The 142433-nt window shown below is 48.8% G+C and overlaps 4 protein-coding genes across 5 annotated transcripts; 3 read left to right on the top strand and 1 right to left on the bottom strand.

Moving 5' to 3' along the window:
* Window positions 1–3314: 3314 nt before the first annotated feature.
* Window positions 3315–4955, top strand: LOC306758095 (E3 ubiquitin-protein ligase TRIM21-like; the record flags this gene model as incomplete). The annotated part of the gene is made up of 1 exon (XM_079243308.1): window positions 3315–4955. The coding sequence occupies one exon, from the start codon at window positions 3315–3317 to the stop codon at window positions 4953–4955; it is 1641 nt and encodes a 546-aa protein (XP_079099434.1).
* A 6586-nt stretch (window positions 4956–11541) lies between these two features.
* dhx9 (DEAH (Asp-Glu-Ala-His) box helicase 9) lies at window positions 11542–35145 on the top strand (the record flags this gene model as incomplete). The annotated part of the gene is made up of 28 exons (XM_079243722.1): window positions 11542–11614; window positions 12465–12621; window positions 12690–12830; window positions 12911–13019; window positions 13094–13251; window positions 13340–13488; window positions 16776–16822; window positions 17955–18091; window positions 18168–18257; window positions 18325–18486; window positions 18561–18638; window positions 18710–18901; window positions 18975–19116; window positions 20637–20719; window positions 20793–20949; window positions 23568–23665; window positions 23744–23957; window positions 24040–24134; window positions 24211–24284; window positions 24359–24511; window positions 24586–24746; window positions 30299–30410; window positions 30487–30648; window positions 32548–32675; window positions 32753–32982; window positions 33148–33263; window positions 34545–34745; window positions 34827–35145. Exons 2-28 carry the CDS (start codon window positions 12511–12513, stop codon window positions 35143–35145), a joined length of 3819 nt encoding a protein of 1272 aa, XP_079099848.1. The 5' UTR covers window positions 11542–11614; window positions 12465–12510.
* A 17265-nt stretch (window positions 35146–52410) lies between these two features.
* On the top strand, window positions 52411–133073 carry lamc1 (laminin, gamma 1). 2 transcript variants are annotated; one of them, XM_079243720.1, is made up of 28 exons: window positions 52411–53063; window positions 100403–100707; window positions 108203–108333; window positions 110465–110631; window positions 111693–111881; window positions 112561–112678; window positions 113506–113604; window positions 113694–113830; window positions 113902–114024; window positions 115750–115939; window positions 116471–116583; window positions 116652–116873; window positions 118327–118515; window positions 119997–120242; window positions 120316–120469; window positions 120942–121084; window positions 121341–121519; window positions 121595–121751; window positions 121839–122044; window positions 122126–122205; window positions 122353–122490; window positions 124631–124775; window positions 124863–125012; window positions 125979–126093; window positions 126172–126371; window positions 128422–128580; window positions 128673–128772; window positions 128846–133073. In XM_079243720.1, the coding sequence occupies exons 1-28, from the start codon at window positions 52688–52690 to the stop codon at window positions 129100–129102; spliced, it is 4788 nt and encodes a 1595-aa protein (XP_079099846.1). In that variant the 5' UTR covers window positions 52411–52687; the 3' UTR covers window positions 129103–133073. The 2 variants fall into 2 exon arrangements, with proteins under 2 accessions (XP_079099846.1, XP_079099847.1); XM_079243721.1 differs by lacking the exon at window positions 52411–53063 and adding an exon at window positions 55492–55857.
* A 3370-nt stretch (window positions 133074–136443) lies between these two features.
* Window positions 136444–138240, bottom strand: LOC306758303 (E3 ubiquitin-protein ligase TRIM21-like; the record flags this gene model as incomplete). The annotated part of the gene is made up of 1 exon (XM_079243593.1): window positions 136444–138240. The coding sequence occupies one exon, from the start codon at window positions 138238–138240 to the stop codon at window positions 136615–136617; it is 1626 nt and encodes a 541-aa protein (XP_079099719.1). The 3' UTR covers window positions 136444–136614.
* Between the last annotated feature and the right edge of the window lie 4193 nt (window positions 138241–142433).

The raw sequence follows: 142433 nt of genomic DNA, 5'->3' as shown, positions 1-142433 counted from the left end.
AAACCTCCACCCTGGACCTCCACCCTAAACCTCCACCCTGGACCTCCACCCTAAACCTCCATCCTGGACCTCCACCCTAAACCTCCATCCTGAACCTCCATCCTAAACCTCCACCCTGGACCTCCACCCTAAACCTCCACCCTGGACCTCCACCCTAAACCTCCATCCTGGACCTCCATCCTGGACCTCCACCCTAAACCTCCATCCTGAACCTCCATCCTAAACCTCCACCCTAAACCTCCATCCTGAACCTCCACCCTAAACCTCCATCCTAAACCTCCATCCTAAACCTCCACCCTAAACCTCCATCCTGGACCTCCATCCTGGACCTCCATCCTGGACCTCCACCCTAAACCTCCATCCTGAACCTCCATCCTAAACCTCCACCCTAAACCTCCATCCTGAACCTCCACCCTAAACCTCCATCCTAAACCTCCACCCTAAACCTCCACCCTAAACCTCCATCCTGAACCTCCACCCTAAACCTCCATCCTGGACCTCCACCCTAAACCTCCATCCTGGACCTCCACCCTAAACCTCCATCCTGGACCTCCATCCTGGACCTCCACCCTAAACCTCCACCCTAAACCTCCATCCTGAACCTCCATCCTAAACCTCAACCCTAAACCTCCATCCTGAACCTCCATCCTGGACCTCCACCCTAAACCTCCATCCTGAACCTCCATCCTGAACCTCCATCCTGAACCTCCACCCTAAACCTCCATCCTGAACCTCCATCCTGATCCTCCATCCTGATCCTCCATCCTGGACCTCCATCCTGGACCTCCACCCTAAACCTCCATCCTGAACCTCCATCCTGAACCTCCACCCTAATCCTCCATCCTGGACCTCCATCCTGGACCTCCATCCTGGACCTCCACCCTAAACCTCCATCCTGATCCTCCATCCTGGACCTCCATCCTGGACCTCCACCCTAAACCTCCATCCTGAACCTCCATCCTGAACCTCCATCCTGAACCTCCATCCTGAACCTCCACCCTAAACCTCCACCCTAAACCTCCATCCTGAACCTCCATCCTAAACCTCCATCCTGAACCTCCACCCTATCAAATGTTTCCTGACTGAAACACACCTGATTCAAATCAAAGTTATCTCCACAGCTTATGGTAAAGTTCTGCACAAGTCTGTCAATCACCCATTTGTTTGTTCATCAGTGTGTCACTGCAAGGAAACATCCAATACCTGCAGGGTACCGGTCCTCAAGGACCAGATTTAGAGATCTCTGATGTAGACATAAACTTAGTGCTCCTCTACGTTACAAGAAAAAAAACTCACATCCTCGCATTTAAAATGAAAAACAAGTGGGTCCTCACCATGCAGGCATCAAAGCTCCGCCCACCGATGCAAACTTTTATACTTTTGCAGAGAAAATCCAATCGAGAGAAAATCCAAAGGCAATTGAGGCAGATTCTATTCCACCTCCTGAGTTAGTGGGTGCTTTAGTAGGGATGTCAAACTCCAGTCCTTGGGCCGGTATCCGGTGGGTTTTTGTTGTTTCCCTCTACCAAAACAGCTGATTTAAATCAAATGGATCCAGAAACATCTTGTCAACCTATTTATTCATTTCAGTCCGGTGTGTTGGAGCATGGAGACAACAAAAAGTTGCAGGATACCGGCCCTAAAAGACTAGAGTTTGACACCTGTGCTTTAACTAATATCAGCCCCTTGCAAGCAGTTGTTGTAACTGCATCACATTTTCCAAGCAGTTAGGTGGACTTGAGTTTAATGCATTGTGAAGAGACACCAAAGAAAAGAAAGGCTTTGAGTTTAGGAGGATAAGCAGTCATCTACAAACTGGAAAGTCAGTGGATGGATCCCAGGCTTCACCTGATACATTTCTCCTTGTGTCTCTGTGTTCTTGGGCACGGCACTGAGCCATGCATTGCCTCTGATATATCTCATGGGGTATGAGTGTGTGTGAATGGGTGAATGTGACATGCAGTCTAAAGAACTTTTTGAAAGGTGGCTGTGACTAGAAAAGCACTATATGAGTAGGGTGCATTTAATATTTAAAATAAAATTGAAAGAGAAAATATTAATGTATTTTAATGTTAATGTATGATATCTAGTGGTATGCAGACCAGGATAGAGGTACAGTGGTAAATAGTCCAGAGGTACAGTGGTAAATAGAGGTAGAGTGGTAAATAGACCATAGGTAGAGTGGTAAATAGACCAGAGGTAGAGTGGTAAATAGAGGTAGAGTGGTAAATAGAGGTACAGTCGTAAATAGACCAGAGGTACAGTGGTAAATAGACCAGAGGTACAGTGGTAAATAGAGGTACAGTGGTAAATAGACCAGAGGTACAGTGGTAAATAGAGGTAGAGTGGTAAATAGAGGTACAGTGGTAAATAGACCAGAGGTACAGTGGTAAATAGAGGTACAGTGGTAAATAGACCAGAGGTACAGTGGTAAATAGAGGTACAGTGGTAAATAGACCAGAGGAACAGTCGTAAATAGAGGTACAGTGGTAAATAGACCAGAGGAACAGTCGTAAATAGAGGTACAGTAGTAAATAGACCAGAGGAACAGTCGTAAATAGAGGTACAGTGGTAAATAGACCAGAGGTACAGTCGTAAATAGAGGTACAGTGGTAAATAGACCAGAGGAACAGTCGTAAATAGAGGTACAGTAGTAAATAGACCAGAGGTACAGTGGTAAATAGAGGTACAGTGGTAAATAGACCAGAGGAACAGTCGTAAATAGAGGTACAGTAGTAAATAGACCAGAGGTACAGTGGTAAATAGAGGTACAGTGGTAAATAGACCAGAGGAACAGTCGTAAATAGAGGTACAGTGGTAAATAGACCAGAGGAACAGTCGTAAATAGAGGTACAGTGGTAAATAGACCAGAGGAACAGTCGTAAATAGAGGTACAGTGGTAAATAGACCAGAGGTACAGTGGTAAATAGAGGTACAGTAGTAAATAGACCAGAGGTAGAGTGGTAAATAGACCAAGACAGCGGTACGTACACAGGACAATGGTAAAAAGACCAGGACAGTGGTGCATAGACCAGGACAGAAGTACAGTGGTAAATAGATCAGTGGTACATAGATCAAGACAGTGGTACGTGGATCAGTACAGAGGTAAGTACACCTAGAATTGGAGGCACAGGAATCTCTTGGGACAGACAGGCTAGAGGTTAAACAGGAATACAAAGAAAAAGTTAAAGATTTTTCTTCTTTGTGACACCAAAGTTAAAATTTTAAGTTACATATTAATTTAACAGTAGTGGCTGGATGTGTTTTAAAATGATGTTTTTCTGCTATTTGACTCTTGTCCTCAGAGGTCAGACATGTCTGCTGGCAGCAACCAGAGATCTGAGGACCAGTTTCTGTGCTCCATCTGTCTGGAGGTCTTCACTGATCCAGTCACCACACCATGTGGACACAACTTCTGCAACAACTGTATCACTCAACACTGGGATGTTATTGTTAAATACATATGTCCCTTGTGTAAAGAGATTTTTCCCTCTAGACCTCAGCTGCGGGTCAACACCTTCATCAGAGAGATGGTGGATCAGTTCAGACATGAAGCTCAGCAGGAAGCCAGCAGCAGCTCAGAGCAACAAGCTGCCAAACCAGGAGAAGTTCCCTGTGACGTCTGCACTGGAACCAGACTGAAGGCCCTGAAGTCCTGCCTGGTGTGTCTGACCTCCTACTGTCAGACTCACCTGGAGCCTCATCTGACACTTTCAGGTCTGAAAAGACATCAGCTGGTGGAGCCTGTGGAGAACCTGGAGGACAGGATGTGCAGGAAGCACGATAAACCTCTGGAGCTGTTCTGTAAGACCGACCAGACATGTGTCTGCTTGCTCTGCTCTGTTTTAGACCACAAGACTCATGAGTTTGTTCCTCTGAGAGAAGAATATGAAGGAAAGAAGGCAGAGCTGGAGAAGACAGACGCTGAAGTTCAGCTGATGATCCAGAAGAGACGACTGAAGATTCAGGAGCTCAAAGAGTCGATGAAGATCAGTAAAGATGCTGCAGACAGAGAGACAGCAGAAGGTGTTCAGGTCTTCACAGCTCTGATGGAGTCTGTTCAGAGAGGCCTGGAGGAGCTCCTAGAGGAGATCCAAGACAAGCAGAAAGCTGCAGAGAAACAGGCTGAAGACTTCATCAAAGATCTGGAGCAGGAAATCTCTGAGCTGATGAAGAGGAGCTCTGAGCTGAAGCAGCTCTCGCGCTCTGAAGACCACCTCCACCTCCTCCAAAGCTTCTGCTCCCTGAACGCTGCTCCACCCACCAAGGACTGGACGGAGGTCCAAGTCCGTCCAGCATCGTATGAGGGGACTGTGGTGAGAGCTGTGTCTCAGCTGGAGGAGACACTCAGGAAACAGATGAAGATGTTTGAGCTGAAGAAGGTCCAGCAGGATGCAGTGGACGTTACTCTGGATCCTGATACAGCACATCCAGACCTCGTCCTGTCTGATGATGGAAAACAAGTTTATGACAGTGATGTGAGGAAGAATCTTCCAGATAATCCAGAGAGATTTTCACTGTGTCCTGGTGTTTTAGGACATCAGAGTTTCTCTTCAGGCAGATTTTACTTTGAGGTTCAGGTTAAAGGAAAAACTGACTGGGATTTAGGAGTCGCCAGAGAGTCCATCACCAGGAAGGGAAACATCATACTGAGACCTCAGGATGGTTTCTGGACTGTGTGGTTGAGAAATGGAAATGAGTACAAAGCTGTTGATGATCCTCCAGTTCATCTCCATCTCCAGTCTGGTCCTGAGAAGGTGGGGGTGTTTGTGGATTATGAGGAGGGTCTGGTCTCCTTTTACAATGTTGATGCTGCAGCTCTGATCTTCTCCTTTACTGGCTGCTGCTTCACTGAGAAACTCTACCCGTTTTTTGGACCTTGTACTAACAATGGTGGTAAAAACTCATCACCTCTGATCATCTGTCCTGTCAATCAATCTGATGGTTTTCCTTAGCTCCATAATCAGTTTGATAAAACTTTCATTCTGTAGGTGAAGTTGTACTAGTGGACTGATGAGGTCTAATATAAGTGGACAAAAGCTTCTTATCAGATATGCGATTAACGATGATAATGAAATAAAAAGCTATACTAAAATAAATAAATGTTTTCTTGTGTAATTTCATCCCCAACATGGGGTCGGATCTACTCGATCCCAATTCATGCGTGCAATCTAGAATTCTGGCCTTGGGGCTGATAAATGGTTTGCAGGTGTTTTACTAGTAATTGTATGAGCAGTGGCAGGTGCAAACTTATTGGAGACTCCCTATTAATGAGGGTTTTACATGATTCGTTGTTTGCTACATGGCGATTTCAGAAAGTGCTAAAACAAATTTGACCCTGTGGAATTACATGTGTTGGTTGACAACACCATGACCTACAGCAGAGAAATCTGACTGCCACACAAATAAACACTGTTTTGGAGCAAATTTATCAAAAAAAAAGTTACCACTATGGACTTCCAGTGGCTCGAACAACCTAAGATGGCAGCATAAGGATCTCTGCGAAGTGGTTCTTGTCCTGATAGTAGTCTATACATTCTGTAATCATGAACAATAAAAAATATAGTTAGACCCCTCAGTTTACTGTAAATCTGTAAAAACTCTGACCAATCCAAACGTTCAGACCCAAATGAAGTTGTTCATTTCTTATATTTAGTAAGCTTTTTCTCCAGTCTGGTGGGTTCATGTATTGCTGGGAACAGCTAATCCAGCTAGGTGGCAGTTGTGTAGTGTTTGGAGCTAACATAGCTGCAAAGGCTCACAGGTATTGAGTTGGTAACAATAGTTCTCTTATCATTTTTACCAAGTAAGTTCAAGTACTGTTATTGAATTACTTTTATTTATGGTTAGGTTCATGTTATGTTTGGCTATTCGTCATGATTTCAGTTTTGGCACCATGAGTCTGTAGCTGGAGAGACCTCCCCTCCTCTGCTGTTGTGTAGTGGTGTGGACAATAAATGACTCTTGAGCTAGAACCCTTGATTGTGTTTTGGCTGTTCATTACACTGGTGTCAGAAGTGGGATGGCTACTGTTGGAGACCACCGAGATTTGATTTCTTTTCTGGAGAGCTTTGAAAGAAAACGAAAGAGAACTGAAGAAGGGTGGATGGAGAGCAAACAGCCCACCAGGCCGGATGGAGTAAGTGCACCAAGGACTGAAGAACATCAGCATTGACTGGAACAGCAAAGGATTCAACCACAATGGATGGGGGATGTACGACTGAAGCAGCGCGGGAGCCGGCAGCAACAGACTGATGTGGGTAACAGTCATAAAGAATTTGTCACACCTCTCTGAGCTGGATGGAGTTTGATTGACACCACCACCTCAGCAGCTGCTGGTGGAGCTGTAGCCCCTCAATGAACCAACAGAGATAGATCAGCATCACCACAGGGTGGGGCCCAGCCAACCCCAATAAAGCTGCCATGCTACACTGGAGAAGACTCAGCAGACACCTACCTTATTCAGGTTCAACTGATTGCGCAACTAAACTCCTGGACATTGGAGGAAACAGCAGTTCACATTTCCCTCTCTTTAGAAGGCAAGGCTTTGCAAATACTTACTGATCTTCAGCCAGAGACGCTCCAGGATTGGTCAATGCTGAAAGCTGCCCTCGAGCATCGATTTAGCCACTAGGTCTATGCAGATCATGCCAGGGACAAGTTCACCAAGCGTCAGAGAAAAACCACAGAGGAACAGAGGTATTTCAGTCCTTTATCCGTGGGCTCCAGTCAGAACGCTTACAAGAGCATCTTCAACTGCATGCTCCCACCACCTTAGCTGCAGCCCTGGCAGAGGCAGAAAGGATGGAGCATGTGCTATGTCCTGAAGGCCCCCGTCATTACAGCGGTTATCGGGTGAACCAGGTCACTAGGGAGAAGAGAGACAATGAAGTGACCCACCGAGCTGGTACTTCACAGAGGCAACGTAGCAGACCCAGAAAGAGATTTGCTGAGGGATGCTACAGGTGCAGATTACCTGGTCACATTGCCCGGTACTGCCGAGCTCCAGCACCCAAAGACCAACATCTTGTGGAGCAGTTTAACTAAAGTTTGGTGGCACTGAGGAGGGCAGGGGTTTGCCATCCACTGTAGCAGAGACTACCCCCATCTTTGCAACACAGAAACTCAGACACCTTGCCCAGGCACATGGGCTTTATTTAGAATGTGTTCTTGCTGAAACCCCATACCGAGCCCTGGTGGACACAGGGTCTACCAGCTCTCTCATCCGCCCAGGAATCTTACCTTGTTCAAATGAACAATCACCCTGGGGATGGAGCCCAACAAGAAAGCACATTACCACTGTCACTGGAAGCAAGGCCTGTATGCTTGGGGCAAAGACCATACAAGTCACTGTTAGGCATAAGGAAGTACAGCATAAGTTCTGGTTGGCTCGCATCCAAGATCCATGCATCATTGGGCTTTACTTGTTTGAGATGTGGGCAGTTGTGGTGGATGTGTCCTAGGCTGTCTTATATCTGGGCTCTGAAACCATAGCTCTCCAGAAGCCAAGTGACTCTGGGGCTCGGCAAATTTCAGTCACTGCAACAGAATCAGATGAGCAAACCCATTCAACAAAGCTAACTGGTCTAGCTGAGACTCATGGGCTTCTCACACCACCAATCACATCTAATCTACCATCACACGAGACTAGGCAGGCTACTGATGACCTGTTGGATATAAGGCTCCCAAGGGCTGGATGAGGAGCAGCAACACATGCTAAAGGAGCTACTGGAAGCAATTGCTGAGTCCTTTGCTGCCAAAGATGGGACTGTACACACACCAACTTGGTCTTTCACGAGACAGATACTGGGGAAGCTCATCCCATCCACTTTTGACCCCAATGTCTGACCCTGGCCAAACGACATCCTGCCCAGCAGAAAATTGAGGAGATGTACAAAGCAGGTATCATTGAGCCATCCAACAGCCCCTGGGCTGCACCTGCAGTCCTAGTTCGGAAGAAAGATGGAACATGGTGCTTTTGTGTAGATTACGGTGCCTTAACGAAGTGACACACAAGGACTCTTACCCTCTTCCACAAATTGACGATGCACTGGACTACATCGCTGGCTCTTCTTGATTTAGCTCCTTTAACCTGCGGAGTGGTTACTGGCAAGTGGAGCTGTCTCCAGAGGCTCGCCCAAAGACAGCATTCTCCATTGGGGAGGGGCTGTAGCAGTTAAAAGTCGTGCCATTCGGGCTTTGTAATGCCCCTGCCACTTTTGAGTGCCTGATGGAGAGGGTCCTAGCCACCATTCCCCGCAACTGATGTGTTGTCTGCTTGGACTTTCAGGGAGCACTGCAGAATTTATGTCATCCAAGCTATCCGCCATTGCCTCAACCCAAAAAAGTGCCACCTGCTCCGGGAGGAAGTCTCCTTCCTGGGTTACATTGTCAACTGGGACGGGGTGTCCACTGGGCCAGCCAAGGTGAGTGCAGTCCAGGGGGAGCCAACGCCAAGTGATGTATCTGAGCTCCGTAGTTTCCTTGGGTTTACTTATTATCGCCAGTTCATCAAGGACTTTGCCACTATTGCCAGCCTTCTGCACAAGCTAACTCAAAAAGGCTAAACATTCCAATGGACTAATGTGCCTATGCAAGACATCTGCACAGTAACTTTTAATGAATTCTGCTTTTAACTATTTTAATATAATTTATTATTTTATTGTGATTTTGCTATTTGTGTTTTCTTTTATGCTTCTTTTTGTCTGTTTTTACACCATCTGTAATACTTTTAATGTTTCTTGTAAAGGACTTTGAATTGTCTTGTACATGAAAGATGCTATACAAATAAACTTGCCTTGCCTTGCCGGATGACAGTGCTGGCCTATCCGGACCCAACAAAGACCTTCATTGTTGACACAGATGTCAGCAATATGGGTCTTGGTGCTGTGCTATCCCAGGAAGGGGAACATGGTGAGCAGGTTGTAGCCTATTACAGTCGCTCTCTTAGCAAAACAGAGAAAAACTACTGTGTTACCCAGCAAGAACTGTTGGCAGTAGTTCAAGGTCTTCGTCATTTCTGACCCTACCTGTATGGGCAGAAGTTCATTCTGCTAACTGATCATGCATCACTCCCCTGGTTGCTGAATTTCAAAGAGCCTGAGGGCAAGCTTGCCAGGTATACTGAAACCCTCCAGGACTATCACTTTGAGATTCAACATCGGGCAGGACGGCTCTACAACAATGCTGATGCTCTGTCCCAACGTCCTTGTTAGAGAGAGAGAGGTGCAGGTTCTTAAAATATCCTCATACAAGATCTCAAGGTGTTTGCACTGCAGTGTGTAGAGGCACCCAGCATTGATGACTGTGAGACCAGTGAACCCCAGCAGCTTCCATGAGACCAGCAGAACGACTTAATCCTTGCTTGGGTCCAGGCTTGGCTTTAGGTGGGACACTGACTGGAGTGGGAAGCAGTGTCAGCTCTCGATTTGGAGACAAAGGCCGTGTATTCACAGTGGCCCAGCTTTGTCATACAAGGAGGCCTTCTCTGCCGCTGGTGGAAATCACCGGGGGGCCAGTGCGAGATACTGATAACTCCTGGTTCCCCGCAGCCTGAGACACTGGGTTCTTAAAATAGTCCATGGCTCAGACTGAGAGGACGCTTTTACTGGCCAGGGTGCCGCCGTGATGTGGAGTTATTTATCCACTGCTGCAACTTATGCACTGCACAGAAGGGCCCTGTAAGACAGTTGCATGCCTCCTTGCAACAGTACCAGGTGTACTGGAGAGAGTGGGCATAGACATCCTGGGCCCATTCCCAGTTTCTCATCAAGGGAACCAGTATGTCCTGGTGGCCACAGACTATTTCACAAAATGGCCAGAGGCATATGCAGTCCCTGATCAGAGTGCATCAACTACTGCAGAGAAGTGGGTCAATGAGATGTTCTGCCGTTTTGGAGTGCCAGAGGAGCTTTACAGTGATTAAGGGCAAAACTTTGAGTCCAGGGTCTTCCCGGAGGTGTGTCGGTGCCTCGGTGTGAGGAAGGAGGTTGGAGTGGTTGGACCCTGTCCACCCAGTTAGCCATTCTCACTGACCACCACCAGTGAGACTGGGATTGCCACCTGCCTATGGTACTGTGGTCCTATAGAACTGCAGTTCAAGAATCCACCAAGTGTACTCCAGCGACGCTCATGTTTGGCTGTGAACTACGTACCCCAGTGGATTTGGTTTTTGGGGCTCCACCTGACCCAGATGTAAGAGGAGAACCGGGGATGGAGTATTCCCATAACCTCTGTGAACAGATGTGGGAGGTCCATGAGCTGGCCAGACAGTCCTTGACTGAGGCTGGGGTGCAGCAGAAGAGAGCTTCTGACCTCTGCTGTCGAGGACAGGACTTCACAAGTGGTGCTCAGGTTTGGGTCTACAATCCATTGAGGAAGAAGGGTCATACCCCAAAGTCGGACAGCCACTGGATGGGTTCCTGCCCTGTTTTGGAAAAGCTGTCAGAGGTGATCTATCAGGTGCAACTACCACAGAGACGTCAGGCAGTAGTCCTCCACGGGGACCGTCTGGCACCCTACCAACCATTGGCTTCTTCTGTGGGGCCGACGGAAAGTGACACCCAGAGACCCCTCAGTCTCCTCCAGCTGTGGGTGAGAGCCCTGCACGTCCAAGTAGACGACAGCAGCGCCCCCCACGGTACCTTTCAGACTTTCTGGTGGGTTCATGTATTGCTGGGGACAGCTAATCCAGCTAAGTGGGAGCTGTGTCGTGTTCGGAGCTAACATAGCTGCCAAGGCTTACAGGTATTGAGTTGGTAACAACAATAGTTCTTTTATCATTGTGACCAAATAAGTTCAAGTACTGATACTGAATTACTGTTATTGAACTACTTTTATTCATGGTTAGATTTCCTGTTAAGTTTGGCTGTTTGTCATTGTTTCAGTTTTGGCACCGTGAGTCTGGAAGGTTGTAGCTGGAGAGACCTCCCCCCTCTGCTATTGTGTGGTATGGAAAAGAAATTACTCTTGAGCTAGAAACCTTGATTGTATTTTGGCTGTTCATGATAAGACATTCATAATAATAAAAGTTAAAAATGTATAAAAATGATCAAATAATTATAGTTGTTTGTGATTTTTAAGGTGTTAAATATTTTTTTGCGCAATTTTTTCTCTTAAATGGAGGTTTGGCGACATTTTTGTATGAATTTTTTCATAATAAATATTCATTAACTGTTGCTACAAGATAGCGGCTAGCTACGGTTCTTCTTCTACTTATTGGGATTTGTTGAATAACTTGTGATAACGAGTGAACATCTCACTAACAAATATCGTGCCTTCTATTAAGTTATGTGGTCCCACAACCAAAAATGCATTTTCTGATTGAGAAACTTTAAGAATTTGAATATATTGTAAAAAAAAAAAACAAAACAAAACAAAAACAAACAAACAAACAAACAAAAAAACTATTCATTTTGTTTTATGTTATGTTATTTTATCATTTTCTTGTTTTTATGTGTAAAACCGTCAGAAAACCAGCCTGCTGGTTCGTCCTCCGGATCAATGGGGGGCGCTGTCGAGCCTTCAGGCGTCAGTCAGCCGAACAACGAGGAGGACGAAGCCGCTTCTGGGTTGTAGTTACTGAAGCAACGTTTAAACTTCTTTCTGGTCTGATGTGAGTTTTAAACATGGTGTCTTTTTGGTTTATCTCAATATCTGCGCTTGATTCTTACTGATGCATGTCTGTCAGTGAAAGATGCAACCGAGAACGTTTGCAGCACGCGAGCGTTAGCTTTGCACCTGTTAGCTTTAGCTTAGCATGTAGGAGCTAAAGCTGATAATTCTTCATGATTCTTCTGCTTTCCCTGATTCTTCATAATTCTGCGGCTTTCCCTGATTCTTCATGATACTGCTGCTTTTCCTGATAATTATCAACCATTCATGCTGCAGATGGAGGCCAGTTTTAAGATGCTGGATGTCTGGGAAGTTTATTTGTCTTCAAAACAAACATATGCAATTAAAAACACAATTTTATTTGTGTTTAAACTCGTCAGGATGATAAATAAACCCAACAAAAATTTCTAATAACTTCTTTTAGCCTTCTTATTTACTTATAAACAGGTTTTTATTTTCCCCTTTTGAAAATTCAAACAAGTAATTGTAAGAATCACCAAAACACATAACTTTCAAACCGATCAGCTCATTTTTCTTTAAATGGACAAATGTCTCAGTTTTAGCATCAGACACGTTTATCCTTCTCTGGAAATAAAACATCCATTGATGAGTTTAGTAAATTAATGCATTTAGCTCGGGTTTGTATTTTTAAGTGACATCATTCAGGGAGAATACAGCTGGTATAATCTAACAAGCCATAAGTAGTATTTAGGTTTTTCACTGCGGCTTGATCTCCATTTTCTCCATCGTGGTTTTAATGAAGGAAAACCTGCAGTGCAAGTTGATGTAAAGTGGTGACAGAAAACAAATCAATGAAAAATGTAATTAAAAAGTGTTGTGTGGTTTATCAGCTTAAAGGGACCCGGCGGAGGGAGGTGGTCTTCCCGCCGCTCCATCATGGCAGACATTAAAAACTTCCTGTATGCCTGGTGTGGGAAGAAGAAGCTGACGCCCAGCTATGACATCCGCGCTGCCGGCAACAAGAACCGGCAGAAGTTCACGTGTGAGGTGAGTCCATCTCCGACGCGTTCAGGGACTCTAACTCTGGCTTGATTTGCTAAGCTCCACCTCCGCAGGTCCGAGTTGACGGCTTCAACTACACCGGGATGGGGAACTCGACAAATAAGAAGGATGCTCAGACCAACGCGGCCAGAGATTTTGTCAACTATCTGGTCCGAGTGGGAGAAATGAGCGCCGCGGAGGTCCCGGCTATGGGGGTCGGTGTGCTTCTGAGGTTGTTTTAATCTGAAACTGGATCTTGTGGAAAGTCTGAGCAGGATGTGGATTTGATCTGCAGGTCTCGGCTCCAGGAGACGACCAGCCGGATGGAGGATCAGGGGGATTTGGAAGCCTCCCTGCCAGCGGGCCTCTGCCGCCTCATCTTGCGGTGAAGGTGGAGGGTGAAGGTGGGGTCTTTACAAGACAAATGTCTCTGGTTCTCCTGAGATTCTTCCTTCTGACTGGTTTCTGCTGGTTTCAGGGGACGGAGAAGCAAGTGGGCCGGTTCCTGGAGTGACCGGGCTGGGTTACTCCGGAGGAGGAGGAAACTTTGGCCGTGGAGCAGGAGACGCTCAGTGGGACCGGGGGGCCAACCTGAAGGAGTACTACGCCAGGAGGGATGAGCAGGAAGCTCAGGCGGTACTGAACCCAGTGAAAAGTCTGTCAACATGGAGGTTTTTATTTCTGGTTTGGTGTTGCGGCTTCACCATGTGCTTTCTGCATCCAGACCCTGGAGTCCGAGGAGGTGGACCTGAACGCCAATCTGCACGGGAACTGGACCCTGGAGAACGCCAAGGCCCGCCTGAACCAGTTCTTCCAGAAGGAGAAAACCAGCGCCGAGTATAAATACAGCCAAGTCGGGCCGGACCACAACAGGTCTGGATCCGAACTCGCCAAACTGAGTCCGGTCTGAACACAGAGTGTTTCTTTTTTATTGTGTCTGTATTTCATTCGGCGGCGGGCCTGCCGGTTACCATGGCAACCGCAGACAACCCGGCTGGTGGTCTGATGTTTCTGCAGTAGATCAGAGACAAGAAAGTGGAGGAAAAATTATCATTTTAGTGGATCTTTTATCCAGTTTTTACTTGTTTTAGTTTCTTTTACTGCCTCGGATCTTTTCATTGGACTGATCCAGTCCAGATTTTTCTTCCTGTAGTTTCACGACGTGCAAGCATGACAAAACCCAGGAAACGAAGCAGAAGACTTCAGTTCCAAACAGCATTTAAAGCAAATATTGGTTCTGAAAAGCCTCGTTTCTTACGGTCATGACTGCGTCGGGTGTCCTCTGGACACGTCTCCGTCCCAGAAGGACCAGGACCGACTAAAAGCCTCCAGATGTTGATACACAAAGTCGTCAGTTTTTCCCCGGATGTCCCAGAATTATTTCCCATTAATCATTGGTTTGATATCAATAAATGTTCTCGGACAATAAAACTAGTTCCCATCAGTCCTCAACATAGTCTCAGGAACAGGTCTCCAGGATCCTGGAAGGACTTTCCAAAATTGTGAATGTTTTTTCTCCTCCATCAGATGAGGGGATCCCTCGCTGCTTCGGTAATGTTCAGGGTTCTGGGGAGGATCTGTCCCTCCATTGGACCCGTTGAGGTCCGGGTTCTGGGGAGGATCCCTCCCTCCATCGGACCCGTTGAGGTCCAGGTTCTGGGGAGGATCCGTCCCTCCGTCGGATCCGTTGAGGTCCAGGTTCTGGGGAGGATCCGTCCCTCCATCGGAACCGTTGAGGTCCGGGTTCTGGGGAGGATCCGCCCCTCCATCGGACCCGTTGAGGTCCGGGTTCTGGGGAGGATCCGTCCCGCCATCAGACCCGTTTCCACTGATCTTCGGTCCAGTTCTTGTGTCATGTGATCTCAGCCGTTTCTGGCTTGTTGACAGCCGTGTTTCCATGGAGACCTGACAAAGGTTCGGCCAACAGTCCATAGATCCGCTTGAGGTCCAGATGGAGCTCTCGGGTCCTGGTGCTGGTGTTTGGTCCATTTCAGATCCTTTAGATGTTGTTTATTTTAGTCTAGTTTGGTCTCAACTTTTCATTTTAAATTTTATTGTTGAACGCGCAGTAAATCAAAGTCGTTCATGGTGGAGTTAAAACCAGTTTCTGGTCACCAGGAGTTAAAACCAGTTTATGTTCACCAGGAGTTAAAACCAGTTTCTGGTCACCAGGAGTTAAAACCAGTTTATGGTCACCAGGAGTTAAAACCAGTTTATGGTCACCAGGAGTTAAAAACCAGTTTATGGTCACCAGGAGTTAAAAACCAGTTTATGGTCACCAGGAGTTAAAACCAGTTTATGGTCACCAGGAGTTAAAACCAGTGTCCGGTCACCAGGAGTTAAAACCAGTGTCCGGTCACCAGGAGTTAAAACCAGTTTATGTTCACCAGGAGTTAAAACCAGTGTCCGGTCACCAGGAGTTAAAACCAGTGTCCGGTCACCAGGAGTTAAAACCAGTTTATGGTCACCAGGAGTTAAAACCAGTTTATGTTCACCAGGAGTTAAAACCAGTTTATGGTCACCAGGAGTTAAAAACCAGTTTCTGGTCATCAGGAGTTAAAACCAGTGTCCGGTCACCAGGAGTTAAAACCAGTTTCTGGTCACCAGGAGTTAAAACCAGTTTATGGTCACCAGGAGTTAAAACCAGTGTCCGGTCACCAGGAGTTAAAACCAGTTTATGTTCACCAGGAGTTAAAACCAGTTTATGGTCACCAGGAGTTAAAACCAGTGTCCGGTCACCAGGAGTTAAAAACCAGTTTATGGTCACCAGGAGTTAAAAACCAGTTTCTGGTCACCAGGAGTTAAAACCAGTGTCCGGTCACCAGGAGTTAAAACCAGTTTCTGGTCACCAGGAGTTAAAACCAGTGTCCGGTCACCAGGAGTTAAAACCAGTGTCCAGTCACCAGGAGTTAAAAACCAGTTTCTGGTCACCAGGAGTTAAAACCAGTTTATGGTCACCAGGAGTTAAAACCAGTTTATGGTCACCAGGAGTTAAAACCAGCGTCCGGTCACCAGGAGTTAAAACCAGTGTCCGGTCACCAGGAGTTAAAACCAGTGTCCGGTCACCAGGAGTTAAAACCAGTGTCCGGTCACCAGGAGTTAAAAACCAGTTTCTGGTCACCAGGAGTTAAAACCAGTTTCTGGTCACCAGGAGTTAAAACCAGTTTCTGGTCACCAGGAGTTAAAACCAGTTTCTGGTCACCAGGAGTTAAAACCAGCGTCCGGTCACCAGGAGTTAAAACCAGTGTCCGGTCACCAGGAGTTAAAACCCAGTTTCTGGTCACCAGGAGTTAAAACCAGTTTATGTTCACCAGGAGTTAAAACCAGCGTCCGGTCACCAGGAGTTAAAACCAGCGTCCGGTCACCAGGAGTTAAAACCAGTTTATGGTCACCAGGAGTTAAAACCAGTTTATGTTCACCAGGAGTTAAAACCAGCGTCCGGTCACCAGGAGTTAAAACCAGTGTCCAGTCACCAGGAGTTAAAACCAGTGTCCGGTCACCAGGAGTTAAAAACCAGTTTCTGGTCACCAGGAGTTAAAAACCAGTTTCTGGTCACCAGGAGTTAAAACCAGTTTATGGTCACCAGGAGTTAAAACCAGTTTATGGTCACCAGGAGTGTGTTGAAGCGGACACACACACCAGCCTGACCAGTACAGTTCAGCGGGTGTGTGTGTTGCAGGGAAAGCAGTCTGTCTTCGGGAAGCTCCTGTATGTTTTTCTGCTGGACTGCTGCAAACCTAGAGACCTCCGGAGTGTGTCGGCTACACCAGAGAGCTCTCGCTGTTTGGTTGATCCTCAGGCGGATCCAGGACCCGGATGAACCTGTTGAGGTGGGATGTGACGCCGAGCTTCGTGCTCCGTCAGGAAACGGCGACGCCGGAGCTCACGGCCAGACTGAAAGAGAAGACATGGGACAGCGTTTAGACGCTCTAAAGCCGTCCCATGGGTGCAGCTCGCCGCTTTGCTGGAGTCTGGTTGTGATTTCTGGTGTCGCTGTTCACCGCAGGGCCGAGAGCAGCCGTTAATAATCCTGAAAGTCTGGCAGAAAAACATACAGGTTCCTCCTGAGAGCGCAGCAGGTGAGTTCAGCTCCTCATGGCGGTGAGTTTCCTCCATGAAACCTCTGGAAACGAAGCTGAGATGTTTGTTTGTATCTGCAGGAGCTTCATCGCGGAGATGCAGCTGTTTGTCAGGCAGCTCGGCAGAAGTAAGAATCCACTTTTCCCTCTGAATGCATGCAGACATTTATATGTTCACATGTGCAGCTGTGGTTTTATGACGATGGAAACGCGCTCATGTAGCCGAGGACACGTCGAACCAGAAGCTGAACTGGACCAGAGACCTGGACTACAAAGCCAGAATAACTCTGATTTCTTTCTGTTACCTGGTTAACTTACACATTCGGGATCTGGACCAGCGGTACGATGAAGCTGGTGAACAACTCAAGGTTGACTCAAGGACGCGTTGAGGAACGGCTAGGAGGCGTTGAGGCACGACAAACTCGTTGAGGCACATTAAGACACGAGACCAACGTATTTAGGCACGTTAAGGCACAACGAAGATGCGTTGAGGCACGTTAATGTACGACGATGACGCGTTGAGGCATGACGAGTATGCGTTGAGGCGCGACGAGGACGCGTTGAGGCGCGACGAGTACGCGTTGAGGCGCGACGAGTACGCGTTGAGGCGCGACGAGTACGCGTTGAGGCGCGACGAGTACGCGTTGAGGCGCGACGAGTACGCGTTGAGGCGCGACGAGTAGGCGTTGAGGCGCGACGAGTAGGCGTTGAGGCGCGACGAGTAGGCGTTGAGGCGCGACGAGTAGGCGTTGAGGCGCGACGAGTAGGCGTTGAGGCGCGACGAGTACGCGTTGAGGCGCGACGAGTACGCGTTGAGGCGCGACGAGTACGCGTTGAGGCGCGACGAGTACGCGTTGAGGCGCGACGAGGACGCGTTGAGGCGCGACGAGTACGCGTTGAGGCGCGACGAGGACGCGTTGAGGCGCGACGAGGACGCGTTGAGGCGCGACGAGGACGCGTTGAGGCGCGACGAGTAGGCGTTGAGGCGCGACGAGTAGGCGTTGAGGCGCGACGAGTATGCGTTGAGGCGCGACGAGTACGCGTTGAGGCGCGACGAGTACGCGTTGAGGCGCGACGAGGACGCGTTGAGGCGCGACGAGGACGCGTTGAGGCGCGACGAGGACGCGTTGAGGCGCGACGAGGACGCGTTGAGGCGCGTTAATGTACGATGAGGACGCGTTGAGGCCTGATGAGGACGTGTGGTGATGGTGTGTTCTAGCCCTTACATGTGAAACTTTTAACGTGCATCTCGTCATGCAGAGATCACAGCGCGGGAACACGGGTCCAACAAGAAGCTGGCGGCTCAGTCCTGCGCTCTGTCGGTGGTCCGGCAGCTGTACCACCTGGGCGTCATCGAGCCGTACTCCGGAGTCACCAAGAAGAAGGAGGGAGAAACCGTACGACACAACTCTGTTTGATCGCTGATCATTCTGCTGCGGCGCGTTTCTCACTCGCTCTGTGTTTCTGCTGCAGCTGGAAGTCTACGAGGTCAACGTGCTCCCGGACCTGCAGCAGCAGCTGGCCGGCGTCGTCCAGGAGCTGGGGGTCCACGTCCCGCCGCCGGTGAGCGTCTTTAGCATGGAGTCTACGGGTCGGGAGCAGAACTAAGACTCACTGTCATCTCTTCCAGCCTGCAGACCCCAGCAGCCCCGTGTCGCTGGTTCAGGGGAAGATGGCGACCTTCGAGCCGTCGCAGCGCCAGACGGGAGCCGGCGTCGTGCCCTGGTCGCCGCCTCAGGTCAACTGGAACCCCTGGACCAGCAGCAACATCGACGAGGGACCGCTGGCCTACGTGAGAGCCTGAATACTGGAAGAGCTGGATTAGTCGTGTAAAGATTCATTTCCACCCTGTTTTAACCCTTTCAGTGCACTCCGGAGCAGATCAGTGAGGACCTGCGCGGCGAGCTGATGTACCAGCTGGAGCACGACGAAAACCTACAGAAGGTCAGTCACCGTTTCCTGCTTCATCCCGCCAGATTCCGCTTCAGGGAGCTCACCGAGCCGTTGTCCTCCAGATCCTGTCGGAGCGCGAGCAGCTCCCAGTCAGACAGTTTGAGGAGGAGATCATGAACGCCCTGGACGGAAACAGCGTGGTCATCATCCGGGGAGCGACGGGTTGCGGGAAGACCACGCAGGTTCCTCAGTACATCCTGGACCGCTTCATCCGAGGAGGCCGAGCGTCCGACTGCAACATCGTGGTCACCCAGGTAACGCTCAGCATCCGACTCTGGAGACGGAGACGGACTCCTTTCCGCTGATCCTCGGTGGTCGTCTCTGCAGCCCAGACGGATCAGCGCCGTGTCCGTGGCCGAGCGGGTCGCGTACGAGAGAGGAGAGGACATCGGGAAAAGCTGCGGCTACAGCGTCCGTTTCGAGTCGATCCTGCCTCGACCGCACGCCAGCGTCCTCTTCTGCACCGTCGGTACGTAGACCTCGCCTGTCGCGGCTCCGTGAAACCGGAGAAATTCACGTTCAGCTCCAGATGAAGGGAAACGGGAATTCTGCTTCGGCAGGAAAACTTTTAGAACTTCTTGTTTGGAGATGTTCGGAAATGAGTTTGTTTCCCAGTTAAATCCTGTATCTTACTGTTTCCCAGTTTTCCTGACTGGGTCTGATCATTTTCACTTCATTCATCTGGATGTGAAAACATCCGGTGTTTTTCCGTCACAGCACGTCTGCTCTTCAACTTTCCCCAATTCTAATTCTAGTAATTCTTCCATTATTATTACTATTATTATTATTAATAGATTTTTTTTTAAAATTATAGTTTTTAATATTTTTTGTTCATTGAAATTAAATATTTTTCTGGATTTTTTTAAATTTACATTTTAATTTAAATTTTTCTATTTTCTGTATTTTATTCAAAACCACTTTTTAACTTTCAGCTATTTTTATTTTCTATTTTTTTAATAATTTACTAATTTAATAACTTTTTCTGTTTCGTTTTTATTGTTCAGCTTTGAACATTTTTCATTTTTTGAAAACTTTTTTTTTCTATTTGGTCATTTAGTTATTTTCATCTGTTTTGTGTTTATTTTGAATTTATTTTTAGCCATTTTCTTTTTGTCCAATTTTTAATTTTTTTTAAACATTAATCTCTGTAAAGAAGAACCCTGAAGATCTGGATATTCAGCCTCACACAGTTGTAATCGTTTGAACAGAAAGAGATTTATTTAAGCTGGAGGTTGAGAGTGTGGCGCCGTCCGGTGGGGAGGAGGAGAACTGCAGTGCCAGGCGACGTTTCTCTGAATCTGAAATCTCCAATCAGCAGAACGGCAGTCCAACATCCAACAGCGTAGTAAAGAGACCGGCAATGGTCAAACTCAGAGCGGCAGAGATACTTATCTGAGAGGGGCCAGACTCTGGGGTCGGTCGGGGCAGGAGTCCATGTCCAGGTAAACACGGGGCGAGAGAGATCTGACGTGGAGAAGGCTGGGACGTGATCTGGTGGAAGACTAAGATCAGAAACATGGAAAGGACGCTGGAAAACAACTGGAAAAGATGTGCTGACCATCGTGGAAGGAAACCGAGACTGGAGAGGGTTTAGGTAGTGCAAGGTCCCGTCAACAGCCTGACGGAGCATGAACCATGGCAAATATCAAGTTTTTATAGAAAAACCATTTAAATATTTATATTTAAAAAAACCGAAAGACATCATTTTTTTTTTTTTTTTTTTTTTTAGATGTCATGATTAACAAAAAGCTAAACTTGAACTATTGGTTTAAAAAAGCTGAAATGATCTAAAAACAACTGCAGTTTTACACAAAGTGCATAAATACTCCGACAGGCGGTCGTGTGATCGTACAGAAACATCCAGTTTTTAGAAACAAGCCAACGTGAACAAATAAAAAACCTTCCTGTTTTTTTCTGTCACAGCAGAATAAAGTTGTTTTACTGGAATAAAAGTGAAAATGCTGCGACTAACGGACAAATGCCTTCCAGGGGTTTTGCTGCGGAAGCTGGAAGCAGGAATCCGAGGAATCAGTCACGTCATCGTCGACGAGATCCACGAGAGAGACATCAACGTGAGTCCAATGATCGCCACGGGACCGGGCCCAACTGGATCTGGGTCGTCTCATCGTCTTTCTGTGTGTGTAGACGGACTTCCTCATGGTGGTCCTCAGAGACGTGGTCCAGGCCTTCCCGGAGGTCCGGATCATCCTGATGTCGGCCACCATCGACACCAGCATGTTCAGAGAGTATTTCTTCAACTGTCCCATCATCGAGGTGTTCGGACGCACCTTCCCCGTTCAAGGTCTGTCTGGATGTCTTTGGGGGGGTTAAAGCTCCAGTTTCCATCCCAGACCGGATGAAGAGACCGTTTCTGATCCAGATCCAGGATTTATTTTCACCTTTAGACATGTTTTACAGCTTCTGGTTTTCCCAGAAATACCAGGATGATTCGGTAGCGTTGATCTAGCGCTGCTCGATTATAATCAGGATTATTTAGACTGAAAGAGATCTCGATTATTTAACATGATTATCCTTTTATCTTTAACAACACGAATATAGTTTACATTAAACAGTGGCTTTTAAACATCTTTATGATTCCACAGATTTTAGAAAACAAACAAACATTGTGAAGCTTTGTCTTGACAAAGTGCAAATACTGATGTAAACTGAATAAATATAAGTAAGAATTAAACAACGCTGCGCGTCGTGGTGCTCTAGACTCCGTGTCGTGCATTATAACCGTGTAATGCACGGTTCTGAGTTGTTTAATCCACTCATCGTCCTACACTGTAAACATTTTATATAGAGCTGGGCGATTAATCGATTTAGTCGATTAATTCAAATTTGCTGTTTATGACGATTTATTTTTATGAAAATCTGGATTTTTTTTTGCCCCGCCAGCACCTTTTGGGCTTCCGTACCTTATAGTGACATCAGCGCGCTCCCGCTGGTTTCCCACAGAAACGTATAAACACAACATGGCAGCTAGAAACGTACAAGAAGTGTCCCCTCTGCGTTTCCATTACAGTTTGTTGCAAAATAAAAACAATATTTGTACGTTTGGACAAACAGTTGTGATTTGCGGGTGTTTCCGTTGAACAATGTTTAGCACATTAGCATCACGTTTTGTAATTGCGGTTAATGCAAAGTGGGCACGTAGCATTATTTTATGCTTTTCTACTTGTTACCGAGAATTTGCTTCGCATTTTCGACGCTTTTCTCCCTCATTTTCTTTTGTAAAACTCTGAAATTTGCTGTTGTTTATTCCACACCGCGCCATCTTTCCTGGGAATTAACTGGTCCCGACCCCCACGTCACGTCCGGGGACACGTAAACGCAAAAAAAGTGTTTCCATTACACTTCTGCAATATAGTTCTGTATTGAAATGTCTGAGAAAAAAAAAACACCTCTTGAGATCGTAAAAACTTCTATAGCAGTGGTTTTTATGGAAATATTTAGTTTTTGCACAGTTCTAGGTGTGATGGAAACGCAGGGTTTTCAGTGTGGGAGGGGTCACATGCCACAGGGGTCTGAAGCCAGATGCAGCTGACAGGCTCGTCTTTCTGCCTAAAATGTGTAAATTAAACAAAAAACAGCAAGAATGTAATCATACATGTATGTTAGAAATATAGCTTGAATAACATTCAGGGATTTTTTAAAAAATGGTATTTTTTTTAATCAAAGAGGTCAATTGTTTTGGTTATTTCATGTCAAAATACTCTAAAAGGAATCACTATTTTTCCTTCCAAGAGGAGGCATTTTTATTTATTTATTATCAGTTTTTTATTTTAGAATAAAATTACACAAGTGAGATGAGGCCTTTTCTTAAATGTATGATCAAAACTTAGAAACTATCTCACAGTGGAAACGCAGGAAGTACAAACATGTTACTTATGATGTTTACAGTGGCAGCGCCTGCATCTCTTTTTACAATCTACTTTAACCGCTTTAGTTGCACTTTAAATTTAGGTAAACTTCTAGGCTGATCACAATAAAATCATTTTTGAAAAAGAATAATTTTTGACATTTGTAATTTTTTTTCTTTTTCTTTACAGTAAAGGGAAAGAAAAAAATCGATTAAAATCAGAAATCAGATTTGGTTTAAAAAAATTGGAGATTTTATTTTTTGGTCATATCACCCAGCCCTAATTTTAAAACAAATTTGTATTTATTTTCTACAACATTTGCTGAATATACTAAACTATAGGAACTATTTTACGTTGGCCTGGATGTACGTTTTATACCAAACAACTGCTGTCAGGCTGCAGCGCGTTTCTCTCATCCACCTGTTAAAAGACGGCTGATCTGAACCAGCTGGTTAACGCGTTGCTATGGTAACGCCCCGTAACGGAGGGATATTACAGTGTTTAACTGGCCGAACTATGTATAGGAAAATAATGCAGCCAGTTGTCACTGACAATAGTATAAACTATGTTTAGGCGAACTTCCACAACCTACTGCAGTTATTCTACATTGACCTGCAGCCGGAGCCGACTGAGACTGGCCGCCTGGGAGTGCTTTAGGACGGGAGAGGCTCCCGCTGCTCCTTCCTTACAGTAACTGCAGAACAATATGTGTCTTCAAGTCAGTCGCCAAAACACCAGAAAAGTCTCTAATAACTCCAGTAAAAGCTGCTAGATTTGTCGCTTTTAACAAAAAAAGTCTCCAGATTTAGCGAGAAAGTCTCCAAGTTGGCAACAGTGTCTGAATGAAAGCAAAGCGGCTGTGGGAGGAGTTTACAGCACAGCGCTGCAACGCCAGAGACGCTCGATTAGCAGCTAAAGACAGCAGGAGAGGAAACTGCAGAGAGGAAAATAATCACACCCTTTTAGTTTTATCATGGTTGGAAACCCAGATCGTACTGAGATTACAATCTGATTCATCGCCCAGACCTACGTTGATCCTCTTCCTTCTCTGCAGAGTACTTCCTGGAGGACTGCATCCAGATGACCAACTTCGTCCCCCCGCCGATGGACCGAAAGAAGAAAGACAAAGACGAGGAGGGAGGAGATGACGACGTTAGGAGCTTCTTCAGATTCTGTGTTTTGGTGAAAAGGTTTTAAGCTCCTCGGGTCTGACATTTTTGGTCTCTGCAGACCAACTGCAACCTGATCTGCGGGCCGGAATACACGGCGGAGACGAAGCGCTCCATGGCTCAGATCAACGAGAAGGAGACCTCCTTCGAGCTGGTCGAGTCTCTTCTCAAGTACATCGAGACGCTGAAGGTGTCCGGAGCTGTTCTCGTCTTCCTGCCCGGCTGGAACCTCATCTACTCCATGCAGCGACACCTGGAGACCAACCCGCACTTCGGTTCGATTCCCAGCTGGTCCGCGTCCCGTAGACCCCCACCTCCTGTCACTTCCCCAGATGTGAGCTGTACCTGTCGTTTCAGGAAGTAGCCGGTACCAGATCCTGCCGCTCCACTCTCAGATCCCACGCGAGGAGCAGAGGAGGGTGTTCGAACCGGTTCCCGACAGCATCACGAAGGTCAGAGTGACGGCGGGTGAAGCGTGTTCGGACATGGCGGGTGAGTTCTTGCTGACTTTTGGCTCTGATGTCGCAGGTGATCCTGTCCACCAACATCGCAGAGACCAGCATCACCATCAACGATGTGGTCTACGTCATCGACTCCTGCAAGTAAGGCGCCGCCATCTCTCAGCGGCCGTGGTTCGATTCCCACACTCCGTTTAACGGTGTCTCTGCTCTGACAGGCAGAAAGTCAAGCTCTTCACCTCCCACAACAACATGACCAACTACGCCACTGTCTGGGCCTCCAAGACCAACCTGGAGCAGAGGAAAGGCCGAGCCGGCAGGGTCCGGCCCGGGTTCTGCTTCCACCTCTGCAGCCGTGCTCGATTCGACAAGTACGAGGCGCCACGGCGCCGCCATGCGTCCACAGCCGCCCCGATGCCGCTAACTCGTATCTGTGTTCACGCAGGCTGGAGACCCACATGACCCCGGAGATCTTCAGGACGCCGCTGCACGAGGTCGCTCTGAGCATTAAACTGCTGCGACTCGGCGCCATCGGACACTTCCTGTCCAAAGCCATCGAGCCGCCACCGCTGGACGCTGTCATCGAGGCTGAGCACACTCTGAGAGGTAGATTTCTCTTTTATTTTTACCTCTTTTTAGCAAGACATAACTCGTACGTAGAACTTTAATCTCCAGATTTATCCAACAGCGGAATGAACGTAAGAGACGACGGGAATAAAAATAATTCGCAAAAGATCCAGATTTTTTTTATCCTTCTGTTGCCAAGAAGGATAAAAATCAGGTTTTCTGGCTTTTTATTAGTTTACAGACTTAAACTGATTTATGTCAACAGGTCCGTCTGCGATTTGTTGTTGGTTGTTGTTGGGATCCTGCCCTGCAGCCTTTTGGTGCGTTCGATTTGTCCTCAAATGTCGGATTTTCTGAGCTCCCAGTTGGAAATAAAACAGAAACACTGTTTAAAGTTGGAAGTCCAGGGAACGTCAACCGCAACATCACCCATTAACGATGGCCGATAGAGTAATAAACCTTTTATCTCATCATGATTATTTGAATGTTAAACGTCGTCCTTTTTGACTTGTGGAATAATCTGTAAATGGTTTCCCTGTTGCTAATGTTAGCCATTCCATCCCTCTGATGGGAAAAAATAATCTGTTTTATTTTAGGTAAAGCACTTTGTGCTTCTTTTTGCTGTGAAAAGTGCCATAAAAAGCATTTAGACAAGCGTTCCCCAACGTTTTTTAAGCGTTCCCCAACGTTTTTTTAGCGTTCCCCAGCGTTTCTCAGCGTTTCTCAGCGTTTCCCAGCGTTTCCCAATGTTTTCCAACGTTTCCCAACATTTCTCCAACATTTCCCAATGTTTCCCAACGTTTCTCAGCATTTCTCAGCGTTTCCCAACATTTCCCAACATTTCCCAACATTTCTCCAACATTTCCCAACGTTCCCCAACGTTTCTCAGCGTTTCCCAGCGTTTCCCAACGTTTCTCAGCGTTTCCCAGGGTTTCCCAGCGTTTCTCCAACATTTCCCAACGTTTCTCAGCGTTTCCCAACGTTTCTCAGCGTTTCTCAGCGTTCCCCAACGTTTCTCAGCGTTTCTCAGCGTTTCCCAGCGTTTCCCAGCGTTTCCCAGCGTTTCCCAGCGTTTCCCAGCGTTTCTCATCGTTTCTCAGCGTTTCCCAGCGTTTCCCAACGTTTCTCAGCGTTTCTCCAACATTTCCCAACGTTTCTCAGCGTTTCTCAGCGTTCCCCAACGTTTCTCAGCGTTCCCCAACGTTTCTCAGCGTTTCTCAGCGTTCCCCAGCGTTTCCCAACGTTTCTCAGTGTTTCTCAGCGTTCCCCAACGTTTCTCAGCGTTTCTCAGCGTTTCCCAGCATTTCCCAACATTTCCCAACATTTCCCAACATTTCTCAGCGTTTCTCCAACATTTCTCAGCGTTTCTCAGCGTTCCCCAACGTTTCTCAGCGTTTCTCAGCGTTCCCCAATGTTTCTAAGCGTTTCTCAGCGTTCCCCAACGTTTCTCAGCGTTTCTCAGCGTTTCCCAGCGTTTCCCAGCGTTTCTCATCGTTTCTCAGCGTTTCCCAGCGTTTCCCAACGTTTCTCAGCGTTTCTCCAACATTTCCCAACGTTTCTCAGCGTTTCTCAGCGTTCCCCAACGTTTCTCAGCGTTCCCCAACGTTTCTCAGCGTTTCTCAGCGTTCCCCAGCGTTTCCCAACGTTTCTCAGTGTTTCTCAGCGTTCCCCAACGTTTCTCAGCGTTTCTCAGCGTTTCCCAGCATTTCCCAACATTTCCCAACATTTCCCAACATTTCTCAGCGTTTCTCCAACATTTCTCAGCGTTTCTCAGCGTTCCCCAACGTTTCTCAGCGTTTCTCAGCGTTCCCCAATGTTTCTAAGCGTTTCTCAGCGTTCCCCAACGTTTCTCAGCGTTTCTCAGCGTTTCCCAGCGTTTCCCAACGTTTCTCAGCATTTCCCGTTTCTCAGCGTTCCCCAACGTTTCTAAGCGTTTCTCAGCGTTTCTCAGCGTTCCCCAACGTTTCTCAACGTTTCTCAGCGTTTCTCAGCGTTCCCCAACGTTTCTAAGCGTTTCTCAGCGTTTCTCAGCGTTCCCCAACGTTTCTCAACGTTTCTTAGCGTTTCTCAGCGTTCCCCAACGTTTCTAAGCGTTTCTCAGCGTTCCCCAACGTTTCTAAGCGTTTCTCAGCGTTCCCCAACGTTTCTAAGCGTTTCTCAGCGTTTCCCAGCGTTTCCCAACGTTTCCCAGCATTTCCCAACGTTCCCCAACGTTCCCCAGCGTTCCCCAGCGTTCCCCAACGTTCCCCAGCGTTCCCCAGCGTTCCCCAGCGTTCCCAAACGTTCCCAAACGTTTCCCAGCGTTTCCCAACGTTTCCCATCGCTCTCAATGTTTTCCAACATTTCCCATCGCTCTCAATGTTTCCCAACATTTCCCAGCGTTTCCCAGCGTTTCCCAACGTTTCCCAGCGTTTCCCAACGTTTCCCAACGTTTCCCAGTGTTTCCCAACATTTCCCAACGTTTCCCAGCGTTTCCCAACGTTTCCCAACGTTTCCCAGCGTTTCCCAACGTTTCCCAACATTTCCCATCGCTCTCAATGTTTCCCAACATTTCCCAGTGTTTCCCAGCGTTTCCCAACATTTCCCAACATTTCCCAGCGTTTCCCAACGTTTCCCAGCGTTTCCCAACGTTTCCCAACGTTTCCCATCGCTCTCAATGTTTCCCAACATTTCCCAGTGTTTCCCAGCGTTTCCCAACATTTCCCAACGTTTCCCAGCGTTTCCCAACGTTTCCCATCACTCTCAATGTTTTCCAACATTTCCCAGCGTTTCTCAGCGTTTCCCAACGGGGACGTTGTCCCGTCTCATCTGTCTCCAGTTTAAAGCTGTCAGAAACGTAGCGGAACGCTGTGTTTCCGGCTGGTCCAGTTCCGCTGCCCTGCGTGTCGCAGATGTTTCCTACTCCGACACCAGCAGGATAGTTTTGTCACCATTTTTTAATACATTCTTTGTAATTCTGTTTTTAAATGGAAGTTGTTTGTAAATAACAGTGTACTTAAAATAATTGCGATAAAGTAATAAAAACTGTCTCAACAAAAGGTCAAGATGCACTGCGTGTAAAAGAGGCATTTGCCAGCTACATTTCAACAAATCTTGCAGTTAAACTGTAACAACTGTTTTAATGTGACATTATATAAGTAATACTGTGATAATTATGGAAGTAGAAATGAAGCAGAATTGATCTTTGCAGTAATTAGATTGGTCAGCTGCTGGTACTGATGAAAAAGTCTGTTTCTACAACATTAAAGCATTTTATACAAGAATCACAGTTAAATGATCTGAACAGGCATTTAACACTAAAAGGCCCAGAGCCACGAGATTTTTCGTCAGCCTGCAGTCCCCCCACAAATCACTAATCCCCTTTTTCATGTAAATGCTCCATTTAGCGCTTTCATGAGGAACCATTCCACCCCCTCCAGTGCAAAGTTTTAGCTCATGCTTCTGTCTTGAGAGTTTTACCTGAGAGCACTGAAAAAACTCATGTTTATAATGAAACATTTCTAATGAAACATTTGTGTCGCCAGATATGCGGGATCGGAGTGATTTTACACGGCAGCTGAGTCATCAGCACATCAGCTGATATAACGGACACTTCTTGGTCTGTAGAAATAAAATAAAAAATATCTATTTATATAGGCTATATATAAATATATCCGCAGCCCGATTGCGGAGGATAAAACTGTTTAGAAGCGCAGTTTCTGCTCCAGGCAGCACCTGCAGCATGGCTTTGCTAATAAAAAAATAAAAAAAAGTGGGGGAAAAAAAACAACCAAAACGTTTCTGGAGTTGTTACATGCTTGTATCTGGACTCCACAGCACTGCCGCATGCCATTGGACCAAACAGTTGCACGCAGCAGCAATGTAATTCTGAATTGAGTGTAGCTGCGTGATATGTGTCGACACTGTCTGCGTCGTCAGGTCTCTGCACCAGAATATGATGTCAATGAAAAAATCAGATCCGCTGCACCACCGGGAAGTTCAGACACCAACATGAAACGTGTCTGTCCAGCTGTTGCTCCTTTCATACCCCTCAGATTCACACGTCCGCTGAACTGCTGCACTCTTTCATATTAAAAATATAACAATGAACACCAGATTCACACGTTCACTAAGCTGATGAACAGATGGATAGATGGATGAGTGAATAGATGGAAAGATAGATAGACAAATAGATGGATGGATAGATGACAGAAAGATAGATTGACAGATGGATGGATAAATGGATGGCAAGATAGATGGATGGATGGATAAATGGATGATAGCTGGTGGCTGAATAGATGAAAGATAGATGGATAGGTAAATGGATAGATTGATGGATATATGGGTGGATAGATGGATGGAAAGATGGATGGATAGATTGATGGATGGAAATTTAGATGGGTGATGGATGATAGATGGATGAATGAATGGGGTGATGGACAGATGGATGATAGATGGATGGATAAATGGATGGAAAGGTAGATAGATGGATGGGTAGGTGGATGGATAAATGGATGGAAAGGTGGATGGATGGATGGATGGATGGCTGAATAGATGGAAAGATAGATAAATGGATAGATGGATGGATAGATTGATAGATGGATGAATGAATGGAATAAATGAATGGGGTGATAGATTGATAGATGGATAAATGGATGGAAAGATTGATTGACAGATGGATGAGTAGATGGATGGACAGATTGATGGATATATGGATGGGTAGATGAATGTGAAAATAGATGGATGGATGAGTAGATGGATGGACAGGTTGATGGATATATGGATGGATAGATGAATGTGAAGACAGATGGATGATAGATGGATAGAAAGATGGATGGATAAATGGATTGAAAGATAGATGGATGGCTGAATAGATGGAAAGATAGATAGATGGATGGATAGATAGAAAGATAGATGGATGGAAAGATGAATGGACAGATGGATAGATCTTAGATAGAATAAATGTTATTCCTTTACTCAAGTCATACTGTTTGTCTGTCATCATGTAAGCTGAAATGACTGACATGCAGTGGACTTCGCCACCAAGTTGTTGGTCCTTTCACATCGTGTGCTGTGTACTGAAGTCTGACTGACAAAGTTACTGACTCTGAAAAAATGGGCAATGCTCTGCGTTGCCTAGTAAGAAAAGCATGGTAAGGACCTTTTTTAGGGGGAGAAACTAAACCAGTTGGGCATCTGGTTGTTCTATGGGATTTTTGCATGACAAAAGAGACAGTTAACAAGGTGAGAGTGAATACACAAAGTTGTAGAGGGGAGGGGGACTTGCAGGAAAACCTGAAATCCTTGGGCCTTGCAGTGTTAAATGGTTACATTTTTATTGACAATATTTTAAAAAAAGAAGCCTTTTTATCACCATGTGATGTTAAGAATGCAAGTTTTCCAGTTAAATCGTGGAACTTAAAGGGTTAACTTTGACTGACCTCTAGAGGACAAAACCAGAACTACAGAGTTCCTGCTGTTTTGTTTCATTTCGTTGTTTAGTCTTGTTTAATTCCATCTGATAACAGAGAAACTTCATCTGTCCTGATGGAACTGTTGACGACGCTGCTCCACATTTTTCCACCTCCTTCATTTTGAATGGTGTTTTTCAGAGCTGGACGCCCTGGACACCAACGACGAGCTGACCCCTCTGGGCCGGATTCTGGCTCGGCTGCCCATCGAGCCTCGGCTGGGGAAGATGATGATCATGGGTTGCATCTTCCAGTCAGTTTGTGTTCTGGATCCAGAATTCTCTTCGGCCTGTTTTTCTGTTCGCCTTCATTGCTGTTTGTGCTTCCAGTGTGGGAGACGCCATGTGCACCGTGTCGGCCGCCTCCTGCTTTCCCGAACCCTTCATCAACGACGGGAAGCGCCTCGGCTTTGTGCACAGGAACTTTGCAGGAAGTCGGTTCTCGGACCACGTGGCGCTGCTCGCCGTCTTCCAGGCGTGGGACGACGTCAGGTGGGCTTTAACCCAACGCTGACCCCTGGTCACCACAAGCCCAAACATGTCCACGCAAAGAGAAAAAAAACTCCTTAAAGTAAAGAAAAAAAATTCAACATTTTATTTTTAACAAGTTGTTTAAAAACTTCCATCCTGCTCAAACTCCCAAACATTCCTTCATTTTTAGGATTTTAACCCTTTAAAAGCCAGTTTAAATATTTTAATTACTACTTCTATGGATGGCAAACAAGGAAAAACTAAATTATTTTCTATATAAACAATGTTAGAATGATGGGTGTTTGGTGGTGATTAGATTCTAATTAAAATTTAAACTTGATATCATTGTTGCAGTTCATGTTGTATCAGACAGTTCCACTTCACACCTCTGAAATGTCAGAGCTGGGGGACTCAGGGGTGGACTCTCCTATCTCTGGGGCTGAAGTCGCTGAGGTGGTCAAAAAGCTCCTTGGCGGCAAGGCCCCGGGCGGGGGTGGATGAGATCCGCCCGGAGTTCCTTAAGGATCTGAAGGCATGGGAGTTTGCCCAACCAGTCTACATGTGCTTTGTGGACCTGGAGAAGGCGTTCGACCGTGTCCCCCGGGGGGCTCCTGTGGGGGGTACTCCGGGAGTATGGGGTACCGGACCCCCTTGTACGAGCTGTCCGGTCCCTGTAAGACAGGTGTCAGAGCTTGGTCCGCATTGCCGGTAGTAAGTCGGATTGGTTTCCGGTGAGGGTTGGACTCCGCCAAGGCTGCCCTTTATCACCGATTCTGTTCATAACTTATATGGACAGAATTTCTCGGTGCAGCCGAGGTGTTGAGGGGATCCAACTTGGTGGCCTCAGGATTGGGTCCCTGCTTTTTGCAGATGACGTGGTCCTGTTGGCTTCATCTGGTCGTGATCTCCAGCTCTCACTTGAGCGATTTGCGGCCGAGTGTGAAGCGGCTGGGATGAGAATCAGCACCTCCAAATCTGAGACCATGGTCCTCAGCCGGAATAGGGTGGATTGCCCTCTCCGGGTCGGGAGTCAGGTCCTGCCTCAAGTGGAGGAGTTTAAATATCTCGGGGTCTTGTTCACGCGTGAGGGAAGGATGGAGCGCGAGATCGACAGACGGATCGGTGCGGCGTCTGCAGTAATGTGGACTCTGCACCGGTCTGTTGTGGTGAAGAAGGAGCTGAACCAGAAGGCGAAGCTCTCGATTTACCAGTCGATCTACGTTCCTACCCTCACCTATGGTCATGAGCTGTGGGTCGTGACCGAAAGAAGGAGATCTCGTATACAGGCGGCTGAAATGGGTTTCCTCCGCAGGGTGGCCGGGCTCTCCCTTAGAGATAGCGTGAGGAGCTCGGTCATCCGGGAGGAGATCAGAGTACAGCCGCTGCTCCTCCACATCGAGAGGAACCAGTTGAGGTGGCTCGGGCATCTGGTCAGGATGCCTCCTGGACCTCCCTGGTGAGGTGTTCCAGGCACGTCCCTCTGGGACGAGACCCCGGGGAAGACCCAGGACACGCTGGAGGGATTATATCTCTCAGCTGGCCTGGGAACGCCTCGGGATCCCCCCGCAGAGTTGGCAAATGTGGCTGTGGAGAGGGAAGTCTGGGCTTCCCTGCTTAGGCTGCTGCCCCCACGACCCGACCCCGGATGAGCGGCAGAAAATGGATCTATCCACCAGATTGGACTTGGTTTCCTCTGGAAGGCAGACGCAGGAATTCCCAGTATTTCTGACACTTATTTGATGGAGCCTATGGGACCACTAGGGGGCGCTTAGGGGACTGTCTTTGCACATGTGTGAAATTATTTCTGAAAATTAAAGCCTTGTAAGATGTTGGTTATGTTTACGGTTTCCGGATGTTTCTGCCCGTTTTGGTTCTGCTAAAGGTCAGATGTGTGATCGGTACCTGATCTTTTCTGTTCAGAGTGAACGGTGAGGAGGCAGAAACTCGTTTTTGCGAGCACAAACGTCTTAACATGTCCACTCTGAGGATGACCTGGGAGGCCAAAGTCCAGCTGAAGGAGATCTTGGTCAACTCTGGATTCCCTGAAGGTATCTGAATGCACCACTACTCTGTCTTACAGGTCGTGAACCCTGTGATCTGATGTGATTTTGTACTCCGTTTTCAGAGTGTCTGATGACGCAGATGTTCAGCACGGTGGGACCTGACAACAACCTGGACGTGGTGGTCTCTCTGCTGACCTATGGTTCATACCCCAATGTCTGCTACCACAAAGAGAAGAGGAAGATCCTCACCACCGAAGGACGCAACGCTCTCATCCACAAGTCCTCCGTCAACTGTCCCTTCAGCAGCCACGACATCAAATACCCGTCTCCATTCTTCGTCTTCAGCGAGAAGGTGGAAACATTTTGTAAATACCAGAAACATTTTAGATTTACTTCCAGGTAACGTAACCTGTACATCTCGAAGGTATTCGCTCTGAAAATGCAGACGCCGCCCACATTGCAGGTCTTGGAGAAGGATTGAAAGGTTAGAAACTGTAACGTGGGACGTTTGTTTCAGATCCGAACCAGGGCGATCTCGGCTAAAGGGATGACTCTGGTCAGTCCTCTGCAGCTGCTGCTGTTTGCCTGTAAGAAGATCAGCTCCAACGGAGACATCGTGGAGCTTGACGACTGGTGAGTATCGGTTGATGTCCGGTTTTACTCGCAGATGGTGAAGAAATGTTTGAAAGTTGTGGTGAAACTGTAGTTTCAATATTAAACTTATTTAATGCTGCTTTTCTGAAAGAAAAAACAAAACTTGCTGTTTCAATGTTACTCAGGGAGGCTTTGAACTCTGCATTGCCCTCTAGTGGCTGCATTTTGTAACAAGGATGCCGACATTCAGGACACGACGAATCTGAGTCGTGATATCCACTAACGTGTCAAACTAATGTATCTATTAGATGGGCGTTTCTAAAAGATGGGCGGAGCCTCCGTGATGTCACCCGCAGGGTTCTGAACAGCTGAATTAAAGCTCAGTGGGCAGTTCCTACCGTCGCCATCTTGGCAGCGTCACACACGTCGTCTCTCTTGGAAAATACAAAAATAGGCAAATAGGTGGAGCTAAACGGGGGGCTATAAGTGTGGGGGTGGAGGATTGACGTCGAGCGAACTCCGAGCTTTCTGTAGCTGAGAGCTAACAGAGCTAACCTGGAGCTAACGGAGGTAAGCGGTCTGAAACAAAGTCACGTTGTTAACCGGCTAAAAACCGCGGTTGTGCTGCACTCTGCCGTCTTGAAGCGGGATATCGGGTACCTGTCAATCAATAGGACACAGGACAGACAGGCTGTAAACATGTTTATTTCAGCTGTAAACATGTTTATTTCTGCTGTGAAGTTGGTCTTTTTAACATGGGAGTCTATGGGGATTTCCTCTGTTTTGAAGCCCTAGTGGATGAAGGGGGAACTGCAGTTTTTGGCACTTCACATAGGCTCTGCATATAACCACCGGAGGTTGCCACTTGGTACATATATATGGGTATAGAGCAGGGGTAGGCAACTCCGGTCCTCGAGTGCCACAGTCCTGCAAATGTTGGGAGTTTCCCTGCTGCAGTACGCCTGACTCAAATCAATGGCTAATTAGCAGACTTGTGCAGAGTTTGATGTCAAGCTCTGTGCAAGTCTGCTAATTAGGTCTGATGCGTGCCAGGTGTGATGCAGCAGGGAAACTTCTAACATTTGCAGGACTGTGGCACTCGAGGACCGGAGTTGTCTACCCCTGGTATAGAGCGTGCTTGTTTGGGTCTGCGATGTGGCGGATCAACCACAACCTCTAAAGGAACGTTTGACCATCTTGGTTTGCAGCGTCATCCTGCCCCACTTGTCCTGTGTTGGTTGCATTGGGATAGAAAAAGCTTCCAGAAGAGCCGTGCGTGGGGTGTCAGAGGAAGTGACCTTTTTACTTTCACCTCGACAGGATCAAACTGAGGATTCCTCATGAGGTGGCCGGAGGCATTGCGGCTCTGCGGGCTGGACTGGAGGCTCTGGTGGTGGAAGTCACCAAAGACCCCGAATACGTCAACCACATGGACCAAAGCAACGAGCGGCTGCTCAACGTCATCAGACAGGTGTCCAAACCATCAGCGGCTGGAATCAACCTGATGATCAGCAACCAGAGGTATCAGGAGCGTCTGCGCCTCCATCATGCCAGAAAATCCTGCCAGGGTGTTCACAACCAGCATCCATTCTTCTTCTGCAGGATGGGAGACGGGCCTCGACCCCCTAAGATGTCCCGCTACGATGGAGGAGGAGGCTACCAAGGAGGTGGAGGAGGTTACAGAGGGGCCGGTGGTTATGGAGGAGGTGGAGGAGGCTACAGGGGGGGAGGAGGATATAGAGGAGGCGGTGGATATGGGGGAGGAGGAGGTTACAGAGGAGGCGGTGGATATGGAGGAGGAGGCTACAGAGGGGGAGGCGGATATGGAGGAGGAGGTTACAGAGGAGGTGGTGGATATGGAGGAGGAGGCTACAGAGGGGGAGGCGGATATGGAGGTGGAGGAGGATATGGAGGGTATTGATGACGTTTGGCTGTCAGATTGTCTTTTTGTTTAGAAAACTGTTGAACAGTCAGCGATGAAGAGGAGAGGGTGAGGCGTGGTGGTGTTGGGACAGAAAAGGAGGTGTTAGGGTCGATCTGGGGTTGATGAGGAAGAGTTAGGGTGGGAGATTAGGGCTGGTAAAGGGGGGGGCTAAGGTTAGGAAAGGTGTTGAGATACCTCTCTTTACCTAGACCATCAATAAAGGTGGTGAAGAAGTTTCTGTGAATTCTTTGGATTATTGGTTATCTGTAAAAGCTGTAAACGTTAAAATAAACATTTGCTTTGAGCATTTTATCCCGTTGTCTCATGTTTTATGTTTTGTAGAGTTGTTCCTCTTTCATTCCACGAGACCCTTCTGTTTCCATTCAGATTCAGTTCTATGCAGATGACACTCAGCTCTACGCCCTGAATAAAAACCTACGGATCCTTCCATCTTTCAGTTTGCTGTTCCGTCATTTTAAAGCCGCTTATCCGGGGTCGGGTCGCGGGGGCAGCAGCCTAAGCAGGGAAGCCCAGACTTCCCTCTCCACAGCCACATTTGCCAACTCTGCGGGGGGATCCCAAGGCGTTCCCAGGCCAGCTGGGAGATATAATCCTTCCAGCGTGTCCTGGGTCTTCACCGGGGTCTCCTTCCAGAGGGATGTGCCTGAACACCTCATCAGGGAGGTCCAGGAGGCATCCTGACCAGATGCCCGAACCACCTCAACTGGTTCCTCTCGATGCGGAGGAGCAGCAGCTCTACTCTGATCTCCTCCCGGATGACCGAGCTCCTCACCCTATCTCTAAGGGAGAGCCCGGCCACCCTGCGGAGGAAACCCATTTCAGCCGCCTGTATACGAGATCTCGTTCTTTCGGTCACGACCCACAGCTCATGACCATAGGTGAGGGTAGGAACGTAGATCGACTGGCAAATCGAGAGCTTCGCCTTCTGGCTCAGCTCCTTCTTCACCACGACAGACCGGCGCAGAGTCCACATTACTGCAGACGCCGCACCGATCCGTCTGTCGATCTCGCGCTCCATCCTTCCCTCACGCGTGAACAAGACCCCAAGATATTTAAACTCCTCCACTTGAGGCAGGACCTGACTCCCGACCCGGAGAGGACAATCCACCCTATTCCGGCTGAGGACCATGGTCTCAGATTTGGAGGTGCTGATTCTCATCCCAGCCGCTTCACACTCGGCCGCGAATCGCTCAAGTGAGAGCTGGAGATCACGACCAGATGAAGCCAACAGGACCACGTCATCTGCAAAAAGCAGGGACCCAATCCTGAGGACACCAAGTCGGATCCCCTCAACACCTCGGCTGCACCTAGAAATTCTGTCCATATAAGTTATGAACAGATTCGGTGATAAAGGGCAGCCTTGGCGGAGTCCAACCCTCACCGGAAACCAATCCGACTTACTACCGGCAATGTGGACCAAGCTCTGACACCTGTCGTACAGGGACCGGACAGCTCGTACAAGGGGGTCCGGTACCCCATACTCCCAGAGTACCCCCCACAGGAGCCCCCGGGGGACACGGTCGAACACCTTCTCCAGGTCCACAATGCACATGTAGACTGGTTGGGCAAACTCCCATGCCCCCTCCAGGACCCCAAAGAGGGTATAGAGCTGGTCCACTGTTCCGCGACCAGGACGAAAACCACACTGCTCCTCCTCAATCCGGGATTCGACACCCATCTGACCTCTTCCTGTCAGTCAGTAGAAAGAACCAGCACTGATTTCTGTCAGTTTAGATGAGTTCCTGCTGGACTTTCTGTCTTGGTTTCAGGTTATTGTTTACACTGCTGGTGTCGGGGTCTCTCGTTGACACTTCTCTCCAAATTCTGGCAACAGCTGAGTCCATGATGTGGTTTCGACTGCTTGGGGAAACCAGAAAGGGGCGGTTTCACCTGGTTACAAACAAGCAGCTTCAGGTACTTTAGCAGTCAAGGTGCGCTGAAGCTTCAGCTATTGTGTCAGTCCAGAACGGGTTCAGACTAAGACCTGCGAGTCTACCTGCATGAGTCCACCAACCAAAGGCTTCTATAGCCTGCACACAACCAAGCTAAGACACAATGTGTCACAAACCCATCCCCGTCACATACGGTTCAGACTGAAACGGGTCTCCTATAGGCACTGCAATCTGCAAAAACCTGTCCCATCATGCACGGCGGTCTCATCTGCCTGGAGCTGTAAATAAAACAGAGTTAATCGGTTCACAGGCTGCACAGTGGCGTAGTGGTTAGCACTGTGGCCTCGCAGCAAGAAGGTTGCTGGGTCGCTCAAACGGTGGCCTTTCTATGTGGATGTTGCATGTTCTACGCATAGGTTCTCTCCGGGTACTTTCCACTGTCCAAAGGACGTGCATGTTGGGTTAACCGGTTACTATGAATTGTCACTGGGAGTGTGTCTGAGTGTGAATGTTTGTCTCTGTGGGGTTCTGTGATGGACTGGCGACCTGTACAGGTGTACCTGCCTCTCGGCCAAAGACTGCTGGGATGGACTCCAGCTTCCCTGCTGGAGACCCTTAAACGGACTAAGGGGTTGAATGAATCATAGGTTCACTGATCAGTCTCTCACACATTTAGGTCTTTGTCCTGACTGAGAAAACACAGCCACTCCAGCTGCTCTCTGGCTACCTGCTCATCACCTGAGTATCACGCTGTAAAGGTCTCTGCACCATCACTGCAGACTTTCTGGTCACAAAGTTGATCCGTCAGTCAAACCGCTGCACCTCTCCTGGCTAAATTCTCATCTTCTCCTACCACTGTTATGCAGATGACACTCTGCTTTTCCTTTCCTTCCCACCAGACGACACAACATTTCACTGAGAATGTCAGCTTGCGTTGCTGATATCTCTGCATGGATGAAGGATCGCCACCTTCAGCTCAATCTGTCCAAGACAGAACTCATTGTCTGTCCAGCCAATCCTTCCTTACCTCCACAGATACGTGTGAAGCTCCACCCTATCTATCACACTTGTTCTGGTTTTCAACCAACCCAGAACCCAAACTGGTTCATGTCACTTCGCTGCTAATCGCTCTTCACTGGTTTCCAGTGCAGAGCATCAAATTCAGAGCTCTGTTTCTGGTTGACAAAACAATAAGTCAAACGTCTCCTGTCTACCTTCACTCTCTAATCCAGAGCTACACTTCCTCTCCACAGTTACGCTCCACCAGTGGAAGACGCCTCGCGTTACCATGACTACGTGGACTAAACCACCAGCCAAACTCTTTTCCTCTGTTGTTCCACGATGGTGGAATGACCTGCCGAACTCTGTCCGCTCTGCAGAGTGATGATCTGCTTCTAAGAGCTGAAAGCTCAGCTGTTCAAGAATGATTTCTACACTTCGTTCAACTCGTGTCGTCGTCAGATTGAGATAGCTTCGTCCAGCTCTTTGACACAACTCAGCCTTGAAAAAGCTGCATTCAAGAGCATGTTGTACGATTGTCGTTTCTCGTATTTCAATAAAGAGACTGTTCCAGGACAGGAAGGGAACAATAAACTAAAACACAAACAGAAATAAATGAGTTGCACGACAGGGCAACACCTGCCTGCTGGAGTCGCAGCAGTCGCACTCATCTATGACGCCTCGATTGGTTGATTTCTGTTTTGTGTTGTTCTCACTCAAAGTTTGGAGAAAAGCATCTGTTAAATTAGACTAGAATAGACTAGACTAGACTAGACAAGAATAGACTAGAATAGACTAGACTAGACTAGACAAGAATAGACTAGACTAGACTAGACTAGAATAGACTAGACTAGACAAGAATAGACTAGACTAGAATAGACTAGACTAGAATAGACGAGACTAGACTAGACTAGACTAGACAAGAATAGACTAGACTACACTAGACTAGAATAGACTATACTAGACCAGACAAGAATAAACTAGACTAGACTAGACTAGAAAAGAATAGACTATACTAGACTAGACTAGACTAGACAAGAATGGACTATACTAGAATAGACTAGACTAGACCAGACAAGAATAGACTAGACTAGACTAGACAAGAATAGACTAGACCAGACCAGACAAGAATAGACTAGACTAGACTAGAGAAGAATAGACTATACTAGACTAGACTAGACTAGACAAGAACAGACTAGAATAGACTAGACTAGACTTGACTAGACTAGACTAGAATAGAATAGACTAGACTAGACCAGACTAGAATAGACTAGACTATACTAGACTAGAATAGACTAGACTAGAATAGACTAGACTAGAATAGATTAGATTAGATTAGATTAGATTAGATTAGATTAGACTAGACTAGATTAGACTAGACTAGAATAGAATAGACTAGAATAGACTAGACTATACTAGACAAGAATAGACTAGAATAGACTAGAATAGACTAGACTAGACTAGACTAGACTAGACTAGACTAGAATAGAATAGAATAGACAAGTTAGACTAGACTGGACTAGACTAGACTAGAGTAGATTAGACTCGAATAGACTGGACTAGAGTAGATTAGACTAGACTGGACTAGACTAGAATAGAATAGACTAGACTACACTAGACTAGACTAGAATAGAATAGAATAGAATAGAATAGAATAGAATAGATTAGACTAGACTAGAATAGAATAGACTAGACTACACTAGACTAGACTAGAATAGAATAGATTAGACTAGACTAGAATAGATTAGATTAGACTACACTAGACTAGAATAGAATAGACTAGAGTAGATTAGACTAGACTGGACTAGACTAGACTACACTACACTAGACTAGAATAGATTAGACTAGACTAGAATAGAATAGACTACACTAGACTAGACTAGACTAGACCACACTAGACTAGACTAAACTAGACTAGACTAGATTAGATTAGACTAGAGTAGATTAGACTAGAGTAGATTAGACTAGAATAGACTAGACTAGACTAGACTAGACAAGAGTAGACTAGACTAGACGAGACTAGAATAGATTAGATTACACTACACTAGACTAGAATACAATAGATTAGATTAGACTAGACTACACTAGACTAGAATAGACTAGAGTAGATTAGACTAGACTGGACTAGACTAGACTAGAATAGACTAGACTACACTAGACTAGACTAGAATAGATTAGACTAAACTAGACTAGAATAGAATAGACTACACTAGACTAGACTAGACCACACTAGACTAGACTAGAATAGATTAGACTAGACTAGACTAGAATAGACTAGACTACACTAGACTAGACTAGAATAGAATAGATTAGACTACACTAGACTAGACTAGACTAGACTAAACTAGACTAGACTAGATTAGATTAGATTAGACTAGAGTAGATTAGACTAGAATAGACTAGACTAGACTAGACTAGACAAGAGTAGACTAGACTAGACGAGACTAGAATAGATTAGACTACACTAGACTAGAATACAATAGATTAGATTAGACTAGACTACACTAGACTAGAATAGACTAGAGTAGATTAGACTAGACTGGACTAGACTAGACTAGAATAGACTAGACTACACTACACTAGACTAGACTAGAATAGAATAGATTAGACTAAACTAGACTAGAATAGAATAGACTAGACTAGACTAGACTAGACCACACTAGACTAGACTAGAATAGATTAGACTAGACTAGACTAGACTAGACTAGACTAGAATAGACTAGACTACACTAGACTAGACTAGAATAGAATAGATTAGACTACACTAGACTAGACTAGACTAGACTAAACTAGACTAGACTAGATTAGATTAGACTAGAGTAGATTAGACTAGAGTAGATTAGACTAGAATAGACTAGACTAGACTAGACAAGAGTAGACTAGACTAGACGAGACTAGAATAGATTAGACTACACTAGACTAGAATAGAATAGAATAGAATAGAATAGAATAGATTAGATTAGACTAGACTACACTAGACTAGAATAGACTAGAGTAGATTAGACTAGACTGGACTAGACTAGACTAGACTAGACTAGACTAGAATAGACTAGACTACACTACACTAGACTAGACTAGAATAGATTAGACTAAACTAGACTAGAATAGAATAGACTACACTAGACTAGACTAGACTAGACTAGACCACACTAGACTAGACTAGAATAGATTAGACTAGACTAGACTAGAATAGAATAGAATAGACTAGACTAGACTACACTAGACTAGACTAGAATAGAATAGAATAGAGTAGATTAGAATAGACCGGACTAGACTAGACTAGAATAGACTACACTAGACTAGACTAGAATAGATTAGACTAGACGACTAGAATAGAATAGACTACACTAGACTAGACTAGACTAGAATAGAATAGAATAGATTAGACTACACTAGACTAGACTAGACTAGACTAGAATAGACTAGAGTAGATTAGAATAGACTGGACTAGACTAGACTAGACTAGACTAGAATAGACTAGACTAGACTAGACTAGAATAGATTAGACTAGACGACTAGAATAGAATAGACTACACTAGACTAGACTAGACTACACTAGACTAGAATTGACTAGACTAGAATAGAATAGAATAGAATAGAATAGAATAGAATAGAATAGAATAGAATAGAATAGAATAGAATAGAGAAGCTGCACATAAAACATGGATGTATTATTAATAGCACCAGCAGAGGGCGCCATCGTTGCAGGGATCTGAACCAAATGGCTGGAAACAAAACTGCATTTCACACAATGAAAGCAGGTTAAATGTGAAGGACTGATTTTTATTTGTCTTCGCTGCAGATTTATGTGAACTTCTGAACAAACTTCAAACTGCGGGACAGTTCCAGTCAGTGCTGAGATGATAACCTGATCACCTGCATGGGAAAACCACAGATAAGCTGCTCTGATAAGGAGTGGAAGGTACTGTCCTTTAATCTGGAGTCTGGACGTATTTTAGCCTTGATCACTTCTCAGTCAGATCATGTCTCTGTAGACCGGAAAAGTGTAATGAAGATTTTATAAAACTTTTACTAAACAAAGTTTCAACATCTTTACAGTTTCATGACTTTCAGAAAAATTAACAAATTTTAACAAAAACAGAAAAACTCTTCGGGACTAAAAAACAGAAAAGTTTATAGAAAAATCTAGAACATTTGGTCCTGATGCGTTCAGGGACCAGACTGCAGGATGTGGTCCTGATGCGTTCAGGGACCAGACTGCAGGATGTGGTCCTGATGCGTTCAGGGACCAGACTGCAGGATGTGAGTCCTGATGCGTTTCATGACCAGACTGCAGGATGTGGTCCTGATGCGTTCAGGGACCAGACTGCAGGATGTGGTCCTGATGCGTTCAGGGACCAGACTGCAGGATGTGAGTCCTGATGCGTTCAGGGACCAGACTGCAGGATGTGAGTCCTGATGCGTTTCATGACCAGACTGCAGGATGTTGTCCTGATGCGTTTCATGACCAGACTGCAGGATGTGGTCCTGATGCGTTCAGGGACCAGACTGCAGGATGTGGTCCTGATGCGTTCAGGGACCAGACTGCAGGATGTGGTCCTGATGCGTTCAAGGACCAGACTGCAGGATGTGGTCCTGATGCGTTCAGGGACCAGACTGCAGGATGTTGTCCTGATGCGTTCAGGGACCAGACACCAGGATGTTGTCCTGATGCGTTCAGGGACCAGACTACAGGATGTGGTCCTGATGCGTTCATGGACCAGACACCAGGATGTGGTCCTGATGCGTTCAGGGACCAGACACCAGGATGTGGTCCTGATGCGTTCATGGACCAGACTGCAGGATGTGGTCCTGATGCGTTCAGGGACCAGACTGCAGGATGTGGTTCTGATGCGTTCAGGGACCAGACTGCAGGATGTGGTTCTGATGCGTTCAGGGACCAGACTGCAGGATGTGGTTCTGATGCGTTCAGGGACCAGACTGCAGGATGTGGTCCTGATGCGTTCAGGGACCAGACTGCAGGATGTGGTTCTGATGCGTTCAGGGACCAGACTGCAGGATGTGGTTCTGATGCGTTCAGGGACCAGACTGCAGGATGTGGTCCTGATGCGTTCAGGGACCAGACTGCAGGATGTTGTTCTGATGCGTTCAGGGACCAGACTGCAGGATGTGGTCCTGATGCGTTCAGGGACCAGACTGCAGGATGTTGTCCTGATGCGTTCAGGGACCAGACTGAAGGATGTTGTTCTGATGCGTTCAGGGACCAGACACCAGGATGTTGTCCTGATGCGTTCAGGGACCAGACTGCAGGATGTGGTCCTGATGCGTTCAGGGACCAGACACCAGGATGTGGTCCTGATGCGTTCAGGGACCAGACTGCAGGATGTGAGTCCTGATGCGTTCAGGGACCAGACTGCAGGATGTGGTCCTGATGCGTTCAGGGACCAGACTACAGGATGTGGTCCTGATGCGTTCAGGGACCAGACTGCAGGATGTGGTCCTGATGCGTTCAGGGACCAGACTGCAGGATGTAGGTCCTGATGCGTTCAGGGACCAGACTGCAGGATGTGGTCCTGATGCGTTCAGGGACCAGACTGCAGGATGTGGTCCTGATGCGTTCAGGGACCAGACTGCAGGATGTGGTCCTGATGCGTTCAGGGACCAGACTGCAGGATGTGGTCCTGATGCGTTCAGGGACCAGACTGCAGGATGTAGGTCCTGATGCGTTCAGGGACCAGACTGCAGGATGTTGGTCCTGATGCATGCAGGGACCAGACTGCAGGATGTGGTCCTGATGCGTTCAGGGACCAGACTGCAGGATGTGGTCCTGATGCGTTCAGGGACCAGACTGCAGGATGTTGTCCTGATGCGTTCATGGACCAGACTGCAGGATGTTGGTCCTGATGCGTTCAGGGACCAGACTGCAGGATGTGGTTCTGATGCGTTCATGGACCAGACTGCAGGATGTGGTCCTGATGCGTTCAGGGACCAGACTACAGGATGTGGTCCTGATGCGTTCATGGACCAGACTGCAGGATGTGGTCCTGATGCGTTCAGGGACCAGACTGCAGGATGTGGTTCTGATGCGTTCAGGGACCAGACTGCAGGATGTGGTCCTGATGCGTTCAGGGACCAGACTGCAGGATGTTGTCCTGATGCGTTCATGGACCAGACTGCAGGATGTGGTCCTGATGCGTTCATGGACCAGACTGCAGGATGTGGTCCTGATGCGTTCATGGACCAGACTGCAGGATGTTGGTCCTGATGCGTTCAGGGACCAGACTGCAGGATGTGGTCCTGATGCGTTCAGGGACCAGACTGCAGGATGTTGTCCTGATGCGTTCAGGGACCAGACACCAGGATGTTGTCCTGATGCGTTCAGGGACCAGACTACAGGATGTGGTCCTGATGCGTTCATGGACCAGACACCAGGATGTGGTCCTGATGCGTTCAGGGACCAGACACCAGGATGTGGTCCTGATGCGTTCATGGACCAGACTGCAGGATGTGGTCCTGATGCGTTCGGGGACCAGACTGCAGGATGTGGTTCTGATGCGTTCAGGGACCAGACTGCAGGATGTGGTCCTGATGCGTTCAGGGACCAGACACCAGGATGTGGTCCTGATGCGTTCATGGACCAGACTGCAGGATGTTGGTCCTGATGCGTTCATGGACCAGACTGCAGGATGTGGTCCTGATGCGTTCAGGGACCAGACTGCAGGATGTGGTCCTGATGCGTTCATGGACCAGACTGCAGGATGTTGGTCCTGATGCGTTCAGGGACCAGACTGCAGGATGTTGTTCTGATGCATTCAGGGACCAGACTGCAGGATGTGGTCCTGATGCGTTCAAGGACCAGACTGCAGGATGTTGGTCCTGATGCGTTCATGGACCAGACTGCAGGATGTTGTCCTGATGCGTTCATGGACCAGACTGCAGGATGTGGTCCTGATGCGTTCAGGGACCAGACTGCAGGATGTGGTCCTGATGCGTTCAGGGACCAGACTGCAGGATGTGGTCCTGATGCGTTCAGGGACCAGACACCAGGATGTGGTCCTGATGCGTTCAGGGACCAGACTGCAGGATGTTGGTCCTGATGCGTTCAGGGACCAGACTGCAGGATGTTGTCCTGATGCGTTCATGGACCAGACTGCAGGATGTTGGTCCTGATGCATTCAGGGACCAGACTGCAGTATGTTGTCCTGATGCGTTCAGGGACCAGACTGCAGGATGTGGTCCTGATGCGTTCAGGGACCAGACTGCAGGATGTGGTCCTGATGCGTTCAGGGACCAGACTGCAGGATGTTGTCCTGATGCGTTCAGGGACCAGACTGCAGGATGTGGTCCTGATGCGTTCAGGGACCAGACTGCAGGATGTGGTCCTGATGCGTTCAGGGACCAGACACCAGGATGTGGTCCTGATGCGTTCAGGGACCAGACTGCAGGATGTTGGTCCTGATGCGTTCAGGGACCAGACTGCAGGATGTTGTCCTGATGCGTTCATGGACCAGACTGCAGGATGTGGTCCTGATGCGTTCAGGGACCAGACTGCAGGATGTGGTTCTGATGCGTTCAGGGACCAGACTGCAGGATGTGGTCCTGATGCGTTCAGGGACCAGACTGCAGGATGTGGTCCTGATGCGTTCAGGGACCAGACTGCAGGATGTTGTCCTGATGCGTTCATGGACCAGACTGCAGGATGTTGGTCCTGATGCGTTCAGGGACCAGACTGCAGGATGTGGTTCTGATGCGTTCAGGGACCAGACTACAGGATGTGGTCCTGATGCGTTCATGGACCAGACTGCAGGATGTGGTCCTGATGCGTTCAGGGACCAGACTGCAGGATGTGGTTCTGATGCGTTCAGGGACCAGACTGCAGGATGTGGTCCTGATGCGTTCAGGGACCAGACTGCAGGATGTTGTCCTGATGCGTTCATGGACCAGACTGCAGGATGTGGTCCTGATGCGTTCAGGGACCAGACTGCAGGATGTTGTCCTGATGCGTTCATGGACCAGACTGCAGGATGTGGTCCTGATGCGTTCATGGACCAGACTGCAGGATGTTGGTCCTGATGCGTTCAGGGACCAGACTGCAGGATGTGGTCCTGATGCGTTCAGGGACCAGACACCAGGATGTGGTCCTGATGCGTTCAGGGACCAGACTGCAGGATGTTGTCCTGATGCGTTCAGGGACCAGACACCAGGATGTGGTCCTGATGCGTTCATGGACCAGACTGCAGGATGTGGTCCTGATGCGTTCAGGGACCAGACTGCAGGATGTGGTCCTGATGCGTTCAGGGACCAGACTGCAGGATGTGGTCCTGATGCGTTCAAGGACCAGACTGCAGGATGTGGTCCTGATGCGTTCAGGGACCAGACTGCAGGATGTTGTTCTGATGCATTCAGGGACCAGACTGCAGGATGTTGGTCCTGATGCGTTCAGGGACCAGACTGCAGGATGTGGTCCTGATGCGTTCAGGGACCAGACACCAGGATGTGGTCCTGATGCGTTCAGGGACCAGACTGCAGGATGTGGTCCTGATGCGTTCAGGGACCAGACACCAGGATGTGGTCCTGATGCGTTCAGGGACCAGACTGCAGGATGTTGTCCTGATGCGTTCAGGGACCAGACACCAGGATGTTGTCCTGATGCGTTCAGGGACCAGACTACAGGATGTGGTCCTGATGCGTTCATGGACCAGACACCAGGATGTGGTCCTGATGCGTTCAGGGACCAGACACCAGGATGTGGTCCTGATGCGTTCATGGACCAGACTGCAGGATGTGGTCCTGATGCGTTCAGGGACCAGACTGCAGGATGTGGTTCTGATGCGTTCAGGGACCAGACTGCAGGATGTGGTCCTGATGCGTTCAGGGACCAGACACCAGGATGTGGTCCTGATGCGTTCATGGACCAGACTGCAGGATGTGGTCCTGATGCGTTCAGGGACCAGACTGCAGGATGTGGTCCTGATGCGTTCATGGACCAGACTGCAGGATGTTGGTCCTGATGCGTTCAGGGACCAGACTGCAGGATGTTGTTCTGATGCATTCAGGGACCAGACTGCAGGATGTGGTCCTGATGCGTTCAAGGACCAGACTGCAGGATGTTGGTCCTGATGCGTTCATGGACCAGACTGCAGGATGTTGTCCTGATGCGTTCATGGACCAGACTGCAGGATGTGGTCCTGATGCGTTCAGGGACCAGACTGCAGGATGTGGTCCTGATGCGTTCAGGGACCAGACTGCAGGATGTGGTCCTGATGCGTTCAGGGACCAGACACCAGGATGTGGTCCTGATGCGTTCAGGGACCAGACTGCAGGATGTTGGTCCTGATGCGTTCAGGGACCAGACTGCAGGATGTTGTCCTGATGCGTTCATGGACCAGACTGCAGGATGTGAGTCCTGATGCGTTCAGGGACCAGACTGCAGGATGTTGTCCTGATGCGTTCAGGGACCAGACACCAGGATGTGGTCCTGATGCGTTCATGGACCAGACTGCAGGATGTGGTCCTGATGCGTTCAGGGACCAGACTGCAGGATGTGGTTCTGATGCGTTCAGGGACCAGACTGCAGGATGTGGTCCTGATGCGTTCAGGGACCAGACTACAGGATGTGGTCCTGATGCGTTCAGGGACCAGACACCAGGATGTGGTCCTGATGCATTCATGGACCAGACTGCAGGATGTTGGTTCTGATGCGTTCATGGACCAGACTGCAGGATGTGGTCCTGATGCGTTCAGGGACCAGACTGCAGGATGTGGTCCTGATGCGTTCATGGACCAGACTGCAGGATGTTGGTCCTGATGCGTTCAGGGACCAGACTGCAGGATGTTGTTCTGATGCATTCAGGGACCAGACTGCAGGATGTGAGTCCTGATGCGTTCAGGGACCAGACTGCAGGATGTGGTCCTGGTCCTGATGCGTTCAGGGACCAGACTGCAGGATGTTGGTTCTGATGCGTTCAGGGACCAGACTGCAGGATGTTGGTTCTGATGCGTTCAGGGACCAGACTGCAGGATGTGGTCCTGGTCCTGATGCGTTTCATGACCAGACTGCAGGATGTGGTCCTGATGCGTTCAGGGACCAGACTGCAGGATGTTGTTCTGATGCATTCAGGGACCAGACTGCAGGATGTGGTCCTGATGCGTTCAGGGACCAGACTGCAGGATGTTGTCCTGATGCATTCAGGGACCAGACTGCAGGATGTGGTCCTGATGCGTTCAGGGACCAGACTGCAGGATGTGGTCCTGATGCGTTCAGGGACCAGACACCAGGATGTGGTCCTGATGCGTTCAGGGACCAGACTGCAGGATGTTGTTCTGATGCATTCAGGGACCAGACTGCAGGATGTGGTCCTGATGCGTTCAGGGACCAGACTGCAGGATGTGGTCCTGATGCGTTCAGGGACCAGACACCAGGATGTGGTCCTGATGCGTTCAGGGACCAGACTGCAGGATGTTGGTCCTGATGCGTTCAGGGACCAGACTGCAGGATGTTGGTCCTGATGCGTTCATGGACCAGACTGCAGGATGTTGGTCCTGATGCGTTCAGGGACCAGACTGCAGGATGTGGTCCTGATGCGTTCATGGACCAGACTGCAGGATGTTGGTCCTGATGCGTTCAGGGACCAGACTGCAGGATGTTGTCCTGATGCGTTCATGGACCAGACTGCAGGATGTGGTCCTGATGCGTTCAGGGACCAGACTGCAGGATGTGGTCCTGATGCGTTCAGGGACCAGACTGCAGGATGTTGTCCTGATGCGTTCAGGGACCAGACTGCAGGATGTGGTCCTGATGCGTTCATGGACCAGACTGCAGGATGTTGTCCTGATGCGTTCAGGGACCAGACTGCAGGATGTTGTCCTGATGCGTTCAGGGACCAGACACCAGGATGTGGTCCTGATGCGTTCAGGGACCAGACTGCAGGATGTTGGTCCTGATGCATTCAGGGACCAGACTGCAGGATGTTGTCCTGATGCATTCAGGGACCAGACTGCAGGATGTGGTCCTGATGCGTTCAGGGACCAGACTGCAGGATGTGAGTCCTGATGCGTTCAGGGACCAGACTGCAGGATGTTGTCCTGATGCGTTCATGGACCAGACTGCAGGATGTTGGTCCTGATGCGTTCAGGGACCAGACTGCAGGATGTGGTCCTGATGCGTTCATGGACCAGACTGCAGGATGTTGGTCCTGATGCGTTCAGGGACCAGACTGCAGGATGTTGTCCTGATGCGTTCATGGACCAGACTGCAGGATGTGGTCCTGATGCGTTCAGGGACCAGACTGCAGGATGTGGTCCTGATGCGTTCAGGGACCAGACTGCAGGATGTTGTCCTGATGCGTTCAGGGACCAGACTGCAGGATGTGGTCCTGATGCGTTCATGGACCAGACTGCAGGATGTTGTCCTGATGCGTTCAGGGACCAGACTGCAGGATGTTGTCCTGATGCGTTCAGGGACCAGACACCAGGATGTGGTCCTGATGCGTTCAGGGACCAGACTGCAGGATGTTGTCCTGATGCATTCAGGGACCAGACTGCAGGATGTGGTCCTGATGCGTTCAGGGACCAGACTGCAGGATGTGAGTCCTGATGCGTTCAGGGACCAGACTGCAGGATGTTGTCCTGATGCGTTCAGGGACCAGACACCAGGATGTTCTGACCGGTGAGGGTTGTGGTCACCACGTTGGTCCAAACTCCAGTAAAATAATCAATAAGTTCACCAGATATTAATCAGCGATTGATGGGAAAATTTTAGGATTGTGGGAAAACCAGACGTTGAGTTTCTTTCACGTTCAGACAGACCGACGATCTTTAGCTTGTTGGGAAAATCTAATCAGAGCTGAACTGTCTTCATCACCCTCCTCAGGTTTTCCTGCCTGGTTCTGGTCCAGATGGAGGTTTTCCTTCCTGGTTCTGGTCCAGATGGAGGTTTCCCCTCCTGGTTCTGGTCCAGATGGAGGTTTTCCTTCCTGGTTCTGGTCCAGATGGAGGATTTCCTTCCTGGTTCTGGTCCAGATGGATGTTTCCCCTCCTGGTTCTGGTCCAGATGGAGGTTTTACTCCTGGTTCTGGTTCTGGTCCTGATGGAAGTTTTCCTCCCTGGTTCTGGTCCAGATGGAGGTTTTGCTCCTGGTTCTGGTCCAGATGGAGGTTTTCCTTCCTGGTTCTGGTCCAGATGGAGGTTTTACTCCTGGTTCTGGTCCTGATGGAGGTTTCCCCTGCTGGTTCTGGTCCAGATGGAAGTTTTGCTCCTGGTTCTGGTCCAGATGGAGGTTTTCCTCCCTGGTTCTGGTCCAGATGGAGGTTTTGCTCCTGGTTCTGGTCCAGATGGAGGTTTCCCCTGCTGGTTCTGGTCCAGATGGAGGTTTTGCTCCTGGTTCTGGTCCAGATGGAGGTTTTACTCCTGGTTCTGGTCCTGATGGAGGTTTTCCTCCTGGTTCTGGTCCAGATGGAGGTTTTGCTCCTGGTTCTGGTCCAGATGGAGGTTTTCCTCCTGGTTCTGGTCCAGATGGAGGTTTTGCTCCTGGTTCTGGTCCAGATGGAGGTTTTCCTCCCTGGTTCTGGTCCTGATGGAGGTTTTGTTCCTGGTTCTGGTCCTGATGGAGGTTTTCCTCCCTGGTTCTGGTCCAGATGGAGGTTTTCCTCCCTGGTTCTGGTCCTGATGGAGGTTTCCCCTGCTGGTTCTGGTCCAGATGGAAGTTTTGCTCCTGGTTCTGGTCCAGATGGAGGTTTTCCTTCCTGGTTCTGGTCCAGATGGAGGTTTTGCTCCCTGGTTCTGGTCCTGATGGAGGTTTTGTTCCTGGTTCTGGTCCTGATGGAGGTTTTCCTCCCTGGTTCTGGTCCAGATGGAGGTTTTCCTCCCTGGTTCTGGTCCTGATGGAGGTTTCCCCTGCTGGTTCTGGTCCAGATGGAAGTTTTGCTCCTGGTTCTGGTCCAGATGGAGGTTTTCCTTCCTGGTTCTGGTCCAGATGGAGGTTTTGCTCCCTGGTTCTGGTCCTGATGGAGGTTTTGTTCCTGGTTCTGGTCCAGATGGAGGTTTTCCTCCCTGGTTCTGGTCCAGATGGAGGTTTTGCTCCTGGTTCTGGTCCAGATGGAGGTTTCCCCTGCTGGTTCTGGTCCAGATGGAGGTTTTGCTCCTGGTTCTGGTCCAGATGGAGGTTTTACTCCTGGTTCTGGTCCTGATGGAGGTTTTCCTCCTGGTTCTGGTCCAGATGGAGGTTTTGCTCCTGGTTCTGGTCCAGATGGAGGTTTTCCTCCTGGTTCTGGTCCAGATGGAGGTTTTGCTCCTGGTTCTGGTCCAGATGGAGGTTTTCCTCCCTGGTTCTGGTCCTGATGGAGGTTTTGTTCCTGGTTCTGGTCCTGATGGAGGTTTTCCTCCCTGGTTCTGGTCCAGATGGAGGTTTTCCTCCCTGGTTCTGGTCCTGATGGAGGTTTCCCCTGCTGGTTCTGGTCCAGATGGAAGTTTTGCTCCTGGTTCTGGTCCAGATGGAGGTTTTCCTTCCTGGTTCTGGTCCAGATGGAGGTTTTGCTCCCTGGTTCTGGTCCTGATGGAGGTTTTGTTCCTGGTTCTGGTCCAGATGGAGGTTTTCCTCCCTGGTTCTGGTCCAGATGGAGGTTTTGCTCCTGGTTCTGGTCCAGATGGAGGTCTCCCCTGCTGGTTCTGGTCCAGATGGAGGTTTTGCTCCTGGTTCTGGTCCAGATGGAGGTTTTACTCCTGGTTCTGGTCCTGATGGAGGTTTTCCTCCTGGTTCTGGTCCAGATGGAGGTTTTGCTCCTGGTTCTGGTCCAGATGGAGGTTTTCCTCCTGGTTCTGGTCCAGATGGAGGTTTTGCTCCTGGTTCTGGTCCAGATGGAGGTTTTACTCCTGGTTCTGGTCCTGATGGAGGTTTTCCTCCTGGTTCTGGTCCAGATGGAGGTTTTGCTCCTGGTTCTGGTCCAGATGGAGGTTTTCCTCCTGGTTCTGGTCCAGATGGAGGTTTTGCTCCTGGTTCTGGTCCAGATGGAGGTTTTCCTTCCTGGTTCTGGTCCAGATGGAGGATTTCCTTCCTGGTTCTGGTCCAGATGGATGTTTCCCCTCCTGGTTCTGGTCCAGATGGAGGTTTTCCTTCCTGGTTCTGGTCCAGATGGAGGTTTTCCTCCTGGTTCTGGTCCAGATGGAGGTTTTGCTCCTGGTTCTGGTCCAGATGGAGGTTTTCTGGGTTAGTTTAAAGTTGTTTAAACTTCAGTAAAACATTAAAACTTTTCCAACTCAGTAGAAAGTCAGAAAGCTCGCGCACGTCGCAACTCCGGAGCGCGCGCGTGTCCAGGTGAGGGTGCGCGTGTTTCCAGACGGAAGTGGCGGTGGTCCTCTGCGCCTCGGAGCTGCGCAGTAGCGGACTGGGTGTAGTCTGGACTCCCGTCTTTTCCTGCCGGAGTTCGCTGCATGGCGGCGGACACAAAGAGCTGAGGCCCGAGCGAAGAGCGACGCACAGCCGCCAGACGAGCTGCAGGACGCGGCCTGACAGCCAGCCGAGCCGCCGCGGGTCACATTCCCGCATCTTTCTCTTCACGCCTATCGCTGTTTCTGCGGAATCTGCCGCAAACCGCAAACTTTGGAGAAGTTCTGGGAGAGTTGGTGTGGGAGTTTCCTGGACCAGAAGCAGGACCCAGCGGGCCAGCAGAATGCAGAGTTCGATCCGGGCTCTGGTGCTTTGGAGCGGGGTGGTCGCGGTGTGCGTCCGCGCCGCCATGGATGAGTGCGCGGACGAGCAGGGCCGACCGCAGCGCTGCATGCCGGAGTTCGTGAACGCAGCTTTTAACATGACGGTGGAGGCCACCAACACCTGCGGATCTCCGCCGGAGGAGTACTGCGTGCAGACCGGCGCCACCGGGGTCACCAAGTCCTGCCACATCTGCGACGCGCGCGACCCGCGGAACCACCACGGCGCCGCGTACCTGACCGACTACAACAACCAGCAGGACACGACCTGGTGGCAGAGCCAGACCATGCTGGCGGGGATCCAGTACCCCAACTCCATCAACCTCACCCTGCACCTCGGTAAGACCCCCGAAACACACACACTCACGCACACACACTCACTCACGCGCACACTAAAGGTGTGAGAAGCTGGTTCTGGTCCTGGACTTCTGAGCAGAACCAGAGTCCAGGTCATTAAACAGAAACATGATGATGAAGATGATGAAGACAGCTGGTTTTCAACCCGAAAGATGAAGTTTTCAGTGTGTGTGTGTGTGTGTGTGTGTGTGTGTGTATGTGTATGGGCGCGTGCGCCCTCATGGGGGTCGCAACCCTCTGACCAGACTGTAAGATCAACTTTCTGATGTCCTAATGGTGTCTGAACACATCCTGCTGGCCCGGTCCGGTTGTGGGGGTCTCAGGTAGTTTCTGAGTCGCAGGTTTGATGTCAGAGCTTTCTGGAGGATTCTGGTTCAGATCTCCCATGGGCCTGTTAAAGATCCGGTTCTGACATGTAAACCACTCAAACCGGTCCAGCTCAGGTCCGAGGTTTGAGTTCTGGTTGTGAGTCGGGGAGAATACCGGACCTGGAAGTGGATCTGGATGAATACCGAGTAAAAATAGTTTCTAGCCGCAGTTCTGGTAAAAGTTCTTGGTCTGTACATTTGCACCATCTTTACCTAAAATAAACTGATCACATGACACCCCCCCCCCCCCCCCCCCCCCCAATCCGGTGATGTGTAAAAGCAGAAACAACTTTGAGACTTACATAAACACGTCTAAAAGAAAACGCCTTACGAAATCGTAAAAACCCTGTAACGACTTTTAACGATGTTTTGAGCGGTTTTTGTTAAGGTCGGTGTTTCCTTTAGCAGTTCTGTTGCGATGTTTACGTTTTGCGTCATTCTCAGGACGCACCGCCCCCTACTGGTCATAAAGCAGCTTGTGAAAGCGTCGCACTGGAAACTTGAGAAACGTCATCTAAAACAAGTTCATTCTGGATGTAAGCAGGTCGTGGTCGTGTCTGTAAGGGTGGCTGTGGATCAGGTGGATCAGCGGTTGTCTTCCCACCGGAGGGTCGGTGGGTTGATTCAGCGAAAACTGCTTTGATTCGTCATCATGACTGGAAAAGTGGATTAAGATCCATTAATGCTGGCTGTAAAGAGGGTCACGCAGACAGATGGACAGTTTTGTTAATCTTCTGCGAGGTTACGGCAGATTGACATTTGGTCTGTTTTCAAGGCCTTAGGTACTACCACTGGAAGCCACCGGGGGCAGTGTTGAGTTTTAGAGCTGACATACAGCCAGAGAAGAAGAGGAAAGTGACTCAGAAGCCGCAAAATGGAAAAACAGCAGAAGAAGATGAAGTTGTTGAAGAGATCAGAGAGAAAACTTTGTGGTTTAACTTTATAGTCGGGGTGTAAGAAAATATTGAAATATCGCAATATTTAGTGTGACAATATATTGATATTTATAATCATTGTATCGATTATATCAAACAACCAATCTTTACTGATGAGACAGAGCTTTTTTTCTTTATTCATCTTATTCATAAAGATCAGTTTTTATTTATTCTGAAGAAAAGTGTAGATCTGCTCTTATTCAGTAAGGTAATGTCAAACATGCGGCAGAATTCAGTGTTTACTACTAGTGAACAAAAATCGCAATATATTGTCTTGCTTATAGTATCCTGACATATCGCTATGTATCGTATCGGTGGTCCGTATCTGTGATACGTATCATATCGCCAGATTCTTACCAATACAAACTCCTACTTTATAGCGGTGCGTTAGCGCTACGAACCGCTGTGGGAACGTGGAGGTGAACTCTGAACTCAGCACTGCCCTCTAGTGGATGAACAGACTGAACAGCAATGGCAATGTGAAAGACGGATGGAAGCATGAGGACGGAGATGTGTGACAACTTCGAAAACAGATTTCCATGTTTCTGTACATACATGAGCAGAAATGGACTTTATTTCTGCTAAATGTTCCTTCCAGCCTTCGTGAGGTCGGCTGCAGCGCCATCTTCTGGTGTCGTCACACAGCTGATGGAAACGTTTAATCTCTGCAACAACAGAAAACGTGTCGATCTGATCAGATGTTTCTCCAGGGAAATGCACCCTGACGACTCATCATGTCTGACTTAATAAAAAGTAAAACAAACATGTTAGCGTGTAATACCACAAACAGCCACTAGGGGCTCATGGTGCTCCTGGTTACCAATAAAAGTCCTGATGGTCAGGAGGCTTTATGTGGACGGTGCGATTCCGATGGATGAGTGTGAGCTGCACGCCGGCCGAGGTCGTCTTGCAGCTTTTAAAAATACCTCCAGCGTCTATTTCTGCAGCTGAAGGCCTCCAGCAGCAGCTCGGCTGTTGTCACATTCCTGAAGGGTTTGGTCACGCCGCCGCTCCGGGTGCTCGTCCAATCAGAGCTAAGGGAGCCTCGTGACACGCCGGCGTCTTCCTTCGCTCTGACGGCGAACGCCACCATACACTGCAGAAGTTCTGGCGTCTAGAAGCCGGAACAGGACGTCAGGCCTCTCAGTAATGGATTAAAGCCCTTTTTAAGGCACCGACAGCGTTTTCCACTGAATCCATCGTTCATTCTTACGGGAAGCTTCATGTGGAGCCACAGCTGGTTCACACTGACGGCAACCGATAAACACCAGCGGCTTCGCTGATCACCTAATCGTTCATTTACATCTGCACACCGGCGATACGACACTGGACGGTGATGTTTCCTGCCAAGGGACACAGCGACTGTGGAGCAGGAGTCAAACCACCGACCTCTGTGTCACTGGATGATCTGCTCTACCTCCCAAGCCACTGCTGCCCACAACAACAACAATAGAGAAAGTAAACAACAAAAATGTAAACAAACAACAACCATAACACAAACATGACAACCATCAAAATGGACGGATGAATGAATGGATGGATGAATAGATAATGGATTGATGGATGATGGTTCTACGTCTGCTGGACTTGTTCCGGTCTGGTTCTACGTCTGCTGGACTTGTTCCGGTCTGGTTCTACGTCTGCAGGTCTTGTTCCGGTCTGGTTTTACGTCTGCTGGACTTGTTCCGGTCTGGTTCTACGTCTGCTGGACTTGTTCCGGTCTGGTTTTACGTCTGCTGGACTTGTTCCGGTCTGGTTCTAAGTGTGCAGGACTTGTTCCGGTCTGGTTCTAAGTGTGCTGGACTTGTTCCGGTCTGGTTTTACGTCTGCTGGACTTGTTCCGGTCTGGTTCTAAGTGTGCAGGACTTGTTCCGGTCTGGTTCTAAGTGTGCTGGACTTGTTCCGGTCTGGTTCTACGTGTGCAGGTCTTGTTCCGGTCTGGTTTTACGTCTGCTGGACTTGTTCCGGTCTGGTTCTAAGTGTGCAGGACTTGTTCCGGTCTGGTTCTAAGTGTGCTGGACTTGTTCCGGTCTGGTTCTACGTCTGCAGGTCTTATTCCGGTCTGGTTTTACGTCTGCAGGACTTGTTCCGGTCTGGTTCTACGTCTGCTGGACTTGTTCCGGTCTGGTTCTACGTCTGCTGGACTTGTTCCGGTCTGGTTCTACGTCTGCAGGACTTGTTCCGGTCTGGTTCTACGTCTGCTGGACTTGTTCCGGTCTGGTTCTACGTCTGCAGGTCTTGTTCCGGTCTGGTTTTACGTCTGCTGGACTTGTTCCGGTCTGGTTCTACGTCTGCTGGACTTGTTCCGGTCTGGTTTTACGTCTGCTGGACTTGTTCCGGTCTGGTTCTAAGTGTGCAGGACTTGTTCCGGTCTGGTTCTAAGTGTGCTGGACTTGTTCCGGTCTGGTTTTACGTCTGCTGGACTTGTTCCGGTCTGGTTCTAAGTGTGCAGGACTTGTTCCGGTCTGGTTCTAAGTGTGCTGGACTTGTTCCGGTCTGGTTCTACGTGTGCAGGTCTTGTTCCGGTCTGGTTTTACGTCTGCTGGACTTGTTCCGGTCTGGTTCTAAGTGTGCAGGACTTGTTCCGGTCTGGTTCTAAGTGTGCTGGACTTGTTCCGGTCTGGTTCTACGTCTGCAGGTCTTATTCCGGTCTGGTTTTACGTCTGCTGGACTTGTTCCGGTCTGGTTCTACGTCTGCAGGGCTTGTTCCGGTCTGGTTCTACGTGTGCAGGACTTGTTCCGGTCTGGTTCTACGTGTGCAGGACTTGTTCCAGTCTGGTTCTACGTGTGCAGGACTTGTTCCGGTCTGGTTCTAAGTGTGCAGGACTTGTTCCGGTCTGGTTCTAAGTGTGCAGGACTTGTTCCGGTCTGGTTCTACGTCTGCAGGTCTTGTTCTGGTCTGGTTTTACGTCTGCAGGACTTGTTCCGGTCTGGTTCTACGTGTGCAGGACTTGTTCCGGTCTGGTTTTACGTCTGCTGGACTTGTTCCGGTCTGGTTCTAAGTGTGCAGGACTTGTTCCGGTCTGGTTCTACGTCTGCAGGTCTTGTTCCGGTCTGGTTCTAAGTGTGCAGGACTTGTTCCGGTCTGGTTCTAAGTGTGCAGGACTTGTTCCGGTCTGGTTCTACATGTGCAGGTCTTGTTCCGGTCTGGTTCTACGTGTGCAGGTCTTGTTCCGGTCTGGTTCTACGTCTGCAGGTCTTGTTCCGGTCTGGTTTTACGTCTGCTGGACTTGTTCCGGTCTGGTTCTAAGTGTGCTGGACTTGTTCCGGTCTGGTTTTACGTCTGCTGGACTTGTTCCGGTCTGGTTCTAAGTGTGCAGGACTTGTTCCGGTCTGGTTCTAAGTGTGCTGGACTTGTTCCGGTCTGGTTCTACGTCTGCAGGTCTTGTTCCGGTCTGGTTTTACGTCTGCTGGACTTGTTCTGGTCTGGTTCTAAGTGTGCAGGACTTGTTCCGGTCTGGTTCTAAGTGTGCTGGACTTGTTCCGGTCTGGTTCTACGTCTGCTGGACTTGTTCCGGTCTGGTTCTACGTGTGCAGGGCTTGTTCCGGTCTGGTTCTACGTGTGCAGGACTTGTTCCGGTCTGGTTCTACGTGTGCAGGACTTGTTCCGGTCTGGTTCTACGTGTGCAGGACTTGTTCCGGTCTGGTTCTAAGTGTGCAGGACTTGTTCCGGTCTGGTTCTACGTGTGCAGGGCTTGTTCCGGTCTGGTTCTACGTCTGCAGGTCTTGTTCCGGTCTGTTTTTACGTCTGCAGGACTTGTTCCGGTCTGGTTCTACATCTGCAGGACTTGTTCCGGTCTGGTTTTACGTCTGCTGGACTTGTTCCGGTCTGGTTCTAAGTGTGCAGGACTTGTTCCGGTCTGGTTCTAAGTGTGCTGGACTATTCCGGTCTGGTTCTACGTCTGCAGGTCTTGTTCCGGTCTGGTTTTACGTCTGCAGGACTTGTTCCGGTCTGGTTCTACGTGTGCAGGACTTGTTCCGGTCTGGTTCTACGTCTGCAGGTCTTGTTCCGGTCTGGTTTTACGTCTGCAGGTCTTGTTCCGGTCTGGTTCTACGTGTGCAGGTCTTGTTCCGGTCTGGTTCTACGTGTGCAGGTCTTGTTCCGGTCTGGTTCTACGTCTGCAGGTCTTGTTCCGGTCTGGTCTTATGTCTGCTGGACTTGTTCCGGTCTGGTTCTACGTGTGCAGGTCTTGTTCCGGTCTGGTTCTACGTGTGCAGGTCTTGTTCCGGTCTTGTTCCGGTCTGGTTCTACGTGTGCAGGTCTTGTTCCGGTCTGGTTCTACGTGTGCAGGTCTTGTTCCGGTCTGGTTCTACGTCTGCAGGACTTGTTCCGGTCTGGTTCTACGTCTGCTGGTCTTGTTCCGGTCTGGTTCTACGTGTGCAGGACTTGTTCCGGTCTGGTTCTACGTCTGCTGGTCTTGTTCCGGTCTGGTTCTACGTGTGCAGGACTGGTTCCGGTCTGGTTCTACGTCTGCTGGACTTGTTCCGGTCTGGTTCTACGTCTGCAGGTCTTGTTCCGGTCTGGTTCTACATCTGCAGGACTTGTTCCGGTCTGGTTCTACATCTGCAGGACTTGTTCCGGTCTGGTTCTACGTGTGCAGGACTTGTTCCGGTCTGGTTCTACGTGTGCAGGTCTTGTTCCGGTCTGGTTCTACGTGTGCAGGTCTTGTTCCGGTCTGGTTCTACGTGTGCAGGTCTTGTTCCGGTCTGGTTCTACGTCTGCAGGACTTGTTCCGGTCTGGTTCTACATCTGCTGGACTTGTTCTGGTCTGGTTCTACGTCTGCAGGTCTTGTTCCGGTCTGGTTCTACGTCTGCAGGACTTGTCCCGGTCTGGTTCTACGTGTGCAGGTCTTGTTCCGGTCTGGTTCTACGTCTGCAGTACTTGTTCCGGTCTGGTTCTACGTGTGCAGGTCTTGTTCCGGTCTGGTTCTACGTGTGCAGGTCTTGTTCCGGTCTGGTTCTACATCTGCAGGACTTGTTCCGGTCTGGTTCTACGTCTGCAGGACTTGTTCCGGTCTGGTTCTACGTGTGCAGGTCTTGTTCCGGTCTGGTTCTACGTCTGCTGGACTTGTTCCGGTCTGGTTCTACGTGTGCAGGACTTGTTCCGGTCTGGTTCTACATCTGCAGGACTTGTTCCGGTCTGGTTCTACATGTGCAGGTCTTGTTCCGGTCTGGTTCTACGTCTGCTGGACTTGTCCCGGTCTGGTTCTACGTGTGCAGGACTTGTTCCGGTCTGGTTCTACATGTGCAGGTCTTGTTCCGGTCTGGTTCTACGTGTGCAGGTCTTGTTCCGGTCTGGTTCTACATCTGCAGGACTTGTTCCGGTCTGGTTCTACGTGTGCAGGTCTTGTTCCGGTCTGGTTCTACATCTGCTGGACTTGTTCCGGTCTGGTTCTACGTCTGCAGGACTTGTTCCGGTCTGGTTCTACGTGTGCAGGACTTGTTCCGGTCTGGTTCTACGTCTGCAGGACTTGTTCCGGTCTGGTTCTACATCTGCTGGACTTGTTCCGGTCTGGTTCTACGTCTGCAGGACTTGTTCCGGTCTGGTTCTACCTGTGCAGGACTTGTTCCGGTCTGGTTCCTGCCTGGATCTTGGAGGAACCTGGTGTTCTCAGAATGAAGAGGTTTCTTGCTGCTACTCGTCTTCCAGTTTCAACCACTTCGCATGTTTACTGGTTTCCAGTCAGAACATCTGGTCCTGATCCTGGATCAGAGGAAACATCCAGATCAGGATGTCCTACAGGTCTGGTGGAGGACTGGAGAGACCTGGGTTAGGGTTCGCTTCATCTGTGTGAAGTGTCAGGTAAAACCTGGATCTGGATCTGGGCCCAGGTCTGGATATGTGTGTGTGTGTGTGTGTGTGTGTGTGTATCAGTGTGTGTGTGTGTATCAGTGTGTGTGTGTGTGTGTGTGTGTGTATTTGTGTGTTGTGTGTGTGTATCACTGTGTGTGTGTGTGGTGTGTGTGTGTGTGTGTGTGTGTGTGCATCAGTGTGTGTGTGTGTGTGAGTGTGTGTGTGTGTGTTTATCAGTGTGTGTGTGTGTTGTGTATCAGTGTGTGTGTGTATCAGTGTGTGTGTTTGTGTGTATCAGTGTGTGTGTGTGTATCAGTGTGTGTGTTTGTGTGTATCAGTGTGTGTGTGTGTATCAGTGTGTGTGTTTGTGTGTATCAGTGTGTGTGTGTGTGTGTATCAGTGTGTGTGTGTATCAGTGTGTGTGTGTGTCATGTGTGTGTGTTTATCAGTGTGTGTGTGTCTGTTGTGTGTGTGTGTGTGTATCAGTGTGTGTGTTTGTGTGTATCAGTGTGTGTGTGTGTGTGTGTGTATCAGTGTGTGTGTGTATTCTGTGTGTGTGTGTATCAGTGTGTGTGTGTATCAGTGTGTGTGTGTGTGTATCATTGTGTGTGTGTGCGTGTGTATCAGTGTATGTGTGTGTATCAGTGTGTGTCTGTGTGTGTGTGTGTGTATCAGTGTGTGTGTGTGTATTTGTGTGTTGTGTGTGTGTGTGTGTGTATCAGTGTGTGTGTGTGTGTGTATCAGTGTGTGTGTTTGTGTGTATCAGTGTGTGTGTGTGTGTATCAGTGTGTGTGTGTGTGTGTGTATCAGTGTGTGTGTGTGTGTGTATCAGTGTGTGTGTGTGTGTGTGTGTATCAGTGTGTGTGTGTGTGTGTGTGTGTATCAGTGTGTGTGTGTGTGTGTGTGTATCAGTGTGTGTGTTTGTGTGTATCAGTGTGTGTGTGTGTGTGTGTATCAGTGTGTGTGTGTGTGTGTGTGTATCAGTGTGTGTGTGTGTGTGTGTGTGTGTATCAGTGTGTGTGTGTGTGTGTGTGTGTGTGTGTGTGTGTGTGTGTATCAGTGTGTGTGTAGAGTCTGCTGCTGCAGGAAGGCAACATGTCCTGACTTGACAAGCTACATCAAGGCTGAGAGCAACATGAAAAGGCTCTCTTCATTTACCACACACACACACACACACACACACACACACACACACACACACACACACAGACTGGTTCTGATCCGACACGCTGACCCGTGTCTGTCTGAACCCCAGCTGCCCCCCCCCCCCCCCCCGGAACCTTACATCCTAGAACCTTTAGAACCTGATGGTTCCAAAAGGTTCCTGGCTTTAGGACCTGATGGTTCTAAAAGGTTCCTGGCTTTAGAACCTGATGGTTCCAAAAGGTTCCTGGCTTTAGGACCTGATGGTTCTATAAGGTTCCTGGCTTTAGGACCTGATGGTTCTAAAAGGTTCCTGGCTTTAGGACCTGATGGTTCTATAAGGTTCCTGGCTTTAGGACCTGGCGGTTCTAAAAGGTTCCTGGCTTTAGAACCTCATGGTTTCATAAGGTTCCTGGCTTTAGGACCTGGTGGTTCTAAAAGGTTCCTGGCTTTAGGACCTGGCAGTTCTGTAAGGTTCCTGGCTTTAGAACCTGATGGTTCTATAATGTTCCTGGCTTTAGGACCTGATGGTTCTAAAAGGTTCCTGGCTTTAGGACCTGATGGTTCTATAAGGTTCCTGGCTTTAGAACCTGGTGGTTCTATAAGGTTCCTGGCTTTGGGACCTGGTGGTTCTGTAAGGTCCCTTGCTTTAGGACCTGATGGTTCTATAAGGTTCCTGGCTTTAGGACCTGATGGTTCTATAAGGTTCCTGGCTTTAGGACCTGGTGATTCTAAAAGGTTCCTGGCTTTAGGACGTGATGGTTCCAAAAGGTTCCTGGCTTTAGGACCTGATGGTTCTAAAAGGTTCCTGGCTTTAGGACCTGATGGTTCTATAAGGTTCCTGGCTTTAGGACCTGAAGGTTCTATAAGGTTCCTGGCTTTAGGACCTGGTGGTACTATAAGGTTCCTGGATTTAGGACTTGATGGTTCTAAAAGGTTCCTGGCTTTAGAACCTCATGGTTTCATAAGGTTCCTGGCTTTAGGACCTGGTGGTTCTATAAGGTTCCTGGCTTTAGGACCTGACAGTTTTGTAAGGTTCCTGGCTTTAGAACCTGATGGTTCTATAATGTTCCTGGCTTTAGGACCTGATGGTTCTAAAAGGTTCCTGGCTTTAGGACCTGGTGGTTCCAAAAGGTTCCTGGCTTTAGGACCTGATGGTTCCAAAAGGTTCCTGGCTTTAGGACCTGGTGGTTCTAAAAGGTTCCTGGCTTTGGGACCTGATGGTTCTAAAAGGTTCCTGGCTTTAGGACCTGATGGTTCTATAAGGTTCCTGGCTTTAGGACCTGGCGGTTCTAAAAGGTTCCTGGCTTTAGAACCTCATGGTTTCATAAGGTTCCTGGCTTTAGGACCTGGTGGTTCTAAAAGGTTCCTGGCTTTAGGACCTGATGGTTCTATAAGGTTCCTGGCTTTAGGACCTGATGGTTCTAAAAGGTTCCTGGCTTTAGGACCTGATGGTTCTAAAAGGTTCCTGGCTTTAGGACCTGATGGTTCTATAAGGTTCCTGGCTTTAGGACCTGGTGGTTCTAAAAGGTTCCTGGCTTTAGAACCTCATGGTTTCATAAGGTTCCTGGCTTTAGGACCTGGTGGTTCTAAAAGGTTCCTGGCTTTAGGACCTGGCAGTTCTGTAAGGTTCCTGGCTTTAGAACCTGATGGTTCTATAATGTTCCTGGCTTTAGGACCTGATGGTTCTAAAAGGTTCCTGGCTTTAGGACCTGGTGGTTCTAAAAGGTTCCTGGCTTTGGGACCTGATGGTTCTATAAGGTTCCTGGCTTTAGGACCTGATGGTTCTATAAGGTTCCTGGCTTTAGGACCTGGCGGTTCTAAAAGGTTCCTGGCTTTAGAACCTCATGGTTTCATAAGGTTCCTGGGTTTAGGACCTGGTGGTTCTATAAGGTTCCTGGCTTTAGGACCTGATGGTTCTATAAGGTTCCTGGCTTTAGGACCTGATGGTTCTATAAGGTTCCTGGCTTTAGGACCTGATGGTTCTAAAAGGTTCCTGGCTTTAGGACCTGATGGTTCTATAAGGTTCCTGGCTTTAGGACCTGATGGTTCTAAAAGGTTCCTGGCTTTAGGACCTGATGGTTCTATAAGGTTCCTGGCTTTAGGACCTGGCGGTTCTAAAAGGTTCCTGGCTTTAGAACCTCATGGTTTCATAAGGTTCCTGGCTTTAGGACCTGGTGGTTCTAAAAGGTTCCTGGCTTTAGGACCTGGCAGTTCTGTAAGGTTCCTGGCTTTAGAACCTGATGGTTCTATAATGTTCCTGGCTTTAGGACCTGATGGTTCTAAAAGGTTCCTGGCTTTAGGACCTGATGGTTCTATAAGGTTCCTGGCTTTAGAACCTGGTGGTTCTATAAGGTTCCTGGCTTTGGGACCTGGTGGTTCTGTAAGGTCCCTTGCTTTAGGACCTGATGGTTCTATAAGGTTCCTGGCTTTAGGACCTGATGGTTCTATAAGGTTCCTGGCTTTAGGACCTGGTGATTCTAAAAGGTTCCTGGCTTTAGGACGTGATGGTTCCAAAAGGTTCCTGGCTTTAGGACCTGATGGTTCTAAAAGGTTCCTGGCTTTAGGACCTGATGGTTCTATAAGGTTCCTGGCTTTAGGACCTGAAGGTTCTATAAGGTTCCTGGCTTTAGGACCTGGTGGTTCTATAAGGTTCCTGGATTTAGGACTTGATGGTTCTAAAAGGTTCCTGGCTTTAGAACCTCATGGTTTCATAAGGTTCCTGGCTTTAGGACCTGGTGGTTCTATAAGGTTCCTGGCTTTAGGACCTGACAGTTTTGTAAGGTTCCTGGCTTTAGAACCTGATGGTTCTATAATGTTCCTGGCTTTAGGACCTGATGGTTCTAAAAGGTTCCTGGCTTTAGGACCTGGTGGTTCCAAAAGGTTCCTGGCTTTAGGACCTGGTGGTTCCAAAAGGTTCCTGGCTTTAGGACCTGGTGGTTCTAAAAGGTTCCTGGCTTTGGGACCTGATGGTTCTAAAAGGTTCCTGGCTTTAGGACCTGATGGTTCTATAAGGTTCCTGGCTTTAGGACCTGGCGGTTCTAAAAGGTTCCTGGCTTTAGAACCTCATGGTTTCATAAGGTTCCTGGCTTTAGGACCTGGTGGTTCTAAAAGGTTCCTGGCTTTAGGACCTGATGGTTCTATAAGGTTCCTGGCTTTAGGACCTGATGGTTCTAAAAGGTTCCTGGCTTTAGGACCTGATGGTTCTAAAAGGTTCCTGGCTTTAGGACCTGATGGTTCTATAAGGTTCCCTGCTTTAGGACCTGGCGGTTCTAAAAGGTTCCTGGCTTTAGAACCTCATGGTTTCATAAGGTTCCTGGCTTTAGGACCTGGTGGTTCTAAAAGGTTCCTGGCTTTAGGACCTGGCAGTTCTGTAAGGTTCCTGGCTTTAGAACCTGATGGTTCTATAATGTTCCTGGCTTTAGGACCTGATGGTTCTAAAAGGTTCCTGGCTTTAGGACCTGGCAGTTCTGTAAGGTTCCTGGCTTTAGAACCTGATGGTTCTATAATGTTCCTGGCTTTAGGACCTGATGGTTCTAAAAGGTTCCTGGCTTTAGGACCTGATGGTTCTATAAGGTTCCTGGCTTTAGGACCTGATGGTTCTATAAGGTTCCTGGCTTTAGGACCTGGTGATTCTAAAAGGTTCCTGGCTTTAGGACCTGATGGTTCCAAAAGGTTCCTGGCTTTAGGACCTGATGGTTCTAAAAAGGTTCCTGGCTTTAGGACCTGATGGTTCTATAAGGTTCCTGGCTTTAGGACCTGATGGTTCTATAAGGTTCCTGGCTTTAGGACCTGGTGGTTCTATAAGGTTCCTGGATTTAGGACCTGATGGTTCTAAAAGGTTCCTGGCTTTAGAACCTCATGGTTCTATAAGGTTCCTGGCTTTAGGACCTGGCGGTTCTAAAAGGTTCCTGGCTTTAGAACCTCATGGTTTCATAAGGTTCCTGGCTTTAGGACCTGGTGGTTCTATAAGGTTCCTGGCTTTAGAACCTGGTGGTTCTATAAGGTTCCTGGCTTTGGGACCTGGTGGTTCTGTAAGGTCCCTTGCTTTAGGACCTGATGGTTCTATAAGGTTCCTGGCTTTAGGACCTGATGGTTCTATAAGGTTCCTGGCTTTAGGACCTGGTGATTCTAAAAGGTTCCTGGCTTTAGGACGTGATGGTTCCAAAAGGTTCCTGGCTTTAGGACCTGATGGTTCTAAAAGGTTCCTGGCTTTAGGACCTGATGGTTCTATAAGGTTCCTGGCTTTAGGACCTGATGGTTCTATAAGGTTCCTGGCTTTAGGACCTGGTGGTTCTATAAGGTTCCTGGATTTAGGACCTGATGGTTCTAAAAGGTTCCTGGCTTTAGAACCTCATGGTTTCATAAGGTTCCTGGCTTTAGGACCTGACAGTTTTGTAAGGTTCCTGGCTTTAGAACCTGATGGTTCTATAATGTTCCTGGCTTTAGGACCTGATGGTTCTAAAAGGTTCCTGGCTTTAGGACCTGGTGGTTCCAAAAGGTTCCTGGCTTTAGGACCTGGTGGTTCCAAAAGGTTCCTGGCTTTAGGACCTGGTGGTTCCAAAAGGTTCCTGGCTTTAGGACCTGGTGGTTCCAAAAGGTTCCTGGCTTTAGGACCTGGTGGTTCTAAAAGGTTCCTGGCTTTAGGACCTGGTGGTTCTAAAAGGTTCCTGGCTTTAGGAGCTGGCGGAACATAAACGAGGTGTTTAAGTGCAGATCTTCCTGCAGGACATCGTAGCTCCTGCTGGTTCTAGGGTTTCAGAGAAGGGAAAGGCGGTTCTGGAAGTTCGGACCGGCTTCACCAGAACCCTTTCAGACCGAAGCTTCCGGGTGAAGTCGTTCGGAGCAGCGGTGGGTTGTGGGAAAAGCCGGTTTCCCAGCCCGTGATGGGGACTCGTTCCCGCCCTCTGTTGTGACCAGCTGTTGTAAATTACACCAATCTGACTGTGTGAGGGGGAGGCGGGTGAGGCGGGGGAGTCATCTGGACTCATTGTTTGGTGGAATGAGCTCAGCGTGGGAAACTGGGATCGGGGAGATTACGCAGGCTGCACAGCTGGAAGGAGACTGGAAACCTCGACTGACTTATTGCAGCTGATGAGAGACCGACCCGTGGACCAGAACCTTCATTTAACCCTCCCCCTACCCCACCCCCCCTCACCCCGGCATGCTGCTCCATTTCAGAGAATTTCTGTTTGGAATTCCTGGAAGCAGATTTTTCAGTTTGAGTATTAAACACATCAATTGTTTTAAATCCGACTGGTCTGGTCCAGTCTGGTCCGGTCTGGTCCGGTCTGGTCCAGTCTGGTCCGGTCTGGTCTGGTCCAGTCTGGTCCGGTCCAGTCTGGTCTGGTCCAGTCTGGTCCAGTCTGGTCCGGTCCGGTCTGGTCCAGTCTGGTCTGGTCCAGTCTGGTCCGGTCCAGTGAGTCTATTCTAGTCTGGTCCGGTCTGGTCCAGTCTGGTCCGGTCCGGTCTGGTCCAATCTGGTCCGGTCCAGTCTGGTCTGGTCCGGTCTGGTCCAGTCTGGTCCGGTCCAGTCCAGTGAGTCTATTCTAGTCTGGTCCGGTTCGGTCCAGTGAGTCTGGTCCGGTCTGGTCCGGTGCAATCCAGTCTGGTCTGGCCCAGTCTGGTCCGGTCCAGTCCAGTGAGTCTGGTCTCGTCTGGTCCGGTCCAGTCCAGTCTGGTCCGGTCCAGTCCAGTCTGGTCTAGTCTGGTCTGGTCCGGTCCAGTCCAGTCTGGTCTGGTCTAGTCCAGTCTGGTTTAATTTGGTCCGGTCCAGTCCAGTCCAGTCTGGTCCGGTCCAGTCCAGTCTTGTCTAGTCTGGTTTGGTCCGGTCCAGTCCAGTGAGTCTGGTCTAGTCTGGTCCGGTCCAGTCCAGTCTGGTCTAGTCTGGTCCGGTCCAGTCCAGTCTGGTCTAGTCTGGTTTGGTCCGGTCCAGTCTGGTCTAGTCTGGTTTGGTCCGGTCCAGTCCAGTGAGTCTGGTCTAGTCTGGTCCGGTCTAGTCCAGTCTGGTCTAGTCTAGTCTGTTCCTGTCTGTTCCAGTCCAGTCCAGTCCAGTCAGGTCTGGTCCAGTCTGGTCCGGTCAAGTCCAGTTTGGTCCGGTACAGTCCAGTCTGGTCTAGTCCGGTCTACTCCTGTGAGTCTGATCAAGTCCAGTCTGGTCCGGTCTAGTCTGGTCCTGTCCAGTCTCCTCTGGTCCAGCCTGGTCTGGTTTGGTCCAGTCCAGTCCAGTCCAGTCCAGCCCAGCCCGGTCTGGTCCGGTCCAGGAGGCTCCGGTCTCAGAACAGCTTTATCTTGAAAGGAATTCGTGTGGAGACTTCAAAGAGTCGTTCTGGTACTGAACTGAAGAGATTCACTGACCCGAGAACTGGTTCAGACTGGAAATCTGCATCCAGAACCGAATCAGATCTGGTTCCGTTTAATTCAGCTTTATTTATAAAACATTATTTCACAGCAAACTGGATTCTACAGACGGTCCAGTTTCATCCAGTTCTTTATAGTCCAGTTATGGTCCATCACATGATCCCCATCAGTCCAGTCTATAAAACCAGTTTCCAGTTAAACCCAAAGGGAACCTCCACCAGTCCGGGAAGGGCGTCCATCTGTGTGGACCAGTTCGGGCTGGGAGGACTGAAAGGATCTTTTCTAGTGTAAATGTGGGAATGGCACAAGGTTTAGTGGGAATTCTGGTTTTTATCTGAACTGATCCAGTTTGAACCCGTTTACCCTTCAGTAATCCGGTTTTAGCCAGACTAACATTAAAGGTTTGGTCGCCTGATCCAGTCCAGATCCTGGACTCCAGATCAGGTGGTCCGGTGTTATTCCAGGTGATACGCTTCGACAGTCCAGTTTTACTCGAACTCACCGTCTGTTGAACTCTGGAAGCTCCAGAAACCGTTTCCAGATTTGCATCCGTCAGAACATTTTTATCTCTCATGGAGGATCCTGGTTTCAGTGGACCTGAAACCGGATCCTAGTCTCGCTGAGATGCCGGTCTGCTGGTTTACGACCAGAAGAGTTCCTGGTTTTTATCGGTGTTCGCTGGTCCAGATGGTAGCTGTAGACCCTGTAAACCCTTCTGAGACTCCAGGTTCTTCTCTGCAGGGTTGTGGTTCAGGACTTTGGAGGATCAGGAAGTCTCTGGATCAGATTCTGGATCAGAAGAACCACCAGAACAACAACAGTCCAGGTGTTGGACAACCCCCAAGATCCAGATCAGGATGAAGTCTCAGATCTCTGCACACAGGAGATGTTTACACCAGTGCGAGGCGTTCAGGGCCCCTCGGTTATCTCTGTAACCTTGAAGCTTCCACCTGATGGTGCGGTGGCGTCTCAGGCTGCAGGTCAAGGTGAGACGTAAGCAGACGGTGGAAGGCGGAGCTTAAAGACCTGAAACTGGGACGGAGCGGCTTTAACTCCATCTTCTGGAGACATTTGTCCTCCTGCCTGACTTTTCTTTGTCCTTCATGTGTGAGCTTCAGTTTTCAGGTGAGGAAACATGACTCAGCAGAAACGCTGAAAGTATTTAACGATGTTTCGCTCTAAACTTTCTTCTCATCTGGAGAAAAAAAGAATCAAAGGACTCGGGACGTTTGAGGAACACATTCCAGATATTCCCAGAGCCTAAAAGAATTCCTGCAGAAGAGTTCTGTCCGTGTTCCTCTTGTGGATGTCCATCACAGTTGTTTTCCTGTTAGAGCAACTACTTCTTCTTCTACTGAATTACAGCCACACACTCAGCTTATAGCCCCCCTCCCCATGCAGTGACTCTACAGCAGTCATATTAATCAACACACGTCAGATTTGTGGATTTTTTTTAAGCGAATCGACTTGCTGGAAATAAGTCGGATAGATTGTAACGGGTCTGATTCATTAAAATGATCTGACTCATCTACGAGTCTCGTCAGATTCTTGGAAACGAGACTGATTTGTGGAGATGAGTTCATGCTCGCTAGAATGGAGCATGAAAACAAACTGGATTTTTCAAATTTATTCGGATTCATTGCAAAAGTTTCGGATTCAAGGAAACGAGTCGGATTCATTAAACCAATTATAATTATTTGAATTGAGTCGGATTCATCGAAACGAGTCAGATTGTTTGAAACGAGTCGGATTCATTAAAACGAGTCCAATTCGTTACCAGTTGGATTCATAGAAATGGAATTTGTTTTGTGGCATTATGAAGGAATAAATCTGTAAGTTTTCCTCCCCAGTAGAGACGAACCTTTGGCTGAGACTCTTAGAGCCCTTTCCCAGGTTCCAGTTTTATATGAGTTCATGTGAAACTCATCAGCGACAGTGAACCGAACTCTTCCTGAACTCTGGAAGGCGCCCTTCATCCTGCAGCTGCGATGTGATTGTTTGTGTTTTTAATGAATCACCTGCTCAGCAGCTGATCCCACAACTCTGTCAGGATTAATCAAAGCTTGTAGCCCGAGGTGATGTCTCACTCTGTCTGAAAAAGGAGCAGCAATCCTGCCGCCTCACATCAGTCTGAACATCAGACAAACCGACTTGATCCTCCTCTACAGCGTGAGGTCTGAACCCAAGTCATTTCAGGAATTCAAACTTTTCTTCAGTCCCTGAGTGGAACCCCCCCTCACCCACCTTCTCCCCCTCCCCCCCCTCCCCCTCACCCAACCCTCCCCCCATCAAAGAGAGGATGAGCCCTATCAGGAGATCAGAGGCAGGAGGCCGCCTCTTCTTCAAATCCTCCAACATCACAAACATCCCCTGTCTTTTAACATGGAGGAGGAGGAGGAGGAGGAGGGGGAGGAGGAGGAGGAGGAGGGGGAGGAGGAGGAGGAGGGGGAGGAGGAGGAGGAGGAGGGGGAGGGAGAGGCGGAAGAAGAGGGGGGGGAGGAGGTGGAGGAGGAGGAGGAAGGGGCTCTGCTCTCCTCCCCTTTAAACCTGGAACTTGTTCCGTTGACATGGAGACCGGTAGTGGATGGGGTTTTTCTTGCTTCGTTTCTCCGGTTGTGGGTCAGCTGAGATGTTTTAACCGCGTGAACGTTGCTGGTTGGTAGAAAAATCTGCCGCCGCCGCCTCACCGCAGCTTTTACACGTTTTCTAAAAACATTTCTAATCGTCTTATCAGGAGGTTCTGCTGCCAGTTTTCCGGCTTCGCTCATCCAGACTGGAACCTGAAGGAAACCCAGAACTCATTCTGTCCTTTAAAACCTCATTTTCAGTTGCAGATCCATAATTTTTTATGTTCATATGTGTGTTCGGGTGTTTTTGTCAGAACTTTTGGGTAAAAGTTCCTGCTTCTCGCCCAGTGACTGCTGGGAAGACTCCATCTTCTCTGCTACCCTGAACTGGACCAAGTGGTTCAAATAAAAATAAAGTTAACGCCATCTTTCTTGTGACAACACAAAACATTCTCATTTTGTTGTTTTCTTCTGATCCGGTGGAGGTTTCATTTTACCAGCAGGAGGAACCGCGATTTCATTCAGTAGAAGAAAAAATTCTTCTCAACAGAAATGGAAAAACAATTGTTGACTTTCATTTCAACTCACATATTTTTATTGCATCTGAATTACTGGAAACTGCACCAGAAACCTTATCTAGAACCTTTACCAGAAACCTTATCTAGAACCTTCACCAGGAATCCTATCTAGAACCTTTACCAGGAACCTTGTCTAGAACCTTCACCAGGAACCTTGTCTAGAACCTTCACCAGGAACCTTTCCTAGAACCTTCACCAGGAACCTTGTCTAGAACCTTCACCAGGAACCTTTCCTAGAACCTTCACCAGGAATCCTATCTAGAACCATTACCAGGAACCTTGTCTCGAACCTTTACCAGGAACCTTGTCTAGAACCTTCACCAGGAACCTTTCCTAGAACCTTCACCAGGAATCCTATCTAGAACCTTTACCAGGAACCTTGTCTAGAACCTTTACCAGGAACCTTGTCTAGAACCTTCACCAGGAACCTTTCCTAGAACCTTCACCAGGAACCTTTCCTAGAACCTTCATCAGGAACCTTTCCTAGAACCTTCTCCAGGAACCTTGTCTAGAACCTTCACCAGGAACCTTTCCTAGAACCTTCACCAGGAACCTTGTCTAGAACCTTCACCAGGAATCTTATCTAGAACCTTCACCAGGAACCTTTCCTAGAACCTTCACCAGGAACCTTTCCTAGAACCTTCACCAGGAATCCTATCTAGAACCTTCTCCAGGAACCTTGTCTAGAACCTTCACCAGGAACCTTGTCTAGAACCTTCACCAGGAACCTTGTCTAGAACCTTCTCCAGGAACCTTGTCTAGAACCTTCACCAGGAATCTTATCTAGAACCTTTACCAGGAACCTTTCCTAGAACCTTCACCAGGAACCTTTCCTAGAACCTTCACCAGGAATCCTATCTAGAACCATTACCAGGAACCTTGTCTCGAACCTTTACCAGGAACCTTGTCTAGAACCTTCACCAGGAACCTTTCCTAGAACCTTCTCCAGGAACCTTGTCTAGAACCTTCACCAGGAACCTTTCCTAGAACCTTCACCAGGAATCCTATCTCGAACCTTCACCAGGAACCTTTCCTAGAACCTTTCCTAGAACCTTCACCAGGAACCTTTCCTAGAACCTTCACCAGGAATCTTATCTAGAACCTTCATCAGGAATCTTATCTAGAACCTTCACCAGGAATCTTATCTAGAACCTTCACCAGGAACCTTGTCTAGAACCTTCTCTAAGAACCTTGTCTGGAACCTTTACCAGGAACCTTATCTAGAACCTTCACCAGGAACCTTGTCTAGAACCTTCTCCAGGAACCTTTCCTAGAACCTTCACCAAGAACCTTGTCTGGAACCTTTACCAGGAACCTTATCTAGAACCTTCAACGGGAACCTTTCCTTGGAACTGGGTTATGTCTGAATCCCTTTCCACATTCCCACCAGGAACCAGGAACTAAGCAGAATTCCAGAGAAGATTCCGGTTCTGGTAAACGTGTCAGTGTGGGGCACCATCCTGATTGGCCGATCCATGTCAGGTGTTCTAGTTGTGTCAGCTTGGATCGCGTCCGATGTTTCCTTTACCTTTGTGGAAGCGGTGTTCCACGCGGATCGCGATAAAGTTCCGGCTGTTTTCTGTTCGGCCAGGAAGTGACAAGACGCTGCTGATTGGACGGTTTTTAGATTTATCAGGTCTGTCTCCTTCAGGTTCTGAACCCAAAAACCCGGTTCTCATTTCTTTTCAGACGAGCAGCGAAGCGCCGTCGTAATTTTCTTTCTGATTGGATTTTTTAAGAAGATAAATATTTTCTCTTAAAGTCTGAATCTCTTAGTTTTTCCGCGTTTCTCTGCAGCTTTGTGCCGTTTGTACAAAGGAAAGCTGGAATAATGAAGCAGGTGGATGTTCCAGAGCAGGATGTGTGACGTGGAAATTTCCAAACACAGAAACCTTCAGGTCTTTGTTTACCTGCCGTCACCCCCCCTCCCCACACACACACCCCTCCCCCACAACAAACACGCTCCTTTCTTCCCCGCCGAGCCGCCTCGTCGTGTTTGAGCCGCCGCTCTCTGTTTGTTCACTCATCACGCTTCACTTTGAAGTACAAACTCCACATTCCTGTCGCTGTGTGCTAATTACAGGCCGGCGGTGCGTTCAGGGTCCCCGCTGGACCTCGGTGAAAACAGGTCCTGTCCTTGTTTAGAAAGGCTTGAACTACATCTCCCAGCATGCCCTGCAGAGACCGGTCCAATCAGAGCGCTCCAGCCTGAAGCTGCAGCCTTGCTTTCTGGTTGGAGCGCGGATCAGAACCACAAACCCAGTTTCTTCTAGATAAAAAGATGGTGGCCTTGTGTGGGCGGGGTCTTTGTGTGAGGACACGCCCCCTCCGGCGGGAGAAGCGGAGCTTCGTCGTGCCTGAGCTCGTCAGGTTTTCCTCGACCTGCTGAACTGTTATTAAACATCTGGATCAAACCTTCATGGCGAGGCGATAAAAGTTGCAGGAAGTCGTAATTACAGCTTTGTCTCGGTTGCCGTGACGATTCTTCCCACCGGAGACGAGCTGATGAGGGTTTTCAGCAGATTTCAGTTCCTGCTGCTGCTTCGCGTCTGAAACTCGGGATGCTTCCGGCTGCAGCTGCACTTTTTACAACTTTACATTCTTTATTTTAATCTCCATCCTGCAGAGAGAAGAAAACGCTTCCCAAGCTGCAGAGGAAGAGTTCTCCGCCTGAACCTCCATGAGCTGAAGGTTTAGATCCTCCTGCGCGGCTTTTCACTCGGAAACAAGTTAAATCTCACATCTGTGTGGAGGAAATAAAAATCCTCTGCTAGATAACAACTGCTCCTTTAGCTGGTGTTTGAAGTCTTCCTCAGCGGAGAAGCATCATGTTGGCTCAGACTAAACACCCGGAGCTCCGGCTGGAGGGACGTCTTATCAGCTCGCTTTGCGTAACGCTCAGTCGGCCTCAGCAGGAACTCCGGGTCGGAGTCAGCCTTTACGGCGACCACGTCGCTGGTTTTAGTTTGATTTGTCAGAACCTCCTCACACCGACCGGTTACCATAGGGACGGCAATATCTCCATGGCAACAGATCCATCATCATGTTCAGCATCTGCAACAGATTCAGGTTCTGAAGCTTCCAAACATCTCCAATAAAACAGCTTCCTGCTGCAGGTTTAGCGGTGCAGCGGTGAAAACGGCCCCCCCTCAAACAGCTTCCTGCTGCAGGTTTAGCGGTGCAGCGGTGAAAACGGCCCCCCCTCAAACAGCTTCCTGCTGCAGGTTTAGCGGTGCAGCGGTGAAAACGGCCCCCCCTCAAACAGCTTCCTGCTGCAGGTTTAGCGGTACATTGATTAGCAGTTTCTGATCTATGGTGGAAAAAATTGAGACCATGATGAAAGAAATGGTTCTGGAGATAAAACTAGATCTGGATGTGTTTTCATCACAAAGTTGATTGGACCGGTCCGGCTGCTCGTTCTGGTCCAGTTGGGAAGAGCTGGCTGCCAGCTGGACTCTGACCAAACTGCCTCTGTCATGAGAGGAAACGTCGGTGTGGGAATTGAGCCGGATGGAGGAAGAAGAAGGCCCTGACCCCAATGGAAACTGAAGTGTCAGGGGCGGGGGGGGTCCAGGTTCTCCTCAGAGTCTGGGATTTGTTTTTACCAGGAAGTGACAGGGCGCCTCGGAGAGTGAGTGTTGGGGGTTTATCGTTACAGATGAGCAGAGATGCATTACAGGGACAAGCTTGTGCATGCAGGGTAATTTTAGCCTCCTGCTGCTGAGGAGGAGGGAGAGTAGAGGGAAAACCGGTCGGGGGGGCTAAATGTGGGCCACAGACTGAATATAAAAAGACGGATGGAGCCTCCATGACGTCACCTGTAGGTTTCTAATCAGCTGAATTGATTAAAGTTGTAGCACTTCTGCAAAGGCTTCACTTTTAGCCGCCAGAGTTTGCCACTTGGTGAGCACAGATTTCTGCTCCTCTTCATCATAAAAACGATAAAAATGAAGAATATGCAGTTTCAGTAAAAAAAAAAAAAAAGCCACATTGCTGCTGCATGATGTAGAAAGCCTTCGCAAGTATATACGTATATGGTCGCTAGCCTCAGCTAGCCCAGTCCTCGGCTAGCCTAGGCTTTAACTATCTTAGCTGCCAGCTAGTCTCGCCATCAGATCAGCTAGCCGTCTCCTAGACTAGCCGTCTGCTCGTCTCGCTGTCTGTTAGCCTAGTCCTTGGCTAGCTTAGCCGTCTGCTCGTCTCGCTGTCTGTTAGCCTAGTCCTTGGCTAGCTTAGCTGTCTGCTTGTCTAGCTGTCTGCTAGCCTAATCCTCGGCTAGTTTAGCTGTCTGCTAGACTAACCCCAGATTAGATTTGTTCTTTACGTTACAGGTTAGCTTGTGTTTGCACGTTGTGCTGCAGGGGAATGTTATGCTGAGATATTCCCGTTTTCATTTTTCTTTTATTTGAAACAGTCTAACTTTCCCCACATTTAGCTTCTGGTTGTCTTTTTTTGTGTTCCTTAACGGCGTCATCCAATCGAGATGCTGCATACGTAACGCAGCAAGTTAAGCGTTTCACCAAGTTGAATGTTTACGCGAGGATTAAATGAATTAGCGGACAGATGTTGGTAATTTCTGACTCGGCTTGTGGCTTTCCCGTCGCCAGAGGAAAGGTAAAGCTGTTTTAAAGCAGAGATGATCTGCAGGATTTGAGTTTTAATAATCTGTCTACTGCTTCAGATGAGCAGATAGAAGCTGAGCGTCCTCTGAAGACGATGTTTATGTCTCACAGGTCTCAGCCCGCAAGACGCCTCACTGATGTGGCTTTTTTATTTGCTGAACATTCAAAGCAGATGTTTTTCTTTTCAGTCTTTGTGTCTGCGAGAACGTGATGTTCCTGATTGCTGCCATTTAATCCCACAGATGAAGGATTGTGGAGTCTTCCTCGCGTCCCGCTCAGGTTGTCGTGGTGCAGCTGCACAGCTGACGTGAATGTCTGTTTTTACGGCTGCAGGAAGAAAAAATTGACGTCTTTTCTGAAATCTGATGTTTTATTTGCAGCTTCATTCTGGTGTTTTTACGTCTTTACCACAAACTTGATGTCGATGCGGTTCAATGACTCAGCACTTTTCAGATCTGAATCAGCATCCAGGCCGTCCCAACAGAAACTGGTTCTGGTACTAAACCAGTACTGCAAACCTTTTGCTGAAAAAACTTGCTGCTGTTGATTTATTCATTTCGGAAGGAAAATTATAATTAGTAATTTCTCTATGATTATCTAAAATGTATAATAAATATTTCTCTTTTTTTTTATCTAGTACATTTTTATCCTATACATAGGATCTGGTATGAGTTATCTGGGTTGTGGTTCAGGATCTGGTCTGAGTTATCTGGGTTCTGGTTCAGGATCTGGTCTGAGTTATCTGGGTTGTGGTTCAGGATCTGGTATGAGTTATCTGGGTTCTGGTTCAGGATCTGGTCTGAGTTATCTGGGTTCTGGTTCAGGATCTGGTCTGAGTTATCTGGGTTGTGGTTCAGGATCTGGTCTGAGTTATCTGGGTTCTGGTTCAGGATCTGGTCTGAGTTATCTGGGTTCTGGTTCAGGATCTGGTCTGAGTTATCTGGGTTGTGGTTCAGGATCTGGTCTGAGTTATCTGGGTTCTGTTTCAGGATCTGGTCTGAGTTATCTGGGTTCTGGTTCAGGATCTGGTCTGAGTTATCTGGGTTCTGGTTCAGGATCTGGTCTGAGTTATCTGGGTTCTGGTTCAGGATCTGGTCTGAGTTATCTGGGTTGTGGTTCAGGATCTGGTCTGAGTTATCTGGGTTCTGTTTCAGGATCTGGTCTGAGTTATCTGGGTTCTGGTTCAGGATCTGGTCTGAGTTATCTGGGTTCTGGTTCAGGATCTGGTCTGAGTTATCTGGGTTCTGGTTCAGGATCTGGTCTGAGTTATCTGGGTTGTGGTTCAGGATCTGGTCTGAGTTATCTGGGTTCTGGTTCAGGATCTGGTCTGAGTTATCTGGGTTCTGGTTCAGGATCTGGTCTGAGTTATCTGGGTTGTGGTTCAGGATCTGGTCTGAGTTATCTGGGTTCTGTTTCAGGATCTGGTCTGAGTTATCTGGGTTCTGGTTCAGGATCTGGTCTGAGTTATCTGGGTTCTGGTTCAGGATCTGGTCTGAGTTATCTGGGTTCTGGTTCAGGATCTGGTCTGAGTTTTCTGGGTTCGGTTTCAGGATCTGGTCTGAGTTTTCTGGGTTCTGGTTCAGGATCTGGTCTGAGTTATCTGGGTTGTGGTTCAGGATCTGGTATGAGTTATCTGGGTTCTGGTTCAGGATCTGGTCTGAGTTATCTGGGTTGTGGTTCAGGATCTGGTCTGAGTTGTCTGGGTTCTGGTTCAGGATCTGGTCTGAGTTATCTGGGTTCTGGTTCAGGATCTGGTCTGAGTTATCTGGGTTGTGGTTCAGGATCTGGTCTGAGTTGTCTGGGTTGTGGTTCAGGATCTGGTCTGAGTTATCTGGGTTGTGGTTCAGGATCTGGTATGAGTTATCTGGGTTCTGGTTCAGGATCTGGTCTGAGTTATCTGGGTTCTGGTTCAGGATCTGGTCTGAGTTATCTGGGTTCTGGTTCAGGATCTGGTCTGAGTTATCTGGGTTGTGGTTCAGGATCTGGTCTGAGTTATCTGGGTTCTGTTTCAGGATCTGGTCTGAGTTATCTGGGTTCTGGTTCAGGATCTGGTCTGAGTTATCTGGGTTCTGGTTCAGGATCTGGTCTGAGTTATCTGGGTTGTGGTTCAGGATCTGGTCTGAGTTTTCTGGGTTCTGGTTCAGGATCTGGTCTGAGTTATCTGGGTTGTGGTTCAGGATCTGGTCTGAGTTATCTGGGTTGTGGTTCAGGATCTGGTCTGAGTTGTCTGGGTTCTGGTTCAGGATCTGGTCTGAGTTATCTGGGTTCTGTTTCAGGATCTGGTCTGAGTTATCTGGGTTCTGGTTCAGGATCTGGTCTGAGTTATCTGGGTTCTGTTTCAGGATCTGGTCTGAGTTATCTGGGTTCTGGTTCAGGATCTGGTCTGAGTTATCTGGGTTCTGTTTCAGGATCTGGTCTGAGTTATCTGGGTTCTGGTTCAGGATCTGGTCTGAGTTATCTGGGTTCTGGTTCAGGATCTGGTCTGAGTTTTCTGGGTTCTGGTTCAGGATCTGGTCTGAGTTATCTGGGTTGTGGTTCAGGATCTGGTCTGAGTTATCTGGGTTCTGGTTCAGGATCTGGTCTGAGTTATCTGGGTTGTGGTTCAGGATCTGGTCTGAGTTATCTGGGTTGTGGTTCAGGATCTGGTCTGAGTTATCTGGGTTGTGGTTCAGGATCTGGTCTGAGTTATCTGGGTTGTGGTTCAGGATCTGGTCTGAGTTATCTGGGTTCTGGTTCAGGATCTGGTCTGAGTTATCTGGGTTCTGGTTCAGGATCTGGTCTGAGTTATCTGGGTTCTGTTTCAGGATCTGGTCTGAGTTATCTGGGTTCTGGTTCAGGATCTGGTCTGAGTTATCTGGGTTGTGGTTCAGGATCTGGTCTGAGTTATCTGGGTTCTGGTTCAGGATCTGGTCTGAGTTATCTGGGTTCTGGTTCAGGATCTGGTCTGAGTTATCTGGGTTCTGTTTCAGGATCTGGTCTGAGTTATCTGGGTTCTGGTTCAGGATCTGGTCTGAGTTATCTGGGTTCTGGTTCAGGATCTGGTCTGAGTTATCTGGGTTGTGGTTCAGGATCTGGTCTGAGTTATCTGGGTTCTGTTTCAGGATCTGGTCTGAGTTATCTGGGTTGTGGTTCAGGATCTGGTCTGAGTTATCTGGGTTCTGTTTCAGGATCTGGTCTGAGTTTTCTGGGTTCTGGTTCAGGATCTGGTCTGAGTTATCTGGGTTGTGGTTCAGGATCTGGTCTGAGTTATCTGGGTTCTGTTTCAGGATCTGGTCTGAGTTATCTGGGTTCTGGTTCAGGATCTGGTCTGAGTTATCTGGGTTGTGGTTCAGGATCTGGTCTGAGTTATCTGGGTTGTGGTTCAGGATCTGGTCTGAGTTATCTGGGTTCTGTTTCAGGATCTGGTCTGAGTTATCTGGGTTCTGGTTCAGGATCTGGTCTGAGTTTTCTGGGTTGTGGTTCAGGATCTGGTCTGAGTTATCTGGGTTCTGTTTCAGGATCTGGTCTGAGTTATCTGGGTTCTGGTTCAGGATCTGGTCTGAGTTATCTGGGTTGTGGTTCAGGATCTGGTCTGAGTTATCTGGGTTGTGGTTCAGGATCTGGTCTGAGTTATCTGGGTTGTGGTTCAGGATCTGGTCTGAGTTATCTGGGTTGTGGTTCAGGATCTGGTCTGAGTTATCTGGGTTGTGGTTCAGGATCTGGTCTGAGTTATCTGGGTTCTGTTTCAGGATCTGGTCTGAGTTATCTGGGTTGTGGTTCAGGATCTGGTCTGAGTTATCTGGGTTGTGGTTCAGGATCTGGTCTGAGTTATCTGGGTTGTGGTTCAGGATCTGGTCTGAGTTATCTGGGTTCTGGTTCAGGATCTGGTCTGAGTTATCTGGGTTGTGGTTCAGGATCTGGTCTGAGTTATCTGGGTTCTGGTTCAGGATCTGGTCTGAGTTATCTGGGTTCTGTTTCAGGATCTGGTCTGAGTTATCTGGGTTCTGGTTCAGGATCTGGTCTGAGTTATCTGGGTTCTGGTTCAGGATCTGGTCTGAGTTATCTGGGTTCTGGTTCAGGATCTGGTCTGAGTTATCTGGGTTCTGTTTCAGGATCTGGTCTGAGTTATCTGGGTTGTGGTTCAGGATCTGGTCTGAGTTATCTGGGTTCTGTTTCAGGATCTGGTCTGAGTTATCTGGGTTGTGGTTCAGGATCTGGTCTGAGTTATCTGGGTTGTGGTTCAGGATCTGGTCTGAGTTATCTGGGTTGTGGTTCAGGATCTGGTCTGAGTTATCTGGGTTCTGTTTCAGGATCTGGTCTGAGTTATCTGGCTTGTGGTTCAGGATCTGGTCTGAGTTATCTGGGTTGTGGTTCAGGATCTGGTCTGAGTTATCTGGGTTGTGGTTCAGGATCTGGTCTGAGTTATCTGAGTTGTGGTTCAGGATCTGGTCTGAGTTATCTGGGTTCTGGTTCAGGATCTGGTCTGAGTTATCTGGGTTGTGGTTCAGGATCTGGTCTGAGTTATCTGGGTTGTGGTTCAGGATCTGGTCTGAGTTATCTGGGTTGTGGTTCAGGATCTGGTCTGAGTTATCTGGGTTGTGGTTCAGGATCTGGTCTGAGTTATCTGGGTTGTGGTTCAGGATCTGGTCTGAGTTATCTGGGTTGTGGTTCAGGATCTGGTCTGAGTTATCTGGGTTGTGGTTCAGGATCTGGTCTGAGTTATCTGGGTTCTGGTTCAGGATCTGGTCTGAGTTTTCTGGGTTGTGGTTCAGGATCTGGTCTGAGTTATCTGGGTTCTGTTTCAGGATCTGGTCTGAGTTATCTGGGTTCTGTTTCAGGATCTGGTCTGAGTTATCTGGGTTCTGTTTCAGGATCTGGTCTGAGTTATCTGGGTTGTGGTTCAGGATCTGGTCTGAGTTATCTGGGTTCTGTTTCAGGATCTGGTCTGAGTTTTCTGGGTTGTGGTTCAGGATCTGGTCTGAGTTATCTGGGTTGTGGTTCAGGATCTGGTCTGAGTTATCTGGGTTCTGTTTCAGGATCTGGTCTGAGTTATCTGGGTTCTGTTTCAGGATCTGGTCTGAGTTATCTGGGTTGTGGTTCAGGATCTGGTCTGAGTTATCTGGGTTCTGTTTCAGGATCTGGTCTGAGTTATCTGGGTTCTGTTTCAGGATCTGGTCTGAGTTTTCTGGGTTGTGGTTCAGGATCTGGTCTGAGTTATCTGGGTTCTGTTTCAGGATCTGGTCTGAGTTATCTGGGTTGTGGTTCAGGATCTGGTCTGAGTTATCTGGGTTCTGTTTCAGGATCTGGTCTGAGTTATCTGGGTTCTGGTTCAGGATCTGGTCTGAGTTATCTGGGTTCTGTTTCAGGATCTGGTCTGAGTTATCTGGGTTGTGGTTCAGGATCTGGTCTGAGTTATCTGGGTTGTGGTTCAGGATCTGGTCTGAGTTTTCTGGGTTGTGGTTCAGGATCTGGTCTGAGTTATCTGGGTTCTGTTTCAGGATCTGGTCTGAGTTATCTGGGTTCTGGTTCAGGATCTGGTCTGAGTTATCTGGGTTCTGTTTCAGGATCTGGTCTGAGTTATCTGGGTTCTGGTTCAGGATCTGGTCTGAGTTATCTGGGTTGTGGTTCAGGATCTGGTCTGAGTTTTCTGGGTTGTGGTTCAGGATCTGGTCTGAGTTATCTGGGTTCTGTTTCAGGATCTGGTCTGAGTTATCTGGGTTCTGGTTCAGGATCTGGTCTGAGTTATCTGGGTTGTGGTTCAGGATCTGGTCTGAGTTATCTGGGTTCTGGTTCAGGATCTGGTCTGAGTTATCTGGGTTGTGGTTCAGGATCTGGTCTGAGTTATCTGGGTTGTGGTTCAGGATCTGGTCTGAGTTATCTGGGTTCTGGTTCAGGATCTGGTCTGAGTTATCTGGGTTCTGTTTCAGGATCTGGTCTGAGTTTTCTGGGTTCTGGTTCAGGATCTGGTCTGAGTTTTCTGGGTTGTGGTTCAGGATCTGGTCTGAGTTATCTGGGTTCTGGTTCAGGATCTGGTCTGAGTTATCTGGGTTGTGGTTCAGGATCTGCTCTGAGTTATCTGGGTTGTGGTTCAGGATCTGGTCTGAGTTATCTGGGTTCTGGTTCAGGATCTGGTCTGAGTTATCTGGGTTCTGTTTCAGGATCTGGTCTGAGTTATCTGGGTTCTGGTTCAGGATCTGGTCTGAGTTTTCTGGGTTGTGGTTCAGGATCTGGTCTGAGTTATCTGGGTTCTGGTTCAGGATCTGGTCTGAGTTATCTGGGTTCTGTTTCAGGATCTGGTCTGAGTTATCTGGGTTCTGGTTCAGGATCTGGTCTGAGTTATCTGGGTTCTGGTTCAGGATCTGGTCTGAGTTATCTGGGTTCTGTTTCAGGATCTGGTCTGAGTTATCTGGGTTGTGGTTCAGGATCTGGTCTGAGTTTTCTGGGTTCTGGTTCAGGATCTGGTCTGAGTTATCTGGGTTGTGGTTCAGGATCTGGTCTGAGTTATCTGGGTTGTGGTTCAGGATCTGGTCTGAGTTATCTGGGTTCTGTTTCAGGATCTGGTCTGAGTTATCTGGGTTGTGGTTCAGGATCTGGTCTGAGTTATCTGGGTTGTGGTTCAGGATCTGGTCTGAGTTATCTGGGTTCTGGTTCAGGATCTGGTCTGAGTTATCTGGGTTGTGGTTCAGGATCTGGTCTGAGTTATCTGGGTTCTGTTTCAGGATCTGGTCTGAGTTATCTGGGTTCTGGTTCAGGATCTGGTCTGAGTTATCTGGGTTCTGGTTCAGGATCTGGTCTGAGTTATCTGGGTTCTGGTTCAGGATCTGGTCTGAGTTATCTGGGTTGTGGTTCAGGATCTGGTCTGAGTTATCTGGGTTCTGGTTCAGGATCTGGTCTGAGTTATCTGGGTTCTGTTTCAGGATCTGGTCTGAGTTATCTGGGTTCTGTTTCAGGATCTGGTCTGAGTTATCTGGGTTCTGGTTCAGGATCTGGTCTGAGTTATCTGGGTTGTGGTTCAGGATCTGGTCTGAGTTATCTGGGTTGTGGTTCAGGATCTGGTCTGAGTTATCTGGGTTGTGGTTCAGGATCTGGTCTGAGTTATCTGGGTTGTGGTTCAGGATCTGGTCTGAGTTATCTGGGTTCTGGTTCAGGATCTGGTCTGAGTTATCTGGGTTGTGGTTCAGGATCTGGTCTGAGTTATCTGGGTTGTGGTTCAGGATCTGGTCTGAGTTATCTGGGTTGTGGTTCAGGATCTGGTCTGAGTTATCTGGGTTGTGGTTCAGGATCTGGTCTGAGTTATCTGGGTTCTGTTTCAGGATCTGGTCTGAGTTATCTGGGTTGTGGTTCAGGATCTGGTCTGAGTTATCTGGGTTCTGGTTCAGGATCTGGTCTGAGTTATCTGGGTTGTGGTTCAGGATCTGGTCTGAGTTATCTGGGTTGTGGTTCAGGATCTGGTCTGAGTTATCTGGGTTGTGGTTCAGGATCTGGTCTGAGTTATCTGGGTTGTGGTTCAGGATCTGGTCTGAGTTATCTGGGTTCTGGTTCAGGATCTGGTCTGAGTTATCTGGGTTCTGGTTCAGGATCTGGTCTGAGTTATCTGGGTTCTGTTTCAGGATCTGGTCTGAGTTATCTGGGTTCTGTTTCAGGATCTGGTCTGAGTTATCTGGGTTCTGTTTCAGGATCTGGTCTGAGTTATCTGGGTTCTGTTTCAGGATCTGGTCTGAGTTATCTGGGTTCTGTTTCAGGATCTGGTCTGAGTTTTCTGGGTTCTGGTTCAGGATCTGGTCTGAGTTATCTGGGTTCTGGTTCAGGATCTGGTCTGAGTTATCTGGGTTCTGGTTCAGGATCTGGTCTGAGTTTTCTGGGTTCTGGTTCAGGATCTGGTCTGAGTTATCTGGGTTGTGGTTCAGGATCTGGTCTGAGTTATCTGGGTTGTGGTTCAGGATCTGGTCTGAGTTATCTGGGTTCTGGTTCAGGATCTGGTCTGAGTTATCTGGGTTGTGGTTCAGGATCTGGTCTGAGTTATCTGGGTTCTGGTTCAGGATCTGGTCTGAGTTATCTGGGTTCTGGTTCAGGATCTGGTCTGAGTTATCTGGGTTGTGGTTCAGGATCTGGTCTGAGTTATCTGGGTTGTGGTTCAGGATCTGGTCTGAGTTATCTGGGTTGTGGTTCAGGATCTGGTCTGAGTTATCTGGGTTGTGGTTCAGGATCTGGTCTGAGTTATCTGGGTTGTGGTTCAGGATCTGGTCTGAGTTATCTGGGTTGTGGTTCAGGATCTGGTCTGAGTTATCTGGGTTGTGGTTCAGGATCTGGTCTAGGGTGGACCCAGATGAGGCGTCTGCAGCTGTGCGGACAGTGGAGCTGGAAGGGGGGGGTCTTGCTGGGTTCCTGCTGGAGGTCTTTGTCTGCGATGATGGGGGGCCGCTGCCGTTTGTTCCTGGCGTCCCGGTGTGGTGAGACCTCCTCTGGGCGGGGAACACTCTTCTTTGGTGGTCTGGGCTGTTAAACCTCCTCTGAACACCAGTGTTTGGAGACGGAGGAGGGGCGGGGGGGTCCAGGTGGGGGGTCGACCCAGAAGTCTGCAGCAGGTTGTTTCTGGAGAAACTCAGATTGACTCATCAGCTGTGGTTCTGGACAGTTCTGACCCGACCAGACCAGACTGAACCATCCCCTCCTCCCATCTTCATGTTCAGTGTCGTCGTTCGGCCCCCAGTGATCCGGCCACTTACCCTGTAAATGTTGGGCGGGTTGTTGTCTGAACTCAACCAGTTTAGCAGCTAAAACCTGAGATTTGGTTGTTTGGAGAGCTGGAGTCGCTCCCTGCTGCTGGACTGGGATTATGTGGCTCTTCAGCCACTAAGGAGACGTGTGATTGAGGACAAATTCCTGTATATGTTCCTGATTTCACAAACATTATCTTAATACTTAAAGGTTTATTTTCAGGAACATCTAAGGCATATTTTCTTCATCATTTTTTACATATTTATTCACCATGTTTCAGACTGTTTTCCTTCATTTTCTAGATATGTTTGGGATATTTTTGAGGGTGGGTGGTCTGGCGGGGGTCCATCAGGACTGTTCACATGGTTTGTTGGCATTGTTGTGAGATAAACACTTCAGGTTTGTTATCAGCTTTTATCGACAGACACACACACCTCCAGGCTGCATCTTTAATCTCCCATCCTCCAATCAGAGCAACTGGTTTATCAAACAGACCAGATGAAGGTGAATTTGTCAAAGGAAAAAAATGTGGAAACATCTGGAGTTTGTTCCGGTTTTTATCCTGACAGAAACGTTTAATCAGTTTAGTGATTTGTAGGGGCTACATATAATGGTGTTAAAGTCACAGTCTGCTTCTTTTTTGGTACCGTAAAGAAACAAATGCAAAACGTGAAACTGCTTAACTGTGCTGTAAGCAGGAACCTGTGAAGGAGCTATGGAACGAATCAGGAACACAGCTCAGCACAAGACCAGCAGACTGGTTCTGTCTTATCCACTTCTATTTGCCTATTTCCAAATTTGACTGGGAAACCGGAGTTCTCCCCAACTCTGATTTCTTATTGATGTATGGCTAGCTATTACGTCTGCTAGCCAAACCATCTGCTAGCCATAACGTCTGCTAGCCATAATGTCTGTTAGCTGTAATGTCTGCTAGCCATAATGTCATTTAGCCGTAACGTCTGCTAGCCATAATGTTTGTTAGCTGTATCGTCTGCTAGCCATAATGTCTGTTAGCTGTAATGTCTGCTAGCCATAATGTCTGTTAGCCGTAACGTCTGCTAGCCATAATGTTTGTTAGCTGTATCGTCTGCTAGCCATAATGTCTGTTAGCTGTAATGTCTGCTTGCCGTAACATGGCTGGCCATAACATGGCTAACCATAACGTTGGCTAGCCATAATGTCTGCTAGCCATAATGTCTTAATTGTAACGCCTGCTCGCCATAACGTCTGTTAGCGGTAACGTCTCATAGCCGTAACGTCGGCTAGCCATAATGTCTGCTTGCCATAATGTCTGCTTGCCATAACGTCTATTCACAATAATGTCTGTTCGCCGTAACGTCTCATAGCCGTAATGTCGGCTAGCCATAATGTCTGCTAGCTGTAACCGCAGCTGAACTCAGATGACGAATAAGCAGATGGACAGATGGTTTTGTCTGTCTCCTGCCTCAGTTGTCCACATAATTTTGTTGATTTTCAACTGGCTTAGCTGTCTGTCACTTGACGCAGGAAAAGGGAATACCACTGGAAACCACTGGGAGGCAGTGCTGAGTTCTATAGATGACATGCAACAAGAGAAAGAAAAACCAGAGAAGAAGATGAGGAGAAGGATGACGATTATGCAAAAACCGCCAAATAAAAAGTTCCTGGAGGAGTCGAGAAGTTGAATTGTGGTTTTCTTCTTCTTCTGGTGTTTTTTTTTAACAGTTGTTAGCAACTTTAAAGTTTTGTGGTACTGGACCCAAACTGGTGTCAAAACTCGCAAGTTAAATAAATGACTTAACTGACTTAACGACCATGGCAACGTAAAAGACGCATGGAGACATGAGGATGGCGACATATGACGTTATTCAAGTTTTTGCATGTGAGGGAACAGAAATGGACCTTGACTGAGCTCATGATGTAGCGTTAGCTTTATCATGCTTAGCTTAGCCTGAAGTTCTTTCTCATATTTGTTGTTTTGAGGAGTTGTAGTTTCTACCAGGTTTCTAAACTGTCTTGTTTTCCATCATGCATGTGAAATGTGTCTCTTTGTTTGCCAGATGTTTAACTGGAGATCATTTACCGTTTTCCCAGGATGCATCAGACGTGTCTTCCTTCTTTTCTTAACCACACAGAGATTAAATCTGATTACAGCTCTTCCCAACTCATCCCTTCTTTCCACACAACGCAATTAAACTGATCATCTCTGCAAAAGATTTTATTAGTTTTTACCCTCAGATCAACAGACTAGCTTACTTGCAGCTACGTTGGCTAACATAACATTAGCTTCAGGAAGATGAAGCATCATGGAAATACATGAAAGTTTCAGCTGGTTAAACATCAGTTTCTTTCGTCTTTCTGGACTTTTCCAGCTTGAATCTGAAAGAACTGCTGGTTTTGGATCAGGAAGCGGCAGCAGGTTCTGGTCGGAGTGTGTGCACGATAAGATAAGAAGCTGCAGTCGTGTCCCTGTGAGGAAAACTAACACACCTCTGTGGTTCTGGACATTCCTGCATGTAGCAGGTTAATGTGTCATCGCAGTTCCTCCCAGACCAGAGACCAGATCTGTGCAAAGAGTCGAAGAAACCACAACATCTTCATCTTCATCATCATCATCTGCAGGTTCTAACAGACACTGGATCCAGTTCAGTCCGGTTTGATTTCAGAACCGGTCTGCGGGTGTTTTAGTGACACAGAGAACCGTTGTACATGTGGACACAACGGATATCAGCGCTCTGCTTGCCCTGACATAAACAGGGCCTTGAACGCACCGTAATTATCTGGTATTTCTGTGGTTCAGGAAACTTCTCCGTGTTCGGGAGTCTGTTAGTTCCTGAAGGGATTTCCTCTTCGTCCCTGATGCAGATACCAGAGTAATCAGATTACTTCTCTGCATGTTGACACCTGTTGGTACCTGCTGCGATCAGAGGAGCTGCAGCTTGTCTGCAGGACGAAGATCGGCCGTCCCTCAGACACAAGTCAAAGCCTCCATTGTTCCTCCTGCAGAAGAATGCAGTGAGGTCATGGGAGGAAATTTAATTGGACCATGCTGGGAGCTGAGGCATCCCTCCTCCTCCTCCTCTTCCTCCTCCTCCTCCTCAGGCCGACCCCGAGGCTCTGCTGGTCTGCTTGGACGAGTTTTCACATGAATCCTCCCTGAAGAGAGAAACAGTCCTCAGATTCTGGTTCAGACCATCTCAGCTGCTTCTCCTCCATCCACATTAGTGGCTCATCTGTCTGAATGTGCCGGAACTTGAGCTTGTTATCGTCTCCCCATCTTCCTCTGTCCTCCTCTTTCTCCTCTTCCTCCTGACAACCTGTCTCCTCCTCGTGGGATGACAAACATCTGCTTCAGACCGAGTCGAAATCCTCCCAACGTCAGACCCGCTGACCTTCCACAGCTGGTTTCACTGTAAACTGGCGTTCTGCAACACGTCGTTCTACGACACGTCGTTCTGCGATACGTCGTCCTGCGACACGTCGTTCTACCACACGTCATGCTGTGACACGTCGTCCTGCGACATGTCGTCCTGTGACACGTCGTCCTGTGACACATCGTCCTGCGTTATGTCATTCTGGACACGTCGTTCTGTGACACGTCGTTCTACGACACGTCGTTCTGCGTTATGTCGTCCTGCGACACGTCGTCCTGTGACACGTCGTCCTGCGATACGTCGTCCTGCGACACGTCGTTCTACCACACGTCATGCTGTGACACGTCGTCCTGCGACACGTCGTTCTGCGACACGTCGTTCTACGACACGTCGTTCTGCGACACGTCGTCCTGCGATACGTCGTCCTGCGACACGTCGTTCTACCACACGTCATGCTGTGACACGTCGTCCTGCGACACGTCGTTCTGCGACACGTCGTCCTGCGACACGTCGTTCTACGACACGTCGTCCTGCGACACGTCGTCCTGTGACACGTCGTTCTACGACACGTCGTCCTGCGATACGTCGTCCTGCGACACGTCGTTCTACCACACGTCATGCTGTGACACGTCGTCCTGCGACACGTCGTTCTGCGACACGTCGTTCTACCACACGTCATGCTGTGACACGTCGTCCTGCGACACGTCGTTCTACCACACGTCATGCTGTGACACGTCGTCCTGCGACACGTCGTTCTGCGACACGTCGTTCTACGACACGTCGTTCTGCGACACGTCGTCCTGCGATACGTCGTCCTGCGACACGTCGTTCTACCACACGTCATGCTGTGACACGTCGTCCTGCGACACGTCGTTCTGCGACACGTCGTTCTACGACACGTCGTCCTGCGTTATGTCGTCCTGCGACACGTCGTCCTGCGACACGTTGTCCTGCGTTATGTCGTCCTGTGACACGTCGTCCTGCGACACGTCGTTCTACGACACGTCGTTCTGCGTTATGTCGTCCTGCGACACGTCGTCCTGCGACACGTTGTCCTGCGTTATGTCGTCCTGTGACACGTCGTCCTGCGACACGTCGTTCTGTGACACGTCGTCCTGCGACACGTCGTCCTGCGACACGTCGTCCTGCGACACGTCGTCCTGTGACACGTCGTCCTGCGACACGTCGTTCTGTGACATGTCGTCCTGCGTTATGTCGTCCTGCGACACGTCGTTCTGCGACACGTTGTTCTGTGACACGTCGTTCTGCAACACGTCGTCCTGCGACATGTCGTTCTGTGACATGTCGTCCTGCATTCTGTCGTTCTACGTTATGTTGTCCAGCGACACGTCGTTCTGCGACACGTCGTTCTGTGACATGTCGTCCTGCATTCTGTCGTTCTACGTTATGTCGTCCAGCGACACGTTGTTCTGCGACACGTTGTTCTGTGACACGTCGTTCTGTGACATGTCCTGCGTTATATCGTCCAGCGACACGTCGTCCTGTGACACGTCGTTCTGCGTTATGTCGTCCTGCGTTATGTCGTCCGTCCTGCGACACGTTGTCCTGCGACACGTTGTCCTGTGACACGTCGTCCTGCGTTATGTCGTCCTGCGACATGTCGTTCTGTGACACGTCGTCCTGCGTCACGTCGTTCTGTGACACGTCGTCCTGCGATACGTCGTTCTGCGACACGTCGTCCTGCGACACGTCGTCCTGTGACACGTCGTTCTTTGACACGTCGTCCTGCGACACGTCGTTCTGTGACATGTCGTCCTGCGTTCTGTCGTTCTACGTTATGTCGTCCAGCGACACGTCGTTCTGCGACACGTTGTTCTGTGACATGTCGTCCTGCGTTCTGTCGTTCTACGTTATGTCGTCCAGCGACACGTCGTTCTGCGACACGTTCTGTGACACGTCGTTCTGCGACACGTCGTCCTGCGACACGTCGTCCTGCGACACGTCGTTCTGTGACACGTCGTCCTGCGACACGTCGTCCTGCGACACGTCGTCCTGCGACACGTCATTCTGTGACATGTCGTCCTGCGTTCTGTCGTTCTACGTTATGTCGTCCAGCGACACGTCGTTCTGCGACACGTCGTTCTGTGACACGTCGTCCTGCGACACGTCGTCCTGCGACATGTCGTTCTGTGACACGTCGTTCTGTGACATGTCGTCCTGCATTCTGTCGTTCTACGTTATGTCGTCCAGCGACACGTCGTTCTGTGACATGTCGTCCTGCATTCTGTCGTTCTACGTTATGTCGTTCTGCGACACGTTGTTCTGTGACATGTCGTCCTGCGTTATATCGTCCTGCGTTATATCGTCCTGCGACACGTCGTCCTGTGACACGTTGTTCTGCGTTATGTCGTCCTGCGTTATGTCGTCCGTCCTGTGACACGTCGTCCTGCGTTATGTCGTCCTGCGTTATGTCGTCCTGCGACATGTCGTTCTGTGACACGTCGTCCTGCGTCACGTCGTTCTGTGACACGTCGTCCTGCGATACGTCGTTCTACGTTATGTCGTTCTGCGACACGTCGTTCTGTGACACGTCGTTCTGCGACACGTCGTCCTGCGGCACGTCGTTCTGTGACATGTCGTCCTGCGTTCTGTCGTTCTACGTTATGTCGTCCTGCGACACGTCGTTCTGCGGCACGTCGTTCTGTGACATGTCGTCCTGCGTTCTGTCGTTCTACGTTATGTCGTCCAGCGACACGTCGTTCTGCGACACGTTGTTCTGTGACACGTCGTTCTGCGACACGTCGTCCTGCGACACGTCGTCCTGCGACACGTCGTTCTGTGACATGTTGTTCTGTGACACGTCGTTCTTTGACACGTCGTTCTTTGACACGTCGTCCTGCGACACGTCGTTCTGTGACATGTCGTCCTGCATTCTGTCGTTCTACGTTATGTCGTCCAGCGACACGTCGTTCTGCGACACGTTGTTCTGTGACACGTCGTTCTTTGACACGTCGTCCTGCGACACGTCGTTCTGTGACATGTCGTCCTGCATGCTGTCGTTCTACGTTATGTCGTCCAGCGACACGTCGTTCTGCGACACGTCGTCCTGCGACACGTCGTTCTGTGACATGTCGTTCTACGTTATGTCGTCCAGCGACACGTCGTTCTGCGACATGTTGTTCTGTGACACGTCGTTCTGCAACACGTCGTTCTGCGACACATCGTTCTGTGACATGTCGTCCTGCATTCTGTCGTTCTACGTTATGTCGTCCTGCGACACGTCGTTCTGTGACACGTTGTTCTGTGACACGTCGTTCTGCGTTATGTCGTCCTGCGTTATGTCGTCCTGCGACACGTCGTCCTGCGTTATGTCGTCCTGCGACACGTCGTCCTGCGACACGTCTTTCTGCGACACGTCGTCCTGCGTTATGTCGTCCTGCGACACGTCGTCCTGCGACACGTCGTCCTGCGACACGTCCTTCTGCGACACGTCGTCCTGCGACACGTCGTCCTGCGACACGTTGTTCTGTGACATGTCGTCCTGCGTTCTGTCGTTCTACGTTATGTCGTCCTGCGACACGTCGTTCTGCGACACGTTGTTCTGTGACATGTCGTCCTGCGTTCTGTCGTTCTACGTTATGTCGTCCAGCGACACGTCGTTCTGCGACACGTTGTTCTGTGACACGTCGTTTTGCGACACGTCGTCCTGCGACACGTCGTTCTGTGACACGTCGTTCTTTGACACGTCGTTCTGCGACACGTCGTTCTGTGACACGTCGTTCTGCGACACGTCGTCCTGCGACACGTCGTTCTGTGACACGTCGTTCTGCGACACGTCGTCCTGCGACACGTCGTTCTGTGACATGTCGTCCTGCGTTCTGTCGTTCTACGTTATGTCGTCCAGCGACACGTCGTCCTGCGACACGTCGTTCTGTGACATGTCGTCCTGCATTCTGTCGTTCTACGTTATGTCGTCCAGCGACACGTCGTTCTGCGACACGTCGTCCTGCGACACGTCGTTCTGTGACATGTCGTTCTACGTTATGTCGTCCAGTGACACGTCGTTCTGCGACATGTTGTTCTGTGACACGTCGTTCTGCAACACGTCGTTCTGCGACACGTCGTTCTGTGACATGTCGTCCTGCATTCTGTCGTTCTACGTTATGTCGTCCAGCGACACGTCGTTCTGTGACACGTCGTTCTGCGTTATGTCGTCCTGCGTTATGTCGTCCTGCGACACGTCGTCCTGCGTTATGTCGTCCTGCGTTATGTCGTCCTGCGACACGTCGTCCTGCGACACGTCCTTCTGCGACACGTCGTCCTGCGACACGTCGTCCTGCGTTATGTCGTCCTGCGACACGTCGTCCTGCGACACGTCGTCCTGCGACACGTCGTCCTGCGTTATGTCGTCCTGCGTTATGTCGTCCTGCGACACGTCGTCCTGCGACACGTCCTTCTGCGACACGTCGTCCTGCGACACGTCGTCCTGCGACACGTCCTTCTGCGTTATGTCGTCCTGCGACACGTCGTCCTGCGACACGTCGTCCTGCGACACGTCGTCCTGCGACACGTCGTCCTGCGTTATGTCGTCCTGCGTTATGTCGTCCTGCGACACGTCGTCCTGCGACACGTCCTTCTGCGACACGTCGTCCTGTGACACGTCGTTCTGCGTTATGTCGTCCTGCGACACGTCGTCCTGCGATACGTCGTCCTGCGACACGTCCTTCTGCGACACGTCGTCCTGCGACACGTCCTTCTGCGACACGTCGTCCTGTGACACATCCTTCTGCGTTATGTCGTCCTGCGACACGTCGTCCTGCGATACGTCGTCCTGCGACACGTCGTCCTGTGACACGTCCTTCTGCGACACGTCGTCCTGCGACACGTCCTTCTGCGACACGTCGTCCTGCGACACGTCCTTCTGCGACACGTCGTCCTGTGACACATCCTTCTGTGACACGTCGTTGTGGACTTGAGTCTAGCATCGTGAGAAGGGTCTAAAAATGATAAATATAACGCAGAAGTTGCTAAGTTTTAGCGGACGTCGTGTCCGTCAGTGTGATCGGTGGAATTGATTCTCTAACGAAGGTTCCGCTATTAAATGCGCTACTTTTTAACTCTTAGTTTCTTCTGTAATTAAGTCAATGTGATTAAGTATTTGCAACTAATGTGTTAAATTTACAGCCTTATACTACTTCTACAACTACTACTACCATTTTTTCTGCTTAATATTATGATTGTTATGATTATTATTTTTATTATTATTATTATTATTATTATTATTATTAATAATAATAATAATAATAATAATAATAACAAAAACAATAGAAGTATTAAGAAGTATTATTGAAATGAAGAAATCTTTTATTTTGTTGTCAGAACAAATGAATTTTCTGTGACTCCAGATTTTCTGCTGTTATTTTCTGTACATCTCCTTGTTTGTTTGTTTGGAGCCGATTTAAAACAAACCTGATCAAACGTGACGAAGTTGAAGAAACGCTGCAGTTTTATTCTGGAATAATTCGGAGGGAATGATGGTTAACAGGTGTGTCTGACTCGTTATAAGGCTGTCGGGAGGAAAACCGCCGTTGTGAATAGCCGTAACCATGGCGACCGGTCAGAAAAGATTCGGCCTGCTAGGGAAAAGTTTATTTTTCTTGTTTTTAAGTGACTTTACAAACTCATCAGTCCAACTTCCTGTCGTCTTGGAACGTTTTGGTGTCGCCGCCCCCCCAAACCCTATCTGACAGCCTCGCATGAAGAAAAGCTCCTTCATGTGGAGGCCTGCAGGCTCTTTTCATGTCGGGACCTGAATCCGGGCCCCTGAGGAGGCTCCTGCAGGGTCAGCGCTCCACAATAGGCGGGTCGGCTCCGCTTAAAGCTCAACCAGCTAATTGAGGATGTGGACGGTCTTTAAGCCAGGAGGCCGACCTCCTTCTGTTCCTTCAGCGTCGCCGGATTAAAGGACGACTTTTCTAATCCGCTCTTTATTAAAGTCAAAGCGACCTTTCACACCTCATCGAAACCAACGGCGAGTCGGAAGAAAGATGGAATAAAATTCTTTTCTTCGGAAGAAAGATGGAATAAAATTCTTTTCTTCGGAAGAAAGATGGAATGAAATTCTTTTCTTCGGAAGAAACGCCTCATCGGGTTACAGAAAGTTTTCCCAGAGCTCACCTGGAGTATCAGTCGGGGCCCCAACACCTCGGGGGGCCTACGTATCATTTAATCCTGGTGATTATGATAACAATATTGTTATTATTATTGTTACGTTTTACATGAAAGAGCCTTAAAAAATTAAAATAAACAAATCAAAGTAAACAAAGTTAAAAAGTAATGAAGCAGCTGTTCTGAGTAAAGTCAGATGGAGCAGGAAAGTTTGAACAGGTGAGTTTAAAAAGAATTACTGAGTGGAAATGATGGAGGTCAGGGGGATCCTGGTTTCCATGGTAACCAGTGGAGGGGGGGGGGGGGGGGGGGGGGGGGGGGACATGGGCAGGAGTAGCGATGTGGATCAGATAAATGTGAAAAGTGCTGTTGCTGCTGGGAAGTCTGGAGGAAAACCACGACCAGGTGAGCTGAGTAAAGGTCGGGAGGCCTGAAGTGTGGCGCTTGGTTTCATAGCGGGACGCCGGCAGAGGGACGCCGGCAGAGGGACGCCGGCAGGGGGACGCCGGCAGAGGGACGCCGGCAGGGGGACGCCGGCAGGGGGGGACGCCGGCAGGGGGACGCCGGCAGAGGGACGCCGGCAGGGGGACGCCGGCAGGGGGGGACGCCGGCAGGGGGACACGCCGGCAGGGGGACGCCGGCAGGGGGACGCCGGCAGGGGGACACGCCGGCAGGGGGACACGCCGGCAGGGGGACGCCGGCAGGGGGACACGCCGGCAGGGGGACGCCGGCAGGGGGACGCCGGCAGAGGGACGCCGGCAGGGGGACGCCGGCAGGGGGGGACGCCGGCAGGGGGACGCCGGCAGAGGGGGACGCCGGCAGGGGGACGCCGGCAGGGGGGGACGCCGGCAGGGGGACACGCCGGCAGGGGGACGCCGGCAGGGGGGGACGCCGGCAGGGGGACGCCGGCAGGGGGGGACGCCGGCAGGGGGACACGCCGGCAGGGGGACGCCGGCAGGGGGACGCCGGCAGGGGGACACGCCGGCAGGGGGACACGCCGGCAGGGGGACACGCCGGCAGGGGGACACGCCGGCAGGGGGACGCCGGCAGGGGGACACGCCGGCAGGGGGACGCCGGCAGGGGGACACGCCGGCAGGGGGACACGCCGGCAGGGGGACACGCCGGCAGGGGGACGCCGGCAGGGGGACGCCGGCAGGGGGACACGCCGGCAGGGGGACACGCCGGCAGGGGGACACGCCGGCAGAGGGACGCCGGCAGGGGGACACGCCGGCAGGGGGACACGCCGGCAGGGGGACACGCCGGCAGGGGGACGCCGGCAGGGGGACGCCGGCAGGGGGACACGCCGGCAGAGGGACGCCGGCAGGGGGACACGCCGGCAGGGGGACACGCCGGCAGGGGGACACGCCGGCAGGGGGACGCCGGCAGGGGGACGCCGGCAGGGGGACACGCCGGCAGAGGGACGCCGGCAGGGGGACACGCCGGCAGGGGGACACGCCGGCAGGGGGACGCCGGCAGAGGGACGCCGGCAGGGGGACACGCCGGCAGGGGGACACGCCGGCAGGGGGACGCCGGCAGAGGGACGCCGGCAGGGGGACACGCCGGCAGGGGGACGCCGGCAGAGGGACGCCGGCAGGGGGACGCCGGCAGGGGGACACGCCGGCAGGGGGACGCCGGCAGGGGGACGCCGGCAGGGGGACGCCGGCAGAGGGACGCCGGCAGGGGGACACGCCGGCAGGGGGACGCCGGCAGAGGGACGCCGGCAGGGGGACGCCGGCAGGGGGACACGCCGGCAGGGGGACGCCGGCAGGGGGACACGCCGGCAGGGGGACGCCGGCAGGGGGACACGCCGGCAGGGGGACGCCGGCAGGGGGACGCCGGCAGGGGGACACGCCGGCAGGGGGACACGCCGGCAGGGGGACGCCGGCAGGGGGACACGCCGGCAGAGGGACGCCGGCAGGGGGACGCCGGCAGGGGGACACGCCGGCAGAGGGACGCCGGCAGGGGGACACGCCGGCAGGGGGACGCCGGCAGGGGGACGCCGGCAGGGGGACACGCCGGCAGGGGGACGCCGGCAGGGGGACACGCCGGCAGAGGGACGCCGGCAGGGGGACGCCGGCAGGGGGGGACGCCGGCAGAGGGACGTCGGCAGGCGAGACGCTGGGAGGAGGAGACTTGAGCTGAGGGATGAGAGGATAACCTCCTGATGAGGATGGAGTGAGACGGTTCCAAACGTCGCTCTCAGATGGAGATTTTTGACGACGTCATGGTGGACCCACACTGTGGTCTTTTGTTCTCTGGTCACTACGCCGATTGTTCTGGAGGACAAGGAGGAGCAGTTCCTGCTGGTCCGCCTCATCGCCGTCCTCCTGCAGCGTCACTTCCTGCTAGGAGTCCTCGTCCAATCAGAAGCGGCGGCAGACAGCTGGCGTCCTCAGCGCTGTTTGCCGTGTGCTAACAGAAGCTTTTGTCCCGTGGTGGTGGTGACGGAGTCTTCCTGTCAGCCGGCGGGTCCCTGACCCTTCTGGCTTCGGCTGTCTGCTGATCGTCAGCTGTCTCCGGGTGATGAAGGCTTTTCTCATCGTCATCCTCAGAACCTCGTCATCCCTGCTGCCCGGAACCAGAACTGGACCCAGATTCTCTCTAAGTGGATCCAGTTTTCTCTGGGTGTGGAGATGGTCTGGTTGGCGGAGAGTGTTGCATTCTGGGTGATTTGGCAGCTGTCACTGAACAGATTAAAGGCTGGTTCTTTTTTTATTAAAACATTTCTAACTTTCCACGGAGCAAAAGGCAGAAACGTTTTACGGGAACTAAAGATGCGTTTAACAGCATAAAGCAGAAACTTTTAACAACAAGACATGAACTAAAGCTGCATTTTAATCTAATTAAGGGCCTTTTGAAAACTAACAAATAACCAGAAGGAACTTGAAGGATCTGAAGCTGCAGTTTTTGTTAAAAACATCATTTGAGGGAAATAAAGCCGAGTTTTAACCTGAAACTTTCTTCATCCGGAGCAGGAAGTAGAAGACGTTGAGCCTTCAGCCATGTTGGACGGGAGGACGTTTGTCTGATTCCATCCTTCATGTTTAATTTATTCTGGAATAAAATAGTTTTTTATTGTGTTTTTTCTTCGGGATGAAGTTATATTTTCCTGCGATGCGAAACAAACTAAAATGTCTTTAGAGCCTGTATTAATGTGCTTTAAATACCTTCGTATTGATCCTGACGTTCTCCAGACTCCTTCTCATGGGGGAACCGGTGTGCAGTTGCTTCATCGCAGCCTTTTGTGATCTTCAGTCCTATCAGCTGCTTCACCTTTATTTACCATCAACACAGAGGGGCCCCCGGGGGCCGGGGCCCCTGTCAGCGCTCTGTTTACAGAGCAGATTCTTTTGGTTGTGCAAACAGCCGTACCCCCTGCTGCTTGGCTTCAACATGGCAGCGCTCCTTCACACACTGACCGGCGACCGGCTCAGACTCGCCCGACGTGTCGAGACCGGCGGAGCCCCCGACCCCGAGTTAAAGGGCCAGACCGCCCCGCATTCCTGCTCTGCAGCTGCAGAGACGGAGCACTAGGAGACGTCATGTCTCTGAACATTTCACACGTGGATTCTGGGATTTAGTCTGTCAGCCGGGATTTCAGATCTATTGTCACTGACTGGAAACCAGTATAAGAAGTTACAACTGGTGTGATGTGTTCAGATCTCTTAGTCCCAGTTAAAACTCCAGCAGCGTCTGCAGGTTCCAGACCTGGTGGCCGAGTCTGCAGGTTCCAGACCTGGTGGCCGAGTCTGCAGGTTCCAGACCTGGTGGCCGAGTCTTCAGGTGCCAGACCTGGTGGCCGAGTCTCCAGGTTCCAGACCTGGTGGCCGAGTCTGCAGGTTCCAGACCTGGTGGCCAAGTCTGCAGGTGCCAGACCTGGTGGCCGAGTCTTCAGGTGCCAGACCTGGTGGCCGAGTCTTCAGGTGCCAGACCTATTGGCCGGGTCTGCAGGTTCCAGACCTGGTGGCCAAGTCTGCAGGTTCCAGACCTGGTGGCCGAGTCTGCAGGTTCCAGACCTGGTGGCCAAGTCTGCAGGTTCCAGACCTGGTGGCCGAGTCTGCAGGTTCCAGACCTGGTGGCCGAGTCTTCAGGTGCCAGACCTGGTGGCTGAGTCTGCAGGTTCCAGACCTGGTGGCCGAGTCTTCAGGTGCCAGACCTGGTGGCCGAGTCTTCAGGTGCCAGACCTGGTGGCCGAGTCTTCAGGTGCCAGACCTGGTGGCCGAATCTGCAGGTGCCAGACCTGGTGGCCGAGTCTCCAGGTTCCAGACCTGGTGGCCGAGTCTTCAGGTGCCAGACCTGGTGGCTGAGTCTGCAGGTTCCAGACCTGGTGGCCGAGTCTTCAGGTGCCAGACCTGGTGGCCGAGTCTGCAGGTTCCAGACCTGGTGGCCGAGTCTTCAGGTGCCAGACCTGGTGGCCGAGTCTTCAGGTGCCAGACCTGGTGGCCGAGTCTGCAGGTTCCAGACCTGGTGGCCGAGTCTTCAGGTGCCAGACCTGGTGGCCGAGTCTTCAGGTGCCAGACCTGGTGGCCGAGTCTTCAGGTGCCAGACCTGGTGGCCGAGTCTCCAGGTTCCAGACCTGGTGGCCGAGTCTGCAGGTTCCAGACCTGGTGGCCGAGTCTGCAGGTTCCAGACCTGGTGGCCGAGTCTTCAGGTGCCAGACCTGGTGGCCGAATCTGCAGGTGCCAGACCTGGTGGCCGAGTCTGCAGGTTCCAGACCTGGTGGCCGAGTCTGCAGGTTCCAGACCTGGTGGCCGAGTCTGCAGGTTCCAGACCTGGTGGCCGAATCTGCAGGTGCCAGACCTGGTGGCCGAGTCTGCAGGTTCCAGACCTGGTGGCCAAGTCTTCAGGTTCCAGACCTGGTGGCCGAGTCTGCAGGTTCCAGACCTGGTGGCCGAGTCTGCAGGTTCCAGACCTGGTGGCCGAGTCTCCAGGTTCCAGACCTGGTGGCCGAGTCTGCAGGTTCCAGACCTGGTGGCCGAGTCTCCGGGTTCCAGACCTGGTGGCCGAGTCTTCGGGTGCCAGACCTGGTGGCCGAATCTCCAGGTTCCAGACCTGGTGGCCGAGTCTTCAGGTTCCAGACCTGGTGGCCAAATCTGCAGGTTCCAGACCTGGTGGCCGAGTCTCCAGGTTCCAGACCTGGTGGCCGAGTCTGCAGGTTCCAGACCTGGTGGCCGAGTCTCCAGGTTCCAGACCTGGTGGCCGTGTCTTCAGGTTCCAGACCTGGTGGCCGAGTCTCCAGGTTCCAGACCTGGTGGCCGAGTCTGCAGGTTCCAGACCAGGTGGCCGAGTCTGCAGGCTCCAGACCTGGTGGCCGAGTCTGCAGGTTCCAGACCTGGTGGCCGAGTCTTCAGGTTCCAGACCTGGTGGCCGAGTCTCCAGGTTCCAGACCTGGTGGCCGAGTCTGCAGGTTCCAGACCTGGTGGCCGAGTCTTCAGGTTCCAGACCTGGTGGCCGAGTCTGCAGGTTCCAGACCTGGTGGCCGAGTCTTCAGGTTCCAGACCTGGTGGCCGAGTCTTCAGGTGTTTACAAACAATGACCCTCTTCTCTTCGCTATTAAATAGAATTTTATCAGTTTCGTCTTCCTTTAATTGTAGAAAATATTCTCATCCAGCTGATTATTTGCTCCAAACACCGACGGTAAGTCTTTTGGACATCAGTCGTCTGGTGACAAAGACACATAAAGTTGTGTATCATCTGCATAGCTGACAATCACTGTTAAAGTTCTGCAGTATTTGACTGAAAGTCAGTAGATTGAATTTAAACAGAAAAGGTCAGTTGCTGGTTCGATAGATAATCTCAGACTGAACCTCTAGACCACCTCTCAGTAGTCTGTAAGTACTTGGAGGCTTTTTTTCATGTCGGGACCTGAATCTGGGCGCCTGCAGCGTTGGGAGAATGCTGCATGAGGCAGATATCATCCAGCATCTTGGTTCCAGGTGTGTTCTTCAACTGGAATCACAGAACCAGAACCAGGAAAACATCTCACTGTCTGAGCTGAGCAGGATCCTCGCTGTAAGGGCAAACTTTGGAAAAACTCCTGCAAAGCTTCACAATAAAGCTGATCTCAGCGCCTGATCCATTACAAACACATGTCCACAAAAATTAGAATAGACAAACGACTAATTTAAAAAAAAATCAAGACCTGTGTTTTAGCATAGAAAGCAGTTGTTTTAACTCTGTGACTTTGTCCAGGCGGTTCAGTTCAGTGCAGTGTGAACACACCATTAGAGGAGACGAAGCTGCACCGTAAAGCAGGAACTTTTATAAGGAACTAAAAGTTTTATTTCCTGAAAAACGAAAGGTTCCTTTAGTTCCTACTTGTCGTAAGAAGTAGGAACTTTTAGGAAAATAAAGCCGCATTTCAATGAACACAAGAACTTTTTTAAGGAACTGAAGTTAAAATCAACCACATGAACTTTCTTCATCTTCCCAGCTGGAAGCAGAAACTGAACAGAGCACCGCAGAAGGTCGGACTGCTCTGGCCTCTGACGAGCATCTCCGGTTTCACAGTCAGGAAGCTCCAGTAGACCTCGTTTCAGACATGGAGCTGTTCATGTTTAGTCTCTGAGGGTCAGTTTAACCTTCATTCTCTTATCGTAAACTTCAGCTGCTGCTTAAACAACAACAGGGACCACGTGTTGGTGAAGGTCTGAATGAGTCCACAGGGATCTGGTTTTACATGTTTCCTGAAACTTTTTGGCCTGTTTGGCAGGAAAACAGCGACTTTCGGACTCCAACAAGCTGTCAAAACTTCTGGTGATGTCTTCTCTGCAGGTAAAGCCTTCGACATCACCTACGTGAGGCTGAAGTTCCACACCAGCCGTCCAGAAAGCTTCGTCATCTACAAGCGCACCAGCGAGGGCGGCCCCTGGGTGCCGTACCAGTACTACAGCGGCTCCTGTGAGAAGACCTACCAGAAGCCCAACAAGGGCTTCATCCGAACCGGAGAGGACGAGCAGCAGGCGCTCTGCACCGACGACTTCAGCGACATCTCGCCGCTGACCGGTGGAAACGTGGCCTTCTCCACGCTGGAGGGTCGACCCAGCGCCTACAACTTCGACAACAGCCCAGTCCTCCAGGTGAGCGCCCGATCTGAAGCGCTAGGTGTAGAAAATAACGGACTTGGTAAGAATCCGGATAGATGTTGGTCTGACTGGTTGTATCAACATGTTTTACTTTGTAATGATACATGTATTGATTTGATACAAGCAGATCAGATTTAAGTGTTTCTGAACCCCAACGTTCACTTTTTGAACTCGAAACTGAAAAACTCCCAGATGAGTTGGTCCGATAGCGATATTACCTCTACCTGGTCCTGGTACCGGTAGCCTTATAACACCTCTACCTGGTCCTGGTACCGGTAGCCTTATAACACCTCTATCTGGTCCCGGTACCGGTAGCCTTATAACACCTCTATCTGGTCCTGGTACCGGTAGCCTTATAACACCTCTATCTGGTCCTGGTACCGGTAGCCTTATAACACCTCTATCTGGTCCCGGTACCGGTATCCTGGTAACACCTCTACCTGGTCCTGGTACCGGTAGCCTTATAACACCTCTATCTGGTCCTGGTACCGGTAGCCTTATAACACCTCTATCTGGTCCCGGTACCGGTATCCTGGTAACACCTCTACCTGGTCCTGGTACCAGTATCCTGATAACACCTCTACCTGGTCCTGGTACCGGTAGCCTTATAACACCTCTACCTGGTCCCGGTACCAATATCCTGATAACACCTCTACCTGGTCCTGGTACCGGTAGCCTTATAACACCTCTACCTGGTCCTGGTACCGGTAGCCTTATAACACCTCTACCTGGTCCTGGTACTGGTATCCTGATGACACCTCTACCTGGTCCCGGTACCGGTATCCTGATGACACCTCTACCTGGTCCCGGTACCGGTATCCTGATGACACCTCTACCTGGTCCTGGTACCGGTATCCTGATAACACCATCGATGCTGTCAGCCGGCGATGACAAAACCTCACAAGAACTGGTTTTTAGACCCGTCTAAACTCCTCCTTTTCCTCCAAAGACCAGGTAAACTGGTCCTGGATCAAGTAAACTGGTCCTGGATCAGGTAAACTGGGCCTGGATCAGGACAACTGGACCTGGATCAGGTAAACTGGGCCTGGATCAGGAGAACTGGTCCTGGATCAGGAGAACTGGACCTGGATCAGGTAAACTGGGCCTGGATCAGGAGAACTGGGCCTGGATCAGGAGAACTGGGCCTGGATCAGGCAAACTGGACCTGGATCAGGTAAACTGGTCCTGGATCAGGAGAACTGGGCCTGGATCAGGCAAACTGGACCTGGATCAGGTAAATTGGGCCTGGATCAGGAGAACTGGGCCTGGATCAGGAGAAATGGGCCTGGATCAGTATTTTCTAAACATTGTGGGTTCAGACGTGTCCTTTTCATCCAAACCTGGAACCAGTCAGGAGGCCTGAGGATTTGGGAAGGATTCGTAGCGGTTCTACAGGTGATTAATCAGCGTATCGGTCTGAAACGTTCCAGGGGGACCAGCGGGTTTCAGAGGAGGCGGTTCGAGTGTTTCCATTGGTTCTGTCGGTCAGGTCGCAGGTTTGATGCCAAGCGTTTCAATATGTTGCTCGGCGACGCCCCCAGTTTTCCCACTGTGCCTTCATCTGGATGGTCTCTTTCCCTCCTGCTCCTCTTCCTCCTCCTCCTGCTCCTCCTGCTCCCCCTCAGGATGTTTGTGTTTCCATGTTCCCCCTCCAGGTTGCATCATAACTGCTGAGCTGAGTGGGATTTTGTTGCACAACGTTGGAACATTTGCAGCTCATCCTGCTCTGCTCTTCGGTCCGGGTTGAACATGTTGGTTCAAAGTCAAAATGGGAAACTGGATCCGGCTTGGACCGGACCGGACCGACTCTGCCCGGCTAGCACCGGCTTCCCACGGGCGCAAAACAAACAAAACACAAGGTTAAAAAAACGAGGACTAATCTGAGAGGAGCAGCAGGACTTGAAGCTGAAATCGTCGATGTTCTTCAGACTTTAATGACTTCCTGTCTTCTGTTTTCTTTTGGACTGAAGCCTCAGATTCATGTTTATTTATCTGCTTTTAACCCGATGAAACGACAGGAAACATTCAGGAGGATTATGTGTTAGTCATGGGACAAATCTGTCTCCGTTTATAAAACCTGATAAATGTCTCGGTGGGGAGACAGACAAACACCAAGTTTGGACACACCCATTGGTTTAAAGGAAAAGTGTGCTCGTTTAGTGCTAACAGACATGCTAACACCATGTTAACAGACATGCTAACACCATGCTAACAGACATGCTAACACCATGTTAACATACATGCTAACACCATGTTAACAGACAGGCCAACACCATGCTAACAGACATGCTAACACCATGCTAACAGACATGCTAACACCATGTTAACAGACTAGCTAACACCATGTCAACAGACATGCTAACACCATGCTAACAGACATGCTAACACCATGCTAACGCCATGTTAACAGACATGCTAACACCATATTAACAGACATGCTAACAGACATGCTAACACCATATTAACAGACATGCTAACACCATGCTAACAGACATGCTAACACCATATTAACAGACATGCTAACAGACATGCTAACACCATATTAACAGACATGCTAACAGACAGCAGCAGCGGGTTTGGTTGTTAGCCTGTTACACAGCAGCTGAAGAAGAGCCGGGCGGTCATGTTCTCTGAACTGTTTGGTTTGGATGTTGACGCTTGACAGAGTCTTTCGGCAGATTTCTCCCTGTCATGTTGCTATGCTACATGTTAGCATTGCTGCTTCCAGGTGTCTGCTAACATCTTCCCTTCCATAAGAGGTTAGTTAAAAAGAGGAATCTTTACGTAAATTTTACATCCAGTCAGATTTCCATTCAGTAACAAAACAAATGTCGAAACATCTTTTCACAACTTGTTTCCACGCCCACGACTTGCTTTTCTAAACGACCTGAAGCGAGTAGACCCAGCTGAGTCGGGTCACCAGACACACTGGTCAGAACGGGCAGGAAAGGCAGCCACGGTGGATGTCCGAAAGTGGAAAACGGAGAGAATTCCTCCTGGGGAATTCCTTTCATCTGAGCGCCGGTCAGACAGAAACAGCTGGTGAGTCAGCTGTCTGAATGCTTCAGTAAAGACCTGCTTCCACCTCCCCGACGCTCGCTGATTGTCCACACACTCTCAGCCTCTCCTGATTTCATGATGTCACACATGTTGTTAAAAGATGAAGGTATGCGAGTCCGCCATCAGACCACCTGTTTCTGCTCATCGGATGTCTGAACTCGTCCTTGTCTTCGTTTCCTTCCGGAGGGGACGGTGAAACGCTGCCCCAGTGGCCGTCCTGATGAACGGGACAAAGCAGACATGAATCAGCTGAAGTGATCGGACATCTTTATGGGTTCTGACTTCCTTCCTGGCCTCCATCCCTTCCTGGCCTCCGTCCCTTCCTGGCCTCCGTCCCTTCCTGCCCTCCGTCCCTTCCTGGCCTCCGTCCCTTCCTGCCCTCCGTCCCTTCCTGGCCTCCGTCCCTTCCTGCCCTCCATCTTGGTGCTTCCCCTCCGTGTAAATGAACAGATTTAGCTCTGCAGCTCCGCTCCAAACTTCCTTATTTGACTTGTCAGCATGAAGCTATTTATACCAAAGCTGGGGGTGGTTTGGGAGGCAGGCGGCCTGTCGGAGGCGTCAGACGACTGTTGGTTGCTCTGTGACATTCCTGCCGTCTGTCATCTCTGAGCTCAAAGTGGCGTTTAACCACCAGCCATCACAGTGTGCTTCCTGCTGAGGGGAATTGTGACCCTTTCAGAGCCGCTTGGCACCTCCGGCGCAGGTGTCTGGGTTCAGTTTCCACCTCTAACAGTGGTCTGAAGACATGTTTCAGACCCTCTTTCTGCTGTTGGGCAAGCCCTGCATCTGATGGCATTTTCTTTTTAAACTTTATAACCACAGAACTTGATCCTCATCCAGCTGGAAATATGGAAACATGACGCAAAACTCTGTCGTCCTGGAAACCAAAGCCATGAACTGCAGGAAGTTCAGTGCTTTCTAAAAGTAGTTATCTGAGAATATCTTTAATATCCGGGACAGAAATGTTCCATAAGTATCTGTAAATGGGTCGATATCTGACCCTGGTTTTCGCCTGAAGACAGCTGGGATCGGCTCCAGCTCCCTGTGACCCTTCATCAGACCGGGCGGTCGGGATAATGGATGATGAGTTGATTTCTGATTGGATTCAGTCAGACTGAGATGGGATCTGCCTGCCGGACTGAAAATAAATGGTTTTTCCTTTTGGGTTTTCTTGGTTACAAATTGCGGTGTGCTGACGTAAATGTGGAATATTTGGTGTGTTTCTACGGGCATGTAGATGGCGAGGAGTGGGGGGCCCGACATGGAGCCGTGGGGAACGCCACATGCTGGTTAATGACCTGTTTTGATCCAGGTGCAGCGGTTGGAACGGGGAGCATTGATTTAAAAATGTCAGACAGATCGATTGAATTTTGATTTTTATCATTCAACAAACGTCAGTTTCTGATCAACTCGATAAGTCGATGAGCTTATTGATCATAAATTTGCAGCATCTGATGGTTGCTTGTATCTTTCTTCTTCAGCATGTTTTAACTCTTTTAATGCCGAGGATTGATTTATTTCTTTCATTAAACCTGTTGAAGGTGCAGATGTTGCTCAGATGCTGACATTCTGTCAGAAACTGGCTGAATGACGTATCGTCCTGGTCTGCGCCCCAGTAGAGATGGTGGACTCTCGGTTTACCCCCCAGTTCTTAAACTTGCGGGTTTTTTTAGCTGGTTAGCTACCAGTTAACCTTGTTTTCATCATTATGAACATGTTGGCTAGCTGAATGTCGCTGTATGAAACCCTACGTTCCACCACGTCCACATGACTGGAATCCTGTGTTAAATGGAAGATAATCGCTGGATTATCTTCCGGTTGTTCTGCAAACAAAATGTCTATTTGATGTCGCTGTTTCCTGCCCACCCACCCCAGAAACACTGCAAAATGTTGCTTTTCTCTGAGAAAGCATGGCATGGTTTACCAGCAAGGCTTCTGCAGCCATGTGTCCCCATTCGCTCCCTGAAGTCACGTGACCAGGGTTTAAAACGGGTTTTCGTTTCACTTTTCGTAGATTTCTCACGAAGAACTTCCTGAGTTTTCTCTCTAAAGGGTGCTATATAAATAAAAAACGGCTTTCTGATGAGTTGTTTCTTCTGCTGCTGTAAACTAAACTCTGAGACAGATGCTGGGATTGTTCTGGAAATCCAAACAAATGGAAGTTTAACAAACGGCTGGTTGCAGCTGTAACTGGCACATGCTGGATGTTTGTGGCTCTCAGAGGAGTTTTCTCGCAGCATTCTTCCTTCAAGAGAACACATGTCCTGACCGCGGCGCTCCACAGAGCTGTCTGTGATTGATGCTAGACAAATGTTTTGTACCGTTTAGTCGGAATCTGTGCGAGCTTCCGGGATCGGACCGTGTGGGGAGCTGCAGCTTTGCTTCAATCATGAAGCGATGGTGAAGCAAACCAGCTGCAGAGCAACAACAATCCTTCATCCCGGCCAAGTGTGGCGCAGAAAGCCGAGCCTCCATCAGGGTTGGCCCGAAGCCGGACGTGTTACAGCCCACATGTTCTCGCCAAGCCTTGGACCAGGACCATGAGCAGTCTGCTGGCAACATGACCGGCTCCCTGCATCACTCAGACCATGTTTAGATCAGTTAAACATGTTCATTAGGCGAGTTAGAACATGTCGCAGATCTGATGATGATCTCGACCACGAGCGGCCGCGTCAGGGCCCAAAATTCCCTCAACTTCACTCCAAGTCTGGGGCCTGATTTTCCTGCCGGGATCCGAGAGGAGTTAACTGAGGACAGGTCAGCTTCCCGAGTCCCGGATCCACATTCCCAGCAGTTATACGAGGATTTGACATCACCCTGCAAAGCCGCAGGAGGAGGTGGGAGGTTTTTCTGAGTGGGCAGATAATGTTCAGCTCAGTTGACCTGAAGATGAGGGAAGGAAGTCCGGCTCTGTCCGTCTGACCCCGGTCGCTTTGTGTGCTCGCAGAGCTGATTCCAAACCAAGCTGAAGTAAAAGTCCAGCAGCAGCCGACAGGAGTCTGCTGCCAGCACACCTTCTACTAATTTCCTTCCTCAGGGAAGTTTGGAAAACGCTGTTTTAATCACTTTTCTGGTGTTTTCAGCGTGAGCAGGCTGTTCTTCTGTCTGACTGGTTTTTATTCAGCTCTGGGCCACTTGTTTGTCTTCAAACAGCTGCTCTCAGTGCTCGCTCAGCTGAATACAAACCTTTGGGCCGATAAGCCTCCTGCTGATTCCAAACAAAGCCGTTGCTGGCCCAGTTTCCCATGAGGCTTTAAAACTGGCGGGATGTTGAGTAACTTCCCTCGTCCCCCGAAAAACGGAGCTGGAGTTCTTGAGTCATTTTCTGCATTTGGCTTGTAAAACACAAAACATCAGTCTTCACGTCTGCTTCCCAGGGGAGGACCTGAAACTGCTTTCAGATCTGTGATCCAGGCGGTCCAAAGAGGCCTGGATCGGATCTGGGGTCTCATGTTCTCCTGGAAGGAACATCCATGTTCCAGGATGAGCTGGAAACTTTCCGTAATCAGGTCAACTACAAACCTGCAGGGTCTGTTTTCCTCCAGAAATGCCTTCATTCATGGTGTGATGAATTCAACCCGGTGTTAGAAACGTTCCTCAGAGACTTTTCTCCATGTTCACATCAAGCATCACACAGGTACTGCACAATTATGATGAGAATCTGCCTATCCACCACATACCTGGTTACCTGGTTACCATGCTAAATGGCTACCAGGTTACCTATTTACCTGGTTGACTGGTTACCTGGCTACTTGGTTACCTGTTTACCTAGCTACATGACTACATGGTTACCTGTCTACATGGCTATGTGTTTACCTGGCTACCTGGTTTCCTGGTTACCTGGCTACCTGGTTGCCTGTTTACCAAGCTAAATGGCTACCCGGTTACCTATTTACCTGGCTAAATGACTTCTTTTTTTTTTTTTTTTTTTTTTAAGTCTGTCTTTCCGATGAACAGATAAATGAAGACAAACTGCTTCTTGCTGCTCTGGTTGCAGACCAGTTATAAGATTTGTTGTTAAAAGATAAAAAGCCATTCAAGGTTTCTGCATTCTTGGAGTCTCAATATGAATCATACCGGTTAGGATAATGGAGTACAGTATCTCCTGGAGAGCATCCACATTGACGACCTTGACTCCTGAAACGCCTCCACACAGATAACCAGACTGTTTCAGAAACGATAATCCCTCCTGTCCTTGATTGACTCAGACACTGTAGAGGACGCCAGCATCTACAGGCAGGCGGGTTGTTGTGAAAATATTCTTTGTTTTACTCTTCTATTATCATGAGGCTTATGAGTTTGCAGACATGGTTGGAATTTAAGCCTGTCTAGGGGTTCACACTGACATTTGTAAAGAAAAGGAGGTGATTTAGCATCCATGTATAAGTCAGGGATCTGCTCATGCGTCTTCACTGTGTTTGTGTTGCAGGACTGGGTGACGGCCACAGACATCAGAGTGACCCTGAACAGACTCAACACTTTTGGAGACGAGGTTTTCAATGACCCCAAGGTCCTCAAATCCTATTACTACGCCATCTCTGACTTCGCAGTAGGTGGAAGGTAATGTTGTCTTTCATCTTCTAACACTTTTGTCTTCAAGAACTCTCCTCAGATAAAGTTACTGGATGAATGAGAGTCCTGGTCTTGATGCTGTACCTTGTGGTCTACTTTCCTCTGTCCAGCACATGAATTTACATGGGGGGTTGTAGGAGGAGGGGGGATCAACAGGCATTACAAGAGTGTTAAACACTGTGCCTCTGCAGCCATAATCTGTTTGAAATGTGGAGCAGATTTCCATTACACAGCCAGCATTCCTAACATTCCTGGCCGACAAGGCTGGATTACAGGGAAACCGGAATGGGGCGGACCCATTGCCATGACGGATGGAAGACAAGGAAAGAGGCCTGTGTCTAGCACCTGCAGGATTTAACCTTTACTAATCCAAGGAGAGGTTTCTGAGGAGTTTATAGCTCTGCAGAGCCTCCATTATTTGCCTGCTGATGTTGACCTGTGAGCTGCAACACAGCTTCATGTCTAACCAGCACAAACAAGAGGACACTGAGCTTCAATCTGCTCTGAGAGAAGGAAGTGTTTGTTAAAACTCAAGTCCAACTTGACCTCAGTGAACTCTTCCAGTCATCTGGTAGCATGTACGGAATTAGCAGAAAAATGTTAACAACGAAACGTTATATAAAAATATTTGTAAATTTAAATAAAAGGTTTCATATTTGGATTAAATAAATAAATGCCAGATCAGTTCTTTGTGGATTCAGCCTTTTTACTCGGCAGCAGACATTAATGTAGCTAGCACCTGAATAGTTTAAAAGTTAAAAAGATGACAATGTTTCTAGCTAAAAAACAAAGCTGAGCTAACTGTTAATTAGCTCATAAGAAAAACAACAAAAGCCAGAGGCTGTTTGAAACGAACGCTAGCAGTTTAAGGGCTAGCTAGAGAAGCTAAGCTAACTGTTAAGTAGCTCATAAGAAAAACAACGATATCCAGAGGCTGTTTGGAACAAACGCTAGCAGTTTAAGAGCTCGCTAATAAAGCTAAGCTAACTCTTAATTAGCTCATAAGAAAAACGACAAGAGCCAGAGGCTGTTTGAAATGAATGCTAGCAGTTTAAGAGCTAGCTAACAAAGCTAAGCTAACTGTTAAGTAGCTCATAAGAAAAACGACAAGAGCCAGAGGCTATTTGAAACGAAAGCTAGCAGTTTAAGAGCTGGTTAACAAAGCTAATGTGACTATTGAGTAGCTCGTAAGAAACATAATCCAGTTGTGGTTTTAAGTCAGAGCTAATTTGATCACAGAAATAACCAACATATATCTGAATAAAGTAAAATAAATTTCCTTCATGCTAAAATTATCAGTCGAGAAGCTAATGGCAGCCAAAGCTGTTGGGAAGTGTGGAAGGCACATAACAAATCACATAAAAATAAAACAAATTGTGTAGAGAATATTAAGCTAACAGCAACACCTTAAAAGACATTTATCTGCTGTTTTTATTTTTTATGTAAAACTTTCAAACTGCTTTTTGTTTATGTTCTACGTACGAACTTCATGGTTGATTTGAGCTACATGAGGAAATTAAAAAGCACAATTAGCTCTTTCTTTCATGCTATAAACACTAATTAATCTAATCTTTAATTTATTTTAATGAAAGATTACATTGTTCATTAATTCTCTTTTGTGATTCTGGGTAGCTGTAGAGAAACACAAAGCTGATTGTTAGTCATATTATTTAGCTTCAGCTAAAACAGAACTGTAAAATATGCACAACGCTGCATATTTTCAAGCTTCAAGCTTCAAGAACTTGGATGATAAATTAGTGTATTGTAGATTAACATGCAGCCTCTTGAGGTTTCTCTTCCTTCCTAGCATCAGTGTTTCCACACTTGAGACAATAGCCGAAGGTGGCATCTGCACAAGTCCTGTCCTGTCCTGAGGAAGGCTTCACAAATCCTGTCCTCAGAGGCAGAGCGGAAAAACTTCATCAGACAAAAATAGCATCCACATTAAACCGTCCTGTAATATCCTGAGAGACTGCCGGATTTCTATTTGAAGATCGTCTCGTGTCCTTTCAGAATTCAGATTTGAGCAATGTGATGAGACTGACATGCTTCAGAGTTCTCATTCGTTTGCAGAGGTTGTGCAACATCCAGGTGTAACAGGTGTGTTCCTCTGCTGCAGGTGTAAGTGTAACGGCCACGCCAGCGAGTGCATCAGGAACGGCGTTGGACGGCTGGTGTGTAACTGCAAACACAACACGGAGGGGGACGACTGCAATGTGTGCAAACCGTTCTTCAACGACCGGCCGTGGAGGAGAGCGACGGCCGACAACCCCAACGAGTGTCTGCGTGAGTCGAACTACATCTTGCAGCATTGATTAGCAGAAGAAAACGTAGGAAAAGGACTCAATTTATATGGAACCGACACACCGAGCAGGAAGCGCTGATCCCTGGAGGACTGTCACATAGTTAGACTGGATAGTTCTTACCGGCATCTCTGTGCAGATCAAGCACCAACCTCAGGGCTGTTTAGAGTAAAGCCTATGTGGAAGTGCCAGAAGCTGCAGTTCCCCCGTCATCCACTGGGGGCTCCAAAAAGACCAACTTCACAGTGGAAATAAACAGGTTTACAGAAGAAATATACATGTTTACAGCAGAAATAAACATGTTTACAGCTTGCTACAAAAGCCTTTTAGGTTTAACAGGTCAGGTTTACTTTCATGACAACTGTAGGGTGGATTTTTTTATATTTATCCATTTAAATGTTAATTAAACTTAAATTTTGCATTGAAAGGGGGCGTGTTCTTTTGATTGACAGGTCTCTGATATCTGGCAACAAAAATGTGTAGCACAACTGCTGGCTAACGGTGTGAATTAGCTTTATCCTGCATACATCCATTAGCTGGGTAGCTCCCGTTAGCTCCGGGTTAGTTCGGTTAGCTCTTAGTTACAGGGAGCTTGGAGCTAGCAGCACACTGTAGCTTTAGCCTGTATACCTCCGTTAGCTGGTTAGCTCCCATTAGTCATGGGTTAGCTCTGTTAGCTTTTAGCAACAGGCAGCTCAGACTTTGAGTGTCAATCACCCCCCCAGCTCCACCTCTTTGCCCGTTTTTGTATTTTCCTGTGGTGACGGTACTTGTACTGCTGCCAAGATGGTGACAGTGGGACCCGCCTAACGAGTTCAGCTCTTTATGAAGTTACGGGGGCCGTCACAGAGGCTCCGCCCATCTTTTATATCCAGTCTATAATAAAATGTTAACGTTCGGAGCAGTTTGTGTGAGTTGAATCTTTATTCAGCTTGATGAAAACCTGCGTTGTACATGTGTTCCTGTGACGTTCTGGGCTTCTCTCCAGCTGCTACTGGTTTCCAGTGTCCAGACTGTTAACATGGAGTTATGTTTGTGTCTCAGCCTGCGACTGCAACGGGAAGAGCTCCGAGTGCTACTTCGATGCGGAGCTGTACCGGGCCACGGGTCACGGAGGTCACTGCAGAAACTGCGCCGACAACACGGACGGTCCCAACTGCGAGCGCTGCCTGGACAACTATTACAGAGACCAGAGCGGCAGCCGCTGCCTGCCCTGCAGCTGCAGCCCCACCGGTACGTCCGTACCCGGCGAGAAGAGACGCTGAAGCAGCGTCCAGACCAGCTGGCGCTTCCCGCTGTCAGCTAAAATATTAGATTTCCCTTCAAAATAAATTTAGAATAAATGATTCCATTTTAGATACTTTGTAAACCTTAGTTCAGTCCTAAATATGATACAGCTGGTTTGAGTCCTCCCCAGCAACAGCCTAAAGCTAAAGGTCAAAGTCAGTCGTCTCGGTAGCCAGTTCTAACTGTTAGCATCAAACCTGAGGCCATAAAGTACTACTTTCTACATATTTTAAAGATTAAAATAGATGGTTGCAGTGTAGCTAACAATGCTAACTCAACTGTTTGTAGCTCATAAGAAAACTTTTCCTAAAGGGAAGCTAACCGAGAGACAGATAAAATAAAGTTAACTATGCTAATCTAACAGTTTAGCAGAAAATTACACAAACATGACTCACAGTTTAATCGCTAACCAAAGATGAAACTAAAAAGGATGTTTTTTGAAGTGCAGATGTTCTGGCGTGTGTAAACTGTTGCAGATGTTCGGTGTGTTTTGAACTGGTTTTAACATGAATCTACTGCTGACACAGTGACACATCTGCTCTGTCAGGGTTGTCTCATGGAGCCTGATTGTTTGTATTGGTTAAAGGTTAATGTGCTAACGCCCAGCGCTTGTGTGTGTTTACAGGTTCTGAGTCTCCTCAGTGTGACAACAGAGGTGTGTGCGCTTGTAAACCAGGCGTGACCGGGGAGAAGTGTGACCGCTGCCAGCCAGGATACCACAGCATGACGGAGGCCGGCTGCAGGTACAACGCCGTAGATCAGATTTGTCCCGTCCACACGCTCCCAACCAGCCGAGCCTCAGTTGTCACGTGTTAAAGTCCAGTTAGAAAAGGACTGAACCAGTATGGCGTGTTGGGAAGGCTGAGAGCTGGATTTCTACAGGATAAAAACAGCAGGATAACTTATCTGTATGTTGTGTTGAGGAAGGACAGAGCGCCCTCTGCTGGCCACAACAACCTGTTTGTCCGTCTTGTTTTAGAAGTTTCTGCTTTAAAGTTAAATGCGTTTACTGCCACACATGGTGTCATTATTGAATTATAAATGCATATGAAACCAGTTTGTCATGAAGGGAGGCTGCTCCCAGTCAGGACCCACCTCATCTGGACCACATATTCAGCTCCAGAGGCGGCAATTCCTGGTCCAGAAAGTAAAAGTCCAGTCCGGCAGCTGCTCCCACCAGTCACCAAACCAGCTGAATTTAATGAGCAGAGTTTACCTGTCAGGTAAACAAGCCTGTTAGTGAAAACACCTGTTGTAAATGTACAGGTAGATCCAGAAACATGGCAGGACTTTTACTTTCTGGACCGCCACCTCTGTTCAGCTCTGACAGACATGGATCAGAAGCACGCTGCATCCGTGTTCGACGCTCAGCAGAAGTCTGGCGTCTGTTCAGGCAGGCTCAGATAAAACACAGACTTGTGGAAATGAGCCCTGACCTGTCGGCTACAGTTTTCCAAACATCTGGAGACGTCTGCGGGTTAATGCAGCTGTTGCAGACTCGAACCGAAGCACCGATGATCCGTGTTGTTCTTGGTCATGTGGTCGTTATGCCCCTCTGATTGTCTGCCAGGCCGTGCTCGTGCTCACCTTCAGGCAGCACTCAGGAATGCGACGTCAGCACGGGTCAGTGCCGCTGTAAAGACAACGTGGAGGGATTCAGCTGTGACAGGTAACCCACGCCGTCCTTCACAGGCGTGAAATGATCGATGTGAACACGTCTGATGGAGACCAGATTAACACTCCGTTTGTGTCTTTCAGGTGTAAACTGGGTTACTTTAACATGGACCCCAACAACCCTCAGGGCTGCACACCGTGTTTTTGCTTCCAGCACTCATCGGTGTGCGACAGCGCTGAAGGCTACAGCGTCCACACCGTCACCTCCACCTTCAGCAGAGGTAATGCCGCCTGCAGACAAAACCCAGGGCCTAAAACCCACAGCTCTGATAACTCCACCGGTGTGTTTCAGGTGATGAGCAGTGGAGCGGTGAGCAGCGAGACGGATCCAGTGTCCCGGTCCAGTGGTCTTCCAGCGGACAGGAAATCTCCCTGATCTCAGACGACTACTTCCCCTTGTACTTTGTGGCCCCAGGTACTTGAGTACACACACACACTACACACACACACTCTACACACACAAACACGCACACACTCTGCCTGCTGTAATGTGTTTCATGGTCTGATAAAATGTAAGAACTTACAGCATCTTTATGTTCAGCCACAACTTTTTACAAGACTCAAAGATCTTCTATGCGGACGAGATGTTTCACCTCTAAAGATTTTTTTCTTTACAAAAACGACACAAGACATTAGTGTTGCATCAAAAACTCAGGAAAAGAGCTGGTTTAAACCGGATCTTTCGGCTTTTTGTCACAAAGATGCATCATTCGTTCCCATTTCTTTAGTTTCATCTGAAACCAGCAAAGGTCAGACAGAAAAGCGGCTAGCTTCTAGCTGTTAGCTGCTATCTGTTGGCTTCTAGCCTGTTTGCTGCTATCTATTAGCTTCTAGCTGTTAGCTGCTATCTGTTAGCTTCTAGCTGTTAACTGTTAGCTGCTATCTGTTGGCTTCTAGCCTGTTTGCTGCTATCTGTTGGCTTCTAGCTGTTAACTGTTAGCTGCTATCTGTTGGCTTCTAGCCTGTTTGTTGCTATCTATTAGCTTCTAGCTGTTAGCTGCTATCTATTGGCTTCTAGCCTGTTTGCTGCTATCTGTTAGCTTCTAGCTGTTAGCTGCTATCTGTTGGCTTATAGTCTGTTTGCTGCTATCTATTAGCTTCTAGCTGTTAACTGTTAGCTGCTATCTGTTAGCTTCTAGGTGTTAGCTGCTATCTGTTAGCTTCTATTTGTTAGCTTCTAGCTGTTTGCTGCTGTCTGTTAGCTTCTAGCTGTTAGCTGCTAGCTTCTAGCTGTTAGCTTCTAGCTGTTAGCTGCTAGCTGTTAGCTGTTAGTTAACTGGAAACTGCATATCTCAACATGGAAGCAGAAACTGGACATGAGGAGGACAAAACCGGAAGACCAGAACCGGGACCTGAAAGCTCCACTTGGACCCTCATCTGATCCATCTACTGTTGACAGAAGCCTCCTCATAAATGGTCTCCATGGAAACCTGGCTGTCAAGAAGCCAGAAGAGACTGAGGTATTACACAAGAACTGGATTAAAGATCCATGGAAACGGGTCTGATGGATCCTCTCCAGAACCTGGACCTCATCAAGTCTGAAGGATGGATTGAACAAAAAGCAGAAACATCCAGAGAACAGTTTTGGAAAGTCCTTCAAGGATCCTGGAGAACTGTTCCTAAAAACCATGTTGAGAATTGACGGTAACCCGTTTAGACATTGTTAAACACTCAAAAGACAGTTCAAAGCTGGCGAATGAAAACCACCTATGGAAACTGTAAAACGTGGACCGGTGTCCGTCTCCAGGACCAGTGTCTGTCTCTAGGACTGGATGGAAATTGGAAAACGTGGACCGGTGTCCGTCTCCAGGACTGGATGGGAACTCGGACAGAAGAAAACTGAAAAACGTGGACCGGTGTCCGTCTCTAGGACCAGCGTCTGTCTCCAGGACTGGAAGGAAACTGGAAAACGTGGACCCCTGTCCATATCCAGGGCTGGATGGGAACTCGGACAGATCTGTTAATCTGTGAAGGACAGCATTAATGACAAAGAACTGCTTCGGATATTCTGTGTTGTCATAAAAATGTGTTCGGTCTCCTCCTGAGTTACGTGGAAATGTTCTGGCTGTTTAGATTGTTGTAGCCGTTTTCTGATTGGTCAGTTCTTCCTGCGACCAATCCGTTGTTTTCTGTATCACAGAGAAGTTTCTGGGGAACCAGTTGTTGAGTTACGGACAGAACCTGAGCATGAATTTCCGAGTGGAGCGGCGGGACACTCGCCTGTCGGCTGAAGACCTGATCCTGGAAGGGGCGGACCTACGGGTGGCCGTCCCCCTCATCGCCCAGGGCAATGCCTACCCCAACGACAACATGCAGACCTTCGTGTTCAGGTGAGGCGGGAATTTCTTTCATTTGAAATTTATGTTTTTAATCCACATTCAGTTTTTAATCGTCTGCTAATCTGGATTGAATGAGGTCACATACCTGACATCTGTGGCGTTATCTGTCAAGAGTTGTTGTGGGGTTTTGACCTCTTTGTGATAAAGTCCTTTAATCTGGATTAAATTAATCTGAATTAAAAAGTAGTCTCTGAAAAGTTTACCAGCCAGCGTTTGGTTCGTTGGAATATTCTGCATCTCAACATTCAGTTTTTCGGTTTTACATGGAATAATTCATTAATCTAGATTAACTAAAGCAGGAGATAATCTGTGTTTAGGTTTGAAATGTGATGATTTGGTGTTGTTGTTTATAACTTCATTAACTATCAAATAATCTGGATTAAAGTAGATATTTAGTCTTGATATAATTGATTAATTTCTAAACCTGGTCTGGAATAAGCAACATCTCATCGTTGATCCATGTGAAACAAATGAACTGAACGTCAAACTAATCCTCTGGTTCTGGTTCTGGTTCTGGTTCAGGCTCCATGACAGCACTGACTACCCCTGGCGGCCACCCATCAGCCACTCTGACTTCCAGAAACTTCTCCACAATCTGACCGCCATCAAGATCCGCGGCACCTACAGCGACAGTAGTACGCAACACCCGACCGACAACAAACATCGTTGTTCGGCATCGTTTACTAACCAGTCCTGTCTCCAGGTGCCGGTTACCTCGACGACGTCTCCCTGGTGACGGCAAGGCGAGCTCCTGGTGTGCCGGCCCGCTGGGTGGAACAGTGCAGCTGTCCTCAGGGTTACCAGGGTCAGCACTGTGAGCAATGCACTCTGGGATACCGCCGCGCCCGGCCGGAGCTCGGACCCTTCAGCCCCTGTGAGCCCTGCAACTGCAACAGACACAGCGAGTCCTGCCACCCCAACACTGGTAAACTGGTCTCACTGGGCGTAATTCAGTTCAATTCATCTTTATTTGTATAGAATATATAGTATAGCATAGTATAGTATAGCATTGTATAGTATAGTATCGTATAGTATAGTGTAGTATAGTATAATATAGTGTAGTGTAGTATAGTATAATATAGTGTAGTGTAGCGTAGTATAGTATAGAATAGTGTAGTGTAGTATAGTATAGAATAGTGTAGTGTAGTGTAGCGTAGTATAGTGTAATGTAGCGTAGTATAGTGTAACGTAGCGTAGTATAGTATAGTGTAGTGTAGTATAGTGTAGTGTGGTACAGTATAATATAGTGTAGTTTAGCATAGTATAGCATAGTGTAGTGTAGCGTGGTATACTGTATTATAGTGTAGTGTAGTATAGTATAATTTAGTATAGTGTAGTGTAGTATAGTGTGGTGTAGTGTAGTATATTATAGTGTAGTGTAGCGTAGTATTTTATAGTATATTATAGTATATTATAGTGTAGTGTAGCGTAGTATTGTATAGTAAATGATAGTATATTATAGTGTAGTGTAGCGTAGTATTTTATAGTATATTATAGTGTAGTGTAGCGTAGTATTTTATAGTATATTATAGTATATTATAGTGTAGTGTAGCGTAGCGCAGCGTAGTTTTGTATAATGTAGTGTAGTGTAGTATAGTGTAGTATAGTACTGCTGTGTACTGCCAACAGTGACAGGAATCAGCAAAGACAATGCAGTACTCCACAACGTCCACTCGAGGGCCTCACACTCCTTTGTCATGGTTCAGTCCAGGTTCTGTCCTGGTGGGAATTATGGGTTATGTTCCATCAGGCTATTATTTATTTAACCAAACAGCAGAAATGTAAAATAGTTGTTTGTGTTTAATTTTGAAACCAAATTATATTCAATCCAGCTTTATTTGTACAGTGCTACTTCCCAACAGAGCTCGTCTCAGAACTTTACAGACACATCTGTTAAAGCCAATTCATAGATAGCCTAGCGAGTAGAAACCAGCTGATTGCATCAAATCTTGACCTGGATCCAAACCCCCATCCTGAGCTGCATGAGGCGACAGTGGGAAGAAAAACCTCCAGCAGAACCGGGTCCGGGAGGGCAGCCATCTGCCTGGACTGGTTGGGGTGGAGAGGACTGGAAAGACAGGTCAACATGTACAACAGCTTTTATTCAGGAAGACCTGCGGAAAGAGGAGAAATATGTTAATGATGGAAATACTGTCATAATGTATACATGAAGGAAAAGGAGCAAGGTGCTACTCAGTGCATCAGGTGACGTCTCCATGTCTGCATAACTAATAGATGTCTAGACTACCCCTAACTGTAAGGACATAACCAGGACAGTTATGTTCCGTCCATGCAGACTCCACTTCAAACTCTTACTGGTTACCTGCAGGATATTTTTCAGGCAGAAACACCTCTCTCTTCTTCTTTTGTCCCTCCAGGAGCATGTGACTGTCAGGACAACACGGCTGGCTTGAGCTGTGAGCGCTGTAAGGACGGTTTCTATGGCGACGCCACCCAGGGAACGCCCAACGACTGTCAGCCATGTCCCTGTCCGGCTGGTGCCACCTGCGCCATCATTCCAACAACCAGTGAGGTGGTGTGCACCAACTGTCCAGCTGGAACCACAGGTACACACACCTGTCCCAAACATGCTGTCCACCTGCAACACACCTAGATACACCTGTCCACCTGCAACACACCTGTCCCAGACATGCTGTCCACCTGCAACACACCTGTCCCAGACATGCTGTCCACCTGCAACACACCTAGATACACCTGTCCACTTGCAACACACCTGTCCCAGACATGCTGTCCACCTGCAACACACCTGTCCCAGACATGCTGTCCACCTGCAACACACCTAGATACACCTGTCCACTTGCAACACACCTGTCCCAGACATGCTGTCCACCTGCAACACACCTGTCCCAAACATGCTGTCCACCTGCAACACACCTGTCCCAGACATGCTGTCCACCTGCAACACACCTGTCCCAGACATGCTGTCCACCTGCAACACACCTAGATACACCGGTCCACTTGCAACACACCTGTCCCAGACATGCTGTCCACCTGCAACACACCTGTCCCAGACATGCTGTCCACCTGCAACACACCTGTCCCAGACATGCTGTCCACCTGCAACACACCTGTCCCAGACATGCTGTCCACCTGCAACACACCTAGATACACCTGTCCACTTGCAACACACCTGTCCCAGACATGCTGTCCACCTGCAACACACCTGTCCCAGACATGCTGTCCACCTGCAACACACCTAGATACGCCTGTCCACTTGCAACACACCTGTCCCAGACATGCTGTCCACCTGCAACACACCTGTCCCAGACATGCTGTCCACCTGCAACACACCTGTCCCAGACATGCTGTCCACCTGCAACACACCTAGATACACCTGTCCACTTGCAACACACCTGTCCCAGACATGCTGTCCACCTGCAACACACCTGTCCCAAACATGCTGTCCACCTGCAACACACCTGTCCCAGACATGCTGTCCACCTGCAACACACCTAGATACACCTGTCCACTTGCAACACACCTGTGCCAAACATGCTGTCCACCTGCAACACACCTGTCCCAAACATGCTGTCCACCTGCAACACACCTGTCCCAGACATGCTGTCCACCTGCAACACACCTGTCCCAGACATGCTGTCCACCTGCAACACACCTAGATACACCTGTCCACTTGCAACACACCTGTCCCAAACATGCTGTCCACCTGCAACACACCTAGATACACCTGTCCACCTGCAACACACCTGTCCCAGACATGCTGTCCACCTGCAACACACCTGTCCCAGACATGCTGTCCACCTGCAACACACCTAGATACACCTGTCCACCTGCAACACACCTGTCCCAGACATGCTGTCCACCTGCAACACACCTGTCCCAAACATGCTGTCCACCTGCAACACACCTAGATACACCTGTCCACTTGCAACACACCTGTCCCAAACATGCTGTCCACCTGCAACACACCTGTCCCAGACATGCTGTCCACCTGCAACACAGGTGTATGCTGTGTAGCTTTGTGGTCTTATTTTGTCTCCTAACACGTATCTGACTCACCTGTGTGCAGGTAGGCGCTGCGAGCTCTGTGACGACGGCTTCTTCGGGGATCCCCTCGGTGAGAACGGGCCGGTCCGAGCCTGCCGTGCCTGTAAGTGCAGCGACAACATCGACCCCAACGCCGTCGGGAACTGCAACCGCGAGACCGGAGAGTGTCTGAAGTGCATCTACAACACCAATGGCTTCTTCTGCGACCGCTGCAAGGAAGGTTTCTATGGCAACGCCCTGGCAACCAACCCCGCTGAGAAGTGCCGACGTAAGAGTTTATCGTTTCAATAAAATAACAATCCTCCTCCTGGATGAGAACATGACCGTTTTGTCCTCCTCAGCCTGCTCCTGTTCGCCACTGGGAACTGAGGACCAGCAGACCAGCTGCAACCAGGTCACTGGTCAGTGTCAGTGCCTCCCCAACGTGGCAGAACGCGACTGCAGCGCCTGCCAGCCCGGATTCTTCAACCTGCAGAGTGGCAACGGCTGCGAGCGGTCAGTTTACGCCTGCAGAATCGTCATGGCAACACCTGTTTGACTCAGAAAAACTAAGCGTGTTTTGAACGAGTCATCTGGTCGCTGGTTCGGTTGAGTTGTGATGAGATTTTTTAATCATTTAATCATGTTTTTATTTACATATCACAGCGTTTCCGTGTAGTATTGCAACACTTCACTGTGATTTAAGTGTGTAAAACGAGTGTGTAGACGATGCTCTGTCACAGGAGTGGGAAACTCTGGTCCTTCTGCAGTCCTGCCAGTGTTAGAAGTTTCCCTGCTCCAACACAGCTGACTCATTTCAGACTTAATTAGCTTCACATCCAGTCTGCTAATTAGCCATTGATTTGAGTCAGCTGTGTTGCAGCAGGGAAACACTCGGCGGACTGCAGCCTTCCAGGACCGGAGTTGGCCCTTCCTCTATGAGAATCTGCTTCAGTGTTTTTATTTTTGATGTCTGAACGTTTCACAGGTGTAACTGCAACCCCATTGGCTCCACGAACGGTCAGTGTGACATCATCACAGGTCAGTGCGAGTGCCATCCCGGCGTCGCCGGCCTGCGGTGTGAGCGATGTGAGGTCAACTTCTTCGGCTTCAGCTCATCTGGATGCAAGCGTGAGTAAAGCGGTTTTCAGTATTTTCATGGGAAGTCAGGAAAAGTGTGCGACTGCTGCAGTCTTTAAAGTTTTACGTGAAGGTGATATTCCTCGTCCACGCCGATTGTCAGGTGGGAATCTGCTGCATATCGGTGGACTTACTCAGGTCAAGCTTATTGCAACTGGAAGGGGCCCAGTATGGAGCCCTGGGGCACACCTGAAGGCAGGACAGATAGTTGTGGAGGATTTTTTAACACCTTGTTTGTGATCTGCAGCCTGCGACTGCGACCCAGAGGGCTCCCAGTCTGGTCAGTGTAAGGAGGACAGTCGCTGCGAATGTCGGCCTGGTTTCGTCGGCGCTCGCTGCGACATGTGCGAGGAGAACTACTTCTACAACCGGACGGTGCCGGGCTGCCAGCAGTGTCCATCCTGCTATAGTCTAGTCCGAGACAAGGTAAGGACGGCTCACCGTTTTGGTCCTTCTTTTTACAGACGTATGCTGGGATTAAAGTATTATTTTTGTGTCCAGGTCAACCAGCAGAGACAGAAGCTTCATGACCTCCAGACGCTGATTGATAACCTTGGATCGGGGCAGGACACCGTCAGCGATAAGGCTTTTGAGGATCGACTGAAGGAGGCAGAAAAGGCCATCATGGAGCTGCTTGAAGAGGCTCAGACCAGCAAAGGTATCTAAAACCTTCTGTGCATCAACCAAAACTTCAGTTTCTTTTATGTCCAACGATAACTTGGAGCATTCGATTCTGACCCCGCAGACGTGGACCGAGGCCTGCTGGACCGCCTAGGCAACATCAACAACACCTTGACCACCCAATGGAACCGCCTGCAGAGTATCCGGAACACGGTGGACGACACCGGCGCTCAGGCAGACCGTGCTCGCAGCAGAGTTCGGGACGCCGAAAGCCTGATTGACCGAGCCCGACAAGAGCTGGACAAGGCCAAGGATGCCATCGGCAAAGTGGTGAGCAAGGTTACTGTTTTCATGGTAACTAACAGATCCCAAAGGACACGTTAAGTGTGCGGTTGCTTATGTTGTCCACAGGACATCAAACCCGCCGGCGGCGCCGGAGAACCCAACAACATGACGCTGCTGGCAGAGGAGGCGCGGAACCTCGCTAACAAGTAAGACAACAGCAGAAAGGACTTGGTCACGATTTATTCCTGCCGACTCCTCAGTCGCCATTTTTTTTTATTAAAACAAAACAGCAGACTGTTTATTTCCTGTCCCAACCTGAGCGTTTCAGCTTACCTCACTTTGCTTTTCTGCAGGCATAAGATGGACGCTGACCAGATTGAGAAGATTGCCAAGGATGCCAACGACACGTCCACCAAAGCGTACAACCTGCTGCTGAAGACTCTGGACGGAGAGAGCAAGACGAGCCAAGAGATTGTTGAGCTCAACAAGAAGTATGTCAGACGTTTCAGTCACTTTGACTTTCTTCTGTCATTGTTTGCCTCATCCAGTCCAGTTTAAGAAGCACTAAAAATCCCCACAGTGGCTAAGTTTAAGTGAGTTTTAATTCCCCCCTCATTCAGAATGAAGAACAAAACGATGCTAAAACACTTTGTAAACACCTTAGTCTAAATGAAAATGACCTTTCCAAATGAAGCTGAAAAAAACCCCAGGAAATGGGTTTGGATTATAACGTAAGGTTCAGGAGTGGTTATGTCTTCTTGGAATGTCGGTAAGAACACTTCGGAAGCCTATTTGCAGTTGGATCCTGCTGCAAGCAGATTTATTCCAGTATTCCCAGGCAGAACAGCCAGTGCAGAGGTATGATTCATTTATATATATATATATATATATATATATATATATATATATATATATATATATATATATATATATATATATATATATATATATATATATATATATATATATATATATATATTGGTGTGGTAAATCGTCAGTGACGCACTTTGCAACATCCGCCAGCATAACAAACAGTACTGCCGAGTTAACTAAACCCTTGCTTGCCGACTACATTATTAAACTCCACAGGCAGGCTCCAGACCAAGGCGAGTCTCTCTTTCACCCTATGTGCAGTAGAGCGAAGTGCGATTACGGATTAATCTGCGCCGACAAATAGTTCCGTCTGTACATAACACCAGTCTTTCCAACAGAAGCTTAAATCCAAAGAAAGTGGCTGTTTTTTTCTGGTCTTTAATCTGGATTGAATCATTTCATACATCAACAATTTGTTGATTTTGTTTTAAATTAAATCTGTTTATTCTGTGTGCACTCGCTTCCTCGTCCTGTCGCAATGATGCACATATTCCAACCTGGACCTGGCAATATGGCCGCCCGAAGCAAGCGTTGGACTCAAGTCGAGACCGATGCTTAAAATCAAACAGAAAATAGTACTTTTTATGTGGTCTTCCATGTTGGAGCCAACAAGAAGCAGGAACTGGAGTTTATTCGCCCCTGTCCAATCAGAACCCTTCCCAACCCCCAGATCGTAAGCCAAGTTGAATAAAGGTGATTAAACATGTTTTCCATGTGAACCTCAAATCAAAATGACTGTTTCCATCTAAATGTGTGCCGAGACGATCGTAGTGCAAACCGTCTCCACCAAAGACAGAAGACAGTCGGAGTTTAGAGAAAAGTTTTTTCAGCAAAATGCCTCAGAAACTGTATGGAAACCCTGCAGAAGAAGATAGAAGAGACCAAAGAAATGGACCAGATACTGAACCTTGTGGGACTCCAGATAAGACAGAACCAGTGGAGGATGGGGCGCTCCCAAGGCTGACAGTCAGCTGGGTATGAGCTTTGTCCCTGATGTCCACCCGACTCTTCAAACCATCAATCAAAATGTTATTCAATTCAATTCAACTTTATATATATAGCGTCAAATCACGGCAATGCCATCTCAAGACGCTTTACAGACAGAGGGGAAAACATAATGAAGGCCAATTCATAATAGCCTATATAAGGAAACCAACAGATTGAGTTGAGTCCAACTCAATCTCCCATCCTGAGCAAGCACACTGGCAACAGTGGGAAGGAAAAAACTCCCTTTTAACAGGAAGGAAACCTCCGGCAGAACCCGGCTCAGGACAGGCAGCCATCTGCCTCTGCTGTGTGGGGGGAAGAGGACAGAAAGACAACAGACAACAGGAACTGCTACTCCCGGCCAGGGAGACCTGCTGAGACAGGAGACAACACTGTTATTGGTGGGGGGGGGGAGAAAGAGATAAAGAGAAAAAGAAAGAAGCTCAGTGTATTGCTCCCAGTATGAAAAGCAGCAAATAAATCCCGACTTAAACAGGCAGGAAGTTCCTGGCGTTGATAGTTAAGACTGTGAGCTTCTTGTGCTTCTTCAGGAAGGTCCTTAGCTGAGTGGAAACAATCTTTTCAGTGGTTTAGAAAGAAAAAGCGGTTTTAAGATGATCTAATAATTCTCCTCAGGTTACATTGCCCCGTTGAAACGCTCCTGTCAGACCAGTAAAGCAGCTGCTGGTTTCCAGTTGTTGCAGTTCCGCTGCAGGGAAAGTTTCTGAAAACGTTGTTTGGTCAGTGTGATCATCTTTGTTACCAACTCAGGTACAACGAGGCAAAGGAACTGGCCAAGAATCTGGAGAAACAGGCCACCAAGGTTCAGGCTGAGGCAGAGGAGGCTGGAAACAAAGCTCTGAAGATCTATGCCAACCTGACCAGCCTCCCGCCCGTAGACGCTAAGGCCCTGGAGGTAACCACTGCCGGGACACGCTCAGCGTCAAACACAATGAAAACTTAATACTAACGAACTCCCTTCGTCCCTCGGGTCTGCTCTCAGGATGAAGCCAACAAGATCAAGAAAGAGGCATCGGACCTTGACAAGCTGATCGACAAGACTGAGAAGGAGTACAACGACCTGAGAGACGACCTGAAGCCCAAAGAGCAGGAGGTCCGAAAGCTGCTGGAGAAAGGCAAGAGTGAGCAGCAGGTACGTCCACCGAGTACATCAACCTGATCCGACACGTATCCCTCCATTCTCCTAAAACCCAGGATTTACTTTGCTCTCAGTTTACATCTCTTCTAGCTATTTAGGACAAACCGAAAGATTTATTTACTATAAAATATATTCAGTGCATTCTCCTCTGGCACCACCAGATGGCAGTATACAGCAGGCTCCAGTTCCACTGAATCATGGTCCAGACAGCGGATAAAATGTCTGCAGATGGGGATTGGACAAGTTAAGGATGTAATATCAAGACAAACAAAGAAAACTAATAAACAATAAAACATTTAAACTACGTAGCTCATTTTAGTATCTGACACCAAATGTCTGACGGTCTAACGCATTACGATGTTCGGATTCATACAAAGGAAAAAGACTGAAATTAAGATATTCTTTTAAATTTGATTTTGTCTGAAAGGTGTTGACTTCGAGCTGAAATTAGCAATGTGTTAGCAACACATCTATGTACATATCATGGCTGCCACGTGGTCCTAGCGTTTGTTTGGCTTATAGGTTGCTTCTGTTGACGTGAGTTGTCATGTTTGCGAGCAGCAATGTTGACTTGTATGCTGAAAGCTCTTCTGAACAAGAGCATGACCACGAGATAAAGAGTTGGATGTATCATTCATCCATCGGCAGCATCGTGTCGTTTCCCAGCTGCTGCCTTGTCCTGTAAAAGGAAAACCAGGATTCTGGCAGCTGGACGATGGAAAGAACAAGGCTGAAAGATGACGAAGATGTAGACAACAGACTTAACTCAGAGTTCTTACACAAACACCAAACCGAGGACATCCGGAGTGGATCAGACGCTCACAAAATATTGGATTGCATGTCAGTTAAATGAGTTAGAATGAAGTTAGGATGGTCATGCTTATGGTCATGTAGCATGCAGGCTAGTCAGCGTTAGCTGCTTTAAGGTCACTTTGCTTGTTCATGCCTGTCATGTTGCAGACGGCGGATCAACTGTTGGCCCGAGCTGACGCTGCCAAAGCGATAGCCGAGGAGGCGGCAGAAAAAGGCCGGTCCACCTTCCAAGAAGCCAAGAACATCCTGGAAGACCTCAGAGGTACCTGAACGCCACACAAACAGAGCTCCAGCTGTTTCTGACTGACGATGTAAACCGTTGCTTTCTGACTTCCTCCAGACTTCGACAGGAGGGTCAACGACAACAAGACCGCCGCAGAAGAAGCCTTGAAAAAGATTCCCGCCATCAATGCCACCATCATGGCCGCCAAAGAGAAGACCAGGCAGGCCGAGGCGGCACTGGGTAACGCCGCCGCTGATGCTCGAGAAGCCAAGAACAAGGCAGAGGAGGCCGAGAAGATCGCCAGCAACGTGCAAAAGGTGAAGGGAGTGTCCACCTGCTGGTTACTCACATCTCTCTTCATCGTTATCACCAAGGCTGCAACGATTTGTCGACGCGTGGCGTTATAAACGCCGTAACGGCTGCGTTATGAATGCCGTAACGGCTGCGTTGTGAATGCCGTAACGGCCGCGTTGTGAATACCGTAACGGCCGCGTTGTGAATGCCGTAACGGCCGCGTTGTGAACGCCGTAACGGCCGCGTTGTGAACGCCGTAACGGCCGCGTTGTGAACGCCGTAACGGCCGCGTTGTGAACGCCGTAACGGCAGCGTTGTGAACGCCGTAACGGCCGCGTTGTGAACGCCGTAACGGCCGCGTTGTGAACGCCGTAACGGCCGCGTTGTGAACGCCGTAACGGCCGCGTTGTGAACGCCGTAACGGCTCTGCTAATAAAACGCTGCTCCAGGCAACTTAATGCCGTTTACCAACCACAGCTTTTCAGACAGAAGAACTCTAAACACCAAGCAAATGACGCAAAGCACCACAGGAAGTGCTGGGGGCAGTATTGTCATTTTGTTTAAACAACGAAGAAGAAACTGACGGCGGCGCAACCTGTTTCCAAAGTTTGGGGATATTTCACGCTAAACAAAGTGTCAAACAGGTGAAATGTGTCGTCTGCCACGCAGAGTTGGCGTACCATGAAGGAAAGCAGCCCGGAGTCATGGTTTCCAGCGTTCTGGATTGCAAAGTCAGCATTAGCGAGTAGCGATGTGCTGTTGTTACCTCTGCTAAAGAGTTTCTGTTTTTATCGCCGTTTATCTGTTTGTGTTCAAGATAACTCAGAAAGTTATGGAGAGATTTTCATGAGATGTTCAGAAGTTGTTGGAAATGTGAAAATCAAATCAAAGATACTTTATTTATCCCTGAGGGGAAATTAAAGGTTCAAGCCAGCTCGTCCAAGGTCAGACATACAGACATTTACATTTGACAAGTTTACAGAACGAACTGATACTTCGGCCCTGAAGCCAGTTTTACCGGCGCCGCCTTATAATTGAGGAAAGATGACATGAGGAAGGATGGGTGGGTGTTGGGGAAAAAAAGAAGTATCTCTACACTTCACCTAAAGGGGAAGGATAAAGATGCACCAAAAAAACACACCTCTAAGCATTATCACAAGTTCAGACAATAGACAACACACAGTATGGGAGGGAGGTGGGGCGGGGGGGGGGGGGGGGGGGGGTCTCCCAGACAGCCAGTGAAGTTGCAGCCAGCCAAGCAGCGTGCCCATCCAACTAGCCATCCGAGAGTGGAGGGAGGGGCGAGATCTAGAGAAGGCGGTGAAAGATAGGAGAGTGTGTCTGTAACAGTGTGTGTGAGTCTGTGAACTTTCCCCAGTTCATCTGTACCACCTGATGTAAATGTGGCCTTTAGAGCTGAGTTCAGTTTAAGTTCCACAGGCCTGAAAGGGAGGGGGGTGAGGAGGGGGATTAGGAGGGGGGTGAGGAGGGGGATTAGGAGGGGGGCTGAGCATCAGACAGCATTACATCCCAGGAGACAAGATAACCAGCCGGCCCAAGGCCAGTCAGGGAGAAAGGAAGAAGGGATTTAATTCTGGTGCTGATCCGGATCACCGTTTGGATCCAGGAATGTTTTAAAGGATTTTCTTGTTTACCTACAAAACAGACTTTTTCAAGATGTAAATAATCATTTCAATGCAATTCTACAAAAGTTAACATGTTAAAATATTTGATTTATTTTGTTTTCCTTTTTAATTCTGTCCAGCTTTGACATGACAGAATAGATAAGTTTGAACGTTTCAGAATAAATTAGTCGGAAGCTGTTAAGCTTAATATTCAGCTGGTTCAGGAGTTCATGTTGGGACTGACTGGGAATCAGGGGGACATTCATATGATGCAGATGGAGACAGTGGGGTAAAACATACTGGAACCAGTAAAAAGAGCTGCGCCAACTGGAAGCACAGATGGTGGGCGGGACAGAAATAATCAGGACTAATCAAAACATTTATTTACAGATTAGTCTGTTAAAATAATCATTAGTTGCAGCTCTAATAATCATCACTGTCCTGACAGGGCTCCGCCAAGACCAAGGAGGACGCGGAGAAGGCCTTACAGGACACCAACAAGCTGGACGAGGAGGTCAGCGACATGATGAAGAAGCTGAGCGACGCCGAACAGGACTTGAAGAAGAAGAAGGCCGAAGCCGACAGCGACATGATGATGGCCGCCATGGTAAGGGCCACTCAGGGTTACCGTGGTTACCCTTCATTCCTGCACCGCATTCCACATTCCGCAGGTTGCTGATGTTGTTTTTACCCCCACAGGCGTCGAACAACGCCAAAGAGGCAGAGGATAACGCCCGCAAGGCGAAGAGCGCGGTGAAGACGGTTCTCAGGCTGATCATGGATCTCATGGACCAGCTGGGTAAGAACCAGACCCGGTCTGTAACCCGCCCCAAAGTCCTGCAGATGCTGACTGGGCTCCATCTCGTCTGCAGGAAACATCGACAAGGTGGACCTGAGCAAACTAAACCAGATCGACGAGTCGCTGAAGAGGGCCAAGGACAAGATGGCCGACAGCGAGCTGAACAAGAAGCTGAAGGAGCTGAAGGAAGTGGCGCGCACTCAGGAGGAGATGATCAACGACTACGACCGGCAGATTGGCGAGATCCGCGCCGACATTGCCAACCTCAACGACATCAGGAACACGTTACCCACTGGATGCTTCAACATGGGATCTCTGGAGAGGAATTAGCCCCGCCCACCTCTTTCATCCATCCGCCCCGCCCCCTCCCCCCACTCACATCTAACACTCCGGCGAACACGCCGACTTTTACCAAAACAGTTTTTTAAACCTTTTGTTCTGATTGTCATGTCTTTGCCGACATTTTCGCCGCGTTTGCCGGAGCGAAGCAGCCGCTTCGTCTTACGGAGACGTGGTTTCGCTCCAATGAACTCAGCGGCGCCGAAAGCCGTGCGGAGAGGCGGAAGAACCTCGGAGAAAACCAGAACCACAAACCCGACGTGACTGCAGTCCGGGCGCCGACTCCTCAAACAACTTGCAGTGAAGGAACCCTCAGCTCCTCCTCCCAAAGCTACACCCTCAACACAGACAGCAGGGAAACACACCCACTCCTCTTCCTCCACAGTATTTCCACCTCCAGCAGGGGGCGACGTCGAGCAAAGCCACAAGAACTCCACCGAAGTTCCAGAAATAACTCGAGTGCAAACCTTCAGTACACCATGACGACTCGTCTGCTCATTACCTATCCCTCCAGATCCAGGTTCAGCTTCAGTCCTGGATCACGAGTCCATGTGGGAGGTCACGTCCTGGTTTCGGACTTCCAGCTTTTTCTTCGTTACTGCAGCACCGACGCGACGCCTGGAGTCGTCTTGGTGCTGCAGTAACACCTCCTGTCCACATGTGGGAGCTCCAACTTCTGGGTGATGCAGCGGTGACGTAAAACCTTTTAACTGCATTTTAGAGAGAAGAAGAAGTAGTGAACAATCTGTTGGCGCTGCAATCCGACTGACACTATGTCTTTATAACGTGTTTATGACGTTAAAACATTTAGTCCGTGAAACCCGGACGTGTTCGCATCGAGGCCGCGGGGAGGTTTGAAATAAATCTGTTTTTCCATCAATCATTCAGATTATTATTATTATTATGTGGTAAAGATTATTAAAATATTCCTGCCTTTCATTAAACACAAGTTAAAACTACTGAAAACAGAGAAAAATTGAAGGACTGAAACGCTGACCAGAATTGCGACATCCCGATTTTTAAAACCAAAATTGATCTTTTCTCCTCGAGATTCTTTTATGGTTTCCTGATATTATCATGGTTTGTTTGGAGACTGAGACAATTATTTCATACATTTTTTTCATCAGATAAGCTGAAAACTAAACTTTTTAAAGGTAAATGTAACGTTTTCCAGGAGCAACGTGATTTAAATGTAGTTCCGTTACTGAACACCGGAGGGCAGTCTATAAATCAGATGGAAGTAGTGACAGAAGAAGAAAAACCGAAGTCTTCTCGTCCCAGATGAATCCTCAATGATTACCGATTAGAGAAGCTGTGAATTTTGTGGGAACAGGACGAAGCGCTTTTCCATCACATGTTGCTGTTTGACTCCATTTTTTTATCAATGACGTTGGAACTGAGCAGAAAGGCAGGGGTCACATGACAACACTGCAGAGCCCTGATTGGTTGAAGAGAATCCTAAAACTTCAGAAAGAATTGTTAGGTTTTTGCGTCTTTGTGGCCCTTGTGCGTCGGTAGCGCTACCTGCTGACCACGCTGGACTTTATTCTCTCCAAAGCAGCCGACTGGACTGAGATTAACTGGTTTTTTTCTTGTATGAACATTTTAATGATCATCTTAACCTTTTAAAGCCTGAAACAACAAAAGATGGGGAGAGTTTCTCTTTTTAATCTAAATCTTTATTTGGCCCTTTACCAAGTATGAAATACTATAGTGGTCATGGACAGAGTGTGGTGGACATAGTGAAGGCGTTAAACCCCCACCCTCCTGCCCAAGGTGGTCACGTTGGGGGTACTCCGGGTATATGGGGTACCGAACCCCCTTTACGAGCTGTCCGGTCCCTGCAGGACTGTGTCAGAGCTTGGTCCACATTGCCAGCAGTCAGTCGGATTTGTTTCCAGTGAGGGTTGGACTCCACCAAGGCTGCCCTTCATCATCGGTTCTGTTTATAACTCTTTGGACAGAACTTCGAGCATCAGCCGAGGTGTTGAGGGGATCCGGTGTGGAGGACTCAGGATTGGATCTCTGCTTTTTGCAGATGATGTGGTTCTGTTGCCGTCGTCGGGTTGTGATCTCCAGATCTCTCTCAAGTGATTTGTAGATGAGTGTGAAGCAGTTGTGAAGTCTGGAATAGGGTGGATTGCCCTCTCCGGGTCGGGAGTCAAGTCCTGCCTCAAGTGGAGGAGTTTAAATATCTCGGGGTCTTGTTCACGAGTGAGGGAAGGATGGAGCGCGAGATCGACAGACGGATCAGTGCGGCATCTGCAGTAATGCGGACTCTGCGCCAATATGTCGTGGTGAAGAAGGAGCTGAGCCAGAAGGCGAAGCTCTCGATTTACCAGTCGATCTACGTTCCTACCCTCACCTATGGTCATGAGCTGTGGGTCGTGACCGAAAGAAGGAGATCTCGTATACAGGCGGCTGAAATGAGTTTTCTCCGCAGGGTGGCCGGGCTCTCCCTTAGAGATAGGGTGAGGAGCTCGGTCATCCGGGAGGAGATCAGAGTAGAGCCGCGGCCATATGAGGTCGATGGGACATCTGGTTAGGATACCTCCTGGACCTCCCTGGTGAGGTGCTTTGGGAACGTTCCTCTGGGAGGAGACCAAGATCATGCTGGAGGGATCAAATCTCTCGGTTGCCCTGGAAACACCTCGGAATTCCTCCAGATGAGCTGTGAATGTGTCTGGCAAGAGGCAAGTCTGGGCTTCCCAGCTTAGACAGCTGCCTCTGCAGCCGGAGAGGTCCTGGAACCTTCTAAGACTTCACATCTGACTTCTAAGATGCAGAAGAGGATTGTCGTGCAAAAAGTGTCCATCAGGGGACAGATAGAAAAGATCAAAGTCCAGAAGATGTGATGGCAAAACGCTTGAAGCTTCATGTTCCTGAAAGACTGTAGGGACGAGTTTGACCTTCCAGGTGTCTGACAGAGAATCTTCCCCTGGTTTGCGACACTGTGAACACTCGTGCGGGATTTCGGCGTTTCGTCTTGCTTACTCGTGGCGCTCCACCACCACCCACCGCTTCGACGTCGTAACGCTGCATAGCAACTTTGTGTTTCACACGTTAACACCTGTTTCCAGGCTAAATCCAACACTATGCAACTTTGTACATTTATTTCTGCGAAGCGAGAATTTTATCTGATACACTGGTGCTAATAATTATGTCAAATGTTATATTTTTGTGTGAATGTTTTTTATTGTGACACAGAGTAAGGAATTTGTTCTTTGTGTAAATAGAAATGATGGAGAACTGGCTGATTTGATCACAAATGAAACATGCAAACAGCCCAGTTCTGATTTTATCACAATCAATCAACTGAAACCTCCTGCTAAAATATAACGACTATCTACGATAACGTCTGTGGTATGTTATTATTATTATTATTATTATTATTATGATGATATATGCTTGCTTGTATACAAGGCTCCATGCTGCTGCCTTATAGCGATGCCATTACTTTGTGTTGTGTTGTGTTGCTTCTTTCTGGGTTTTCAGGAGTTAAATCCGCGAACTGTGAGCGGTCAGGACGGATCATTTCACCGTTTCGCCCGTTGTTTGAATTTGTGCCTTCAGGTGAAGTCGAGCCTCACGAGGATTTCCATGTTTTAGAAAACACGAGTTTTGTTGGCGTCACGCCTCCTCGTGTGGTGTCGGTACTGCAGCGGGTTTTTTTTAGTTTCTTCAGGTCCTGACTGGTCCCGGTCCAAACAGCCCGTCAGACTTAAGCAGGAAGTCCTCACAGCGTCCGTCGTTCCTTCCTGAGCCGTGCAGCCTGTGCAGCTCCTGCAGACGTGATGTATAAACAGTATTTTAAGTTATAACGTAGCAGAAGCGATGATGTAGGCGGCGATGAAGCTGCACAGCAGCAGGACGCTCCGTCTGTCCCGTTTCCAGCTCTGTGAGAACCTGACTGACCCTGTAAATCCAAACCTAACATTTCAATAATAAAAACTACTACAGAAGCCGCTTTGTGTGTGTCATCATTCTGGAAGCGGGTCTTTTTCATCGTCATTCCACGTCGGATGAGGCGTCCCGCTCCGGCGCCGCAATCCAGCAGCGTTTCCTTCTAGTCTGTTCGGTTTGACTTGGTTCTATTCTGGTCATTTAGCTTTTCTCAAGAGCGACGTACATCCGGGAGCGAGAACACAGACTAAACTCAAATGGGAGGGGCGTCGTAGACAAGTACTGGTCAGACTGGTGACCAGTTGGACGCCGGAGCTGCCGTGTTGTGTTGGAGCCAGAGCTATTTGTTCTTTATTTTGGGGGCGGGGTCCCTTCTCCCCACTTACAATAGTCCCTTTGTTTAATTACAAGGTCAAGATTTCACATATCTCTGCTCCAGCACACCTGGTTTACATTAAATGAATCCAACGGCCTATGATGTTCTGCAAAATGGTTATGAGCCAGGTGTGTTGGAGCAGGGATACATGGAACACCTGCAGGATTGTGTCCCTCGCGGACCTGAGCTGGACCCGCCTGTTGAAGATGGCAGAATCTTTTTTGGTGAAGTTCTGTCCATCTTTCCATCTGAGAGACTCTGCCTCTCTGAGGTGCTCCTCTCTGAGCCGGTTATGTTACTGACCCATCGACCGTTAACCTGATTAGTTGTCAAATGCTCCGCCGGGTGTTTCTGATTCGTACCAGTTACTTTTCCAGCCTTTTGTTACTTCTGTTCCAACTTTTTACAGATGTGTTGCTGCATCAGAGGAATATTTTCCATCATTTATAAAATATGTCTTTGATCATCTGCTGTGTCGTTTGTCGTCTACCGGAAGGAAAAGACGACCTCATTCGTTCAGCTTTTATTTCTCATTTATGTTTTATGCAGAATCTTGAAATTTGGGTTTATTTGCAATCTACACTGTTTTTGTCAATGTTAAAAATTTCTTTTGCATTTGTCTTTTTTTTTCTTTTTTCTTTTTTTACTTCATGTCACCTCTCTCTCTCCTGGCACCTCCTCTACCTCTTCTCTTCTTCCACCTCGAGCCTGTCTGTCTCCTGGCACCTCCTCTACCTCTTCTCTTCTTCCACCTCGAGCCTGTCTGTCTCCTGGCACCTCCTCTACCTCTTCTCTTCTTCCACCTCGAGCCTTTCTGTCTCCTGGCACCTCCTCTACCTCTTCTCTTCTTCCACCTCGAGCCTGTCTGTCTCCTGGCACCTCCTCTACCTCTTCTCTTCTTCCACCTCGAGCCTGTCTGTCTCCTGGCACCTCCTCTACCTCTTCTCTTCTTCCACCTCGAGCCTGTCTGTCTCCTGGCACCTCCTCTACCTCTTCTCTTCTTCCACCTCGAGCCTGTCTGTCTCCTGGCACCTCCTCTACCTCTTCTCTTCTTCCACCTCGAGCCTTTCTGTCTCCTGGCACCTCCTCTACCTCTTCTCTTCTTCCACCTCGAGCCTGTCTGTCTCCTGGCACCTCCTCTACCTCTTCTCTTCTTCCACCTCGAGGCTGTCTGTCTCCTGGCACCTCCTCTACCTCTTCTCTTCTTCCACCTCGAGCCTGTCTGTCTCCTGGCACCTCCTCTACCTCTTCTCTTCTTCCACCTCGAGCCTGTCTGTCTCCTGGCACCTCCTCTACCTCTTCTCTTCTTCCACCTCGAGGCTGTCTCTCTCCTGGCACCTCCTCTACCTCTTCTCTTCTTCCACCTCGAGCCTGTCTCTCTCCTGGCACCTCCTCTACCTCTTCTCTTCTTCCACCTCGAGCCTGTCTGTCTCCTGGCACCTCCTCTACCTCTTCTCTTCTTCCACCTCGAGCCTGTCTGTCTCCTGGCACCTCCTCTACCTCTTCTCTTCTTCCACCTCGAGGCTGTCTCTCTCCTGGCACCTCCTCTACCTCTTCTCTTCTTCCACCTCGAGGCTGTCTCTCTCCTGGCACCTCCTCTACCTCTTCTCTTCTTCCACCTCGAGCCTGTCTCTCTCCTGGCACCTCCTCTACCTCTTCTCTTCTTCCACCTCGAGCCTGTCTGTCTCCTGGCACCTCCTCTACCTCTTCTCTTCTTCCACCTCGAGGCTGTCTCTTTCCTGGCACCTCCTCTACCTCTTCTCTTCTTCCACCTCGAGGCTGTCTCTCTCCTGGCACCTCCTCTACCTCTTCTCTTCTTCCACCTCGAGGCTGTCTCTCTCCTGGCACCTCCTCTACCTCTTCTCTTCTTCCACCTCGAGGCTGTCTCTCTCCTGGCACCTCCTCTACCTCTTCTCTTCTTCCACCTCGAGGCTGTCTCTCTCCTGGCACCTCCTCTACCTCTTCTCTTCTTCCACCTCGAGCCTGTCTCTCTCCTGGCACCTCCTCTACCTCTTCTCTTCTTCCACCTCGAGGCTGTCTCTCTCCTGGCACCTCCTCTACCTCTTCTCTTCTTCCACCTCGAGCCTGTCTGTCTCCTGGCACCTCCTCTACCTCTTCTCTTCTTCCACCTCGAGCCTGTCTGTCTCCTGGCACCTCCTCTACCTCTTCTCTTCTTCCACCTCGAGCCTGTCTGTCTCCTGGCACCTCCTCTACCTCTTCTCTTCTTCCACCTCGAGCCTGTCTGTCTCCTGGCACCTCCTCTACCTCTTCTCTTCTTCCACCTCGAGCCTGTCTGTCTCCTGGCACCTCCTCTACCTCTTCTCTTCTTCCACCTCGAGCCTGTCTGTCTCCTGGCACCTCCTCTACCTCTTCTCTTCTTCCACCTCGAGCCTTTCTCTCTCCTGGCACCTCCTCTACCTCTTCTCTTCTTCCACCTCGAGCCTTTCTGTCTCCTGGCACCTCCTCTACCTCTTCTCTTCTTCCACCTCGAGCCTTTCTCTCTCCTGGCACCTCCTCTACCTCTTCTCTTCTTCCACCTCGAGCCTTTCTGTCTCCTGGCACCTCCTCTACCTCTTCTCTTCTTCCACCTCGAGCCTTTCTGTCTCCTGGCACCTCCTCTACCTCTTCTCTTCTTCCACCTCGAGCCTTTCTCTCTCCTGGCACCTCCTCTACCTCTTCTCTTCTTCCACCTCGAGCCTTTCTGTCTCCTGGCACCTCCTCTACCTCTTCTCTTCTTCCACCTCGAGCCTGTCTCTCTCCTGGCACCTCCTCGGCCTCCACCTCTAGTCTGTCTTTCTCATGAGACCTCCTCTGCCGTCACCTCCCCTCTTTCTGTCTCCTGCAGTCAGGTGAACTGAACAAAAACAAGAGACGTTAAAGTCTTTTGGTCGTCAAAATTCTGGACTTTCCAACAGTCAATCTGAGACCAATGAAAACTCAGCAAAATGACGGTATGACTTCAACATGACTTTTTATTTCACATGGATCATTATTCGCGGTCACTTTTCTGCTCAGAAGTTCATGCTTTCTCATCACAGACATCAGTGTCAGGATAACTACAACAGAGAAGAAAATGATTAGAGGTTAAACGTGAAACAGACAGAAGTGGAACTGCAGACTCAGGATAATTCCAACCTCCTCAGTCCACTAAAGAACTTCACCCACAGAATGAAAGTTTTATCAGACTCACTTTTAATGGAGTTTCTTTAGAAAAAATAACAGGCTTATTGATTGACAGGACAGATGATCAGAGGAGATGAGTTTTCACCTTCATCATTCAGATCAGGATTAAAAAACGGGTAGAGTTTCTCAGTGAAGCAGCAGCCAGTAAAGGAGAAGATCAGAGCTGCAGCATCGACATTGTAAAAGGAGACCAGACCCTCCTCATAATCCACAAACACCCCCACCTTCTCAGGACCAGACTGCAGATGGAGACGGACTGCATGAGATGCATTAGCATCATACTTATTTCCATTTCTCAGCCAGATAGTCCAGAAACCATCCTGAGGTCTCAGTATGATGTTTCCCTTCCTGGTGATGGACTCTCTGGCGACTCCTAAATCCCAGTCAGTTTTTCCTTTAACCTGAACCTCAAAGTAAAATCTGCCTGAAGAGAAACTCTGACATCCTAAAACACCAGGACACAGTGAAAATCTCTCTGGATTATCTGGAAGATTCTTCCTCACATCACTGTGATAAACTTGTTTTCCATCAGCAGACAGGACGAGGTCTGGATGTGCTGTATCAGGATCCAGAGTAACGTCCACTGCATCCTGCTGGACCTTCTTCAGCTCAAACATCTTCATCTGTTTGCTGAGTGTCTCCTCCAGCTGAGACACAGCTCTCACCACAGTCCCCTCATACGATGCTGGATGGACTCGGACCTCCGTCCAGTTCTTGGTGGGTGGAGCAGCGTTCAGGGAGCAGAAGCTTTGGAGGAGGTGGAGGTGGTCTTCAGAGCGCGAGAGCTGCTTCAGCTCAGAGCTCCTCTTCATCAGCTCAGAGATTTCCTGCTCCAGATCTTTGATGAAGTCTTCAGCCTGTTTCTCTGCAGCTTTCTGCTTGTCTTGGATCTCCTCTAGGAGCTCCTCCAGGCCTCTCTGAACAGACTCCATCAGAGCTGTGAAGACCTGAACACCTTCTGCTGTCTCTCTGTCTGCAGCATCTTTACTGATCTTCATCGACTCTTTGAGCTCCTGAATCTTCAGTCGTCTCTTCTGGATCATCAGCTGAACTTCAGCGTCTGTCTTCTCCAGCTCTGCCTTCTTTCCTTCATATTCTTCTCTCAGAGGAACAAACTCATGAGTCTTGTGGTCTAAAACAGAGCAGAGCAAGCAGACACATGTCTGGTCGGTCTTACAGAACAGCTCCAGAGGTTTATCGTGCTTCCTGCACATCCTGTCCTCCAGGTTCTCCACAGGCTCCACCAGCTGATGTCTCTTCAGACCTGAAGCCTTCAGATGAGGCTCCAGGTGAGTCTGACAGTAGGAGGTCAGACACACCAGGCAGGACTTCAGGGCCTTCAGTCTGGTTCCAGTGCAGACGTCACAGAGAACTTCTCCTGGTTTGGCAGCTTGTTGCTCTGAGCTGCTGCTGGCTTCCTGCTGAGCTTCATGTCTGAACTGATCAACCATCTCTCTGATGAAGGTGTTGACCCGCAGCTGAGGTCTAGAGGGAAAAATCTCTTTACACAAGGGACATATGTATTTAACAATAACATCCCAGTGTTGAGTGATACAGTTGTTGCAGAAGTTGTGTCCACATGGTGTGGTGACTGGATCAGTGAAGACCTCCAGACAGATGGAGCACAGAAACTGGTCCTCAGATCTCTGGTTGCTGCCAGCAGACATGTCTGACCTCTGAGGACAAGAGTCAAATAGCAGAAAAACATCATTTTAAAAAGACATGCACTTATTTCTTGTAAATATTCCAGTTTTACATCATTGTAAAGTTTCATTGTGATCCAGTTTATCTGGATCAGTGAGAAGACAAACTGTTTACAGAATCTCAGTTTGGACTTGATGCTGCTTGTAGAAACATCAACACGATCAGCTGTAGAAACGCAAACATGATTCTATTCTATTCTATAGTCATTTAGCAGACACTTTTATCCAAAGCGATTTACATATGAGTGAGAACAACACAAGCAGGAAATCAAACAGTAGAGGACATCGTAGGAAGGTGCTGGTGGACTGTCCAGTTGGACACAGATCCTTCCATGAAGTGCTACAGGCTTTTTTTTGTTTGTTTGTTTACTCCCTTCCCAGCAAATAATATCACCTATACTATTCACAAAAAGTTAGGGATATTCAGCTTTTGGGTGAAATTTCACAACAAGCCTAAAATGCATTCAAACCTGTACAGGTGAACTTAATGTGATCTTCTCTAAGCTTTTAAATGCACATGTCCAACTGTTAAATGTTTCAATAAATTTTGCACAAGTTGCTGTTCTCTAACAAGGAGCTTAACGGCAAAAATCACGGCAGGTGTGTGATCCTTGAATTGACCAATAAATGTCCTGGTTCAATTAGAGCTGGTGTTTAAACAGTTGTCCTCATCATGCTGTTCACATTTTGACATCATGAGACCAAGACGACACCTAACAATGGAACAACAGTCCCTTGCCATTGCGATGCTTCAAACAGGACGTTCTCAGACAGAAGTGGCCACTGAGCTTGGAGTGTCACAGAGTGTCATCAGCAGGTTGCAACAGAGATATGGAGAGACTGGAAGAGTCACAGAAAGGCCTAGAAGTGGACGTCCTTTGGCCACAACCCGTGCTGATGACCGCTACATTGTGAACACTGCCCTGAGAAACCGGATGATGAATGCCACTCAACTCCAGGCACGTTTAAGAGAGGTGAGAGGCACCCAAGTGTCACATCAGACCATTCCAAACCGTTTCCATCAGCGTGGTCTGCGTGCTAGACGACCTGCACGGGTACCTGACCACACCACCAGGCACAGGCATCATCGTCTTGCATGGGCCAGGGAGCATTTACGCTGGACGAGGAACCAGTGGGCCTCAGTGCTGTTCTCTGATGAAAGTCGATTCACACTGAGCAGAAATGATGGCCGGCAACGATGTTGGAGACGTCAGGGAGAGCGCTATGCATCAGCCACTGTTGTCACCAGGCCAGCTTTTGGTGGTGGCGGTGTTACAGTGTGGGCAGGGGTGTCCACTTGGTACAGAACTGCCCTACACTTTGTGAATGGTACAGTGACAAGCCCATACTACCTGAATAACATCATTAATCCAGTGATTGTGCCCCTACATGAACAGCACAGGCCTAATTTCATCTTCATGGACGACAATGCTCCTGCTCATCGAGGCCGCATCATCAGGGAACGGCTGTTGGAGACTGGTGTACCTCAAATGGAATGACCTGCACTCTCTCCAGACCTGGATCCCATTGAAAACCTGTGGGATCAGCTGAGCCGTCGTGTAGAGGCTCGAAACCCTGCACCCCAGAACCTCAATGACCTGAGGGCTGCCCTTCAAGAAGACTGGGATGCCATGCCTCAGCAGGCAATAAGTTGCCTTGTGAACAGCATGAGACGTCGTTGTCAAGCTGTAATTGATGCTCAAGGGCACATGACGAGATATTGAGACGTTCAAATTTTTTGTTGTGGTGTAACTACCATTGTTGTTACCTTTTGTGTTGAATGAATTTTTTGAGATGAGGAAATCAGTAGTGCATCCTTCTACTTAAATGTCGTACTTTTATGATATTATATCACTGTAGCATGAACATATTGCATTTTCCATAAATTTCACCTGAAAGCCAAATATCCCTAACTTTTTGTGAGTAGTATATGTTATAATACAAAGAATTAATACCATAAAATTTGTTGCAAAGAACTGGGCTAAGTTCTCCAACTCTCAGCTATCAACAAATACAGCTATACTAAGTGTTGAAGTTCTCCTTGAAGAGCTGAGTCTTCAGCTGGGTCTTAAAAGTCGACAGGGACTCTGCAGAGCGGCCAAAGTTTGGGAGATCATTCCACCATCGTAGAACAACAGAGGAAAAGAGTCTAGCTGGTGATTTAGTCCCACGTATTGGTGGTAACACGAGGCGTCTTTCACTGGTGGAACGTAGCTGTGGAGAGGGAGTGTAGGCCTGGATTAGGGCGTGAAGGTAGACGGGAGCCGTTTGAGTTATTGTTTTGTAAGCCAGAAGCAAAGTTTTAAATTTGATGCGTGCTGCGACTGGAAGTCAGTGAAGAGCGATTAGCAGCGGAGTGACATGAGCTCGTTTGGGTTGGTTAAAAACCAGACGTGTTCTGGATCATCTGCAGAGGTTTAACAGAGCATGCAGGCAGACCTGCCAGTAGGGAACTGCAGTAATCGATGCGTGAGATGACCAGAGCCTGAACCAACAGCTGAGTCGTGTGTTCTGTCAGGTACGGTCTGATTCTCTTGATGTTGTAGAGAGCATATCAACAGGTACGGGCAACCGAGGCAACATTGACCTTAAAGGTCAGCTGGTCATCAACCATGACTCCCAGATTCCAGGCAGCAGACATAGGAACAAGTGTGACAGAGTCAAGCTTCACACTTAATTGCGGATGTAAGGAAGGATTGGCTGGGCAAACAATGAGCTCTGTCTTGGACAGATTGAGCTGAAGGTGGCGATCCTTCATCCATGCCGAGATATCAGCAAGGCAAGCTGATATTCTCATTGAGACGGTTGTGTCATCTGGAGGAAAGGAGAGGAAAAGCTGAGTGTCATCAGCATAACAGTGGTAGGAGAAGCCATAAGAGCTTCTAGCTGCACCAAGTGAGGAGGTGTATAATGAGAAGAGAAGAGGGCCGAGCACCGACCCTTGAGGCACCCCTGTTTTCAACTCATGTGATCTGGACACTTCTCCTCGCCAGGATACTCTGAAGGATCTTCCTGAGAGGTAGGACGTGGACCACTAGAGGACAGATCCAGAGATGCCGTCATGATAGATCTATGAGTGGCGGAATGATGAATAGGATATCTTGGGAAGTGATGATTTTCCTACTTGTTTGGAGTTGTAAAGAATCAGAGTGGTGTCAGGTGATCCAGGAAGACAGGTGTTGATAGTCGGAGCCAGTGAGGGTCTTTCCTTTGGAGGGCGGACAGGCTGCACCAAGATTACCAGATCCGGAGGACTGCCAGTGAAAGAAATTTCCAAGTTGGTGGTTATAGTAGAAATGATTGCTGGAGATGAATACTGCAGGGAGAAATTACAGGGAGCTTGGAGGAATCCAAGATGTTGGTTTCTGGAAAAAACAAGGATTCTTAATGTTTCACAAGAATGCAAAGGTACACAAGAAAACACTGGCGGGCTGCGGTTTTACCACAAGGCTCAACGCTCAAGCGACGAAGGACTGGCAGTCAGACCCAGATATAGTACTGGGGAGTTGATCACAAATCCTCCATTGGTGTGCAGGCCAGCACACCTGTGGGAAAATCCCCCTCCAGAAAAGGGTCCTCTGGCACCCTCTGGTGGAACCTGAAAAATACCTCACAGAGAACAACGCAGATCACTGACAGAAGGGTCTGAAATCTCCATCTTAGCTGCACGTCCCCTGTGAGACATAATCTATTCTAATATGGAAATCACCTTGTAGGATTTTTTAAATAATGTATTTGTATGTTGCTGCAGATAAGTTTTTGAACACCTGTCTATCAGCTGGAATTCTGACCCTCAGAGACCTGTTAGTCTGCCTTTAAAAAGCCCACCTTCACTCCACTTATTATCCTAAATCAGAAGCACCTGTTTGAGGCGGTTCGCTGGATCAAGACACCTGTCCACCACGTACAACCAGTACAACTCCAACTAACATGGCCAAGACCAAAGAGCTGTCCAAAGACACCAGAGACAACATCGTAGAGCTCCACCAGGCCGAAAAGGGCTGCGGGGCAACTGCCAAGCTGCTTGGTGAAAAAAGATCCACTGTTGGAGCAATTATTAGAAAATGGAAGAAACTAAAGATGAGTATCAATCTCCCTCAGGCTGGAGCTCCATACTAGATCTCACCTCGTGGGGTCTCAGTGGTCCTCAGAAAGGT

Source organism: Telmatherina bonti (assembly GCF_933228915.1).
Source record: "Telmatherina bonti genome assembly, chromosome: 7".
NCBI classification, from domain to species: domain Eukaryota; kingdom Metazoa; phylum Chordata; class Actinopteri; order Atheriniformes; family Telmatherinidae; genus Telmatherina; species Telmatherina bonti.
Note: the sequence above shows the minus strand (reverse complement) of the source record. Positions and strands in the feature narration are given on the sequence as shown.

What these genes read in the sequence shown, in the direction of transcription:
- lamc1 (XM_079243720.1), top strand. Translation starts at nt 52,688, where the DNA reads ATGCAGAGTTCGATCCGGGCTCTGGTGCTTTGGAGCGGGGTGGTCGCG. An exon ending in AGGATGCCATCGGCAAAGTG is followed by an intron (nt 122,045 to 122,125) that starts GTGAGCAAGGTT and finishes TGTTGTCCACAG; the next exon opens with GACATCAAACCCGCCGGCGG. An exon ending in GGATCTCATGGACCAGCTGG is followed by an intron (nt 128,773 to 128,845) that starts GTAAGAACCAGA and finishes TCTCGTCTGCAG; the next exon opens with GAAACATCGACAAGGTGGAC.